This window comes from Ictalurus furcatus, chromosome 9 (genome assembly GCF_023375685.1).
Source record: "Ictalurus furcatus strain D&B chromosome 9, Billie_1.0, whole genome shotgun sequence".
Taxonomy (NCBI): Eukaryota; Metazoa; Chordata; class Actinopteri; order Siluriformes; family Ictaluridae; genus Ictalurus; species Ictalurus furcatus.
Genome location: NC_071263.1, coordinates 1,248,342 through 1,391,648, shown reverse-complemented (window position 1 = coordinate 1,391,648; position 143,307 = coordinate 1,248,342). Strand labels below are relative to the sequence as shown.

At 41.0% G+C, this 143,307-nt stretch overlaps 11 protein-coding genes and 1 long non-coding RNA gene across 18 annotated transcripts in view; 4 read left to right on the top strand and 8 right to left on the bottom strand.

The window, feature by feature from the left end:
- The window catches only part of si:ch211-266g18.10 (adhesive plaque matrix protein), a 37,331-nt gene extending 23,995 nt beyond the window's left edge, over positions 1-13,336 (bottom strand). The window contains exons 1-12 of the mRNA XM_053632757.1: positions 12,758-13,336; positions 8,609-8,806; positions 8,401-8,505; positions 8,219-8,305; positions 7,947-8,051; positions 7,467-7,586; positions 6,356-6,475; positions 6,147-6,266; positions 6,034-6,063; positions 5,472-5,498; positions 669-734; positions 410-553 (exon numbers count right to left, since the gene is read on the bottom strand). Coding sequence (XP_053488732.1) covers positions 410-553; positions 669-734; positions 5,472-5,498; positions 6,034-6,063; positions 6,147-6,266; positions 6,356-6,475; positions 7,467-7,586; positions 7,947-8,051; positions 8,219-8,305; positions 8,401-8,505; positions 8,609-8,806; positions 12,758-12,776 — 1,141 coding nt within the window. The 5' untranslated portion in view covers positions 12,777-13,336. The remainder of the gene's footprint in view (positions 1-409; positions 554-668; positions 735-5,471; positions 5,499-6,033; positions 6,064-6,146; positions 6,267-6,355; positions 6,476-7,466; positions 7,587-7,946; positions 8,052-8,218; positions 8,306-8,400; positions 8,506-8,608; positions 8,807-12,757) is intronic.
- The window catches only part of gnpnat1 (glucosamine-phosphate N-acetyltransferase 1), a 139,139-nt gene extending 115,414 nt beyond the window's left edge, over positions 1-23,725 (top strand). Inside the window, exon 7 of the transcript XR_008386769.1 lies at positions 23,715-23,725. The gene's annotated coding sequence lies outside the window, so the exon portion shown is untranslated. The remainder of the gene's footprint in view (positions 1-23,714) is intronic.
- On the bottom strand, positions 14,964-31,263 carry fyna (FYN proto-oncogene, Src family tyrosine kinase a). Of its 3 annotated transcripts, XM_053632937.1 has the most exons (13): positions 30,925-31,263; positions 24,017-24,113; positions 23,164-23,423; positions 22,432-22,528; positions 21,673-21,771; positions 21,288-21,391; positions 20,526-20,675; positions 20,204-20,368; positions 19,766-19,945; positions 19,208-19,284; positions 18,909-19,062; positions 17,597-17,728; positions 14,964-17,430 (listed from the first exon to the last, which is right to left on the bottom strand). In XM_053632937.1, the coding sequence occupies exons 3-13, from the start codon at positions 23,411-23,413 to the stop codon at positions 17,222-17,224; spliced, it is 1,617 nt and encodes a 538-aa protein (XP_053488912.1). In that variant the 5' UTR covers positions 23,414-23,423; positions 24,017-24,113; positions 30,925-31,263; the 3' UTR covers positions 14,964-17,221. The 3 variants fall into 3 exon arrangements, with proteins under 3 accessions (XP_053488912.1, XP_053488913.1, XP_053488914.1); XM_053632938.1 differs by having other exon boundaries at positions 23,164-24,113; XM_053632939.1 differs by lacking the exon at positions 30,925-31,263 and having other exon boundaries at positions 23,164-24,239.
- Positions 31,264-31,287: 24 nt separating this feature from the next.
- On the top strand, positions 31,288-34,303 carry LOC128612636 (uncharacterized). Its single transcript, XR_008386770.1, has 3 exons — positions 31,288-32,067; positions 32,179-32,416; positions 33,895-34,303. It is a non-coding gene; the product is annotated as an uncharacterized LOC128612636 (long non-coding RNA).
- Positions 34,304-34,539: 236 nt separating this feature from the next.
- Positions 34,540-39,505, top strand: marcksb (myristoylated alanine-rich protein kinase C substrate b). Its single transcript, XM_053632942.1, has 2 exons — positions 34,540-34,915; positions 36,655-39,505. Exons 1-2 carry the CDS (start codon positions 34,850-34,852, stop codon positions 37,237-37,239), a joined length of 651 nt encoding a protein of 216 aa, XP_053488917.1. The 5' UTR covers positions 34,540-34,849; the 3' UTR covers positions 37,240-39,505.
- A 3,190-nt stretch (positions 39,506-42,695) lies between these two features.
- Positions 42,696-47,940, bottom strand: col10a1a (collagen, type X, alpha 1a). Its single transcript, XM_053633676.1, has 3 exons — positions 47,851-47,940; positions 47,438-47,567; positions 42,696-45,086 (listed from the first exon to the last, which is right to left on the bottom strand). The coding sequence occupies exons 2-3, from the start codon at positions 47,550-47,552 to the stop codon at positions 43,246-43,248; spliced, it is 1,956 nt and encodes a 651-aa protein (XP_053489651.1). The 5' UTR covers positions 47,553-47,567; positions 47,851-47,940; the 3' UTR covers positions 42,696-43,245.
- A 23,097-nt stretch (positions 47,941-71,037) lies between these two features.
- On the bottom strand, positions 71,038-83,151 carry si:ch211-266g18.9 (transforming growth factor-beta receptor-associated protein 1). Its single transcript, XM_053633730.1, has 11 exons — positions 82,253-83,151; positions 81,274-81,468; positions 78,910-79,064; positions 76,906-76,988; positions 76,437-76,781; positions 76,294-76,351; positions 75,049-75,188; positions 74,577-74,721; positions 72,791-72,950; positions 71,966-72,387; positions 71,038-71,376 (listed from the first exon to the last, which is right to left on the bottom strand). Exons 1-11 carry the CDS (start codon positions 82,923-82,925, stop codon positions 71,230-71,232), a joined length of 2,523 nt encoding a protein of 840 aa, XP_053489705.1. The 5' UTR covers positions 82,926-83,151; the 3' UTR covers positions 71,038-71,229.
- Positions 83,152-84,702: 1,551 nt separating this feature from the next.
- On the bottom strand, positions 84,703-88,932 carry fhl5 (four and a half LIM domains 5). Its single transcript, XM_053633092.1, has 6 exons — positions 88,603-88,932; positions 88,350-88,510; positions 87,649-87,823; positions 86,749-86,918; positions 85,595-85,781; positions 84,703-84,940 (listed from the first exon to the last, which is right to left on the bottom strand). The coding sequence occupies exons 2-6, from the start codon at positions 88,506-88,508 to the stop codon at positions 84,789-84,791; spliced, it is 843 nt and encodes a 280-aa protein (XP_053489067.1). The 5' UTR covers positions 88,509-88,510; positions 88,603-88,932; the 3' UTR covers positions 84,703-84,788.
- A 3,653-nt stretch (positions 88,933-92,585) lies between these two features.
- Positions 92,586-103,473, bottom strand: fut9a (fucosyltransferase 9a). 3 transcript variants are annotated; one of them, XR_008386790.1, is made up of 4 exons: positions 103,385-103,473; positions 102,320-103,296; positions 92,783-93,035; positions 92,607-92,678 (listed from the first exon to the last, which is right to left on the bottom strand). XR_008386790.1 is itself a non-coding variant. In XM_053633090.1 (3 exons), the coding sequence occupies exons 1-3, from the start codon at positions 103,401-103,403 to the stop codon at positions 92,886-92,888; spliced, it is 1,146 nt and encodes a 381-aa protein (XP_053489065.1). In that variant the 5' UTR covers positions 103,404-103,473; the 3' UTR covers positions 92,586-92,885. The 3 variants fall into 3 exon arrangements, 2 of the variants coding, with proteins under 2 accessions (XP_053489065.1, XP_053489066.1); XM_053633090.1 differs by having other exon boundaries at positions 92,586-93,035; XM_053633091.1 differs by lacking the exons at positions 92,607-92,678; positions 92,783-93,035 and having other exon boundaries at positions 100,107-103,296.
- Positions 103,474-108,568: 5,095 nt separating this feature from the next.
- manea (mannosidase, endo-alpha) lies at positions 108,569-113,651 on the bottom strand. Of its 3 annotated transcripts, none has more exons than XM_053633584.1 (6): positions 113,137-113,651; positions 111,935-112,157; positions 111,205-111,809; positions 110,926-111,035; positions 110,751-110,827; positions 108,569-110,234 (listed from the first exon to the last, which is right to left on the bottom strand). In XM_053633584.1, the coding sequence occupies exons 3-6, from the start codon at positions 111,722-111,724 to the stop codon at positions 109,598-109,600; spliced, it is 1,344 nt and encodes a 447-aa protein (XP_053489559.1). In that variant the 5' UTR covers positions 111,725-111,809; positions 111,935-112,157; positions 113,137-113,651; the 3' UTR covers positions 108,569-109,597. The 3 variants fall into 3 exon arrangements, with proteins under 3 accessions (XP_053489559.1, XP_053489560.1, XP_053489558.1); XM_053633585.1 differs by lacking the exon at positions 113,137-113,651 and adding an exon at positions 112,297-112,390; XM_053633583.1 differs by lacking the exon at positions 111,935-112,157.
- Positions 113,652-119,400: 5,749 nt separating this feature from the next.
- On the bottom strand, positions 119,401-122,881 carry gja10a (gap junction protein alpha 10 a). Its single transcript, XM_053632744.1, has 2 exons — positions 120,954-122,881; positions 119,401-119,439 (listed from the first exon to the last, which is right to left on the bottom strand). Exons 1-2 carry the CDS (start codon positions 122,304-122,306, stop codon positions 119,401-119,403), a joined length of 1,392 nt encoding a protein of 463 aa, XP_053488719.1. The 5' UTR covers positions 122,307-122,881.
- A 2,986-nt stretch (positions 122,882-125,867) lies between these two features.
- On the top strand, positions 125,868-138,751 carry rragd (ras-related GTP binding D). The gene is made up of 7 exons (XM_053633299.1): positions 125,868-126,282; positions 128,067-128,362; positions 128,847-129,046; positions 130,068-130,182; positions 133,088-133,230; positions 135,751-135,899; positions 138,307-138,751. The coding sequence occupies exons 1-7, from the start codon at positions 126,066-126,068 to the stop codon at positions 138,456-138,458; spliced, it is 1,272 nt and encodes a 423-aa protein (XP_053489274.1). The 5' UTR covers positions 125,868-126,065; the 3' UTR covers positions 138,459-138,751.
- Positions 138,752-143,307: the final 4,556 nt, after the last annotated feature.

Here is a 143,307-nt window from a genome sequence, read left to right as displayed (position 1 = left end):
TTAGAAAAGGATCAACATCCAGCTGGTAACTTGACACCACACCATTATTAATTAATTTTCCTATAGCATCATGCGCTTAGGTGTTTTATTACTTGTTTAATACAAGCTAAAGTGTGGACTAATGGTTCCTGTAACTATCCCTGCTGTACACTATTGGGATCTGGTAGAGGCTGACTTACTGTAATGTATTTCATGTTACTGCAGATTTGTTCCTCAGACTGTTTAGTGTTAAAATAAATACTGACCAAAGGCCATATTAAATAGCTAACCACTAAAAGGCACAGTTGTTTAGTTCAGTTTTGTGACCTTTTTTGGATGTGTGTACTTACAGTACTCTATAAAGTATAAAACTGACCCAAACCTTAACCAATTTAAGATTTAATATTAGATTTAGGATTGTGATTCTCACCTTTAATTTCTGCAATCTTGCTTACGTTCTTTTTAGACTTTTCTTTTAGTTTGTCCTTCATCGACTCTTCTTTCTTCTTCTCTTTTTCGTTTTCCTTCTCGAGCTTTTTCTCTGCTTCTTCTGCAGCCTTTTCAGCTCGCAATTCTGGAACATTGCACAAGATGCAGTCGTCTTAAAACGCAGAATCGTTGCAGTTGATGGTGCAAGTTTTTTTCCCCCCACACTGCATTTATGCACCGAGGTAAAGTAAATGAATCACCTTGAATGGCTCTGTAGACTTCCTCCCGAGCTTTTTCCTCCTTAGCAATTCGTTCCTGCTCCAGAACTAAAATTCACACACGTAGGTTACATAAGAGAGACGTTTTGAAAGGATTGATATGAATCCAAAGAGACAAGTCACTTAGTAAACAGGCATCAGAACTGATGTGAAGGTGGAAAAAAATAGCTGAAAAATATGATGTAGGAGAATTATATATATATATATATATATATATATATATATATATATATATATATATATATATATATATATATATATATGTATATAGGTATTTATGCACCTTATTGCAAAGAGCGACATTTTTCTAGTGACTCCAAAAAAAAATTTGCATCAGTATTTAAAAGTTAAGACACAGCACAGCATGCAGAAGTGTGATTTGAATATTGCTATAGATTATTGCACAAGAGAAGCAAAGAAATGTGGGAGTATTTATGTGAAAGTCATGCATCTTAGGGAGCTGATGTAGATCTAAACACTGGTTTTTAAACTAAATCAACTGCATGTGACTTCTAACAGTGTCAAAGCTCGTCCTTTCATTTCTGACCATGAAAAACAGCAATTGAGGACAAAAATCGGTCCTCTTATATTCTAAGAGTATCTGTCTATCTAACTGTCTATCTATCCATCTATCTGTCTGTCTGTCCAAATTCTTTGGATTATCTCAATGCTTCTATTATTTGGCCAATTCTGTGTTTGAACAATAATGACACCCACATCATTTAATCAAGGAAATAATTAATTACAGCACATGCTGTAACGTTTCTGAGGCATTATTACAGTTACTAATCAGTGTTGCCAGATGACAGATTTATAAGCACAGTTATATTGAGCTCCACTATTCATAACTCCATATTATTACTTAAAGTCCATACTGTTGCAGTGCATATTTATAGATCTGCTAATGGTGCAAGAAAACATGAAAACTAATGAGCATTTGTTTGAAACAAACCAAAATGCAAGGTTTACTGTTCCTATTTGACAGTATAGGGGTGTGTTTCCAGAAAAACTTTATAAAAAAAAAAAAAAGAAAAAATGTTAGTGAGTGAATGAAACAATTTCATGGAGGACATATGTAGCATTCTGAAGATTTGAACCTTTTTGGGAAACACACCCCCAGATTAATACATGTTAAAGACAAGGAAGGGACATTCATCTAAACACGGTACGCTTATGACTTCTTGTTTCTTAACAATACATGAAAGTACTGATTCACACGATGAAATAAACTGTTTTATACCTTTTTCGTTCTCTTCATGACGCTCATCTTCTTGATGATTGGTCTCCTTGGACGTCGCTCCATGCCTAACGTGATCTCTTTTGACTGGTTGTCTCTTTCTATCGTTGTTGTTATTATTTTCATCGTCACTCTGAATAACGTCGTCTTCTATATGAAACGGAGCATGGACCACGTTAGCGTTTGATTCTAGATTTTGGGGGTCTTCGCCATTATCTTTCTTCATTGCGTTCTCAACCGGATCCTCCTGTACTTCCTGAATCGCTTCTTCCTTCACCTTTTCTTCCACTTTATCCTTGAGTTCATCATGAGCATCGCCAGACGATTCAGTAGTTGATAACTCCTGAACAACCGACTCAGTAAACGCATCCATTTTAGTTTCTTCTTCGTCAGTATCTTTTGTAGGAAATCGTGTCGAGTTTATCGGTTTTTCTTCATCAACAACAAAAGAAACCTCAAACGATTCCATTTTAAACGGAGTCTCGGACAAAGTTACACTGGTCCCGGACTGGTTTTCCTCAGTGTTTTCGCTTGCAATTGGTTTTAACTCCTCAACATTTGTACGAACAGATTCCTCCTTAATTGTGGCCTCAGAGAAAGTGTCACCAGTTGTAGTCTTAGTTTGGTCTTCATCGTTCTCGTTTGTCACAGTATCAGGTAATTTTACTGGTTCCTCACCAAAACTGACAGCAGAAACAGTTTCAACTGGTTCTTTTTTCAGGGAAGGTTTGAATGTTTTCTCAACATTTGAACCTGTGGGTTTAACAGATTCCTCGTTAATAGTGGCGTCTGAAAAAGTCTGGTCTTCATCAGTCTTTTTGGTTGCACTGTTAGGTAATTTTACTGGTTCCTCTTCACCAATGACATCAGAAACATCAACATTTTCAACGGTTTCCTCTTCACCAAGGGCCTCTGACTGAGCATCTACATTGACTCGGTCTTTGGGATCGACTATTGATGTTGATTTTACTGGTTGCTCCTCATCAACAACATGATCAATATTAACCGTCTCCTCAACTACAACCTCTGAGGAAGCGTCACCTGTTTGAGTCGGGTGGTCATCTATCTTCTCATTTTCATCTTCTTCATCAATGAGAGAAGGATTGACAGTTTCAACAGTGTCCTCATCTGCCATCTCTAGGATCGACTCCATTCCCACTTCACCAACAGCATCAGATGTATCCTCAATGACGTTACCCAGTTCAACTTCATGCAAGTCCGCTCCCTGATGTATGACTTCTTCCTCTAGTCCAGATGTGTCCTGGTCATCCATGACATCAGCAACATGTTCCATAGTTTCAGCTGGATCTTTATCGCTCACTACATCCAGTGATTCTACCAAGCGGACATCAGCACCATCCTCTTCAGATGCCGTCCTTTGGTCCTTCACATCTGTAGTCTCGATGGCTATCGTGTTCCATTTAGCGATATCCGCCTTCCAAAGCTTGCGTTTCAGACTAAGATAGGCAGCGTCCTTTTTTCTGCCCAGTAACTCTGCAACTGTGTCATGAAGCCATGTTGTGTGGTTACAAATTTATAATTTGATGAGGTGTAAAACTCCAACCCAGTCTCATGCAAAATTTATAGGCTGTTCAACAGGCAAGGATAAATCGGTTGAATTGAATTTAGATTTATAATTAACTCCACCCTTCGTGTTAAGTGAGTAAACATCAGTGAACTGAAGGGCAATGTTTGAATCTCAGCGGGGTTAATATTTCACATTTTCAACTTGAACTAAAATGCTCTCAGTGGCATGAATAAATATAATGTAGAATATAACGCAGACACGTGTTCTACACAGCTAAATTAAATACATTTAATTAATACATTTAAAAACTTTCAACAATTTAAAATAAACAATATCCACTTTCTAGATGTAACCGTTGGTGTAATTAATAAATAACCTAATTAAAAGTAACGATACCACAGCACTTTGAATTCTCGGTCGGTACGTCAGTTCTTGGACCAGTCGAATTATTGGTCAGTGTTGATTAGTGTTGATTAATTTTCTATAACGTGTTTATATTAATGCACTCCTTCAAATAGGTTATCGTTTCTGTAGTAACAAGAAAAAAAAACATGCGTGATTGTTCATACAGTGAGGCTTTCTATAAGGAGATGTTTAGTTCAGATTTTTTGGAAGGAGTCTCCAGTGTCAGAGCGTTGTAACTTTGTAACAGTCAGTCAGAGGTAATGCAGTAACATTAGGTTTTCAGATACAGAAGCCTTCGCATTTTCCCCCCTTGGTAGCTTCAAGAGAGAGAAATTCTTGTTTTAACTTGGCTTATGGACATTCCAGAACATTAAACTATAACTGTAACGGGATAAATACGTGCCGGTGTTGTTAGAATTGGCAAATTGCTGTGGTATAAGAGGAATAAAAGACTTTAGGATGTGCTGTGAGTGGCCAATCGTTCCACCTCATCATTCATGATTTTCCTTTGACAGCACGCTCCTTTGTGTTTTAATTCCTCACTTGAGTAAAAGTGACAAGATGAATGTTATAAGAATGGACTTAAGAGGGTTAAACACTTCCAGTACATACACTTCAACCCAATTCCAACTCAATCTCACGTACAGTTTATTCTATTTTATAGGAAGGTATTAAGACACAATTTGGCCAAAACTCATATTTAAAATGTAATTTAAAAATATATATATATTTCTATTGTGAAGACCAGTTAAGATATGTTTGGTGACATGAAACGTATAGCCTCCAATTAAGCACTGTGCAGACAGCATGCCTACATCATCATGCACTCGGGTCAAAGGACATCGTTCGGCTCAATAACGCCAGTGCTACAGTCACTGTTATAAAGAAAGTCTTTCTTTAAGAAAAACATTTTCCTTAAAGAAAAGTTCTGAGTGCTAATTCTGCCCCTCACCCTAACTTCACACCTTCTTACAAATTGTGAGACCGAGTTGGTAATTCTGTCAAACTTGCGTGTAAACAGTGGAGATCAGAACAGGAAATCAGACGGCAAGGCATTTGACATGGATATGTTTATTTTGTATCTGGGATTTATTTTTCATGCACAACCAATCGAATATTAGACAAGATCGAAAGGTTTCGCACATACATAAAAAAAAAAAATAAAAAATAAAAAAGTTTTTCAAAATACTGTATGTAAAGTACAGAAAGGGTTGAATGCCGAGGTGAAAGCACAACCAAAACGTAACACACACTCGGTTAATACAGGAACGTTTTCATTTTTCCCATGCACCATTAGGGTTCATGATTTGTTTAAATTAATTAATTAAATTTTTTTTTGAGCTTTTCCTTTCGTCTACTGTGTCCTGGCATGGTAATAGGACCAAAAATAAATAAATAAATAAATAAATAAATAAATAAATAAAAGTAGACTGTGAATTCAATTGTTGTCATGCACCTGTTATTCATGCTCCTTTTTTCTTTTTTCTTTTTTTTTTTTTTTGGTCAACGCAGTCCGAGCAATTTAGCCATTTTGATTGACAAGCATTCTGGTTCATTCTCCCAATTACGTGGGAGATGTATGTAACTGTAAATAGTACATTTAATTTTGACTAACCTTTTTCCTTCGGTGGCAGAAATTCTCCTGTGGACATTTCATGTAGAAATATTAGGAAATATAAATAACATAGAACTGCAATTTGCATAGAGTTTAAGATAGGAAATATAAACTGCCAGCTTTGTATTTGTAATAGGGGTTAGTAGTTAACTAGTCAACTATAGTCATGACATCACTATTTATAGGTTGTTTTATTAGTGCAGTTAAATGCTAAATAGAAAAAAGAAAAAAAACCATGCATGTTTAGGCTAAGAATGAAAATAAGTGCGCACAGTGCATCAGTTTACACTATTTAAGGATGAACAGATTGTTTATATTGTTAAAACGATGGACGAGATGGATGCACGGGTGAAATAATTGATTCTGGAGCTGAGTGCGCGCAGCATGGAAGCTCGTGTCCTTCGATAGAGCGCTACTTATAGCTCAGTGAGGAGCCTTTTCCTTGGATAGACGATGAAACGTCTAGTGCAGTGTCGAAGGATGCTTTACACCACTAATCTGACGCTAACCGGTCTACACAACTGAATGATCATTCATCCAACGTCTTCTGATTCATACCAACCTTTTCTCCTGATCATGTGCGGAGCGTCGTCTAAACGCAAAAGCAGCGAGTCAGATAAACCCAACGAACAGATATTAAATGGATCCCATGATTTCCTAAGCCTGCGCACATACCTTTATCCTCCATCAAGATATTAGAGAGATATGCTAAAAACATGTCCCTTCTGTCAGAGAGCTCCTCCACCGTGTCTGTGACAACTTTCACCGGATCAAATTTAAGATCAGAAACACCACCTGGGAGAATAAAGACACAGATCAAATCGGAATAGACGGGAAAGGAAAATTTCTTTTAAAGCCACAAACGCTTTGTCGTCGTCGTATACCTTCGTCCCCCGAGAACAGGTTGGACACGTGTGTGACGATGTTGTTCTTGAGGTTTTGCGCTCCTTCGAGAACATCACCGGCCAATTCCATGGGACTTGTGCTGGTTTTAGGAATCCAGACTAAGAAAGATAAGCTCAAAGGTCACCTCATTGTATATTTTCAGATCAAACTTCAAAGTTCTTCTAATGTACAGGGTTTTTTTTTTTTAAATCGCCTCTAGACCAGCGTTTCTCAACCTTTTTTCAGTCCTACACAAACACTAATGCTAGACAGCGTTAGCTACATGAGGATGAAGCTGATGGTCCAGAAGCATCGGGAGCTTTTCTTTTAAGAAATCTGTCCATATTCTTTTGCACTACACACGCATCGTCACACGCTAATGATGAGGATGAAACACACGCGTACGTTACGCAGACTGATGTTGACGTGCTGCTGACAACATTATTATTATTATTATTATTATTATTATTATTATTATTATTGTTGTTGTGTGTGTGTCTGCCTTATTATTTCTGTGTCATAATTTCAGACATCAGATATTTATCATGTATGTTAAATGTTTTATACACATTTAGATTTTTACACTGCACCCCTGCTCTGATCTGACGGCACCCCAGGGGGCCACGGTCACCCCGGTTAGGAAACACTGCTCTTTTTCTGTTGCCTTTGAACACATGCACGTGTCTTTAAGCCTTCTCAAAAAAAAAAAAATCAGGGGATAGAAAATGTGGACTAAAGAAGCATACAGTAGTGTTGTTGTTGTTGTTGTTGTTGTCGTCGTTGTTGTTTTATTGCTGACAAATGTAATATGATGTAACGTAAAAGCAGGAGACCGTTTACATGGAAACAACAACAAACAAACAAAAACTACTCCGATGACATGAATGAGAAGATGTTTCCACTGCAAATTCTCACTTAGATTACCACTCCGTCGCTAAAATTACTTGTTGGAGATTGATTGATCGATTGATTGTATTTTTGCTTCATGTCTGTTTGCTAATTTGTGTACTTTTTGTTTTTTATGGGGTTTCTCATCTAGCCTTTATCGCTCGACAGACACGCAGACGGTTTTACATTTCAAACAGAACACGACTGTCTGTTTTCACGTACCTTCAACGCCCTTGAACATCCTTGTGAACGACCTCAAGATGACCTTGACTATGTCTGAAATATTCGCAGCTGCCTCAGCGACCATTTCCAGAGGACCGAGGATTACCGCATCCAACAGACCTAAGCAGGACCGAGAGAGAAAATAGAATTTTGGAGAAAGGTCTACAGCTTGTATAGGGTTCAAACTGAACGTTAGCTTGCCAGTTTATTAGGTATACTGACTGAGTACCTAATAAGTTGGCAGCTCTGTCCCATTATACTGCATTAAACCAGTACTGATGTCTTTCTTTTTACTAAAGCTAAAAGGTCAGATGCATTCTTTGTATGGTTCAACACGATCTGATGAGAAATTAATGGCGAATATGGCCGTGAACAAGGATGATCTTATTAGAACATGAAGTCATGCATCGAATTTATTCTAACAAGACTTCTTGAGAGTTTCCTGCAATAATCAGTGAGCAAACTTGAGATGTCATGCACCTTCAAACATGTGGAATAAATATCCAACCAGGCTCCTAATCCAATCATTCATTTCATCTAGTACATCACCGCCGGGTTTAAGGAAAGAAGTGCCTCCTACACTTTCTGGGGAACAAAATTAAAGAGAAGAAATCATTACATTGTGCAAAATGGTGACAAGTATAAATATTGTTCGGGGAAAAATAAACCACGTCGGAATGAAATGATGTTAAAGGCGAGCAAGCGTAAAGTTAAATTCAAATAAAAATATCAATAAACTCCAAGCACGTCACCGTGTATTCCTAACAGAAACGACGTCGAGGCGTCGGCCCACTGGTTAACGGCAGCCACGGGATCCGTGATTACAGCGGGAACGTACTCTGTGAGTCAGAAATGTTTTTGTTTTTTTTAAACAGTTTGTATAATAATTGTCTATTCACACCTATAAACTCTCACCTGACGTGATTAAACTTACCATGTGCATTATTAAAAATGTCATTTAAGCTGCTCATTTTGTCCGTAAAGCCCTCAACAGCTTCGTTCACCGCCGTCATCGGATCTGAACTCATGTGTTGTAGCTCTATAAACATGAAACATGTGAATGCAGGACTTTTTCATCTCAGAGCCACGTGATCATCTGAAATAGACACTTGTTAATAAAGTTATTAAATGAAGTCACTTACTCGTCAGCTGGTCGTCACTCACAAAGTCAAACATGACAATTCCAGCTGCTGACCAGGAGATCAGAAGAGCAGCGATGATCAGCCACTGCACGGGACGCTTTAAGACCTTCATGAAGCCGTGGTTTATGACCTCAGGAGGTGTCAGGTGCACGACTTCCTGATTTCGGACGTCCATAGTGACGGGCTCTGCTCCAGAATCTACAGTACAATAGGGATAGGAAATAACAGGGGAGTAATTAATTACTCGATGCGCTTCAGTAATTACGATCATACATTTCTTTCAGTCACACCGTCCTGGGATATTCCACCTCCCCTCCAGCAGGGGTCTCCCTACTAGGTGTTACCACTTCCGGCTTACTTCCTGTTTTTAGAGTTGATGCCTTGAACCTACATCCTCATGCCTGCGATCTGGAAATTAATAGAATTCTTTAAATATCTTTAAAGAGATACCAAGTCTTAAAACCTGCTCAGATGAATCAAGGAACAAGATGAGAGGAGGCTTTGGGATTAAGGTTGCACCGGTGCGTCCTACACAGAAGTATTTATTTATTTATTTTAAATATTAACACATGTTGTAAGCATAAGGTATAAATGCTCCAACTCCCCTCCAGAACACAAATTATACTAAACCATACTACAAATCCGAAATGAATAATCGTATTAAATTAAATGAAATCCTTAGATGAGTAGAATCTTGTTTAGGCTTAAACACCTATATTTAAGCATCTGATGTGGACATGCGATGAAGTGCATCCACTAAAGTCCCGCCGCAGCTTTGCGAAGTCTTGCCGATCCCAGTAATGTTCACTCTGATTGCCATTACTGTGTTTTGACACGTGCCTTGCCCATTGTTTACTACAGACAGTATTGAGTCTCTCTGTGTTTAGTCTTTGCTACCAATGCAAGATATCCTCCTGCATATAAATCCTCAACCGTCTCCTAAGTCTTGCATGTTACAGAGATTCTATAATCATGTACGACTGTTATTACAAGTAGGACTTGTCTAAGCCGGTCAGTCAGACTCATATTTGAAAATCACACGTGTCTGATACGCCGTAGAGAAGAGGACGGTTGGTGCTTTCCTCCGAGAACCTCGAGCTGTCAGAGATGTTCCCGTTTCTCGTGTTAACCTTCTGGAAGCTGATGTGTGATAAGAGCCCTAGTGTGGCTAGTGGGTTGTAATTGCTGTTGGAGACCAGAACGTGCCAGTAATGTTAACTGAAGAAAGCGACATTTCAGATTAAATTCATCACCAGAGCTGTCTGCAGAGGAATTTAGAACCGCACTCTGAAAAACTCCATTTTCCGTACTGTTTATCCTACACGGGGTCACGCGGGAGCCTTGAGCCTATCGCAGGAAACTCAGGAGCCTTGAGCCTATCCCAGGGCACAGACCAGGGGACGCCCTGGACGAGGTGTCGACCCATCGCAGGACACAATCACACACGTTCACATGCTACAGAGGAATTTTCAACGCCAACCAGCCTACCCCACGTGTCTTTTAACACCTAGCGAACACTTAACACAAAGTACAGGCACACACGTTGCATGTCTTTTCAGATTTCAGCTCAGCTTATAAAAGAGTTGAAGGAGAGACTCAGAAGTCTCAGCAACCTTAAATGACTTCTGTAGTGGACAAACTAAACCTGGGACACTCGGTGCAGGGACACCAAAGTGTCGGAGGGGCTCTGCAAGGCAAGAGCAAACAATACAGCAAAGCCATTACAGGCTTTCGATAGCAGTGTAGGAGCACCAGCCGTGCTCTCTCGGCTAGTACGCGACGTTATAGGCCGAACAGGTCCTCAGTTCCTCAGTTCAGCACAATAGATTAGTGACAGCATGTCCTCCAGCCAGTACAGACGACTTATTACCCATATAGTGCTTATACAGTGCATTTAGAAGCATCCTAACATTATCGTCAGTAGTAAGCACTGTTGAATTCTCCGTGCTGATGAATTTTCTGTATCAGTAGCTCTGACAGTCTATTACACAGCTCTGATTAGTCTATATATGAATGCGCTCGCTCTAATGTCATCTCGTCTCTGTTAACAATTCCTTCACAGAGACTAGCAAGGTGAAAGATTCATCATCTAAACCTAATTATAATAAACGTGTTGTTGTTTAACAAAGAACAGTGTCTGATTATTGTTTATCAGGAAGGATTTATGGAAGGAGTCGCTAGTGTCAGGACTTTGTAACCGTGAGAAGAGGTTTCCATCCTGGGAAAGTCGTCATGACGGAGGAAAAAAAAAAAGAGAAGAATGGCTGGTGAGGGAACACGCGATAACGGGAACTAATGCGTTAATGTAATTATGAACAGATAATAAATAAATAAAAAAAGTATTATTCTTAAAGCAGTTGGAATAAAACACAGCACTTTCAAAGCTAATGACTCATCAGAAATTCTCTTTGCGACATGTACTAGTCTATTTATTTCCAATGACTTGACTCGGCAGGAGCTGACACTCGGTGCAGGCCAAATATTTCACACTTCTCATATGTGCAGTCTAGAATCTATCTTTGGTGTACCGCATATCAGGACATCTCAAGCTTACTAACTGTAAATGAACTCGTGTAAATAATTTTTTTTTTTTGCGTGTGTGTGTGTGTGTGTTGAGACTTAGTAGAGCAAATAAACTCTAACTGCACAGAGCTGCTTGTTAAACATCGGGTCCGAACAGTAACTTGATATTATAGCATGAGTGTTATATCACACGACTGACATTTTTTCGTGGACATGGCACGGCCTTCACATCATTCAGTGCTCCATCATTACGTACACACTAAAACTCTTATCGTTGTTATTTTTTTAAAAATTGTACACGGTTTAATTATAGCAACTGGCCAGAAGGTTGCGAGTTCAAATCCCAGCACCACCAATCTGCCATGGGTAGGTCCTCGGTCGAGATCCTTAACCCTTAGCTGTATCATCTGGTCTCAATCGTAAGTCAATTTGAATACAAACATCATCTAAACGCACAAACGTTGTAGATTTGCCGTACTTTAACACCATGTCCCATCCTGAAGGGTTTAATTCCTCTTATATCACAGCACACTGCAAATAATTACACACGATGAGAGTTTTTTTTTCCCATTTATATATGTACGTTCGTCATGAACTCACTCGAAGCGCTTCGTCTTGAAGACGTTCCTGTGGTGCGAAAACTAATCTAACAGCTTTAAGAAGAAGAAGAAGAAGAAGAAGCCTTTAACTGCCACATATACAATAAGTCATGATACGATACGGCGCCCCTGGAGCAGAGAGGGTTACTCAAGCTTGGAAGTGCTGGGGCTCGAACCCACAACCTTCTGATCAATAAATGTTGAGCCACCACTGTCCACATCGGCCATCCGCTTCTGTTCAAACGCTCTGATACTGGAGACTCCTTCCATAACAATTACATCGACGTTCCCTTACAGAAAGCTTTCAGAATTCAGCAGAGCTGTGGCACGATCGTGATATAAAGCCTTGTATGCAAATACTGATCAACTAGATCGGTGGTTTTCAAAGTAGGGGCCCCTTGGGAGCCACCAGGGGGCGCCTGGGGGGCCTCAACAATTTGGTGTGAAAAATAAATAAATACATGATTTTTTTTTTCAGACAACCACACACACACACACACACACACACACACACACACAATCAATTCCTAATGTAATGTAAAGATGTAAGATGTAATTATTAATAAAAATAAAAAAAAAGGGGGGGGATATATTCATAAGTCTGAATCTTTAATGTGTTTTAAAGACATCTTGCGAAAGGGGGGCCTCGGTCAAATGTTAATGCCATTTGGGGGGCCTTGCCCTGGAAAAGTTTGGGAACCCCTGAACTAGATATTGTGTACGTTTGATTTATTATTATTTTTTTTTTTACTGAACCTTTTAATTTTATTGACTAATCACAGAAATCTATTGATTTGTCTTTAAAACACGTCTGATAATCAGTGTTGCCTTCCTGCTGCCATGTGCTAGAATATCCAATTAAACAAAAGCACGCAGATTAAATATCTAAGTTTTTTTCAAATCTATTACATCATTTAAACACACACACACACACACACACACACACACACACATTGTGTATATATTATATGCATTCTTCCCATTCAACTAAATGATAAAGTCTATAAATAAATAAATAACGCAATACCTTTAGTTTCGTTAGTCATAGTGTGACTTGCTGTGGAGGCTTTAGCTGATCTCGTCCTGTCCCGTTACAGTGGTTCCACCTGGCTGATGTTAACGCTGCCCGGCTTGCTAGTCCCCCCCATGCAATCCACAGGTGGAACCTTATTAAGCGAGTCCAAAAATCTAATCTTTGAAAGTATCTTCAGTGAGCATGGTGAAGGGCAGTGTGGCAAGATGGTGCGGGGGAACTCTGAAGAGGCACTGAGGCTGTACAGAGGCAGCGAACACTACTTGCTAATCATTTCAGCAGTGTAATTGGCGCCTCACATGGCCATGGGGCAAGAAAACATGCACAAACGTTTCAAGGTAACCTTATCCACCACAGCCACTGGTTATTCTTAGCCTGTGTTCCTTCCACCAGCTGCTCACAGCCTCGCCTTTTTAGGCTTCAGGGGGAAGTCTGAAGTCTGACCTCGTCAGCCATGATGATGTGTTTGATATGAATCGGATCATTAGTTTTCCATTCTCCATTCACTGTCATCATTATGCATGCATGTATGTTTATTAAAAAATGCTCACACCTCGCTTTGACTTTCCTCCAGACCGACTCAGATTTAAAACCAACGCACCGCTTTAACCCTTATTATTATATCTCATATCCGATTTTTTTTTTTTTTTTAAATCATTCTTTAATCAAATCTCAGAGGATGTATTTTCATCTGGGATTTCATAGAACTGATCCACTTATTTATAACCAGTATACTAGAGAAAACAGAGATTGGAGCAATATGTAATAGCCATCATCTGGAGATGGACTGTATTTACTAAAATAAAATAATAAAAGTCATGTTACGGAAAGTAGAATAACATGGACTGAAATAATGCTGCACCAGAAGGCCATTCTGACATTTCAGTACTACTGCTCCAGGACCAGGGCTGAAAACCTGAGAAATAAAGGATTACACTAAACCACATCCTGTTCACGCTGATTTCTGATCTAGCGATAGCGATCACTATTAGGGTTGAGCTATGGGTTATAATTTACGTACACCGATCAGCCATAAGATTAAAGCCATGGCACCTGTCAAGGAGTGGGATATATTAGGCAGTAAGTGAACGGTCAGTTCTCGAAGTTGCGAAGGCTAGCCCGTCTGGTCCAATCCCACAGGAGATGGGCACACATTGTCCTACTGGAGCACAAATTGCTGAAAACATTAATGCTGGCTCTGATAGACGCTGCGTATGGAGCTGCAGACCGGTCAGAGCGCCCGTGCTGAGCCCTGTCCACTGCTTGAAAGCACCTATAATGGGCACCAGAACTGGACCATGGAGTAATGGAAGAAGGTGGGCTGGTCTGATGAATCACGTTTTCTTTTACATCATGTTTATGGCTGGGTGCGTGCGTGCATGTGCGTGTGTGTGTGTGCGTCGCTTACCTGGGGAAGAGCTGGCATCACGATGCACTCTGGGACGAAGGCGAGCTGGCGGAGGCAGTGTGACGCTCTGGGGAATGTTCTGCTGGGAAGCCTTGTGTCCTGGCGTTCACGTGGATGTAAATATAACACGTACCACCTACCTAAACATTGTTTCAGACCAAGTACACGCCTTCACGGCAACCCTAATATCAGTGACCTCTTTCAGCACGATAATGCGCGCTGACACAGTGTAAAAACCGTTAAGGAACGGTTTAAGGAACGTGACAAAGCGTTCAAGGTGTTGACTCGGCCTCCAAATTCCACACTGGTGCCAGATACCACGGCACACCTTCAGAGGTGATGAGTCGGAGCTGTTTTGGAGGCACAAGGGGGACAGACACAATATTAGGCAGGTGGTTTTAATGTTACGGCTGATCGGCGTATATTGACATCAGTCTTTCCCTTTTTCTTAAAATGAAGTAAACTAGGAAAGCTTTGAACAAATTGAACAAGAAGTTTCATGCAGGAAATGCAGCACTTCTCCACTGACCATACGGGTATAAATACTGACAAACGTCGACTGTGGTCCAGGATTATCTGTGATCGGCCCATCGTTGCACGCACTAAAACATACTCGTGAGAGACTGATACACCTCTGTTCATGCTAAAGTCAATTTCAAGCAAATATTATAAAGCGATAAACAAAAATTTATGTAAGGGGAATAAAAAAAAACACTCCGGGACACACTTTTATAAGAAAATAAACAACAAAGTTGATTATTTTCCAGTAACAGCATGTCTCGAACTCTTTTATTCCTCTTATACCACAGGGATTTGCTCACGAGTCACACGATGTACTATTTATCCATTTATGGTTACATTCAATGGCCTGGAAACAAGTTAGTTGTTTCGCTTTAACGTTATAGCCGCTATAAACAGTCGTTTCCTCACCAGCATCTCTTTTCCCACTCTCGATGTTGACACGGATGAGAAACCCCGCCTCCCCCGCCCCGCCCCCCCCCCGCAGATCGTCACAGAGAAACCAGAAAGCGCTAAAAGACCTAAACTTACTCACACTGGAGACTCCTTACCATAAAACGTTAAATAAACATCTCCTTACAGAAGACGTCAACCATGACGTCGTCCTTTGTTAAACAACGCCACGTTTTAAGATCAGACTCGTGTGTCCGTCGTACGAGCCGCCGTGTACGAGCCGTTACTTGAAATGATAACGTACGGTACTCGAACAAGCGCGTGAATATAAAATCGGTCGTTTTTCTTGCAGCTGATTAATCAACATCTTCTGACCAATCAGATTTGAGAATCCAAACAAACTGTGGTATAAGAAAGACAAAGATAAATGAAGATAATTTATTAATAATAATAATAATAATAATAATAATAATAAAGATAATTTCAGAAGAGAAACATAAAATCCAAAGAAATGGGCTTGGGCATGAGTCTTTATTCTACAAATGTTTGTGCATAAATGAAAAAAAAAAACAACAACAATTAAATAAAAACACTATATCTATGAATTAATTCATTCAAATGGATGATTAAAAAACAAAAGAAGAAGAAGAAGAAGAAGAAGAAGAAGAAGAAGAGAGAATCTGGTGAAAACCATGAGGTCGGAGTTGGAGCCCGTGTTCGTACGGCTTACTATAGTGTGCACTATTCTATAGAAAAACCTTCACTAGATATTCGAGTGAAAGCTGGAATGGAAACGAGGTGAAAATGGGCCTGCTAATGCTGCTTGATAGACGAGGGCTTTCGACATTTGAACATACTGATCGAGGTTAAATGCGGTCCAGACATGACGTTTTGATATCGTTTTATATCAGGGACAGAAATCAGGGCCAGAAGGAAGCTAGACAAGCTCAGTGGAGTTAATATTAAGGTTTTGTTTTTTTTTTCCCTACTTAGTTATGTTAAATCATAGCACATTGTAATGCAATTAAACGCTTTGCTTTTATGCCTCTTACAACAATGATGATGTTAGTCATTTATTTTATTTGATCATCTTCGCTAGAGAGAGAGAGAGAGAGAGAGATGCAGGTATAGTCAAGCATAATGCCCACACAGCCTGATTACTATATCGATGCATAATTCTTCTATCGTTAATCCAAAGTGACTAAATAGAAAAATGCACTAGCAAGGAGGGGGAGGGGGGGAATGGAGACACTGAGCTTTTGCTAAAAGCAGGTGCAAATAATAATAATAATAATAATAATAATAATAATAATAATAATAAAGCTGAGCAGAGTCACCAGTGCACGCACAAAATTTTCCATTCGGTGAAAAAGTCACAAGGTTTAGTGTCAGGAACGCTAAGCTATGTGCTGCAGGATTTCTCCAAGTTAAAGAAAGAGGGTGTGGTTACTGGAATAAATAATCAAGAGAGTCCCGGACGTTTTCAAAGAGGCCGTTTCCCGAACTAGTCGTCTTGTTTCAGCCTCGGTATTCATACTTTTTTTCTCTGAGCAGTGACTCCATACGAGAAAAAAAAAAAAAAAAATTCAACAAATCAAATCAAATAAAAAGCATTATAAAAAGTAATATAAAGCCTAAAACGGGGTTAAGTAAACACAATCATATTTACACTACATACAAACATCCGTTATCCTTAATCCTTTTTTTTTTTTTTTTTTTTTTTCCTTTCTCCCAAACACTCGTGTGTTGTCCCCAAAATGTGGTTTGGCTTTAGTGAACACGTTTAAGATGGCACGTCCTTTTCATGGAAGATGAGTAACGGGTCGAATACTGGATCGAAATGGCAACGAATCTGGAAGCTTTAATCATCGATCGTGCAGCGTGTCGTCGTTCGGGACAGTGCGTGTCGCGGCGATGCGTTTTCCTCTGGCTCTCGAGTTCTAAGGAGGTTTTCCGTCGTCCAGGTGATGTATTCATTAATTTATTTATTTATTTATTTATTTATTTATCCATCCCCCCCCCCACCACAACGTCTAATAGCATTAGTAAGTCAAAGTGACTGGACTGGTGTTGTAATCTTCGAGATTAAAGCACGAATCCACTCGCTTTAACTCTCCAGCTGTTGTTTTGTTTGCGGCTTAGAGGTTGTCTCCTGGTTGGTATTGGGGCTCGGTGGCAGTGAAGTAGTCCTCCAAAAACGCCTGCAGGTACTCGAACGTGGGTCTCTCCTCGGGATCTCGCTTCCAGCACTGCAGCATGAGCTCGTGCAGAGAGATCGGGCAGTCCTGAGGGCACGGCATCCTGTATCCACGCTCCACCTGCTCTAACACCTCACGGTTATTCATCCCTTTAAAAAAAAAACAAAAAAACAAACAAACAAAAAAACACAGTAATGAGTAAATAGTAGAACATATGTACAAAAGCACAGTCGAAAACACAAGGTAACTAAAATTACCCCTAAAATTACCCCCCCCCCCCAGTACTGGACAGAAATACTAATAGAAATGCTTTACCTGGATACGGCACACGGCCTTTGGTCACCAGCTCTGTCAGCAGTATTCCAAACGACCACACGTCTGATTTAATGGTGAACCGTCCGTAGAGCGCGGCTTCGGGGGCCGTCCATTTGATCGGGAACTTGGCACCTAAGACAGAACGCAGGTGTACGATTGGCCGAGACTAAACACCGAGTATAACTCATGCTGGAGAGTAATATTACAGTCCACGGCCAAGAATATATCACTGAGAACTGAGACGGATGAATTTTTCGTATTGCGCTGCTCATATGAAGGTGGAATCCAATTCAACAGTCTGTTTAGAGACCGTCCAATTTTAGTTTGACAGAATTTAGCCACAGCGACGTCCTGTGGGTTTTCCCAAGACCAGCACACAACTGCACACTTAACACACAAAGTGTTGTCTCTTAATGACCAACACCTGCTACTGACTCAGTACCGTTAGCAAGAGTACTACTCCTATTATTATTATTATTATTATTATTACTACTACTCTATTATTGCTATTACTAATACCATTACTATTACTACTCCTTTTACTACTAGTACAGCTAGTACTACTACCACTACTACTGCATCTATCACTACTGTTATTATTATTACTACTACTACTATTAATACTACCGCTATTACTATTACTTTTACTCCCACTACTAGTAGTACTACTACTCCTACTACCGCTGCTATTACCAATACCACTGATATTACTAATACTATTTATAATATTGCTAATGCTACTATTACTAACACTACTGCTATTACTACTATTACTAATAATGTCCCACTTTTCTTCCAAATCTAACTAAAGTAGATAGATATGTTATCTTTTATAATACAGCCATTATTATTATTATTTGTTGTTGTTGTTGTTGTTGTATTTGGCAAACTAACCCTGCTATTATCAGACAAAATGGCACAGCTGTTTCGACCTTTTTCATCCAATCAGATTGCTGCTGTGTATGAAATGGCTTCCGGTATTTATCACACAATGATAATCCGCAGCAGTAGATTATGTGAAGCGTATATGTTTATTCCATGAGTACTAATAAGAAACCAGACGCAGCTGCTCACTGTAGACATTTCTGTTGGGCTACAATATTGTGATTTCTGCTCACCATGACGACAGCTGTGCTTTGTTCACTAGTGTGATGCATCCAGTGGATGACAGATGACAACATTAGGCTAATGCAAAGGTTTAACACATCTGTTGTTTGGCTGTGGTTGGACCGGCACCTGCTAGAGGGCAAATTCTTCTAAAAAAAAAATACAGTAATAACACTATACGAGCCCTTTTCCTCCATTCGCTCACCTTGTCTAGCTGTGTATTCGTTGTCCTCTATCAGCCTGGCCAGGCCAAAGTCCGCAATCTTGCATACTAAACTGTCACCCACGAGGATGTTGGCCGACCGCAGGTCTCTGTGGATGTAGTTCATTCTCTCGATGTAAGCCATGCCTGCAGCCACCTGAAAGACACCGCACGTGCTCGGTTTGCAAGATCACCCACGTGTGTTGTATTATGACTTGTATTTCTATAGTTGTGCGCCCTCTGCAGGTGAGGCGATGCTACACTAGAGAAGGCAGAGTGAGCAACGTTTCGGGTTTTCCTACCTGAGCTGCCATGTCTACAAGGTTTGGCAATTTAAGGCTCCGTCCTTCACCGTCCTTCAAAAAGTCCAGCAAGCTCCCTGAAAATTGATTGTATGGGATGTCAATCATCTGGGATCAGAAATGTGAAAAAACAAAAACAGTGCAGAACCACAAATGTCCACATGGTCTTTTACGTGACCATTGCGATCAAATAACAGGCACAGTTTAACCGTGACTTCTAAAATGGTCAGCACTGACAGGGAAATAATCAACAGCAGGTTGAAATGACCGCCCTGAAAGTTGATTAATTTCCAATAATGGCTGATTCTGATGCGTTTTATTCCTCTTACGTCGCAGCAATTTGTCGAACGCTAACGATTTCGGATTCATGAAGGAAGGATTTCATACGTTTTAATTCGTTCATAGCTACATCGAAACCTCGACATCGTCTCACTTTTTTCCTCTTTTTTGAATTTAATAAGACAAAAATCTGACACTGGAGAAAATTCTCGACTTGCGATTATAAATAATATCGTATAGGTAATATGTTGAGTTTTTTTTTATTTAACACTTTCTGACCTTTGCCCATGTATTCCGTGACGATGTAAATAGGCTCTTCGGAGACGACGGCATACAGCTGCACTAGCTTGTCATGTCTCAGTTTCTTCATGATCTGAGCTTCCTCCAGGAACGACTCAGGGGACATGGTGCCTGGTTTCAAGGTCTTCACTGCTACTTTCGTGGTTCCGTTCCAAGTACCTGCGATTTATTGGGAAGATTGCAAAATCTGAGAAATAACCCACTGTCTAACACACACGGATGAATCATCCTCTTCTGGCCTAATGCATTAAAATGGCTGCGAATAAAAATCACCTGTAATTCGCATTAATGGTATTTAAATGGACACGGGCCTCAATGATTAAGCTGAATCCTGGATTAAACCAGTCAGCAGAGATTATCCACTGATGAATCTTTCTCAGTCTGGCTTGAACCTGTCGAAAAAGAATTAACACGCACCCATCCAGACCTCGCCGAACTGGCCGTTCCCCAAGCGCTTGATGAGCTGAAGCGACTCTCGCGGGATTTCCCACACGTCTTTGGTTTTGACTGACAGATCTGCAAGGCGAGGCATGCCTTTGTGGCAGGGGACTATCAATCGACAGCATAGTCCCGCAGCCCTCGCTGCGCACACAAACACAAACAAACACCACGGCGTGCTGTTAGAAACATTGCCAAGATATAGACGACAACGGCTGCTCTGTCTGTTCATTTTCACGCACGCCGTTCATTTAGTCACGCGTATCTGAAAATCGTATTTGGTCAGTTGACTCGGATTTACCAGAGTAATGGTGAACAAGCTGTTGCAGCGTCTCAAACTGAGCCCGGGTGGTGATGTAGTAGCCTCCGTTGTCAAGCTTACGGATCTTATAGTGTTTCACGTGATCACCCTTAACATCATCCCAATCCTGTATAGATAAGGAATACGCTCCTGAAAGACAGAGAGAGAGAGAGGGGGGGGGGGGGGAGTACGACGACAACAAAACAGGCCATCAGATTATTTAAGATGGAGAAATAAAGTCTAGATGGATGTTTTTTCCCTTCCATGGCCTGCTGGTGTTATCAAACATGCCAAGCTAGCATGAGCGTCTCCTTGCGCACGACCCTTAAGGCTTATCTGCTCAGTTGTACGTCTTGGTTAAAAGCGTGAGCCAAATGAGCAACCGTCAAAGAGAACTTCCACAACCAGTTCGACTTTGCAAGTCCTCGGTTGATCTGTTTACGTCAACATCTACGCCATCTACAAGGCTGCACCCAACCCCCCCCCCCCACCTTGGCTACCTAAACAATGTCTCTGTTATGCTAATTCTGTAATACAGACCACTGCTAAAAACACGCCAAACCGGTTCTGTAACTGGTGGGAACCTAGCCTGAAGGCACTGTTTTGAGCACACCAACCTGCAACATGTTCACGAAGGCTGCTATCAGGTGACTCCACCGGTTCCCAAGGTATCTTCCACCACCACCACCATTATTATTATTCACACCCATTTACTGTCTGTAGTCCTCCATACAATGCCAGGCCATATTCCAAACTAGTTACCTTTAGTGGTTTCACTTTCCCTGATGAGAAAAGTGCCCCGAGGATTTCCATTCGACAGCAGCTGCCTCTCTGCATCCTTACGCCCGAGTTTCCCAAAGTACCAGCTGCGGAAAAAACACACAGAGACGGATAACTTTAACGACGAGGCAGTAATGTCGACGGAACAGACCTTTGTAAATGTCAGGTCTAAATCTAGACCCGGTTTGCTATACAGCTTATACATCACAGTGCATTATGGGTATTATTCTGTACCCATTTTGGATGCTAGTGGAGTGCACAGTACATTCCTAGACTAGACTAGAAAAAGACAGATTCTCAAAATAGTGCACTATATTGTGTACAAGTGGGGTTTTTTTTTTTTTAAGCGCACACAAATTGAACTCACTCTTCGGCCTGGATCGAATCTACTGGAGCCACGTAATTGCTGGGTATGTATCCTGTTCCACCTGTAGTGAGGGAGCGAGCCTCCCACCAGTCTCCTTCCCTGGAGGACAGCAATAGAAATATAAATTACAGTATAAATAAAGTGGATATCATAAAAAAGACGGTCTCGAGACGCCGCGTGTCAGGAGAACGGATAAGAAACTGCTTCTGTTCAGGGCGTGGCGTACAGTAAGCGACGATGGCTATGCTAGCTGACAGGACGTCTCATCTAGTAGCACAACGTGACGCGTTAATACACGTGCGGGATGTCTACATTATATTCTTACACTCGCTGTAAGAACGTGAAGTTTCTTCCTTAATAAAATAACCACTAAAGTCATCGACTCTGGTTATGTGCATTTTTTTTTCTTAGGCGATTTCCATCACACGTTTCAAACAACAACAACAACAACAACAACAACGACGACGACGTCCCCTCTCGTAAACCAAAATACGCCAGCTTCACATTTCACACAGACACTGTAAACAAACCAGTTCAAGCTATTCTTGAATATGAATTCGAAAAGGCTCTATTTATCTCCTTTGCTCTTCCTACACATATACGTACATCACATCTGTTATAGATTTATTTATTTATTTTCAATTGTGGAACAATACCCCCCCCCAAAATAAATAAATAAATAAATAAATAAATAAATAAATAAATAAATACGTAGTCCTTGACGACGAAAACACACGGCTGGAGCGGTGTGATACTCACGTGCTGTTGAGGATTTGGAATTTTTCTCCTTTCCTAAAACTGAGATCGTCCTCAGTCCTCGCCTCGTAATCGTAAAGTGCTACGAAGAGTGTAACTCCTGCAGACGTCAACGACAGAACGCAGGATATTAGGAACTCGGACGCAGGAACAAGATTGTAAAGGTGCGTTATTGTATTATTACAGCACAGCGCTGTTGAATGAAGCTCTCTCTCTCATATATATATATATTTATATATAAAAATATAAATAAAATCATTGGCACGGCGATGTTTTCTGTAAGAGACGTTTATTTAACGTGTATGGAAGGAGTCTCCGGTGTCAGCGCTCCGGAACGGTCAATAATCCGTTGTGCGAGCTGCTTTTGAGAAAATGAATGCATAACTTCTGACCAATCGGATTTCAGCATTCTACAGCGCTGTGGTATAAAGGTCCTTTATTTCAAGGAGAATTGTGCGTCCTTCTCGGGAAGGCAATAAGACAATTCCTGCATTTATTAGCATACATTTTCTACTACAACAACAACAACAACAACAACAACAACAACAACAACGCATGATAATATGCATATGATGAAATTTCAGGCAACTATCGTGATGTGAAAATTTAACATGGGAACACACACACCTTTATCTCTTAGTGACCGGAATCAAAAATTTGACCGATCAGAAGAGTGGTACGATGATGAGACGGATTATATATAAATATTCTAATGAAGAAAATATAAAACTCCACCTGTTCCGCCACGTGAGCGCAGAGTTCCCGAGTGTGACGAGCTGTTCACTCCTCCGAACACCGCCACGGTCCCCTGACTGACGGGCGCGTGGAAGTTGTTGTAGTTAGGAATGGCGGTGACCCCAAAGCTGGGGTAGTGCTGGGGCGTCGGGTTGGCCCCATAGCGGTACCCAGCGTGCTGGGAAACACTCGTCTCTCTCTCATCTGTCAGTTTGGTTGCCTCTTTGTCCTTACATTGTACACAGCCCATTATCTAGATTCTGATTGGAGGAGAGGAAAACGAACCATCGTTTATGCTAAGAGCTATAAATAACTACGCACAAAAAAAAAGGAAAAAATAAGCGCTACACCCAAAATTGTCGTTTTCTTTCGGTCACCAACACGCCCGCACACAGGGTCATGTTTATTTATGCCAGGTCGACTTCTGGAATCGGTCCCGCAGGCGGAAAACGCAAATAATTGGAAATGAAATCGAATCAATTTAATACAGACTATACAGACTAGTGCTTTCACATGTAGCAGCGGTCTTTCTCCAGGCTCCATCTTAGCAAACAAAACAAACGGCTGTACTCTTCTACTTTTGGTTCTTGTACGAATAAACCACATGGGCGAGGTCGGCAACGCCATCGCACCGTCACGTTCTTTCACAGCAGGTCCAAGTTATGAATTTAGCACACAATAGCAGGCTTCGCTACGACTCTAGTCCTACTATTGTAGCGCTGCACGTAAAGGCGTCGTCGCTTAGACTCCGGAGCGGCGAAGGCGATGGCAGCGAAGGCTGGAAAAGTGACACACACACACACACACACACACACACAGCAAGAAAACGCAAACAGATGTCTATTAGACATACCGCGGCGAGCACTGGGGCACCACAGCCGAGTATTTGCATTCCATTCAATTAAAGATGGAGTAAGAACATCTACGATTGGCTCCTCGGAAAACCAAGCCTGAGAGAGGGAAGAGAAAAAAAAAAGAGAGAGAGAGAGAGGGCATATTTATTCTTCATGCACGTGTGGGCAATATCGCAAAACACCACGTCTTTTCCACGTATTTTAGGTTTGTTAACATGTCAGTAAAACATATCAGCCACGTGTCAATGTAAACAAGGACCAGTGTAAAAAAAAAAATGAATGAATGAATGAATCAAAAGCTACACACGTCGTATTAATCGTACTGTCCGGTTACCAAGTGCGACACAGGACCGTGTTTTAAACATACACAGACACCATATTTGTATTTTGAGTTAGGTGCTGTCCAGACACAACATTGTTTTTCTCTTGGTCTCAGCCTCTTGTTCAGAAGAAAACACCACCGTGTCAGTCAAAACAAAGCTTTCTTCGAAAACGGCAGAGAAAACGGAAAACCATTTTCACACGCGGACATGAGAAACGGACGTTTTCGGAAAACGTCGGGCGTCAACCTGCGCGTGCCAACGGTGGTTGTGTGTAGAAGACCTCGGTAAATGGTTTGTATTCATGTGTCACCTTAAGTAGTAGTTCCACGTCACCTTTAGTCGACACACGTCAGGATATTCGTGTTTATTTTCCGTATTTTTGGTTAAAAAAAAAAAAGTTGAAAAAAGTTCAAGCTAAAAATCAACTACAAATTCTAGTGAAATATTTCTATATGAGAACTGTGTACGTGGCAATGGGACCTATATGTGACGGATCTGACGTGCCACTGCACAGCTGTTCTACATGAAACGTTGATGGAAATTTGCTGATAATAACTGTTATTCACCTAGTCCACTGCAACTACACCATACCTTGAAATGTACTCATTAAAATACTTATTATTATTATTATTAACAAAAAAACGTCCTCAGATGTCAGATCCAATCCAATGTCCTGAATTACATTTAGAACTATGTATGTAAAGTAAAGGTTTAAGACATTTTAAAACGCACAGGTTATTGTCAAGTGTCCTTCACGATAACAGTGCGCACTATGTGCGTATTCCCCAATATTAAAACGATCTAAAATCTTAAAATATAAATCACTGAATTACTTGAGAATTAAAATCTTATTCCCGGACCACTTCCATTTTCTATAAAAAATGAAAAAAGACAACACAACAACTAAGAAATGATCATTTTTCCCCCTTTAGTCAGACGTCAGATATAATTGAGCGTCTGTATTAGTAGATTTTGTGCTTCCTTCAAATGAGAATCTAAAAATAGTTTATGGTTCGTGAGGTTAGGTAGGAATAACGAGGGGCTAAATTTAAAGCGCTAGCTGTACAGTAGGACGTCATGGGCCGTGATGCGAGTGCAACATGTTCCCTGTGATTGTATGTGAAAGTACAAAATTACAGCATGTAGATCAAAACTTTAACCTGCACACCACAGGACTAAAGAACCAGCTCTCTGACATCTCATAAAAACACACACTTTTTAATTTGGCTGTAAAACTGGTAATAAGCTTTTTCTTTTCTTGTGTTTTACACTCTCAGAAAGAAGGGTACTAAACTGTACCAGGCCTTGTCGCTGGGTTGGTACCTTTAGGAGCCGGTGGATGTTACGCACCTTTAAAGCTTTAACTCGGTTTTATACTGCGATTCACTTCGGCGGACTTTCGAGATTATTACTCGTTACGCTACACGAAAGCCAAACAAACTCTCGCCTGACTGTGCGGTAATGACCATGTTGTCCGTGTCAGAATACACAAGAAAGAGCCTCTAACGATAGGTCTGTGATTAAAATGCTTACGTCGACGATCGGCGTGATCTGGGCTCGTGTGGGAAAACAGGCTCGCATAAAGACAAACATTCTACAAAGTTAATAGCGTCGCACTGGCTCTTAATAGCGTCGCACTGGCACTACATAACGTCGCACTGGCTCTTAATAGCGTCGCACTGGCACTACATAACGTCGCACTGGCTCTTAATAGCGTCACACTGGCACTACATAACGTCGCACTGGCTCTTAATAGCGTCGCACTGGCACTACATAACGTCGCACTGGCATTACATAGCATCACACTGGCACTTAATAGCGTCGCACTGGCACTACATAGCGTCGCACTGGCTCTTATTAACGTCACACTGGTTCTTAATAACGTCACACTGGCACTGCATAGTGTCACACTGCCACTACATAGCGTCACACTGGCACTACATAGCGTCACACTGGCACTTATTAACGTCACACTGGCACTTATTAACGTCACACTGGCACTACAGAGCGTCACACTGGCACTTAATAACGTCACAGTGGCACTGCATAGTGTCACACTGTCACTGCATAGCGTCACACTGGCTCTTAATAACGTCACACTGGCTCTTAATAGCATCACACTGGCTCTTAATAACGTCACACTGGCTGTTAATAATGTCACACTGGCACTACATAGTGTCACACTGGCTCTTAATAGCGTCACACTGGCACTACATAGCGTCACACTGGCTCTTATTAACGTCACACTGGCTCTTAATAGCGTCACACTGGCACTTAATAACATCACACTGGCTCTTATTAACGTCACACTGGCACTTAATAACGTCGCACTGGCTCTTAATAGCGTCGCACTGGCACTACAGAGCGTCACAGTGGCACTACATAGTGTCACACTGTCACTGCATAGCGTCACACTGGCACTACAGAGCGTCACACTGGCACTGCATAGCGTCACACTGGCTCTTAATAACGTCACACTGGCACTACATAGCGTCACACTGGCACTGCATAGCGTCACACTGGCTCTTAATAACGTCACACTGGCACTACATAGCGTCACACTGGCACTACATAGCGTCACACTGGCACTTAATAGCGTCACACTGGCTCTTAATAACGTCACAGTAGCACTGCATAGCGTCACACCGTCACTGCATAGCGCCACACCGTCACTGCATAGCGTCACACTGGCTCTTAATAACGTCACACTGGCTGTTAATAACGTCACACTGGCACTACATAGCGTCACACTGGCACTGCATAGCGTCACACTGGCTCTTAATAGCGTCACACTGGCACTTATTAACGTCACACTGGCTCTTAATAACGTCACACTGGCACTACATAGCGTCACACTGGCACTTAATAGCGTCACACTGGCACTTATTAACGTCACACTGGCTCTTAATAACGTCACAGTGGCACTGCATAGCGTCACACTGGCACTTAATAGCGTCACACTGGCACTTATTAACGTCACACTGGCTCTTAATAACGTCACAGTGGCACTGCATAGCGTCACACCGTCACTGCATAGCGTCACACTGGCTCTTAATAACGTCACACTGGCTCTTAATAACGTCACACTGGCTCTTAATAACGTCACACTGGCTCTTATTAACGTGACACTGGCTGTTAATAACGTCACACTGGCACTACATAGCGTCACACTGGCTCTTAATAACGTCACACTGGCACTACATAGCGTCACACTGGCACTTAATAGCGTCACACTGGCACTATATAGCGTCACACTGGCACTACATAGCGTCACACTGGCTCTTAATAACGTCACACTGGCACTACATAGCGTCACACTGGCACTTAATAGCGTCACACTGGCACTATATAGCGTCACACTGGCACTACATAGCGTCACACTGGCTCTTAACGTCACACTGGCACTACATAGCGTCACACTGGCACTACATAGCGTCACACTGGCACTACATAGCGTCACACTGGCACTACATAGCGTCACACTGGCTCTTAATAGCGTCACACTGGCTCTTAATAGCGTCACACTGGCACTTAATATCGTCACACTGGCACTGCATAGCGTCACACTGGCTCTTAATAGCGTCACACTGTCACTACATAGCGTCACACTGGCTCTTAATAGCGTCACACTGGCTCTTAATAGCGTCACACTGGCACTGCATAGCGTCACACTGGCTCTTAATAGCGTCACACTGGCACTACATAGCGTCACACTGGCTCTTAATAGCGTCACACTGGCACTGCATAGCGTCACACTGGCACTGCATAGCGTCACACTGGCACTACAGAGCGTCACACTGGCACTGCATAGCGTCACACTGGCTCTTAATAGCGTCACACTGGCACTACATAGCGTCACACTGGCACTTAATAGCGTCACACTGGCACTGCATAGCGTCACACTGGCACTACATAGCGTCACACTGGCACTACATAGCGTCACACTGGCACTACATAGCGTCACACTGGCTCTTAATAGCGTCACACTGGCACTGCATAGCGTCACACTGGCACTGCATAGCGTCACACTGGCTCTTAATAGCGTCACACTGGCACTACATAGCGTCACACTGGCACTTAATAGCGTCACACTGGCACTGCATAGCGTCACACTGGCTCTTAATAGCGTCACACTGGCACTACATAGCGTCACACTGGCACTACATAGCGTCACACTGGCACTACATAGCGTCACACTGGCTCTTAATAGCGTCACACTGGCACTGCATAGCGTCACACTGGCACTGCATAGCGTCACACTGGCTCTTAATAGCGTCACACTGGCACTACATAGCGTCACACTGGCTCTTAATAGCGTCACACTGGCACTACGTAGCGTCACACTGGCTCTTAATAGCGTCGCACTGGCACTACATAGCGTCGCACTGGCACTACATAGCGTCACACTGGCTCTTATTAACGTCACACTGGCTCTTAATAACGTCACACTGGCTCTTAATAGGGTCACACTGGCTCTTAATAGCGTCACACTGGCTCTTAATAGCGTCACACTGGCACTACATAGCGTCACACTGGCTCTTAATAGCGTCACACTGGCACTACATAGCGTCACACTGGCACTACATAGCGTCACACTGGCACTACATAGCGTCGCACTGGCACTACATAGCGTCACACTGGCTCTTATTAACGTCACACTGGCTCTTAATAACGTCACACTGGCTCTTAATAGGGTCACACTGCCACTACATAGCGTCACACTGGCTCTTAATAGCGTCACACTGCCACTTAATAACGTCACACTGGCTCTTAATAGGGTCACACTGCCACTACATAGCGTCACACTGGCTCTTAATAGCGTTACACTGGCACTTAATAACGTCACACTGGCTCTTAATAGCGTCACACTGGCACTACATAGCGTCACACTGGCTCTTAATAGCGTCACACTGGCTCTTAATAGCGTCACACTGGCTCTTAATAGCGTCACACTGGCACTTAATAACGTCACACTGGCTCTTAATAGCGTCACACTGGCTCTTAATAGCGTCACACTGGCACTTAATAACGTCACACTGGCACTTAATAGCGTCACACTGGCACTACATAGCGTCACACTGGCTCTTAATAGGGTCACACTGGCACTACATAGCGTCACACTGGCTCTTAATAGGGTCACACTGGCTCTTAATAGCGTCACACTGGCTCTTAATAGCGTCACACTGGCTCTTAATAGCGTCACACTGGCTCTTAATAGCGTCACAGTGGCACTACATAGCATCACATTCCCTCTTAATAATGTCACACCGGCACTACATAGCGTCCCATTAGCTCTTAATAACGTCACACTGGCTCTTAATAACATCACACTGGCTCTTAATAACGTCACGCTGGCTCTTAATAACGTCACACTGGCACGACATAGCGTCACACTGGCACGACATAGCGTCACACTGGCACGACATAGCGTCACACTGGGACTAAATAGTGTCACATTGGCTCTTAATAGCATCACGCTGGCTGTTAATAACGTCATGCTGGCTCTTAATAACGTCACGCTGGCTCTTAATAGCGTCACACTGGCTCTTAATAACGTCACACTGGCACTACATAGTGTCACCCTCGCACTTAATAGCGTCACCCTCGCACTTAATAGCGTCACGCTGGGTCTTAATAACGTCACGCTGGCAATTAATAACGTCACGCTGGCTCTTAATAACGTCACGCTGGCTCTTAATAACGTCACGCTGGCTCTTAATAACGTCACATTGGGACTAATAGCATCATATTGGTACTAAATAGCATCACATTGGCATACATCTACTCTAAGAAAAGGCTTCAACGTGCATTTTGTATATCAACACCTATAATCTGCTTGCTGCTGCACGGCACTAGGCCTTTTCATTAATGCTCAATACAGACTCAACATCAGAACAGATCCTCAAGAGTAGAAGACTGCAAAACAAAACAAAACCTTCAATCATATGAAATCATATGGATGTGTGGTGTAGTGCTGGATCTGGCCTGAGATGTTTCCTCAACAGACCAGTTTATCAGCACATCCTGTTCCCATGTAGACATAAAGTAACCTATCATCATCATCATCATAATAATAATAATACACACACACACAAAGCAGTGTAACACAGAGACACACACACACACACACACACACACACATATATATATATATATATATATATATATATATAGGGCTTGCACTGGTGAAAAAAGAGACATTCTCTGGATTTCTAAGGCTTTTGTATGTCCAGAACAGACGATCAGTGCCATGCAGTCAGGGACAGAGGCCTTTTTCTTCGCGATTGTCTGACACATGAGGCCATTTCTGCTGCGCATCACATCAATCCGTGCTGCAAAAGGATCAGGCATCTCTCTCAGCGTCCTCCTCCTCCATTTTCCCTTCTGATAAACACTCAACATTCCCACTTGATCAGCTGGAGTGCACTGAAATAAACCCTCATCCCTCATCTAAACACAAATCTCCATCTCCACCTCCATCACGATGCGGGTTTTAATTCAATCGTTTCAATGGGAGACCAGGTTTTGTTTTTTTCTCCCGACATGCACCGAGTGCATTCAAAACGCAAGAAATACACTCTTACCAGGACCGCGATCTCTTCTTGCGTAGAATCAACAACGAGTTGTTGTTGTTTTTTTTATATCGTGATGATTTCCATCGGTGAAAAACAACCAACCAACCAAACAAACAAACAAACAGCGAAGCCTAAACCGCTCTGGGCTGCTCCCGTCTCTGAAATGGAACAGACGTCGGCGAGGCAACCAGGCTGTGATTGACATGCGGTTCGGCCAATCAGATCTCGAACTCTTCCTGCGCCCAGATTAGACTCCACCCCTACGGTTGGTCCCGCCTTCCCTGCCATTACGCATGCTAATGCCGGAGTCACGATGAAGTGTGTGTGTGTTAGGAAGAACGCACAACGCACGTCTTGTTTGGTTTGGTTTGGTTTGGTTTTGTTTTGTTTAGTTTTGTTTAGTTTTGTTTTGTTTAGTTTAGTGTTTTCGTCTCGCCTAATGTCGCCATTTTGAGCTGTTTTCACGCGATTCTTCTCGCTCTCTTTGGCTGCGTGTAAAATCGTATCAAAATAGAAAGCCGCCATTTGGTCGCCATGGCTACGTTCCATACCCGCATACTACCGCACTAAATAATACGTCGGAGTACGAGTAGTGCTTTATAATGAAGGAGAAGGGTTTGGAAATCATTATACATTGCTAAAGATATTCACGCGTAAACAGAGCAATGGCTGGAGGCCATGTCACCGAAAAGATTTTTCAGATTGTTTTTGTTTTTGTTTTATGCATTAGATGTTTCGCGACGTTTCGCCTATACAGTACCCCCTTTTTTTTGTCCCATCATAAAAGTATTTCTTGAAATATTTAATAACCAGGGGGGCGTAATGGTTTAATGGTTAGCACTGTTGTCTCCTTCCCCGTGCTTCGGGGGTTTCCTCCGGGTACTCCGGTTTCCTCCCGCAGTCCAAAGACTGTACTTTATGCGGATTGCGGTTTCCAAATTGTCTGTAGGATGTGAACGTGTGTGCGATTGTGCACTGCGATTGGTTGGCACCACGAGTTCCCTGATATAGGCTCCAGGCTTCCTCTATGACCCTGTGTAGGATAAGCAGTATGGAAAATAAATGGGTGGATGAACGGTGTTAGTGTACTCCTCAATCCGGCTGCACCTCTTGTCTTCATCCATGCCAAATGGAACGGAAATAAAATATCACGTAAAAAAAACTTTCTTTATTATGGTCAGATTTTTATATGTCGTTCAATGCATTTCTTTTACTTAAAATTCCATCCATCCATCCATTTTATGTACTGCTTATCGTAAACAGGGCGTGTGGGGAGCCTGGAGCACGAGATGTGAGGCCAACCCGTCACAGGGCACAATCGCACACACGTTCACACACGGAGAATTTGGAAATGCCGATTAATGCGTACGATGCATGTCTTTGGACTGGAGAAGGAAACCAGGGTACCCAGAGGAAACCCCAGAAGCGTGGGGAGAATATGCAAAAACCACACTCACAGGGCGGAGGCAGGAATTTGAACGCCAAACCCCGGAGGTGCGAGGTAAACGTGCTAGCCACTAAGCCCTCGTGCCCCACTTACTTATTTTAAGTAATAATAATTATACAGTGGGGTCCAAAATCTGAGAGCACTAGTGAGAAATGCTTCTGTTTGGCATTCTTTATTTCTCATTTTAACACAAAGGTTTCCATTACAAACTGTACTATCGGCAACAACTTGTGAAAAGGCAGAATATCAGAAACGTGAATTCGACAGCGTGGTCTCGAGCTGACGCAGCTTCCGCAAGCTTGTTTAAAATCCGATGATCCGTGTTAGATCAAATCCATCGGCGTTCCGGATGAACGCGTGCTTCGACGGGAGGGATGAGACTCGGGGAAAAATCTGAGCTTTTGCATAAAGGATTCAACATCACATCAGTCGACATCACGAATTTGCTTAGATTTAAATCGGGACGTAGAAAATGTGCGACGTCTTGAATACTGACGAGTCGATATGTTGCATTTCCATTATTTTATTTGACATTTTCTGTTCATTCTACGTTTTAAATAATAAATAATAAAAAGTCAGTTCAATTTCAGTGTGGTCTTTTTAAGCCACGTTGTACGCCACGTCCTAACCCGGTTACTGAAACCCATTTACCCAGTTAAAGGAAGAGTAAAACTTATGTCACATGACAAACTGGTACTCTAATGTCCCACGCAATGTCCCTTCTATACACACAGTGCTGTTTTATTCCCAATACGGAATAGTCAGAAAGTATGGATTATTTCTCTAATATACCGCAGCGTGGTAGAATGCGTGAATCTGATTGGTCAGAAGGTGTGCATTATTTTCATATAACGGCATAGGCAGTTCTAAGTGTAGCATGAATGATGGGTTATTATTAATGCGATCGTTCTAATAGCTACGTTATCGTTTCTATAGCGACAGCTCATGTTTATTGCTGCTCTAATGTACGTGATCACAGGAACTAACTCCACACGCTAATTCTACACCACACTGTACTACAATACAAGCGTAACTACCAATGGATGAAAAGCGTGATGTGTCATTCATTAGCTAATTCACAATGTTACTGTTGTGTAAGAGGAATAAAGCACGTGCTGTTGTAGGAAAATAGTCCGTTTTTGGGGTGACTCCGCTTCACGTCTGGCCATCACACCACCCCTTTGTTGATTATTTTCCTGTAACAGCATAGTGCCCAGTCGTTTAGTCTTTACTTCATGAAAAGTCGCAGTTGTAATTAGTTTACAGTAGATATCCGTGTCCACGCTAATCCTAGATCCCGGTCCTGACTTCCATATTGATGTGAATTAGTCACGTCCCAATACCATTCTTCCAAAAACATTTTGATATCAAACATCTCGGTATCCAGTGATAACTCACGCTAATCTCATAGACATCTCATAATAACGGAGGCGACTCGTTAAAGGAAAACTCCACCTTGAAACACATTAAATGTTCAATTTAATGAAACGTTTTGAACAATCTAATGGTGTATATACTCACTCACTGGTCAGGTTCATGGTGGATCGAGAGTCTATCCAAGAGAGTCTATCCCAGGAACTCTATCCCAGAGAGTCTATCCCAGGAACACCGGGCATGAGGCGGGAATAACCGATGGATGAGATACATCACAGTCCAGTCACATCCAGGTCACCATGCACACACGTTCACACCTAGAGGCAATCCGAGTTTGCAAATCCAAATCCAGAGGAGCAAGAAGTTGACATGAGGAGAACAAGCACAGGAAGTCACATGTACTCCTGAGCACAGGATCTAGAACCAAGGACCCTGGAGATGTGAGACGGCAGCACCAATGTTCTATAACTAATGTTAAATGAATATTACAATGTAAAATAAACAACTGTAAGGATCATTATTATTATTATTATCATTATTATTATTATTATATTATTTCTGCCTCTGTGTGTGTGTATATATATATATAAAATAATAATTATAGTAAAAACAATCTAATTATCTGATGTTATATTGTTAATTATTTGTATATCATTAAAACAGAAAAATAGAAATATATTACATAAACCTATCACTAGTTGCTGTCCTGCGTCTCCTCCGCCCATTTGACTCTGAAACTCCGCCCTCTTTCAAAACACGACTTGTGATTGGCTGAGACCGCTTTTCTATACGGTGACGAAATTTCGGGCGTTGTACACCGCATCTCATTAACAAAAGAAGCAATTTCATTAGCTTTTTTAAAAATATATATATATTTATATCCCTGTATCTCTCGTCTGTAATTATTTTCGGAAATATTTAATGATTGTTTTTCCTCCGCGTGTGAACTTTAAGCCCGGGTGTATTATTTTTTCGGTCTCGGCGGTTATTTAAAAAGGCGGTGAAGGAGAAGAAGAAGGCGCTCGCGCGGTCCGTCGCTCTTTGTTCGCTCGCTCGCGCGTTCATTCATTCGGGGTTTCTTTGTTGCGCGTGATTTTTTTTTGGGGTCCAAGCATGGGAGCTCAAGTGGCTAAAAACGGTGCAAAAGAGGAAACCGCTGCAGAAAAAGCAAACGGACAGGTAACAAACACCTCGAAAACAAACAAACAAACACTAATCTGTGCGAATGTGTAGCTGTTTAAACTGTGTGGGCGATGGAAGGGAAGCAGCATCCCTCCAAGACTGGAACGAACATGAACAATGAAGACTCCCTGATTTCAGAAAAAGCGGCGTTTAAACGCTATTATTTGGCAGAGAAAGTCATCTGAAGCGTGGCTTAGGAGATTTTGCCAAGAAATTGTGCACGCGCGTGCATGCGTTTAATTAATTTATTTATATAGCCTATAAATTCCAACTTGCATTGTTGTAGCGCTTCTCTCTTTTTTTTTTTGGTTGTAATCCATCTCACGTGCACAAATGTATTTATACGATCATATATATCATGCATGCTTTCTATTTTGCATCAAAGAAACCCTAGTTAGGTCTGAGCATGATTGTAAGAACGAGGGGGAATAATAATAATAATAAAAAAAACAAACAAACAAAAAACAAAAAGCTCGGTTGCTTTTGTTAAGGCTGTTTGGCGTCGCGCGTGCAGAGCCATGAATGCACCACGCCTTGATTTTTTTTTTCTTTCTTTCTTTTTTTTTTTTTTAAGAAACGAACCCCATTTGCAGAACGAAATGGTGTCTTAATCTTCGAGCAAAGTGGCATTTATATCATGTTTACTACATGTTTGTGCTGGATTGCGACTTGGATCGTTCCAGCACAATGAATTTGGTGAAGTGTCGTTGCTGTGGTTTTAACCCTCCATCTTGCATTCCCAATCCAGACAGCAGGAGCTTCCACCCAGACACTGGGCTTCACCCACGTGGCGAGCAAATCCACTGCAAGTCCATTGGACTCAATTTGGAAAAATGTAGCCTACTAAAATTCTGAAGTCTACTGAATGCATGAATCATTCAGTTGATTCAGGACAGAGGAGTGAGCCGGGCTCACAGTCTCCTGTGTCTCACTGATTAAACATGGAGGGTCTTTGGGGTGGGTTGTTGTTGTGGTTAAAATCAGGGTTCTTTTAGCAACCATTTGGCTTGCAACATGACTCCTGGAGGAGAGATCTTCCAGGAATCTCGTTCGTTAGGCTGCGAATCACTCGAAACCTGATTCATTTCGGGTTTCCGAGACGGTTCGCCGGAAGTCCATGCTACACGGCAAGTATGCGAGCGTATATCGTTGCTTCTAAGCAAGCCAGATTGTCCTCTTGTCTCACTTTAAAAACAAATAAATAAATACAATTCGGGTTCTTGGAGCAAGCTTTTGTGGCTCCAGTGGAGGAGCATTTCGAAGAACTTGTAATATCTTCCAGGAAACTTTATTTTTATTTATTTGTTAGACTGCAATACATTGCAAGCCACTGGCAGTCCAAAATTCTAAGCGACGTAGGAAGTACACTGGATGCATTCATCGTCGCTTTAGTACAGCGAAGCGAGCCAGTTTGTCCTCCTCCGTGTCACACACTTTTTTTTTTTTTTCTTCGAGAGATTATTAACTTTGGGTTCTCTTTAGCAACCATTTTATGTTTCTGGAGGAGTTTTAGCAGCTTCAGTGAACGTTCAGACTATTTGTCAGAAATCTAAGCACAGCACAGTTTGATTTCTCAGCTCTAACATGCAGACTGAACTTGGTCATGAGCTGATGAATTGAACTGTGTGTGTGGGCAGCACAAAAGTGCACTGAATCTGGAACGTTCAGGAACACAAATGAGCTTCCAGTCAGAAAGATTGTGAAAACATCTCATGGACTTCTCCTTTTCTCTCTAGGAAAACGGACACGCTAAGACAAACGGCAATGCCTCCCCTACTGCAGATGGAGCCGCCGAGGAGGTCCAGGCCAACGGCAAACACTCCCCCGACGGCGAGGTGAAGGCTGAAGACGGAGCAGCCGAGAAGGCGACGGAGGAAGGCGGTGCCGAAAACGCTCCGGTAGCCAACGGCGAGGACGCGAGCAAACCCGAAGAGAACGGCTCTGCGTCAGGGAGCGGCGAGGCTACCAAGCAGAAGAAGCGATTTTCCTTTAAAAAGCCGTTCAAACTCAGCGGCTTCTCCTTTAAGAAGAGCGCCAAGAAGGAAGCCGAGACGGAGGAGGCGGCCGCTCCAGCCGAGGAAGGCAAAGATAAAGCCGAATCCGAGGAGGCCGAGCCGGAGGCATCCGGAGGAGAAGAGAAAGAAGAAGCAGCCGAGGGCGCCAAAGCTGATCAGCCGAGCGCAGACGAGGAGAAAAAGACGAGCGAAGAGCAAAAGCCCGAGACGCCAGCAGAAGAGAAACCGGCTGAAGCTTCAGCCGAAGAGCCCGCCCCGGCACCAGCCGAGAGCTCAGATGCTCAACCCGCTGCTGCTGAAGAGTAACCAGGCTCACCGGGTGATCACGGCATTTTAATGAAGTAATAAGGAGCTGAACCACGGAGGCTTTTTGTATTAAAAAAAAACAAAAAAAAAAAAACAACCAACCAATGACCTTTCTAAGTTGTCTTAAATACCCCCTTCATGATTCCGTCCATTACTCCTCCATCCGATGTCTCTGTGGTGCTCCAGCGAAGGATCTCTGATTGTAGCATGAACGGCACCGTGCTTCACTTCCTACAACTGTGTTTGTTACAGTATTGCGTGCGTGTGTGTGTGTGTGTGTGTGTGTGTGTGACGTGTGCTTATGTGTGTGATGCAGTATTTTTTTTTTTTTTTTTTTTTTTCTCCATACCTGTAAACCTCTTTAGGAAATTGCGATGTTAGTTGAAGTATCTGGTGCCATATGATTTAGTTTTTGTTTTTTTTTTCTTTTCCCAGTGCGTGCTAGGAAAGTGGTGCTACCAAAAGGCAGACGAGGCGTGTAGATGAGTCAGGTGACGGTCCGTTTTTACGCGCCCCATGAGCCGTTCAGAACGGGTGCTCAGTTATTACACCAGCAGCACCGCTCAAATCCGGCAGCACCGCGTGCTTGTATAGGCTTCGTCGTGTCTTTAATCTTTTTTTTTTAAACCTTTTTTTCAGTCCTCTAGGTAAAGTCTGACCCTCTTCTAACCCTGCTGTAGATCCAACATGTTGACCTGTGATGACTAATACAGTTAGAGTTTTCTTTTTTTTTTTCTTTTTTTTTCTTGCAATGCTGTGCAAGTATATATACAAGTTGCCAGTGCAATCAAATAGATTACAGTTTGCTGTAAATACTCAAGGTCTGACACTACCTGGTTTTTAAACGGAATGTAACTTTGCGTACAGAAGTATGAATTTGACTTCAACGGCTCAAAAAAAAAACAACACAAATAAAGGATTAAAATTGAACCGAGTGTCTGTGTGTGGATTTAACCAATTCATCTGTTCTCTTTAGGTCAACCTCCATTATCTTTATTTATTTTTTTTACTAAATGTGTAGTACAATATAATTTATTTTATATAATTTTAAAGAATCATGTATAATTGATTTTAGTATTGCAGCTCATTTTGTCTTTAATATGACAAAAAGATAACATAAGTGGTAACCCTTAATAGTCAATAATGGCACCCAGGGCCTGAAAAATCATTTTTTTTTTTTAAGAATTTTTTTATAACTTAGGAATTATTTGGCACAGAGACTTTTTTTTATATCTTGTCACAGAAATCTGTGGCTTTTACACTGTTTAGTGTTAATTTTTTTTTCTTCTTATATAATAATGATGATATTAGTCCAGCATTCGGCAAAGATGTTTTTATTTATTTATTTTTACATTTTTCGTTGTCGTATTTAACACTTTCAAGCAGACCTCTTGACCAATCATGGCATTATGTTTTTCGATCTCTCCACTAATCATAAAGCTGGTCAGTCTTATCTGTGCTCTTAAAATGCAGACGTAGTGGTATTTTATTGACCGTTAAACCTAGGCGTGAAAGTAAAGGGTGAATACGGATCATTTCTCGTTTCCTCCATTTTTCAACCTCGGAAATGAGTGTTCCTGCTGTATTTCTAAATGATAAACAGCTGGCGTGGGGTTTCTGGGTGTAATACTGGTAAGTTGGGGGCAGAACAGGATAACGGATGCAGCTGTGTTCGAGTAAAGGACGTGACGAGTCAAAATGGCTTAAGACTAGTCCTGGATTAACTAGTGAAAAAAAAAAACAAATTCCTTTTTAATCCCAGTTTAAAGTTCAGGCTATGGGCTTTCACGATCTTTAAAAACGGTCCATCGGAGAAGAAAGAAATCCCAATTGTTACATTTTTAATGTGAAGATCTTAACACGATATCTTGTAGATGATTTTTTTTTTGGAACGCTTTGAAAGCAGATGTAGGTTGCGTTGTAGTATATTTTAGAAAGTATATAAAAAGTGCATTGACTTCATTGCAGTTGTTGATAATATTGATTGAACCCATTTCTCACTGGACCACGAAGTACCTTTTCTGTTGAGGACCGAGTGACGATTAAACAGAAATTAGGACTAATGGAGGTGTTGGTGAATTTTCTAGAACAGCAGCTCTGACAATAAAATGCAATTGTTCACGAAGTTATTGCGATTAATGAGCTTAATCTAACACGATGTCGTTTCTATAGTAACAGCTCTTTCACAGAGAATGCTCCATGTAATCTAATAAATGATTAAAAAAAAAAACATGTTTAGCCAAGAAAAACAATAGTTGATATGCTGAAGTTTTTTTTTATATATATATAACGAGGTTGTTTATTAAATATTTATGGAAGGAGTCTCCAGTGTCAGCACTTTGGAACGCTCCGAGGCAAAGCTGTAACATTAAGTTTTCCTATATGGGAAAATCTACAGGTTGTGGTTTCTCATTAAGAAGGTAAAAAAAAAAAAAAGTAGAGTCTGATAACGACTTGGAACGACCCCTGCTCTAATATAAGTTGGCTCTAACAAGAACCAACTTGTTTCATGGTTGTTCCGCAGTATTAAATGTAACTCTAAATGGATAAAAATACAATATGTTGTTCTTTAATAAGTAAAAACGTGATCATTGGCGAATTCCTGTGGAATATGAGTACTACAATACTTCGAGGCGTGCCGTTACTGGAAAAGAATGGACTTTCAGGGTGGTAACATTAACTACACATCACACCAGCCTTTCATCGATTATTTTCCGAAAACAGCACATCCCGAAGTGGTTTGTTCACATGAACCTCGGACAGTTTATAAATATGATCTAGATATCTAATGATGTATGCACTGCAGCACCACCATGTGGTGGTGATTACTGAGTCACCTTACTGAATCTGAGCATTAAGACATATTCTTCTCAGGATCCTGGATGCAAATTATTTCTAGAAGTCATTGAATGTCTAAGGACCGGGTAAACGGTCTTTAAGATGTTATAATAACGCTTGAAAAGCCACTGCAGAAACACCACCAAAGCCAGGGTGAATCATGGCCATCAACACACACATTTCCTTTTTCATATATTCATTTCCTGGATGCTTGTGTCTAAAAAAAAAAATCAATTGCAATCATAAGAGCTGTTAAAGAAGCTGACAGAAACGAATAGATAGAAAGATTAACTATGAGAAGCTACGAGCAACACGGGACATATTGAATAAATTCATATCGCATACGAATGAAGCCGTCTTTCTTTTAGGCCGTAATCTTGAAGGTAACCTCCACTGTGAAACCCTTCCTGGTTCCTGGTGCTAATGTTGTTGGCTGAGGCGGTATTTTCATTTCTCCTGTTAGAAGTTAGCGCTCGTTTGCTGCGCCGACGTCGCAGGACGACGTTGCTAGCGCGGTTGCAGTGGAGTTCAACAGGAGTTTAAAAAATGCAAGCGATACACGTCGATTTTCAAATCACGTCAGCTTCTTTTCTCACCTCACGATGACGTCACAAGACGGTGACGTCTTCCAGTGACGTTCCAAATCATATGCACGGATGCAAACTCCGGAACGAGTTCCAGAACACAACGAAGCTACGCACAGTTGCACCGAGTTCTAATTCAGAGCTAGTCGGCGATCGACAAGATGCCTAGCATGACGGCAGTGTCAGCGGTGTTAGCATGAGATTTGACGCTTTGTCGTTTCGAGAAGAGCAACGTGTCGAATTAAAGTGAGGGCTAAATCCCACAGGCGCCACTCAGCAGGTTGCCGAATGGCACCCTGGGTAACGTAGGAAACCTTCAACCAAACTGAACTAAAAATGAATGATTATTATTATTAATATTATTTATGGAGACTCCTTGCGTAAATGTTAAATAATCGTCTCCTCACAGAAAGAAATAAAAAAGATTATTATTATTATTCGGCATAGATTATGTGGAGCTTCCGCTATAAGAGTCCCTGTGAATAAGCTGTTACTATAGAAACAGTAACATATTAGAATGAGTGCATTAGGATAAACCTGTGATTTGCAACAACTGGTAAACATATTTTATATATATTTGATCATATTTCCATGTGAAAGTGTTTTTTAAAAATATATATATTCAAATGTTCTGATTATTTGAGCGGTTAGGGTTACCTAACCCTAACCCTAATCCTAATCCTGTGATTTCCTGTGAGAAAGGAAATCAGAATACTGCACAGTCCACAGGTCTTCTACGACTGACGTTTGTGACCCCGTTTATTTCCCCCTACTTCCTTATTAAACTCTTCCTTTAGGGCATTTAAGGGTTTAACATCTGAAGTCCATAATTAAGACTGATGTGCTGATATATCACCGGAATAGTTTTTTGTCCTATACAAAACCCATGTCTTAACCCAACTTCTTTCTAAGTATAAATGCGATGACATCAAACACCGCTGGGATGTTTTTAGTCTTCCCGCAGCAGTTAAAGACATTTTTATACCATGCCATTTCTACACTCCCAGATTAACCAAACATCTCAGATGGTGACCACAAGAAGGGTGTGTTTTCACCCAATATTCCTGTTCTTAGTTTGTTCAGTAAACGTGCCTTGTGGACGCTAACCTAAGGTCATCTCATGCTTGTGGCTTTCACTTTGGTTGGCTGGTACTCTCACAAGGATAAAATTCCTTGGTTGTTCTAGATTGGAACACCTCTACCTTTAAATTCCTACTACCCCCAGGGTCCTTCAACTCAGCCACATGATGGCAGTGCTTTAAGGTTCCTGTGGCTTGTGGCTTCCACTTGCTTGGTTAAACTCCACCCAGCAGCTTCGATTTGACTGTCTGACTGACCTTTTATTTTTTTAAAAACATGCTTACCAAGTGACACTCCCGACATCTCCCAAATATTTAGACTGTTTACTTACTTACACTCAACCCAGAGCAAGAAATATACGGCGTAAATTATCTATGGTCTACACCAACACACAGTTCACTCTAACCATGCATTTGAGTTCAAAACATCGGTTTATACATACAGTAAGAGTAAACAACTGACTTGGCAACTGTAGGTGTAAACGTTAGGTCGGATTTTTTAATTAATTCATTTATTTATTCATTCATTTTCAGGGAAACTGCGTACACGGGGCACAGTGGACCTGGAGCCTACCACAGGAACCCTGGGCATGAGGTAGGAATACTGTACATCCTAGATCGGACAGCAGTCCATCGTAGGGCACTAAGCACACACATGTTCACGTTTAGTGTCAATTTAGAGTAGCCAATCCACCATCTGACATTTTTGGGATGTTGGCAGAAACCGGAGAACCTAGAGGAAACCCACATGGACCCTGAAGTGCTACCTTGCTCCAGTATTTTTAAAGGTTTAGGTGCTGTACCACCAGGAAATATGACAAACTATAAATATTTGCTGTTTGATTACAGTATTTATATATATATATATATATATATATATATATATATATATATAGCTTGATGTGCTGGAACATCTTATTTTTGGTTATGATAGCAAGCAACACAACAAACCAAATATCTTTAAGACAGTTTATTTTCAACATTATGGTTTACAAGTACAGTTAAATTTTAATGCATAACATTTGCATTTGTTTCGGATGTCTTGTACATTTGGTAATAATCAGTGTGATCATTTCACAATATCAGAATTAGTCAGAAGCAAGTATGTCAAGAATAGCATTCTTTTTGTGTGATTGATAAGGAAACGTGACCAAAAACAAGGTTAAAAAAAAAAAAGCTCGATAACGATGGAAATCACCCTTTTGAATAACAAAACAATAATAATAATAATAAAAAAAAGGTCAGGACATGTAATAATTATTAAACTTCACACGCTTTCTCCATCCTAAAAGCAAATAAAGATGACTGTTTATGCATTTAACTGCCTTTATGTCCCTGATAGCCTGTTACATAAATTATGTCCTTCTTTTTGGCACCCACTGCTTGGGATTTTCAAGTCAAGATAATTCTATTTCTCAAAACCAAAGAACAACCTGTTTGGACATTTTTATTGTTTGAGAAATAGTATGAAGGTTTAGAAATTATGGTATGTTTGGATGACTGCATCACGTAGAAGCAATCAGGAAACCACTGAAGGAGCAGTGGACATTATCAGCAGCAAAGACACCGTTTGCCTCATCATCGGGGATCTGGACATAAACGGTGTCCTGCTCATTAAGCTGAAGGACAGCACTGCCAGACATCTGGTCCAGGAAGCCCTTGTTGTACTCATCATAAGTGAACATAATTGGGTCTTCGTTTTTGTACAGTGCCACCAAAGCATTAGCTCCATTCACATGCATGCTGTATGAGAAGAAATACACTCCAGGAACCTGGCAGGTAAAGATACCTGTCTCAGGGTCATAGTGATTCTCAGCATTGTAGACAATTTGTTCAAACTTAATGGGGCTACCAGCGGGAGGATAAGGTGTTGTAGTTAAGGCTGTAAAGGCAGACACTGGGGCCTTGACAAAAGGTTCCTGGACAAAAGTTCCTTTAGTTTCTGCAATAATAACCTCACCAGGAGGACCAGGTGGGCCAGGAGGGCCAGCTGGTCCAGTTTCACCAGGGGCACCATCTGATCCAGGAAGTCCTGGTGGACCTTGAGGTCCAGGAATTCCTTTAGCAGCAAGACCTGCAGGACCAGGTGCACCAGGTGTACCAGGGTGACCTTTAGCTCCTGGTGCACCTGATGGACCAGAAGGACCAGTAGCTCCTCTAGGCCCTGGGGCACCTGCAGGCCCTGTTTCACCAGGTGGTCCAGAATTTCCTGTATTACCCTTAGGTCCAACAGGTCCAGTTGCTCCAGGAGCACCAGTTACACCTGTCTCACCAGTATCTCCTTTGCTACCTGGAGCACCTGTAGCTCCCCTTGGGCCTTGTGGGCCTGTTGCACCTGGATAGCCTGATTTGCCCTCAGGTCCCTGTGACCCCTGATCTCCCTTATGTCCCTTAAAGCCTTGAGGCCCCATTGGACCTGTTTCACCCTTTTCACCTGTAGACCCCTTCTCACCAGGGAAACCTCTTGGACCCTGAGGACCACCTGGACCCACTGGGCCAGTTGCTCCTGTATATCCTGTTGGCCCCCTCGCACCTTGCTCACCTTTCTGACCTGTTGCGCCAGGGCTACCTACTGGACCTGTATCACCTTTTGAACCGGGAGCACCTGGCTTACCATAACCTGGACTACCAGGAGCACCAGGTGCCCCTGATGCTCCCTGAGGACCTTTAGGGCCTGTAGGACCTGGCAATCCTGGAGCACCATTTTCACCTGGTTTACCTGGCATTCCAATTCCAGGAGCCCCAGTGTGGCCTTTTGGTCCAGTTGGTCCCATAGCACCAGGTTCCCCATCACGACCAGGTGAACCTCCCTTACCTGGCTCACCTGGGTAGCCAGGTTTACCAGGTTTACCAACACCAGGCTGACCAGTTGCACCTACAGGTCCCATGGGTCCAGTTGCACCAGTCTCACCTGGTGGCCCTTGAATGCCAATACCTCTGTCTCCTTTTTGTCCTGGTGCACCAGGAATACCTGGATGTCCCTTAGCACCTGGCTCTCCCCTTGGTCCCATTGATCCAGGCAAACCACTTGGTCCAGGTTTGCCAGGGGCAGATATACCGGAAGGCCCAGGGCTACCAGGAGGTCCAGGAGCACCCCTTGGTCCTTGAGGACCATGTGCACCAGTATCTCCTTTAAGTCCAGGTGCACCATTTGCACCTGGTTTCCCTGGTCCACCTGGAGTGCCTGGCTTTCCAGGTGCTGAGTAGCCAGCAGGTCCAGGTGGGCCAGGTGGTCCCCGAGGTCCTGGCAGTCCTTCACCATTCTCGCCAGGGGGTCCAGGAGGTCCAGGAGGTCCAGGTTCACCTGGCTCACCTGGGGCACCAGGCTCTCCAGCTACAGAAACCACTGTAAGAAAAAAAAGTAATCTCAGTGTGTATCAAATGGACATTCAAAGCATTACAGTACAATTTTTGTTTCTTAGTGCAACAGTCCCAGTCATTTAGACAATCCTGAAGAAGAGCTATCTAAGTGTATTCTATTTTAAATCGGTATACTGTAGTACATGAACCTCTGAGAACTGTTGCCACAGGTTAAACACAATAGTCCACAGGTTTCCAACCCCGGTACTGGAGTACCCCCTGTCCTGCACACATTAGTGTTTTCCCTTTCCCTGCTCCCAACAGACCTGATTCAATTAATCAGCTAATTTGAACCGGGGATCAGGGAAAACACTAAATTGTGCAGGGACATGGGTTACTACAGGACCAGGGTTGGGAATCTCTGGACTGTTGTCTTTAAAAATGAGAGGATATTTATAATCCCCTTAGGCAGTGGTATAAAGAAAACCTTTAACAAACAAGCAGTGGAAGAACTTGGTTAAATAATGTTTGAATGCTTATTTGTGTCGATCTTTCAACTTGATTTTATAACCTTGGATACGATAACGAAGGCTATGAGTAATGTTTTAAGCCAAGGGCTAGCGTTTTGGTTTAGAGATACAGTATGACTGGGATTCAGGTTCAGATCATTGCTTTGACCAGAGATCTTTGAGGGGACATTTGGCTTATCTCTCTTTAGGACTGGTTAGACAGGAGGGTCCCTGGTCCATGCTAAGCTTGTATGATATATGGGTGGGGGGACAAAGCAAACCTTGAAAATGATGTATTATCAGGCTTAACATGCACTGGAAAGTGCTTTTAATTGTATTTGCACTGCTAAATTGATGGAAAGGTTGTATGCTCACATTGAAGCCTAATGAGTTTGAACATTTATTTCAGTTATCAACTAGCATTTGTCCAAAAGTCCTACTTCTCTGGAAACATCCAGCAGTATTAGATTTAATTATGTTTTCCTAACACTGCAAATAGTAAAGAATAGTAAACAACAATGCTTGTTTTGCTGCTGTTCTATAATTTCAAAGCTTCAAGTACCACTTTTTTTTTTTTTTGTATATAACGCTGTAACTTGCACCATCTCACATTGGATATTCAAACATATCGCAATGACTTTTCCTTACACCCTGCAATAACTCCAGGATACACTTGGTTCACTGAAATGTGTTAGACTGTATTTATATTACAGGATGATGAAATTGTGGGCTCGTGTTTTATGGGCGCCTTAATGTGGTCACATCCACTGGTGTGTAAACTGCATCAGTCTCTGTGTCATTCCGACCAAAACAGCTGTGTGAGGTCTCGACTGTGACACACCCTGACAAATCACTTTTCAACATGTGCAAAGTGGGTTATTGTAGAGTGCAGGCTATTCATGCAGTCTTAAAGTAAACACTGTGCTGCTAATCCACTCGGCTGACTCTGACTCTCTGACACACCGTTTGCATTTCGTACACCACAAATCCAAGAGTCCGGCATCTAATTTCAAGATTGTGCCTTCATCGTGTAATGAAGGCAACCTGTTCCTAGAGATCAGATCCAAGCTGAGTGAATGCACACCTGCTTCAGGTAATTAGTGTAGTTAATGGTTCAGATTCATTAATTTACAGCAGGAACACATTTCCTTAGATAAGTAGATCTCCATTAACAGTATGGTAAAGATTATGCAGTGATAATTTGGTGCATATATATATATATATATATATATATATATATATATATATATATATATATATATATAATAGTGTGTTAGAAAGATGTTGCATAAATGGACCACATTATTATTATTATTATTATTATTATTATTATTATTATTATTATGTCAGATATTTTATGAATCCTGTTTCAAAGCCAGTTCAGGGGCTAACAAAGAATATGCAACAACAAAAAAAATCTCTGCAAAAAAATGCCAAAAGAAAAAGAGAACATATTTCCATTCACTATTGTTCTGATGTAAGATTTAACTTCTGTTTATCTAAATTCAACTGTTTCCGTGCAAAAACCTACAAAACTGTGCAGAGATCCTTTATGAATAGCACCAATAATGCAAAAGTTCGTTGATCTGAATGCCATTTTGTTTACATATGCAATATTAAATTGTCTGCAAAAAAAATTGCCCTTTGTGATACTTTCGTCTATTTAGTTTCAAGTTAATTCTAACGCGTGCGATAATGCAGCTGGTTCTGAAGCGAAGCTTACAATATTAAACCCGTGCCAATATTATAAACAGGAGCCAAGACACAGCTCGCGATTGGACGAATTAGTGCATGGCTGTAACCAATCGCTGCGATGCACTCACAACTTGAACTCAAACATGTGCCATGCTTGAACAGAATAGGATAGAAGCCAAGAATAGGAACTTACCATGACTTTTCACGGCATAAGAAGGCTTCACCACTTTCTTCAACATATATCTCTCGCCATGGCCGGCAACCAGGGCCACCAGGAGAAGGAGAATGCTTGCTACTCGTAGGTCCATATTCTGAGGTTAAATCTGCGTGTTGACGGAATAGAGTCGAGTTAGACGGAGATGATAAATAACAGTGAAACTATTCTAAACAAATATAACACAATGAACTGCCTGATCACTGTTTCAGGAATGAAAGCAACTCTTTAAAATGTTTCTTCACAACTATTTTCAAAGTACAGACCAATATAATGGCACGATCCAAAACCTGCTATCAGTTTCTTAAAGTCAGGCCTAATTAAACAGAGAGAGAGAGAGAGAGAGAGAGAGAGAGAGAGAGAGAGAGAGAGAGAGAACACACGATACATACTGGCATGCTTGGGATCCAAATAAATAAAATCAGCACCACTGCAGCTCCCACTGCTGTATATCCTCTTGGTTCTAGCACCTTAGAGCATCTGCTGCTCTCCGGCACAATGATCGGGGTTTTTATACTGTATGTGGCCCATGTCTCATTAAAAAGCACCCACCACATGAGTCCCTCCTCCTCTCAGCTCCACTGTAATTAAGAGACAGATCTGCCCAATCTCGGCATGGCACTTCATGATGCCTGTTTGCTTCTCAGACCCGTGATTAGTTTCCACTCATTACTAAAAAGGATTCTAGTGACAAATATTTATTGAGAATGTTACATAGTGTGTATAAAGTTTAATTTAATCTCTATTTTTTTATTTATTTATTTTTTAAAATTTCACTTTGAAAATAAAATATTCAAACTTTTATTCATAAATAAGAAGAGTCACAAATACAAGAGACAGACGTAGGGAAAATGATTATAAATGCCGAGCACATATAAAGAGGTTTAGATATAGATATAGATAGTAGATATTGACCACCAAACAGTATTTCAGTGCACGTGATGTGCCTGTGTGCATTTACTCGGAAATTTCCACGTACCTAAAACTATACTTATAATGTGCATGTTTTGTTAGTGGATATAAATGTTTCTGTAAACATATTTACACATATTAAACATTTTTGAATGTTATGCTTGCAAATTATCACTGAAGTTAAAAAAAGGTGTACATCCAGCCATACATAATCCCAACATTTCCAACTCCATCGCCATCTGGTTGTGTTCTAAATAAATTTTTCACCTTTATTGACTGTCTGGTCCACTTCTGGTCCACCCTGTCCCCCCCACCCCTTCCCCAACACAACCCCAACCCCCTTCCCCCCAAAAGAAGGCAAATAAAAGCACTAAGGTTTTGAGCTGGCAGAAGTGGTGTCTGACTTTTCCTTTCGTTTCCCTTCGCAACAATCACAATTACAACCTAATAAACTGACTGACCATCAGTCAACACATGTAGCTTTCTTTCTTTTCCTTCTTGCTCGGTTTGTGTGTACGGGGTATAGTGAGGCCTTCATTAAACCCACTATTTTAGGCCTAGTAGTTTATAGTGCCGTACTTGTGTATTTATAAAAGTGCTTCTCCCTCGAAGAAGCTAGTAAAAGATATAAACAGATTGTCTGGAACATACATCTGCCTTTGACTGCTGTGTGAGGAGGTTGTATCACTATCACGGATATCCACCAGGGGGCACACGTTAAGAGCGTGACAGAGCTTCGATTCGATCTGTCAGCATATTCGTCAAGAGGGGTCTTTTGCAGGCATTTTTAATGCTGCTTTATTCTATAAATCAAATCAGACTTTTATCACATTTCAAGCCCACACTCGAATCGACTTGGTGCGTGTTCTCTGGAGTGTTCTCTTTTGAAACTATTTGGAACACACACACACATCAATAACACGCAAAATGTTCATGACAAGAAGAGCGTAAACGTAAATCTTGTCACATATAATGACACCTGTGAAGGATTGTGAGGCCGGAACTTCACCTGTACTGTCTGTGTGTCTTTTTGCGCTCCCGGGTGATGAAGTGGAAATGTCTTCCACGGCGTGTGTGGAAGTTCCCCGTCATTCAGATGATGGAGAATTTCTGTCGCACAGGGTATTATTAACCACCCCCGTAGACGTGAGACTCGTTTCAGCAATCACAATTTTGAGAATTAGACTCAATTAAGTGTAATTTTCCAAAGCGCCGTCTCAACATACCGTGTAGTTATGTAATATAAATAGACTCATAAGTATTGTTCGAGCATGCTCTGCCTGTGCAACGATCTCGCAGACTTTATTCTGCACACCGTAGCACTGCTTGATAATGAGGCACAGTTTTTATGGAGACAGGCCTGGAATCAAATTGTGTAAAAGACTGGAATAGCAGCTGCATCGGGTGTATGATTACAACTCTGACTGATTTCAGACAATATGAGACAATATTTTTATTTTTTTATTTATTTTTTTTTCACTTTCCTCTTGCGTGTGAATCATCTATTGTGCATTGCTTGTGCCATCTCTGCCTACAAACCTGCTTCTTTTCAACTATCTTTTTGGGTTTACAACCCACAACGGAGGTTTGAGTCTCAGAATGCTACTAACATTTACTTTAATGATAGAGCAGGACCGGGTGGAGTCTGGCCTTTTTTTTTTTATTTCTTTTTTCTTCTTCTTCTTTTTTTTTTTTTTTAAATGTTTGTTGCTTCATTTCTGTCTTCATTTTGTATAAAAGCTGTGAAATGAACGAAGTAAACAGCTCGTTTTTCTGTGAGCAAAATTAATGAACACACTTTCTCTAGCACACTGCAGATGGAAACTGTAAAGCAGCACGTTTTTATCAAGCATGGTATTTTTTATTTATTTATTTATTTTTATCAAATGTAATGCATTTACTTATTGGTGAAATAAAGAGAGATATTCTAAGTGCTTTGCAGTTTGACCCTAGATGCATAAATAAGAGAAATGTGTAGTTAGGAGTGCCACATGTGGACGTGCTGAAGTCATTACTGCGCTCGAGCGCTTTGTTGTGGTTGCTGTCCTCTTTTTATAATAACCATTAGAGGTCACAGTAATTGTCAGCATGGATGTGTGATTTTACTGCGTACGATCTAAAGTTATCACATCAGGGCCATAAATGTGAGCCAGACAACAGTAGTTGCATATGTTGACTTATTTTAAAGAAACGTCTGGGTGTAAAAAGTGCCATACTGCTGCAGTTTGGAACAGGATGGTATATTGGTTGTATATTAGAGTTCTATATCGTGATAAAGAACCCAGATAACAAATGAGTGCCCGTTTATTACCATCCCACATTCCGCCGTGGAATGACAACAATGAACTTATCCGAACTGAACCTCGATGAGACCATATTTCCGGCGTGTCACGGGCCAAAATTTGCAGTTTGGACACTTTAGGCCCAGAATGAAAAATACTGCTGAATCGTTCGACATGGTTGGATGCATTCGGGAGGTTTTATTTTTGGCTTAAGCTACAAATTCCACAGAAACCTTAAATCTGCTGGCTCACAATAAACTCGCTATTGCGACAACTAACTTTTATGTGCTCATAAATCTAGAACTTTTAAGGATTTTCTGGTTGTCTGACTGAGGGAACACTTGAGTGTTGAGTGTTTCCGTATCAGTAAGGGTTCCCCCAGGCAAACAGTCGTGAAACAGTTAAAAGTTCTAGATTCATGGGCACATTTTGGCACCGGTTGTAGCAATAACGAGTGTATCGTGGGCCGAAATCTTAAGGTTTTTACTGGAATTTGTAACCTGAGCCCAAATAATGCCCAAAGACAACCAAGCGTATCACAAGCTTCTGCAGCATTCTAAAATAAACTGCTCAAAATACTTTCTCATCAAGGTCCAGAATACATTACATCAGCTGAACCGTTGGTGTTACCACACCTGACCATTATGTGCCCATGAATCTTCAATATTCAAGGGCTTTCTTGTTGTCTATCTAAGGTAACCCTTAAAGGTTGTAGATTCACGTGCACATAATGGTCAGTTGTGACAGCGCCAAATGTATACCACAACACCGAATGTTTTCTGGTCATCTACATAAGAGAACCCATAAAGGTTCTATGTAGAACCCAATAACAGTTTTTCCCTATCAGGATGGGTTGCCCAAATGCACCGTGCAACCATATCTAATGCTCCTATGGTATTTCAGTTGGGCACAACTCTAAATTTTGGTAGAGGGAATTGCCCGAAATACGTTCTTATCAAGGTCCACAATACGCCTGCCGTTAACTCAACTGACGTAAATCTTTTCGCTTTCGGCCCACCATGCATTTGGTGTTACCACAACTGGCCCTTAGAGTATATGCCCGTGAATCTAGAACGTTTAAGGGTTTTCTGGTTGTCTATTTAAGGGAGCCCTTAAAGTTTCTAACCTTACAATGGTTAAAGGTTCTAGATTTCTGCTCCTATAACTCTCAATTGTGGTAGCACCAAGTGTGTTGTGGGCCAATTTCTGAATATGTTTCCCTCTCAGGAAGGGTTCCAAGTAAAGGCCTTTGGGAAGCTACCTGTAAGAACCTTTAACCATCCAAAAGCCTTTAAAGAACCTGTACACCCAAGCATATATGGTCTGATATCATGCATCATCCAGAAATCTTACACCATTAATCTTGTGCTGTGTGTGTTGCGTTTTCGATAACGTTCAAAGTAGGAAATATTAGAATTATTATTATTTTTTTTTTACGCCTCATGATTCTACATAACCAAATCATTTTGTCATGTGCCACGGAAAAACAGACAGACACTTTACCGAAATACAGGACATGACACAAGTGGATAGCATGCCCGAGACCTTGGTCGATGATTCATTCGTAGAATTTTTATTGCTAATTTGTTCACAAACACCGTTTATTCTAATATGGCAAGAATTTAATTAAATCCCTATGATATACCCCTCAAAATAACCTTAAATTAAAGACTTGTCTAAGGATGCTGTGCTGTGCAAGCTACTTTAAAAAATGTCATTATCTAACTTACAATTAAAGCTTCATTAAAGTTATTCTTCAGAGAAGCCATACGATGAAAAGTAGCTTAACTACAGTGAAGCTATATCTAAGCTCGAAGATCAAAGCAAGCTAATTATTCAAAAAATATATAATTTTTTTTTTTTAATCAACGTTAGCCAAAATATTAACCAAAATGTGTCAAGGATGAGCTTAAAGTCTAAGAACTACGAAGCTGCGTCCTGCCTACAGAAGGCACTCGTTCGTCTGCATTCATTCCACAGAATCCTGAAAATACCAAATGACCACTAATTTACCAAATTACCACTATAGTCAAGGTTTCTTTCTTTTCTCATAGAGAGTGGACTAGCATTTAACCTTGAGTCAATTGTGCTCCAAGCAACAGAAATAAAAACACTTTTGGGTCACAGTGTACATGGTTAAACTAAACCTCTCCTGATTGCAGCAAGAATTAATTTATTGATAGGATTACCGGGTCACGACCACTGATTCATGCTCTTCACGTTAGTGCTATATATTTCATCTTTGGAAATGCATTATACCAATGGTGTATTTCTTTCCAGACCAGTGTATGATTTGAGCAATGCCTGGAAAACCAGATCAGCCACGCTAATTTCGTATTTTTGTCCTGACCCAAGCATAGATATTTCTGGTTTGTGCCTGCCGGTAAGCGGTGATCTCCCACACCCAAGAAGAGAACAAGTTGTAATTGCTGGTTAATGCAAGACGCAGCAGGCGCAGAGAGTTTGCGCTAAAGATATCTCATCTAGATTGGGAAACAAATTTAAGCTTTCAATAAACTCACTCCACCACTAAGAGCCGGTTTGAGTTTTATGAATGGAAGAGTGCATGGGCCCCTCTCAACCTGATTGTTGGGGAAATTACAGGGTCGTATCTAGAAATGTATCCGGAAGTAAAATCTCAGGGGTGGTATTCAGGAGCAGAGGATGTAACCCCTAATGTACCCCTCATTACATTTAGTCATGCATCATGGGTAAAATGATAGCCATGGAACTCCCGGTGACGCTCGGGCTGTGTACTAACTCACACGCTAACCGTGCATGTAGTCGTTAACTCGGTAACGACCGTTTGGCCGAACGCTGAAGAACCAAAACACAGAGACGATCACAAACAAAAAGAGAATTGCTGAGCAAACAGACCGATTGATGTTAATGAGGCAAGTGTGAAAAGTAAGAACGTTTAGGAAACCTTCTGTAAACAAAGACGTGCCCAGATATGATACCTTGCAACACCTGGAGGTGTCTGGACCATTGTAAGGTACTTTCTTTATATGTGTCTGTTCTTTAGTAAACAGCTTTTTTGGCATGCCTCCCCCTCCATTTTAGGATAAAATCTAAACTAAATAAACCTACAGAACAGTGACATTATTTTCTTTGCAGATCCTATCTTGTTAGGAGGTTGGGGTCAGAGTACAGGATCAGCCATGATACTGTACCACTGTAGCAGAGAGTGTTAAAGGCCTTGCTTAAAGGCCAATCGGTGGCAGCAGCTTGAACCCCCGACCTTCTGATCAGTAACCGAGAGCCTTAACCACTTAACCACCACTACCCCTGGCTTAGGATAATAACCCCCTCCTCGACTACAATTTACCTCCACTTTAAAGGGCAGAATGGGTTCTGGAAGCAAAGCATGATCCATTCAAGTTTCTTAGATGATGTGAGCATCAAACTAAATCAATCATTGCTAGAAGTTAAACCCTAAGAGTCACTGTAGATCTTTGAACCTATGGGGAGTGGACCACAACACCTTGGATACATTATATTACTGATAATATAACCTGAATGGAGTGCACGGTGGCTTAGAGATTAGCACGTTCGCCTCACACCTGCAGGGTCGGGGGTTCGATTCCTACCACGGCCCGGTTTGTGCAGAGTTTACATGTTCTCCCTGTGCTGCAAAGGGTTTCCTCCCCCAGTCCAAAGACACGCATGGTAGGCTGATTGGCACGTCCAAAGTGTCTGTAGTGTATGATTGTGCCCTGTGATGGATTGGCACCCTGTCTTGTGCCCCATGCTCCCTGGGATAGGCTCCAGTTTCCCCCTGACCCAGTAGGATAAGCGGTATAGAAAATGGACGGATGGAATGATTGGTTGAAAGAGTGCAGAGTTTTGAGTTATCTCTGTAATTTCACTTTGTGCTAGTGTTGCGTTTCAGTAACCACAGCTGAATATGTGTTCGCCAATTCGGATCCACAATTAAGACTTTCCCTTTCTCTGAACATGATAATTAGAACGTCATTTCTGAGCTTGCGCTCTCTTCTATAGCAGTGATAGCAGTTATAGTTATGGTAAATCTCAGTAAGCCATTTTTGGATTTGTCCTTGGATTTGATATGCTACTGCATGCTATTTTATCTATTTTAGCCCTGGATGGATTTAATTACTACGACAGCAGTCTCTGGAGTTTTAGATCTAAATGTCAGCAAAACATTGATTTTGCTAACGGGGTTGTTTCGACAACAAACGATAGTTGCGCTTTTATTTGAGTCCGTATACCAAGGCAGTAGTCCAAATACCAAGCTTTTTTTTTTTTTTAGTTTTGCTCTGAAGCTATCAAGGCTAATCTTTATTATTATTATTAATTTTTTTTTTCAATTATGGGACTTTGTACAGGCACAGCAGAAAAGCATTGACCCTATTAACGGGAGATTGTGAGTTTGAATCCCACATTGTCACAGCCACAGGGAGTCCAAGTGATGTCTAATGTCTCAGCTGTCAATCACAGCAACACTAACCAATCAGGGGCATCTGTAAGCTCTTGTATGCAGAAGAGGGCAGTTAGCACATTCCTTTTGGCTGACCTGTGACATAGCATGAGCAGAAATTTGAATAGATAGATAGATAGATAGATAGACACGCTAGGTTGACAATAAACTCACATGCTTAGTTTTTTGTGATTGTTGCAACCAAAAAAGCTCGATTTTTTGCTGCGGCTTTTTTCAAAATTTGCGATGCAATCTGCAGAGTTTTTTTAAAGCTTTTTTTTTGGCCAAAAACTACTGGAATTTGGTGAAATCGCAATTGCACAAAATTGTTTTGTGCGGTCTTTCACGGTGATGTTTGTTGGTAAACGAGACCTTTTAGCTGTACTCATGTGCGACGATGACGTCGCGATGACATCACATGACGTGTCTTGGCCCGAATCTGAGGAAAATCTGCGGTAATTTTAAAAAATTGCACACACCTCCGAATATCGTGGCGTTTCCTTGAGTTTGTGTTCATTTCTGCGATCGCAAAATCTGGAAATCCTGACGGGACTGACCTTTATACCCAAGCAGCGTTGGTCACATGCTCGACTGCATAGCTTTTGTGCATCTGGGGGATTAAAAGGTGCAAAATATTTTTGTTATAACACGAAGGTTGATTCATCAAAAGAGCAGACTTTTGTTCGTTGCATATGTATTCACCTGTAATTACAGCTGTGAGCCTCTATCAGTTTTATGCACATCTGGATGCTGATTAATTGGTGTCGTTGTTATTTTGGTCTAAATTAGAGGTTTAACATCAATGCAGGGGTGGAATACATAAGCAAGCTGTATCGATCCCTGTTTGATCCTCCAGTATTATGGTGTGGATTCTCTCTTCGGCATACAATCCCAATTTCAACTCTCAACACCTGATTGGTAGCTTAACTAGCAGCACGAGGATAAACTGGTGGCTATAATCTTCCCGAATTCTTTAGCAGCATGTCAATGCCTTGAGCGTCTTTTGTAAAGAGACAAACCTCAGACACCAAACGGATCCTGGATGTTTGACTACGTTTTGTATATGTATTGTATTGTATCGAATTTTTTTTTTATATAAATGAATGTAAATTCATTAAATAAATACATATATACAACACATTTAGAATCTTGTAGATGTACGTAGAGAAGCGTCTCTGGTTTTTGAAGGCACCTCAGCTATTTGTGCTGATGATGTGGTTATGAATTCAAAGGAGGACATTTTATGGCTAAGTGTAGGGGTTTTGTGGGTAAATGGGGGAGGGGGGCGGGGGGCTGGGGTAAATAAGGAAACTCAAACAATTTCCTAGGCTATTCCTCCTAGCAGTTTTGGTAGGTATTCAACAATTGGTGGTTGAAATAAAACTCCAGACCTCCTCTGCTATGGGCATTCCGACTTAAAACAGACAAGTCGCCTTTAAAACATTTTCTCGCTCTGTTTCTTTTTCGGCACCTCAAAGCGTTCGGGCCCAAAATACAGCCTTGCACTAACAGAGAATTCTTTGTGTTTACCCGTTCACAGACCAAAACCATTGGGCTTCGTTCCAAACACCTTCAAGAAGTTTAGATTTCTGTCTCCCGCGTGACCACTTAAGAGAATTAAACCGCTCTCGTGTTTAAGTCACTTTCAAAACATGTCAGCCACACTGAAACCACAAATCAATCATGATATGGATTTTGTGTATCAGCGTTGGGAGCTTCAGTTAGTGCGCGCTGTCATAAAGTCTCGTGCTATGAATAGATCTTGTGGCCCTCAGGGAAAAGCCTGGGGAGACACATCGTCTTTGATTCTTTTTTTTAATTCACGGTGGGGGCCAAATGATGTGATTAAGGGTGTGACGGAATACTGAGATAAGAAAATCTGCAGTGGAGTCCAAAAACAAACTAATTGAAGCCTATGGAGAGGGTTTGGAGGATTTACTCGTGGCCCTTTTGAACAGTCATGACTGAAGAGATTCTGATATACAATGACGACTGGTCTTGATATTGAATGTTAAAGCTAAAAACAAATTCGATCCGTAGCGTGCGCCGTAAAACCCGAAAACTCAAAAAAATTGAAGTTGATAAATCAATTTCTTTAAAGCCAAATACACTTAAATAGAGTTAATTGAGTTACATTTTTGGTGTATTTAAGTGCATTTGGCTGAAAGAAATTGGTTAACATTTTGAGGTCATTAGTTTACTCAGATTTTTTTTGAGTTAAATGAACTTGTCCGGTTTTACAGTGTGGCGTTACTTTTATTAAACGTTATGGTTGAGCCGTATAGCATGGGGTCTGAAAATCATTACGTGTACACATCGGAACACACTCAGTCATTTAAAGACACGTAGGCAATGACGTTGTGCCTTTTTTTTAAAAAAAAAGAAAATAAAACTAAGTCCAGTGTTTCAAGAAATAAGAAATCATTTCGATGAATAACCAGACCTTTTTTTTAACCTAATTTTTTTTTTTTCCTTGAAAGAGACGGAGGACTTCGCCCTGATTGCCCGTTTATAAATACGCCTTATTTGATAAAGGCCAAATCTGGTATATCAGACATATATTTATTGTGCATCCACACTGCAAAACTGCATAATGTTTGTTATCCTGCTTCCCATCCGTTTTCTGTGGAGACGAGCTAATAACATTATTATGCTATAACTATTATTAGGCCAAGATTAAAGAAAGTAGAAGGTCTAAGACCGATCCTCTATTTTATATCAATAATATTCTAGCAGTTTCTTTAACAGAATAATTCACCGAAGATCTGTCACTGTAGTGGTTTATTTTATTTATTTTTTATGGCACTTCATTATTATTTTATTACATTAAAAATATGTAACCGTGAGCAGGAAAACGTTGTTCGTCGTCGAATCGGGTTTATTTTATCGTGCCTCAGTTGACTCTATAAAAGAAAGACTTACGATGAAGCCATAAAAGAAAGGACAAATTGTACCTAGTTTCAGCGAGAGAAGTCAAACATCCAAGCACCCTTTCTGAAGATTATCATCCCAGAATACTTTTCAACCCAACCCGGGGTTTGCAATTAAGCAAATTATCATGAAATTAACCAAATTATATTCTTTTAATTTGGAAACCTACTGTAATCTATACATTCACCCTCCATTATCTTTGAGGCTCCATGACATTTATGTAAAACACCCTTTTTCCAAATTAAAGGCCAGAAGTGTGTCAGGAGCCTGAGATTATGAGCTGTGTGTGCGTTTTTGTGTTTGTTTTTTTTCTGTTTTTTTGGTTTTTTTTGACCGACGTCCACCCAGTCTTCTCCAACGATCTACACATGAGATCACTGAGCTGGAGATGAACATCATACTCGGCACTCGTTCTTGCCAAGAGATTGAAAATATATAGCTACATGTTCTGAAATCTGTGGAAAGGAGGTGTCTACTGTATTCATAAACCTTATATATATATATATACTGTAGTATTAATATGGGTATGACAGTTTTATACTAACTTGTTTACCCTTTTAAGGTGATGCTATACTGGAAAAAGGTAATGTCGTGAAAATATACATAAAATATGTAGCATGTCATGTGAAAAATTGTGTGCTGCAAGCTCTTTAACACAGACTGAGCACGATCCTCTTCCCGAGTCAGTTTTCAAATTATTCACCTCATTTCCTTTTCATGAACGAGACTCTGTTGGGAATTTTAAAACACACCCACCGTCCACTTTAATAGGAACACCTGTACATTCATGCAGTTATCTAATCGGCCAGTAGTGTGCGTGAGATGCTTTTCTGCTCACCACGGTTTGTACACAGTGATTATTTGAGTTACTCTATCCTTCCTAGCAGCTTGAACCAATCCGGCCGTTTTCCTCGGACTTCTCTTATCAGTAAGGCGTTTTTTGTTGTTGTTGTTGTTGTTGTTGTTGTTTTTTGCACCATTCTGGGTAGATCATTCAGGAGATCAGACGTTTCTGAAATACTCAAACCAGCATTTCTGTTACCAACATCTATGCTATGATCAAAATCACAGAGATCAGACTTTTACCCCATTCTGATGTTTCATGTCAACCTGTATCTGCATGATTTTTTTTTTTAAAAATTGATTAATTTTTTGCATTGCGCTGCTGCCACATGATTGGCTGATTAGATAACCGCATGAATGTTCAGGTGTACAGGTGTTCCTAATAAACTGGTATACTGGTGTGTATATTAAGTACATAAAGAATAAAACACTCTTGAGCGTGCTGTTATAGGAAAATAATCACCGGTAGCGTGTGGTGATGTAGAGTTAATGTGATTCATTAGTTTTTTCTATAACAGCACACCCTACAGTGTTTTTTTTTTTTTTCTTATCTTATCGTAGCTAATTCACAATACTTACAATAAAGAATACATTTATTATAGAATATGTCTTAGAATTTATGTTTATAATTACATTTAATGAGAAATGAGTACGTTCCTAAACAGGCATTGCTTCAACAACCTCTCTTTTTCCTTCTCTGGAGTCTGATAAGACAAAAAAATAAGAAAAGAAAAGAAATGCAGCTTGTCATTGTCAGTCCTGAAAATGTAAAGCTTTACTGTTATAAAAACGCTGACACTGGAGACTCCACTGAGATCAAAAAACGCTTAATGAGCATCTCCTCGCAGAAAACGGCACCATATCAACAACACTTAATAAATCCGTTTAAATCGCTCTTCCACCATATAAGTTCCTGCTTAAGTTGTTACTCTGGAAATGATGAAGTATTAAATATTAATCTGTGATTTGCCTTGTGACCGGAACTAGTGTCAGAGCTGCTGTTATAGAGAATTAATTAACACCTTCTGACCAATCAGAATCAAGAAATCAACAGCGCAGCGGTATAAAGTGATATAACGAAACCCACGATCCTGTCCTGTGCGCTAATCGAACTGCTAACCGTCTCTTCTGTAACACCTCTTATAATGAATGTGCCTTTGTTTTCACTTAAGCTGGGACGGTTTTGAGCTTCAGAAGGAGTTTTACGCAATTGTTTCTCCACTTTATGAGATTTTCACTCAATTTCACGCTCAACACACTTTCAAAGCCGAGACACTAAATCCTCTCGAATTATGGATTATGGCAGAGTCTGAAAGTACAGGCTCCGTGCGTGGAACACACAATGTCTGTACTAATAGTCTATGAGGAACACTATAGAGTCGGTTATTATTATTATATGCGCATACCCTCGGGAGAAAATGAGGAAGACTCGAGAAGTTTATAACAGTGAAATTGATCAAATATAAACTTTGATAAATTGTATGATATATTTATAACAACTCATAAAGGGTCCGCGTGCTGCAACCGCAACCGCCTGGCTTAGTCTGCGTTTTCGGTGGAATTTCACTTCAAGCGTTCGTCGTGTCGAACTATTTCAATCGCTTTTGTTTGACTTGTTCAGCGCAAACAGCTGAAAGTCTCAACGTTTTGACAGTGAACCTGATTTGCAACTGTGTTTTTATTCTCAGACTTCGATTATGTTCCTAAGGAACAGTCACATATTTGAACGAACGCATTGATATAAACCAGTGATGTGAATTTCATCCAGAACTAATTCATCTAATACCTTCTGGCCAATGAGAATCGAGAATGCAACGATGCTGTAGTACAATGCAATTACAACAACAACAACAACGCAATATTCGATGATTTTTTTTTTAAAAGCAAGGCTAAATGCAAGGCTCATACAAATAGTATGAATAACAATGTATAGATAAATATACCGGATGAGCTACTGTAAAAACATGAAAATACAGAGTGTTCCAAAAGCACCCATATATAAGGGAACACTTTTTTAGTCTTCCAAAATGTTTCATACTTAGTTTATATTATATATATATATTAAATAATTTTTTTTTTTTTTTCAGATAGCCTTTGGTAAAAGAAGAATGTATTGAAATCGTTGTCATGGCTGGATCGGGAAGATGTCAGAAGGTTAACAGGAACCATGGCCAAACAGGAACTTATTAACAAATTCAAAACCGTCTGGAAGTGTGTCAGACGAACCGAGAAATGGACGTCCACGAACATCCACTGACGAAGGCACAACCGACGCTGGCAAACATCGTCCCCTGTGTACGGAGACGTTTGGGACACCCTGTGGTTTCAGTTCTTATCGGTTCATCAGGAGGAAACTACGCGTTCAACGTCCTTTACAAACACGTCCAAAGTACGATTTACATGAGCGCGTCGTGTCAAATGGACCGCGTGAGAATAATACAAATGTAAACGTCTAAAACTTTCACCGATCGTCTTCCGGTGTTAAATGAAGCCGGTCGTCTGCGGCGATGCTGACCGACGAGTTCGCTAGTTTAACACGTGCACGTGTGGAGTTTGGCAGCGCCGAGCATCTAATTACCGCATGTGTGACGTTAGCTTTTGTAAGAACTTGATTATTACTCAGACGGCGTTAAGTCTGTAATCAAGGACGCTACATTCCAGATGGCTTTAATCCTCATATTTACTGCCATCCGGCGAGCGTTGAATGACTAGCATTAAGTGGGTAAAGACACATCAAACACCGCAGCTTAAACTTGTAACGGAGTTGTCTTTTTTAACATAAAGACGCTGTTATTCCGACTATGTGAGAGCTTTAAGGGTTTAAGAAAAGATTCCGACCTAAGTTTAAGTGCCGAAACAAATCTAGAATAAGCGATGGTTTAACGTGAAATCGTGTGCATTTGAAGTATTTAAAAAAAAAACCAAACAAACAAACAAAAAAAAAAGACCTGCACTTGCTGCTTATGCGCTACCCCGTCTCAAACAGACACACCTCCGAATGAACCGCAAAGTGCCTGTAATAGAGCAGAACTAAAGCCACAATGTGGATTGTGCAGGCCTCATGAGTCAGCAGCAAAGCTTGGACCCGCTCCCGGAACGAGGAATGAACCGTAGTGAAGGAGAGCTTGTATAATGCGCTCGGGTCCTCAAGTTCGACGTGCAGCTGATTTAATTCTCAGCGTATATATATCTGGTTTGAAATCATTTGGCAGCGAAACCTCGATTATTTGGCTTGAATGTCAAGCAGTAGCTGATTAAACCTATTTCGGACATCAATTAAAGCTCATTCGTATGGCGATACTAAGTGCCTAAGGAGCAGTTCATTAAGTTAATAAGGCTTAAGTATCAGGAGAACATCTAGTTCTAGACGACTTAACGTCAAGCGCAGCCTGTTCCTACATCTAAATTTACCTGTTTCCTCGGTATGTATATTTGGGTCCAGACACGGTTAGCTCGAATGAAAGCCACATACATTTTCTGCGGTGTTTTTATTTTCCGTCTTGCCTTTAGAGACGACTGGAAATAGTACAATCAGATACTTGACACACGCCGTTCAGTGTAGTTACTGTGCGCTCGTTTGGAATTTATTCATATCATCATATCGGTTTAGTTCACTGTCTTGTGTGCTGCACTGTAAAAATACATACATGTGGCTGTTGGGAAAATCCCTCACATGGGGAGATTTGGACCATTCCGATTTAGTTCTGAAAACTGCAGAATTTCCTACTTTCCTAAAGGATGTTTCTCTTGTGCGTGGATCTCGACCACAAGCGAAGGTATAGTATTTAAAAATCTGTTTACCCCGACATTTTCAAGACTCACACCAATCGTCTAAAGGTTGCCGTGTTTGATCGCTTTAACGTGCGTTTCATTTAATATGTAATACATAAAATATACAAATTAGAACTACGGTTATCAACATTATGTCTAGCTCCGTGATTGGCTGACTGGATAAGAGCGTGAATGAGCAGGGATACAGGTGTTCCTATTAAAGTGTCTGATGAGTGTCTTCCAAATGGGGTTCGCCCAGATTCTCTGGGTATGTGTATAAGGTGTATTGTATGTATATATATATATATATAACTATAATGTTGAAATAATTAAAAATAATGTTGAGGTGTTGAATAGTTTGTATTCCTGCTAAAAAAAAAAAAAAAAGTACAGTGTGTAGCCCTGTATAGAACTTAAAGCAGTGAACCAATCAAATTTCAGCACTTAAGATTCTGAAGCTTGTGGCCAGAAACGTGTGTAATAGCACATACACGCTGGCCTGTGGGCGGAGCTTCTGAGGCTGAGAGTATGTAGAAATGTATAACTCTTAAGCAATTTCGATACATTTATATACATGGCCGCCGTTAAAATAGGAATCAAAACGTACTCAGCGAACGTCACGGCCGTGAGGCGGGGATGACTGAGGAAGGGAAAAAAACCACACATTTTACTGGCAGCTGCATAGAAATGAAACGGGAACTACATGCTTGCTTCGAGCAGCTACACAGTCAGCAATAAAACCACAGAACTGTTGTCTTGCATGGAACCGTTGTCTCCGATGACGTATTCGCCTCTGTGCTGTGACAGATGGTAAAGTACAACTTGTAAAAACTTTTAACACCAGGCATTAGTAAACACCCACATCTGATTACATTCGGCTCTTAAAACTGGGAAACCGGTTGTTTGGTGATTCCCTGTATTCCCTGGAGTGTTAGGATTCAAACATGGAATATTCCGATCGCTAGCTTATCGGCTAATGCCGAGCGGACACTACACACAGACCTGATCACACTACACCTGCCATACACACCACACAATCTTTCACCTGGAGAGGTCCTAGTCGAAGCTCACCTGATCCCCAAATCCTGAACATCTGACTTTTATTACTGGTCTTGTTTTGGCACGATAGCAACCTTAACATTAACTTAGAAACAATTAGCCTATTCTCACCAGCCCACTCTGGTTTACCTCACAACACAACCGGAAAAACTGACCGTTCAATTACAAACAAGCCCATGAAGGTGGAAGTTATTCGCGTGGACTGTAAATAGTTCAGCCTTACGTCCGTGTACATAATGTTTAAAGCAGTTTACCTCGTGACGATGTGCTACACCGTGTAAATTTCCTGTCGACTATAGCAAATAATATTCTTGCTATGACTTGCTATGAACCCAGGACATGACCCCTTCCCACTAGCAAAAGCTGTGATTTCCAGACTTATACCGAGACTTCTGCTGTTCCATTTTGGTTCACTTCCTGAATCTGTGGTATATACGGTACAATACGCATCCGAAGGACATTCATGTGTTGTGTGGTCTTGCCAATCATTGTGATGGTGCCAAACATTGTGTTCATTCAAAGCCTTGTTATTCTCCTTATGTATTGTTTGAGCATTTGTCCATTCTCCTGGTTTGTCCTTTGGATGATCCTGATGCCCTAGCTCTGGTTGGAGCTCTCATCAACTGGAGGCTACATTCTGCTACGGAGGACGACCCCATGCAGTGAAACCTGGAGATCGCTGAAGATGGTGCCGCTTGAAGTACCATGGGAATGGTTTTGGACCTCAGTTTCACATGAGTTGCGCTGTGGTGCAGGAACTACGGTTGCTGCGATGGCCTTTTACTTTCACACTATCCGTTGTTACCCGGGTTCCCTTCTGAGTTCCTCCGGTTCTTCTCGAGGTTTTATCCTTATATCATTTCAGGGAGTTTTTCCTCACCACCATCACCAATGGCTCACTCAATAGGGATAAATTCACACACTTAAAATCTGTATCCTGTGTTTATATCCTGTGTTTGTATATATCCAGGTGTAAAGCTGCTTTGAGACACAATGTCTATTGTTAAATGCGCTACACAAATACAATTAACTTGAATTGAAATGAATCGAACGAACCTCCGGTCTTTTTGCACCGTGACTTCCCGGACTGGTTCACAACTTTGATCTGGATTGTGATTTTGTTTCCTGTGTTCATATTTTGTATTAAAGCACCTCTCAGACTCTGAATTGTTATACTAGCCTTGCTGCCTCAAACAAAGCTCCAGGGTCGCCGGTTCGATTTCGATCCCATGCCCATGTGGGGTTTCTCTGGGTTTACCAGGTTTTCTCCAGGTTCCTCCCAACTCGCAAAAAACACATGCCAGAAAGTGCATTTTCGACTCTAAACTGCCCCAGATGTGGCATTCGGGATGAATTCTCCTACCTTGTGCAGAATGTTCCAGGGATATGCTCTGGAACCACGTTGACCCTTCCCAGGATAGAACGAATAATGACAGCGAATGAAAAAATCAACTTTGTTTGCCTCGAATATTTATGGATACGCAGTGTCAGTGAATGACTTTCCGTAACGAATGACACCTTGTGCTTTCTTTCTTAATGTCGCGAAACAAGTTCGTTCCCGCTGACACTGGAGACTCCTTCCATAAACGTCACCATACGAGTGCTAATGCATTGTTCTTGGTTAAATAAGTATATTTAGGCTTATTAATTTGTATATTAAGACTGAGATCGTGTGGAGCGTCTGCGTAGGTTGTTACTATACAAACAGCAATGAGTTAGAATTCATAGAAACTTATGATTTGGTTTGCACCCTGCACGACTATTATAAGCGCTGCTGTTGTAGAAAATGAATCATGGCATACAGAAGAGATATCGAGAGGAAACCTCTCATTCCCATTGTTGTGAATGGAAGGGTGACACTGCTCACACTGTTCGGGAAGCAGGCAGGCCAGCTGTGTGTGTGTGTGTGTGTGTGTGTGTGTGTGTGTATATTTGGTGAGTAAGTGTGTCCGCACTGTGGCTTTACTCCACACGCTATTCTGCAGGAGCCTGTGGTCTCGTCCCACCCCCCTCATGTCTGCCGTGGTTTGCGCTCTTACACTCCCCTGGTGGTGCGTTTTCCCCAAACCGAAGGTAAAGAAAGCTGTGGAAATGACAGTGTTGCTTCTAGCAGGCAAAAATAGACGTTTTGATCATTCTCACAGCTATTTGCGCACGTGTTTATTCCTTTCCGTCTATAGAATTAGTTGCTTTAGGGAAACCAGAAATTAAAGTAGGTTCTGACTTAAAAGCCCATCTGCTAGCTTGCCATTATCGCAAGCCAATGGTCGTAAATTAAGACTGTCCTCGTCACTGTGCGACCAAAAAACGTGTCACAGGAGTCACGCTGCAATCATACCGCATGTGGCCGGCTTGTTAAAAAAGGATGAGATGTGCTTCATCGTATAGTTCCCATGCCCATCTTTATATAGTGATATGATTGATATGGTGCCAGTGTTTGTCTTACACCCACGCTTGTCTTTGATTTAAACATACACTAGCACAGAGTGTTCTTTTTTTGTTTTGTTTTTTTTTTGGCGCAAATAGATAAACTGTATAACAAGAGTGCACAAATTTACTAAAATAAATGTATTAGCTGACCATTTAGACAAGTGCATGCTGAAAAGTGTTGGTCATCCCATGTTTTTTGGTGAAAAGGTAATAGCTAATGTAATGCAATAACGCATGGCGGGCTAGTTAGCCAGATGAGCGGATTAATAACAGACTAAGAGAAGTGATATACGATTATTATCGTCTTTTAACAAAGTTGCTAATGTAGCGCATAACGTTTGCACCCTCGACAAAAAAGTCAACCCCTGAGAACTAATTCTCAAGAAGGCAACACACTTATTAGAGCCGGGGAGGGGATGGGGGGTGTAAACTTTTGAACAGGATGATGTAGCTTCTTTTTTATGTAACGTCTGAAGGGTAGTACTACAGTAAATGAAAAATAAAAAAAAAGATCTTTAAACAAAATAATAGCAATTTATACCGATCATCTTGTTCAAAAGTTTACGCCCCCCCCCCCCCCCCCCCCCCCCGGCTCTTAATGTATCGTGTCGCCTTCTTGAGCATCAGTGAACGTTTGCACCTTTTGTAATAGTCATGTACGAGTCCCTCAGTGTCCTCACACACACACACACACACACACACACACACACACACACACACACACACACTCGTCTCAGTAATACAAACCGTCTCTAATACTAATCTCCCCCTGTTTGTACTGCACCTCACTGCGGTCTGCAAACGCGACCATTTCCATTTCAGCACTCTGTTCGTCTCGTGTTAAAATAAATCCGAAACAAGCTTCGGAGTAAACACTTCATAACGTGTCTGCTTTTTATATTTAGCGAAGAGAATGTTCTTGTTTTTCCATCGCTTCTGTCTGTGGCTTCGATATTTATAAAATAAAATAAAAAAAGACGCACGTCTGCTCCGCTACCGTAATTTGCCTTGTTTTGCATCTTTCCTGTTTCCTTGAGTGTAAAAATGACCATCTGTGTAGAAGCCTTTAAAGATTCAGAATAAAACGGTTCAATCTACGTCGAGCCCTTACTGAAGTAATGATGAGAGTAGATGTAAAGGTCACACAAGGCCAGGAGGTTTAATCGTGAGTGTACGATCAGCCGTGAACGAGAACATTTCAGTCTGTAGGCATTTCGCTGTGGCTCTTTTACCCTCCCAGTACTGTCTCAATAATCCGGCTGTCTTTTTAGATTTAATAGCAATCATTTTAAAGGAAACATCCAGCCTGAAACACGTGAAATATGCTTATATTGAAATATTCGCGATGTGCTTAGTGATTCCGGTGCTAATTTGTTAGTTGACGCCGTACTTTTGTTATCACTAGTGCAGTTATTATTACACATGTTCACTTCGCACTTCCCACTGTGACAAGAGCTGTGTGCTTCTGTTTTGGTTTCTGTTTTGGTCCTGTCTCCGCCCCTCATTCTTTCATTGGTCAGTTACCTATTGTGTTCACCTGTACTGTATTAGCCTAAAGTAGTTTCAGTGTTCATTATTATTATTACTATTATTATTATTACTATTATTATATGACAGCAAGTAGACAAACTGCATTATGGGTAAAGTAAAAAACCGTTAAACGGAGTGAAAGGGAAAATATACCAAATCATTTTGAGTGAAATCAAAATTTAAACGGAAGATAAATCTCGCTCACTACTGAAGATTAGAAATATCAAGTTATTCGCAGTGGGATTTTCCATTATTACACCAAATCTTCCTCCAAGTGATGACAAATATAGAAAACGTTGCAAGAAACCGCAATATAAACAATACTGAAGACATTTTACCATCACGTGAGCACGGTGGTGGATCTCCCAAACAAAAACACAGTGGCTTTTAATTTTCTAAGAGTGCTGGAAATGCTTCCTGGCTCCCGGTCCCTGCAGCCAATGATGCGTTTCCTGCGTGACTCAGTGAGAGCGCAAGATACACGAGAGGACGGTGAGAGGCCTGGAGAAGAGCCTGCTGGCCATGATGGACAACCTCAGACAGAGGCACGCCTGGTGAAGAGAACATTAAAGGGATGGTTTGGAAAAATATACAAATTTTGTTCCTGTGTGGTCGATCAGCCAAGACATGTTTGGTGTCCAATGCAGCTCAGCCATTGTGTCTACCATAGACCTAGACACACAGTAACGCTTTCCTCTGTCATATGGGTGCCATTACTTTTGGTGCTACATTTATTTGTCTTAAATGTATAGGATTTATTTTTAATTGATTTCTCTAACACGTGCCTTGATGAGGCGGGACACAAGTGTGTAAAATCATAATCATAAAAGGTTTTTATCACAGGCAGCGGTAACGATAAGCAAAGGTTAAAACCGGGAGGTACATCGAGATACACAGGACAAGGAACATGGAAAACTAACGCTCTGAGGAAACAAGGCTTGGACTTAAACATACAGGTGCATGATAAGACTTCGCAACGAGGGACAGAAACAACAGCGCAGAAAGAGATAAACTAGTCCAAGGCTTAACACAGAACAGGTGAACACGTTAGGGTAGTCAAACAATGGAACAGTAGGACAGGGGTGGAGACAGGACAAAAACAAGAGAACATGACATGAAGCTAAAACTATATGACATGTAAGCAGTGCCGCGGGAGTTCGTGACACATTTCTTCAGTAAATCCCGCGCTGAATGTGTTAAGAATAAATGTGTTCGTATCCACCATGATAAATGAGGCCCAATGACCGTACACTCAGAAATCAACATGACCCCAGATCGATAGATCAACATGAAGCCTTAGACCACATACAAAACACACACACACACACACACATCAGATACAGGGAAGAAAAAAAAAAACGCAGAAGGAACTCGGAATGGCACGGATCTGAAAGATAAGCAGCAAACATTCCTCTATGCTTATAATCGGCCTTAGTCGCCGACCAGCGAGAGAAATGGATACCGTAAACAAACGAACGGCCGTCGCTCCAGTTGGCAAAATAAACTGTGTTTTAGTTTATTTAGGCCTTCAGTATACTGCTGCAGATGATACACAATAAAATCAAAACACTAGGGTTGGAATAAAACCGCCAGTTTACGTTGATATTTGTGTACACTAGGGCTGTTGCGTATTTATTGAATCCGCATGGTCAGTGGAAAATTCCTGGACGGCGGAGTTTGACGGATTTTTATGGAGTACAGAGAACGGCACGGGCCGGGAATATAGAGCCTGTAGCTGATGTGGTGTTTTTATTTGCTCTGTAGAAAAAAATAACATTAACATTTCCACAGTCTACTGTACGGAAGACATCGCTACACACCTCGAGGGACGTTTTTGTGGGATTTGGGCATTTATTTTTCCATTTCTGTGAACTGAGATGTAAGGTGTGTTAGCGTGTGATAGTCTGCCTCAGACAGTTTGCGTGGCTTTGGGATTTGAGATTTATCCCCACGTGTTGACCCATGCTACGTCGCATTTCGTGCTGGCCGTGAGCCCTCAAGCCAGACGTCTAAATATAAGCAACTGAAACCCAGCAAAGAAAATAAAAACTTCACGATAATGATACAGAAATATCGTCCATTCATTTCGTGTAACAATCTCGCCCTGAGAATACAACACAGCCAGGGTACGAACATGCTAACGAGTACACAACACATTAAAGGCGACCTCAGTCGCGTAGATAATGAAATGAGGGGCCGCCAAATGTGCGTCTCGGATTGGATACTCGCAGTGTTTAGTATAGGTTTAGTGTCTTTAGTGTGTCTTGTGTAGTTACCCATATTTGTTTCTGATTGGCTTGTACATTCATTCATTATAGTTTGGTGCCTCTAAGTCTAAAGTAAATATAAAATCAATGAACCTCATATTATTGATGTAAGCGTATTGGAATGTAACCAAATATTTATCTATGATTATAAATAATTAACCATGCTGCTCATGTGACTTTATTATTAGGATTGGAGGTCTGAGGAAGAATTCGAACACGGGTCAAATGTTTTAATGAGTCTTTATTGGTCACGTATACGTTACAGCACAGTGAAATTCTTTTCCTCACATACCTGGTTAAACGCAGAGCCTTAACCGCCAAGCCAACGCCCCTTTTACCACTGTGCCACCCTTAAACATACCCCAGAATGTTAGGAAGTTGGGGTCAGAGCGCAGGGTCGGCCGTGATATAGCGCCCCCTGGAGTAGAGAGGGTTAACGGCCTTGCTCAAGGGCCCAACGGTGGTAGTTTGGCAGTGCTGGGGCTTGAACCCCCGACCTTTCAATCAGTAACCCAGAGCCTTAACCACCAAGCCACCACTGCCCCTTTTACCACTGTGCCACCCTTAAACTGCTTTTAATAATAATGCTTCGAATGAGTTCTGATATCTGTATCTAACCCTAACCATAACCCTAACCCTAACCCTAGTCATTCGTTTTGACTAACAGCACATTCATGACTTTGAGAAAGTTCTAGAAGGTACACATAAGCGCTTCATAATAGTGTTAGACTATGTCAATGCATCGTAATGATTCGTTTGGTCTGTATATAGGGTTTATAAATCATTAAAGTAATGCTGGAATGATTCTTTGTTGTAGACGCTGTTGAAAATCAGTTTGAAGAGAATTCTCTAATAAGAAGTAAATTCAGTAACTACAGCTCACAAAAGGTCTGATGAGCGATAGACGACTTCTTGAATACTCCAGGAATGAGATGTTAGGACAGACAAAATAATAATCACTTCTGATACAACAGTCATTCGTTCGTTCATTCACTCATTCGGCTCCGATAACGGCTTTATCCCGGTCAGGTTCCCGGTGGATCCGGAGCCTGAATCTGAATAACCCCCCCCCCAGTTCCCCCCCACCCCCACCCCCCCGGATGAGACGCCGGTCCGTGGACAAACAGATTCACCTAGAGGTGCGTAAATTTAGCATAGCATAATAATTAGCATACTATTTACCTATTAGCATGTTTTTGGAGATTGGGAGGAGAACCTGAAAGAGTTTCAGGTTTCAGAAAACCTGGAGCAAACCCACACGGACATGTGAAGAACGTCGAAAACACCAAACTGACGGTGAAAGTTTTATCGGCTGTCGTTTGTGCTGTAGCAGTGTGTGTGAACAAGCTCCCCCGTAGACCTGCGCAGAAATTCCGGCCCGGTGAACTGCCTCCGACAAGAACGACACGTCCGGCTTCTGTCCATTTTGACCATTCCCTGTGTTGCTTCTATCTGTAGGGGTGAGAAGCATTAACCCTGGTGACTGCAGAGCAGATGGAAATCATTTATAAAATCATTCAGATTTTATATTCTCAATTCGGATTGGTCGGAAGTAGTCGAGACTGCTTTTCTATAACAGCACCTCTGAAAGTAGTTTTGGCTGCGATGAGCATCACAGGTTTATATTACTGCGCGTGTCCTAATATTTTAACCTTTCTATATACTATAAGTGCGTAATCGCTGATATCGTTGATATTGCTATATGGAGACATTTATTTCACATTTTTTTGGAAGGAGTCTTCAGTGTCAGCGCTCTTTGGTCAGTTTTGGCTAAAAAAAATTTTGTCTTATTAACTTCAAGACAGATTAAAATATATATATATTGAGGCTGGTGAGGGAAAGGCGACCCTGAGCGATAACAGAAACGTGTTTTCTGGACCATCCCACGACTTTAAACCTAACTATAAACTGATATAAAATACAGTGTTGTTATTTTTTTGTTGAAGTACTGAATAAGAGGAATAGAAGGCACAATAAAACTACTAAACAGACTAGTCTTACTAAATAAAGAGCAGAAAATGAGGACTAATGTTCTCCTCACCCAGGCGTGTCTCTGTCTGAGGTTATCCATCATGGCCAGGCTCTTCTCCAGGCCTCTCATCCTCCTGTCGTGCGTCGTCGCTCTCAGTGACTCGCACAGGAAACGCATCACCAGCTGAAGGGACCAGGAGTCAGGAAGCATTTCCAACACCTTGAGCAGATTAAAAGCTACAGGGTTCTGGTTCAGGAGATCCACCGCCGCAGACACGTGAGGCCTGGTCTCGAGGTAAGCTTGGAGCAGCCAGCTGAAGAGCTCCTGCGTGAATTCCCTGTCTCGTCCAGCAGAGGTCCTCCGGCAGTAGTTTTCCGCAGCGTTTTCATCTCGTTCTTCATGGACGAGAAGCCGCAGGGCCTTTCTGTGTTCCCCGACTCTCCCCAGCAGGATCGCTTTCTCCACATGGAGAGCGGATGACTGTATTTTCGCTGCAGTATGAATAAATCAAGGCGTTATTTATCGTAAGGAAAGGGACGCGCGTTAAGCTTTTACGTTCTGTTCAGTTCTAGATGACTCATTTGAGCTTTTTACAAGCAGAGCTCTAATAAATATCGTATTGTTGTATTCGTTAAAGTTAATAGGACAGAAAACACTGCTCGTGATGTTACCAAGAAACCACGACGTCTTCTGTCCTGAAGACCTTCCATTGGTGGAAAACTTACTGACTGACTTGTTCTTTAAAGCTGTGGTATAAGAGGAATACCACACTTCTGGACATGCTATTACTGACAAATAATCCACTCTGGCTCAATGAGACATCCCTCACTAGATAATAAAGAAAGCAGCAGACTTTCCTCAGCATTTGTGAGTTAAATCATGGTGTGTGTTTACCATATACATCATCAGCATCATAGACGGAGGACTGCCACAGAAACTGCTGCAGTTTTTGCCTCATTTCCTTCGTGCTTGTATCGTTATTCCGCATCTCTCGTTCAGCATGGAGGATCTGAGTGGTGTATGTGTTGGCCAGCAGGGTGTGCTGTTTCTCCGTCTAGGGAAAGAGAAGTTCTTCAATAATGGCTGCTTATTTTATATTTTGAAAAAGAAAGACAAATATACAGAAATTTGAACATGATACCATTTTGTATCAGACAGTCACGGTCTATACAAAGGTCTTTGGCATTTAATGGAAAGCACTTCTTCTGTTTTGGCAGTTATAGTGGTAGTTATTCCTTTTACAGATGGAACGATATCACTTTTTCTTTTCGGATGCCGATAACGATACCGAACCTTTAAGCATCAGCCGATACTGATATCTATTTATATCGTTATTGTTTTCTTTGAAAACTACTAAGCATTAAAATGTGGTTTTTAAACAAACAAAAAAAAAAACTGAAGGCATTCACAATTAATCTCGCGCAAAAAATTCATTTACATTTTAAATATATTGATAATAATAATAATAATAATAATAATAATAATAATAATAATAATTACCATATGACTGCAGTTCAAATATGACATTATTTAACTGAATGAACTGTTGAAATGTTAAATTAACTCGATATTGTAATAATTTAATAATTATTTAAAGGGAGTTTGTGGAATACTGAAAGTTTTCTTCCTCCAGTTCATTATATTGTATGAAATTAGACTTCAGGACCACAATGAACAAAAATCAGGATGAAAACGAATATTTCAAATCTAGATTAAAAATGTGTATGAAGTGCCTGGTTATATTTCCTATTTCTTCTCATCACATTTTTAACCTTTAGACTTATTTTCGAAAAAAGGAATGTTCCACACCAGCTGGGCGTATGATTAAAGATATCGCCGTAACACAGAGTCTGCGACGATCCATAACGTGAGCGGCTTTACCCTTACTCGGGAATTTTGTTGAATGTGTAATTAAATGAAATCATGCAAAGCACAGATATAATTGTGTAAATCTCCTTCTGTAGCTCAGAACTATCGCAGCTTAAGTGAGAACTAAGGCACATTCTTTCCATGACTACGTGAGGGTGTGATAACCACACCTCAGCTTCAACATTTTCGGCTACAGCGCGGTATTAAATGATTCGGTTAAAAACTGCTATAATATTTGTTCAGACAGACTTGTTACATTTGTGCAAAGCCTTCAGGTGTTTATATAAACAATGTCGTAAAAGTTGCACTTCCATTAACAAAAAAGAAAAGAAAAAAGTTAGCGCTATGTTTTCAAAAATTTTACATCACAGAACTGTTAAATTCTTGATTCTGATTGGTCATAAGATGTTGATATATTTCTCAGCTCCGACACCAGGTGTGTCCGCAAAACAAATCACAGGTTTATAATAATGCAAAGTGATTGTAATGTGTCATTTAAGAATAATAATAAATAATGATGAATAATGAGTCGTTATTTAACGAAGAAAAACGTTCATATTTATGGAAGGAGTCTCCAGTGTCAGCGCTTTGTAACAATCAGAGGTAACGCAGTAACTTTAAGTTTTCTGTCAGAGTCTTCAGGACGCCGGGCTTTGCACTTTGTGGTTTCTTAGTACTAAGATAATCTGCATTTTTTGATTGTTTGTTTTATTTTTGTCTTATTACATTCACACACATAAATATATACGTTTTATTTCTATTCACAGTATTGCTAAATGTGTCTCGTTTGTGTATAAAATCATGCACTAACCTGACTTTGCTGTTCATTGACCAAAAATTCCAAATAGAAAACTAAGGCATCTGGGTAGTTTGTTAAAATGGAAAGCACTTCTTGAGGTTCAAATGTGCTTTGATCTCCTGGATCTCTCTCAGTAAAGATTAACACCCCAACCTGTGGATTAAAAACACAAATTAAAATACTATTCTCTGGACACTGGGTTTTTCATTTCCGTGAGCCGTAATCATCGGGATTAAAACAAACAAACAAACAAACAAAAAAAGGCTTGAAATATTTCACTTTATGTGTAATGGATGTAGAATATATGAAAGTTCCACTTTTCGAATTCAGTTACGAGGGGAAAAACGAACTGTTCCACGGTGTTCTAATTTTATGAGATGCACCTGTATATTGAATCCTGCAGATGAAAGTCTGCCTCGGAGCATTACTGCCCTCAGCATTCCAGCTTGTATATATGTGTTTGAGTTAGAATATACTTTCCTTTTGGTCTTTTTGAAGAGCCCAGTCTATAAACTTCGTGATGATAGATTTCTCTTTCAACTGAGAGAGAGTTTTTACAACATGCAGCAAAACATTTGGCTCGGAGGAATCCACACTCTCATCATCCACCATCCACACCCAGGTCTGCCAAAATTACAGGCTTGGTTTTTTATTCATTTCAGTATATGCACTATACGTAGTATTGTTCCACTGCATTTTTAAAATTATTTTATTCATTTCATACATCAGTGCCAGTCATTCTTATAGGCAAATTATGCAAATGCAAACCCTCTACTGCCCTGGTCCACCCCCCTCTACTCTTCCACACTACACTACCCACTGTGCTGATGCATACATCCACTGCCCGAGCCCACCCCTCTGCTCTGCCTTAGTACACCCCTTTCCACAGCCCTGGGTGACCATTCCTTACTGCCCTGGCCCAACCATGCTCACTGCCATGGTCAGCCCTTGCCACTGCCCTGGCCCACCCCTCCCCGTTGCCCTGGCCCACCTCTTCCCACCACCCTGGTCCACTATTCCACACTGTCCTGTTCCCCACCCAAACTGCCCTGGTCCACCCCTACAGTCTTAGCTCATCCCCCTCACTACCCTAGACCCTATCCCAACTGCCCTGGTCAGCCCTTGCCCACTGCTCTGGTCCACATTTTCCTACTGCTTTAGTTACACCTTCCCCACTGACTTGCGTCACCATTCTCCACTTCCCCGGTTCCCCCTTTCCTGTTATCCTGGTCCACATTTCCCCACTGCCCTGCCCCACCGTTCCCCATTACCGTGGTCCACCCTTCTCCACTACGCTGGTCCACTATTTCCACTGCCCAGTTTCACCATTCCCCCTGCCCTGATCCACACCTACAGTCCCGGCCCACTCATCCACTGCCCTATACCCCATCCCAACTGTCCTGGTGCACCCTTCCCCATTGAACTCGTGTCCTGGCCTTTCCCTTAACTGCCTAGCCCACTCCCTGGTGCCCTTTGCCCTCTGATGCAGATAATTATCTCAAAAATCACACTGTTGTTTATTATTAGGCAAGATTATAACAGACATAATAAACATAGAAAATACATTTTCTAATTTCTAACCAGCATGACCAACAGTCTCCTCAAACAGCGAGATTAGGATTGGTCACATCATAGACACCATCAGCACCCATGACACCCATACAAAATATTCTTTAGGACCCCAACAAGTCTAGGACCAGCACTGATGTATTATTACTGAACAACAGACCTGAACTGCATTGAATTGTTGACCGTGGCTTTGATAGAGCAGTCCGATCGCGAAAAATCTGAAACGCAAGAACACAGTGCTGCTTAAAAAGACTCGTTTAGTCCTGAGATGTTATACCAAGTGAAACCTTTTCAGATTCCGACCTCTTATGACGCTCCAGATCCCTCATGCACACATCCAGTACACAATCATTACGGCGAGACACAAGCTGGTTCAGGTTCTCATCATCTCCGAGCCTTAAGTACACTTTAAGCAGGTTAGTATCAATGTCCTGAAGGAAGATTTGACCCCGAACAGTCCTGCGGAGCTCGCTTAAATAAAGGCAGAGGAAGCTCAGATACTTCTGAAACTCTGCCTGGGCTTCGTTATTTAGCTTCCTCAGGTCTTTAGCATTGCTCACGCTAGGAAGCTGAGATTTAAAGTCTTCACTGATGACAGTCATGCCTGGGTAAAGGCTAATGAGATCTCTTGGGTCCAAGTCACCTTTTCTGAAAAGAAAAAAAAAAGAAGCCAAAAACCGTTTTACAGAATAATTTAGAAACCATGAATTATAAACTCATGATTATTTACTGAAAACAATCATTAAGTGGGGAAAAAAAAATGTAATATTACATGAAAAATTCTTTGGCATCGAGAAAAGCTTCTCTGTAGAAATGAATCCATCCGGAGGTACAAACAATACTCCTATGCAGATTCTACAAGTAAAATATTAGGAAGGGGGGAGGGGGGGAGGGTGGGGGGGAAATTAAACAGTATATTCTGCGGTAAGACATTTCATTAATTAATTATCTGAGTTAATTGTCTAAATGCTACAACTCTGCATTAGACTCTGCATCATGGGCATCTAGATGTTTCTTACTGGGGACACGATAGAGAAATTTACACACCACAGGACACCTGTAACGACTAAAATGAAGAAAAAAAAAACGAATAAATAACATGGCCGCGTATGATTGCCACCATTACAGTGCTTTTTAATTTAACCGAACGAATGTGTCAATGTAAGCGCATCCTACGGTACACATGTACAGAGCTGAGTAAATAACGTTGTTACAAATTTCGCCCGGTGGAAAAATTTCTCTTTTACAAACCGTGTAAACTTAGTAAAGAATATACTATAGAAGCAACGTCATTAACTCTGTAAGAGCGGAAAAAGGTCATGAGCGGCCCATTTTTTAGAATTCAGTTCTATGTCAGAGTGACATCCAGTGTTCAAACCGGGGACTTTTTATTATTATTATTATTTTTTTTTTTTAAATTCTTTTTTTTTTTTTTTTTTACATTTTCTTATAAGACTGAACGTTCATAAATTTTTTAAATGGATATTTTAAAATGTTTGCCAATTACAAATGGAAATTTGGACACTCCATATGCAAATGAAATGTATGCGCATGATAGATTTTTACATATTTTTTTCTATATATACACATTATAATAACATTATTATTATTATTATTATTATTATTATTATTATTATTATTATTATTATGCTCATTTCTCTGTCGTTCATTACTCTAGTAATATAATCATGTCGCTTCCCCCTCGGTGTCAATATGACCCTCGAGTTTGGGGACAGCACTTACTCAAAAGGTCACACATCATCTTAATTATACAACAGCTACCGATTATTATTATTTCCAAGAATACTCAGCCAAATAACCAACCACAAATCCATGACAAGTCACATGACCCATGACAAGGTCTAGGCACTCAAAACATATCCCCAGTGACATTACTGCACATTCTGTTTGTGGACAGGTATTTCCAGTATTTACCTGCTATGCTTCGTTTATTAAGTTAGCCTAGTCAAGCCTACATTGATTTTAGTCTGCCATTTTGGATTTGTCCTGCCGTTGATTATTGTCCTATAACAGCACGCACCCGAGTGATTATTCACGATCTGTGTTGCAGTTCCGTGCTTTAGAGACCGCCATAAAACATAACCAAGGTTGTCACGTGCTCTACAACAGGTCCCTTCATTAATTTTGAGGGTTTAATGGCTAATTTTTGACTGACAGCCATGTTCCTATAAGAATATTAAAATCCATTCATCCTTTCTGTCTTTTTACTCGTTGAGACAATGAGGTAGGATCCTGCCCACTCAGGCTGGTCTTAACCATTGTGCTTCCTCGTCAAAGAAGGTTTATTTATTTATTTTTAAAAGTGAAGGCTGATTAATTTAGGCCCGTAATCCTGGAATCCAGATTTGTTCCGTTACTTTAAGTCATATCCATGGTGGGAATGAAATCTCTGCATTTTCTATTTCCTTGAATGTATTAATAAGCAGGTGAAAAAGTGAATGTTGCACGCTATTGTGCATAAATATGGTATATATTCTACATGATGGTCTGTGGTAATCCTTCCTTCAGCTGCTTTCTGATGATGATGATGATGATGATGATGTCGTGTAAGGTCTTGCAGCTAGGGTCATATGAGGTGACTATTTGATACGATGGAAATGTAATTCCGCATGATTTTTTCACGTTTTTGCGGTCGTATAAGGTGAAAATGTGGGAAGATGAGCATTGCAGTGGATTATAGCTGACTTACATATCCTAAAAGGATGAGGATTAAAGCCATCCTGTTCATGGATCTGCCATCCCTTTTTTTTTTTACCTTATAAGAGTCTTCAGGCAGAAGAGACTGAACTCCATCCAGCAGCGCGAGCGCTTCGTTCACTCGCTCACATCCCAGCAGCTTTTGGATTTGAACCTCCGGGGGACTCTGTGACAGCCGGTGAATCTCCCGCTCGGCGACGACGAACACGCTGTCTACACACACGAAAAGATGAACAGATGAGAAGAGGTCATGCTGTACAAATCACAAAGGGATTTCGAGACAGTTCACCACTGCATATTGAACTGAAAATCCCATTTTCCATAGCTTAACAAAAGAGTAGGACAAAAAAAAACAACTGCTAGAGGAAAGAACGGGTGAAAAATAATAGCATGTAAAAACGAATACAATCGATAGTCAAGGTAAAGTCTCCAGTCAAATTTAGATAGATAGATAGATAGATATACAGACAGATAGATAGATAGATAGATAGATAGACAGACAGATAGACAGATAGATAGATAGATAGATAGATAGATAGATAGATAGATAGATAGATGGATGGATAGATAGATATACAGACAGACAGACAGACAGATAGATAGATAGATAGATAGATAGATAGATAGATAGATAGATGGATGGATAGATAGATATACAGACAGACAGACAGACAGATAGATAGATAGATAGATATATAGATAGATAGATAGATAGACAGATTGATAGATGGATAGATAGATAGATAGACTGATAAATAGATAGATAGACAGATAGATAGATATACAGATAGATAAATAGATAGATAGACAGATAGATAGATAGATAGATAGATAGATAGATAGATAGATAGATAGATAGATGGACAGATAGATAAATAGATAGATAGATAGATAGATAGATAAATAGATAGATAGATAGATAGATAGATAGATAGACAGATAGATAGATAGATAGACTGATAAATAGATAGATAGACAGATAGATAGATAGACAGATAGACAGATAGATAGAGAGATAGATAGACAGATAGATAGATATACAGATAGATAAATAGATAGATAGACAGATAGATAGATAGACAGATAGACAGATAGATAGAGAGATAGATAGACAGATAGATAGATAGACAGATAGATAGAGAGATAGATAGAGAGATAGATAGACAGATAGATAGATAGACAGATAGATAGACAGATAGATAGAGAGATAGATAGACAGATAGATATAGACAGATAGATATATAGATAGATAGATAGACAGATAGATAGATAGACAGATAGATAGATAGACAGATAGATAGAGAGATAGATAGACAGATAGATATATAGATAGATAGATAGACAGATAGATAGATAGACAGATAGATAGATAGATAGATAGACAGATAGATATAGATAGATAGATATATAGATAGATAGATAGATAGATAGACAGATAGATAGAGAGATAGATAGACAGATAGATTTATAGATAGATAGATAGATAGACATATAGATATAGACAGATAGAGATATAGACAGATAGATATATAGATAGATAGATAGATAGATAAACAGATAGACAGATAGACAGATAGATAGACAGATAGATAGATAGATAGATAGATAGATAGATAGATTCCCAATAATAGCCGTGAAAATGTCCTAAAGTGTTTTATTCCTCTTTTACCATTTTTTACAATTATTTATTTATTTATTACAAAACGTCATACTTTAAAAAAAAAAAAAATCTATTTCCAGTTACATTTAATGTTGTGGAACGTCCGTGAAGCAAGTTCCTGTTATCACTTATGTTATCGCAGCTATAAGCAGTTGCTCCGTCACCATGTTCCAAAGCGCTGACACTGGATACTCCTTCCTTAAAGGTTAAATAAAGGCTTCCTTGCCGAAAACTGGATTATACATTCATCTTTGTTAAAGAAAAACACATTTTTTAAAAAAACGATTTATGCATAGACTTATATTATGTGGAGCGTCTGCCATACAAATCCGTGTGAATGAGCTGTTGCTATAGAAACGCTAATATATTTGCGCACAAGAACATTAAAATAAACTTTGCGGTGTATGTGTCAGACCGCATCACGCCACTTTATTTTATTATTTTCCTACAACGGGACTCTTTCAACTGTTTTATCCCTGATGTACTGTAATATAATATAAAACACAAGGTTAAATCTAGCACCCTAAAGTGTTCTTCTTAAAAAGTTTGTCCTTATGTTGGAAGCTTTAAAGGTTCTATGTTGAGCCTGACAGTAGAGGGTTTGCATTTCACACAAGGTTCATAGTACTGTGGAACCCTTTAGTAATCTAGAACCATTAACCCTGCAAGAAAGAAACTCTTATATTAAATTGCATTATATTATATTTATATTATATTTTATTACTGCTAATCAGCTGATCAGGTCAGAGGTCAGAGTTGAACCTGTGGTTGAGAGGAGCGATTTGCCGCTGTTTAAGAGAACGGTCTGTTTTAGCTGCTGGTCCAGCATGCTGAAGACGTGGACTGCGTTACTCTGCAACGCCAACACATAGGGGAAGTGCACCACTGCATCCAGCACTCCTTCAGGCCATGGCACAGGAGGACGCTGGGATATACCACTGCTCGTCACAAACATGCCTGCATATACACACATACACACACACATACATATGATCATGAAAAGAGAACTCGTTTTTATTCATTTTACTTATTATCAATTTAATAGATGTATACATATTAAAGTGCACCTATTATGTTTTTTTCAAATATTCCCTTTCATGTCGTGTGTTATATATATACGTAGCTGTTTGTGAATGTAAAAAGTCTGCAAAGTTTCAAAAATTCAAAGCGCACGACAAATGGAGTTATCGACTCCCAAAAGAAGGAACCGATTCTGAACAGCTGAATCGAGTCGTTAGTGATTCCAGACTCACTTCCTGTACGAACCTACGTAGATTTGTAACAAAAAGCCCCGCCTCTCGTCTTCATCGGCTGCTCGCTGACAGCGGTAGACCAATCACGACAGACTGGGTCGTCTGACCAATCAGAGCAGAGTGTGCTCTCTGTAAAGAGGAGTTTAGAACGAATCATTTAGAACGGATCATTTAACGAATCGTTTGTGACACCGGGGGGAAAAAAAGGTAACGCTGCAGTTTAAATTACGAGCACGTTAAAGTGTTTTTTGAGCTCGGATGCGTGTAAATCTATCGTAGGCACTTTTCAAAGCCATAATAGGTGCTCTTTAAATAAAGTGAATAAATTCATGTGTTTAATGCCTCTATAATGAATGAGATATTATTACTTAATAACGGTTCGGTTTGATTTGATTCAGTTTGCATTCATATTCATCTCATATTCATCACCCTCTCTTTGTATTATTGTTATTATTATTATTTTGAATACTGTGAAATCAGAGCCTCACCCAAGTTCCCTGGGCCGCTTAGAAGAAACTCTCCTTTCACACTTTCCTTGGCGAGAACATTTTGCTTTCCCAGGTTATGTGTGAAGAGCTCGAGAGCGCTCCGAGTCTGGTAATCACGGAGAATGTATCTGTCACTCGTAGCCACGCACAGACACGACTTATGCACAGCCAAAGCCACAGGATCCTGGGCCAGTGCCACGTTCCCTACACACTCCCATCTGTCCACACACACCTTGTGTATGCTCACTGCTCTCCGTTTGGTGGAGGCGACGAAGAGCTCTACGAAAACCTGCTGGGTGTGAACCGTGGGTTCGCCGAGGCGAAACAGAGAAACATTCTGGATCTTCTTCAGGGCTGCTATGGGATCCAGGGAGAACATGTTTAATGCCGTGATGGAGCCGTCCCAAAGCACAAGAAGGTGGTTCAGGACTGGGACCGCCTTCAGCTGGCTGATTTCTCCACCTCGGCCCATCTGTCTCTTCGTTAGCTCTCGTAGCGTCTGACGTTGTCCGATCCCGATCTTCGCGCTCGTAGTGAAATGCTGGAGGACTCCATCTTTACTTCCGATGTAGAAGTTGTCACATGAACACTCCATACACTGAATAACGGATTTATCTTTACCTTTGGCAACCGGCACCTTTTCGAACACCAGTGAGGAACTAAAGATGTCCATAATTGTGCGTTTTTGTTGGGTTTGTTTTTTTTTTTTAGAAGAAAATCAGATGATAAATGCAGAAACGTCTTCCGAAGACATTTCTTGAACACGTCAAATCTAAAGTTTCCGCCTTAACGATCCGATAAGCAGTGTCCGACTCTTCTGTGAGCGTATTTTGACCCTGCCGCGTGACTCATCCTGAGAGGAAGCTAGTGTCAGCACTTTACTCGCTCTCAGAGCTCAGAGTAGAACGCTGTGTGTACATTAACTCCAGGAAATGGTTTAAAAATCAGGCTGCACTTCTGTATAATGTAATGTTTAACCAAAAAGTACTTATACTTTGCTTGACGCTTGTGCCGAATAAATAAAACACGCTGACAGGACATGCTGTATAGAAAAAATAATCTTCATTCCACCATCCTGTTATTGATTATTTTCCAATAACACCACACTCCATCATGAGTTACTCTTTACTCCACTACATTAATTCACCTGCTTTTGAGTTCCTCGAAACGTCACGTACAGCAAACACATGCTCTCTCGTATCGCTCGTGATCTTTTTTCTCCAGATTGATGGTTTTGACAGCGATCGAAGAAACCACACAAATCAAGTAAGCATTTTATTATTATTATTATTATTATTATTATAGATCTTTCAGAACATGCTCATAGTGGTTGTAGTTGTGATGCCATAGTGGAAATACATCCAAACGCTACAGCGCAGTACTAAGTGCCTGCTAAAAGCGAACAAGAAAAACTGATTCTACGTAAATATTTCTACGAGCACGGCATACACGTGAACAATTTTTCACATTGAGTTTCCATTTACTATTACATAAGATCAAGTATCACTACCCATTCACGTTTTTAATTTGTTTTCTGTTCAAACTTAACCGTAAAAACCGTCAAACTATAACTAATGTGAGGACATTGTTTAGGCCTAGGGTCAAAGTTCAGTTTTGAGGCAGTCGCTCCTCGTAACCGCTGTGACTCAAAGGGTTTATCCTGACATTCATGTTATCTCCTGTGTTCATTCCTAGCCCAGTTAAAACCTTGTAATATTAAAGTTTCATCATTTTATGCTCATACAGCCCCAGCACATTCGAGTGTATTTGTGATGTCACACTCCACGGTAGTGGTTAATGGCTCGAATGAAAGTAAACACTCAAGGCGTTAAGAATTTACAGTTTTTCATCAGTATTTTTTAAGGGCTCACACGCCTGCCCTTTCCCGTCACCCTGCTCACCAGCAGCTGAACACAGAGTCATGATACTCTACACACAGAAACCCAACCGTGTCCTGACTCATCTTATAACAGAATTCATTTGTTTATACTGAACATGTCCGATAATGCCTACTTCCATCCCACCAGTGTACTGTGAGGAAAGGTCAAAGATATCACCGTGCAATTATTTTACTCTCTACTTATATTTAAGAATAGCACTACATCCCTTTTCAGGACATTTATAAGAGCACAGAGATGTTTATAAGACTCGAAGGACTTTTCGCTCACTGATTTGATGGCGACAGTGATGCCGATTTCATGCAGCGGAGTTCATGGGAACTGTTTCGGACAATGTCGACCCTGAACATCAATGAGGACCGGATATTTCTGTAGGTCATTTCAGACAGTCCATGTGAGTAATGGACCACAAATCCAGCGATACACACTATTATTAATTACATTACCCCATCTGTAAAACTAATCCCATCCAAACGGGGCTTAAGATGGCAGTGGAATTCAACCTTATGCAAATAATAAAGACATGCAGACAAAGGTGCGTTAAGAATAATATAAGAACACGTCACTGATCTTTTGATCAGTGCCGGGTTGTTGTTATTGTTGTTGTTGTTGTTGTTGTTGGTTTGTCATTCGCAATATCACTTCTCACGTCCGCAGTCGGTGCACAGAACGTTGTCACGCTGTGTGAGGAAACCGCGGCCCACGAGTGACACGGAGCACTGCATGCATGTGAAACACTCGCTGTGCCACTGACGCTCCTCAAACGAGACGTACTTCGCTCCTGCCAAACCTAAAACGCAAAAACACACCAGTTATCTAACCGTAACGCTTTCCCCAACATAAAACCTTATGTGCTTGGGTTACTTTCTAATGAATGTGAAAAGAAAAAAAAATAATTTCCATATGATATTTACTCTATATTGAGCAGATCATAAATTTGGCATCTAGGAATGACGAAACGTGGGTCCTAGGAAACTAGGTTGCTAGGAGACCAGGATCTAGGTAACATGAAACGACTTGGGAACTATGGAACTATGGAGAAGATAAGAATGAGGAACCATGGGGCCTGGGAAACACATGCAATGTAGGAACTCGGAGTCTAGGAGCTAGGGATCATGGGAAGGAAAAACCGAGGTATTTAAGAATTAGGGAACGTCAAATAAGGAAGCAGGAACGAGGGACTAGTGAAGGTAGGACATAAGGAACATGGGAACTAGAAGTCATGGGAAGTAGAAAAGACAAAAATGATGGAACATAGGAAATAGGGAGGGATTTGGGGATCCATTTCCATTAATATAGTATTTTTATTTCTCATAACCAAGATGAGGATAAATATATATTAGGTATTTATTTTTTTAACTTTAAATAATTTAGTTGTATAGCTATAAACTGTACAGAGACGTCTATGCATACTGTATGTGCATACTATATTTTTCAGACTTACTAGTTATAGGTTTGCTGCAGCCGACGCACTTCTTAGCGTACAGATTGCTGAAGCACTCCAGACAGTAGGGGAAGTTCTCTCGGGAGGTGAAGCGCTGCCCTGCTAGCTGTCTCTTACAGCCGATGCAAGTGAAACATTCGCGGTGCCACGGCTTATCGTTGTAGGTCACCCCACCAGTAGTGATAGCCTTCAGAAAACAGGAGAAGAAGAAAAAAAAGCATTTACCTTGAAACACTTCCACGTCCCCACCAGCAGAGGTCACCGTTACTGAATCACCATCTTGCCCTTTTTTATTATTGTAATACTGAGCCATTTGTTTTGGATTCTGGATTTGATAATAAAGCACATGACTTATGCTATAGAACAGGGGTCTCCAGGCTTATTAGAAAATTTTTCTCCTTTATGTCAGCCTTTGCATGGGAAACATGTGGCGCACATGTGGTGCACATGCATTTCTGATGTACGGACGTCATCCACGCCCAAACCCCCCTTTTCCTCTCCCAATAACTTACTTATCTTGCAATAGACATGGCCACTGTCTATACTGACACTTTGCCTTTGTTTGTGGAAATTTACAAGATTTAATTTGGATTATTTGCTAGAAAAACAAGATCTTGGTGGACCCATAGAACTTTTAAACTAGACCAATTTAGTGTAAAAAAAAAAAAAAAGGCAACCCTGTTATCAACTGTCCTGTCTGCTGCCCATCCTCTACTGAAAATGTTCAGACCCCGAGCACTGGGGCAGCATGACTCCTGCCCAAATGGGTCTCTATTAGAGCATGCTGCAGTTCCCATTTTTGACCACTAGGTGCAATAATAACTCTATGAAGCGAAGTGGAGTAGCGACCGTGCTTCCCCAGGATTGCGCATCATCTAAAAGGACAAGAAAATCGATGGAACATTGGCTTACAATCTGCCAAATAGTAGCTTTTTTGTGTGTGTGTGTGTGTGGGGGGGGGGGGGTAGGTGTGTGAATGAGGACTTCATAGTAATTATTTGTCAAAAAGAAGAATGTGTGAAAGCGGTATCCAGGAATACCTAATATCTAAAGTGCACTCCTCACAATGTCCTTGTAATTTGATTTTAAACACTGAAATCCAATTCCAATGAAAGCCTCCATCCTCTTGGCGTCTGTAGAGTTGCATCACTCACTTTCTTGCAGGAGCAGCACTGATAGGCGAACTGCTTCTCAAAACAGGGCACGCAGAAGAAGCTGTTATCTTTGGGGATGAAGGACTTGGTTCCTATCGGCTGCTGGCAGCGCTGACACAGAAAGCAGGTCTCGTGCCAGCTGTTCCCCTTGTACTCCATTTTCCGCGAGCCTAATGCAAAGACAAACAGGAGAGATATTTTTACCAGCAGATAGAACACACGTGCTTCTTATAATCCGCAGTATCCGTGCTCTCGTTGTGCTCTCTGGTTTATTTCGATAGTGTTCTTGCTGTTCTGTAAATTTAGCGTCATTACCCACAATGCCTCTAGTGATTACTGTATTGTGATTGAACTTGTCCTTTCAGACAAACACCATATGTTTAATCGTGTGCGTTGGATTCTTTGCATCGTCATGAGCTATTAGCGTAATTTGCTGGTTAAAGTCAGCATCGTGCTATTTTGGTGCGATTTGCTGTACAAATGTAGGAAGGACATTCAAAATCCACTGACTCGGTAGGATTTTCGAACGTATTTTGGATCCAAAATACGCGTCCATTTCGACCTCAGCAGACCCGATATGTGGCGATATATAGTCAGTATTTTCCTGACTATATAAAATATGTAATTGTCCTTAATTTGTCCTTTAATATGGAACTATATAAGCGAGGCACTTTGATAAGTAAAGGAATACGACACTTGAGGCATGCGGTTGTAGGATAATAATCAACGTTACTCGTACCACCCTGAAACGGATTCTTTTCCAAAAAATCTCTGGAAAGTCCCCTCTTATAACACAGCAGTTTTTCATCTTTCATTTATATATGTAATTTAAGAACCATGTGTACTTTTTATCCTTTTACAGTTACATTTAACGTTGAGGAGAGGTGTTTCGTGTCTTACCTGGCAGGATCGTTTTTGCGCAGTTAGCGCACTTGGCCGAGTACTCGTTGGAGTAGCACTCGGTACAGAGGAGAAGCTCGTCTTTAGCGGCGAACGCTTTCTCCGCTAAGGAGCGGCCGCATCTGCCGCACTTGAAGCAGTTCTCATGCCAGTGGCGATCCTTGTAGGAGAGATCCTGCCATGTAGAGACATACGATTAGCGATTAGCGATTAGCGATTAGCGATGAGCACAACGCACCTCAACATGACCGATATATTTCAGCTTATAGATAAACGGTACAGCTTTTAAACCTTCACCCTTTCTTCGACTGTACCCTTGTTACACTATTACAAAAGTATTGTTACTATGGCAGTTATTTATAGCATATTGCTAAGCGCTGCCATGCAAATAATGTGCTGTATGTTAGGTAATTAACCGCTAGAGCGCCAGTTCACAAATGTCAGTTTGTCAGCCAGATAGTTTCTAGGTAACTTCGCAAAGTAGGTCTCTTGTGCTAATTTGCTTACCAGACTATGATAGTAGCTTTTTTTATGACGTCCTACGTAGCGCTCCCTAAATCGTTTATTAATATTAATACCAGTTTGTAAATGGAGCAATTCGAATTTAGCAAACTTCCTGGTAAAAATGTGACCTTTGTGACCTTTGTGGAAAAGAAAACATATCACGAGCTGAAATAAGAATCATCGAATCCCTGTCTTACCTTGTTGTTGCACCCGATTGGTAAGGAGCAACCCTCACAACAGTTAGCAAAGAGGTTCTCATAACACTTGGCGCAGTATTGCGTGTCCTCTTTTAGGATGTATTTTTTTCCGAGCAGCGAGTCTTTGCAGTAATGGCAGTCAAATCGTTCCGTAGACATTGCTGTTTAAGAAACAAAAAGGACAATCAAATCGTTCCTACCAAGTATTATAGCAAATAAATGTAGCAGAGAACGGACACCGACAGCACCGTACCTTGGGTAGTGTTCAGAGTTGCTCTTGCGCTCTGTGGAGTGTGGGGTGTCCAGGCGTACAGTTGGATAGTCACAGATTAACAGGATGCATTGAAAAGACCTTCTATAAATACCATCCTTTTATTAGCTAAAATCCCTGGGGAGAATGATCTACTCCCATCTACACCTTTTATGGGTGGTTCTCCCATAACCCTATAACCCCACGCCTCTTTCTGCGCGTTACGAATCATCGAAATCATCCGAAACAAATCTATACGTGTGTAAATCAGACGTAAAGCACGAACGTTTAAGGTTGGGGTTTGTTTATTTATTTATTTATTTATTTGATTTGATTTGATTTTTATCTTCATATACGGTTTTTTTCTTCGTTTTGTTTTCCGTCATCGTCCATCGGAAATCCACAGCGCTGGGCTGCAGACGTTCCAACCAAAACAGAAACGTCTCAGGGAAGCTTGTTGGTTTCACCGAGAACACAGAGAAACCAAAGAGCAGAGGAAACAGAATAAATAGAGCAGATGGAACAAGACTGTCATGCCATATGAGGCTGGATTGTGTTCCTGTGCGTTTCAGACAAAAACGTGTTTCGCCCAGAAGCCCAGACGCCGAATAACAAGCGGAGGAGCATAATGAGGTTCGGTCGTGCATTTAAACAAGAAACGTGGTATTCGTTAAAAAAAAAGAAATAAATAAAAATCCAATTAGGAGAATTCTGGAATTCTCAATAAGGCATACACAAAATAAAATTCGTCACTATGACAAACCAGAATGAAACTACCAGGATCCAATAGAAATGACCAGCTGTTGCCATGACTTTTTTTTTTTAACATTTTTTTTCTCTTTTCAGGAAGGATAATCACATGACTCGACACAGGAAGCCAGAATCCAAACTCAACATTCCACCAAGTCAGGGTCAAAAGACACTGCTTTGAGGAAAACAAAGCCCAAATGCTTTACAGAGAACGTGAAGGAGAACAAAACCGTCCCTTATCTGTTACAGCTTCACTAATTAGCATACAAATTGCTGGAGTCACACTTCCAGGCTCCAGAGAATATTATCCGACCTCAGTGCGTTTTATGATGTCGTTTTTTTATTTTTTTTTTAAAAACACCGCTGTGACCAAAAATAGCTCGACATAAAATATACGCCGTGTTTACTGTTTAGATTCGAGATTCAACAAAGCTTCAAGGTTAACGCGGGTACAGTAATATAGTAAGGGGGAAGACTATAGCCTCCGGTTTGGCCGAGTAAATTAGCTAAATCGTAAACATTCTCGCCTCAAAGTACGTAGTCTGTGCATAGTCAGTGTTTGTATTGGGAAATATTCCGCAGAATACACATCAATTATGAAGTATTTTATCATCCAAGCACCTTCTAACGCGCAATTTGTCCTGCATGGAGGAACCTCCAGGGGGCCATGGATATTCCTAAAGGAGATAGAGAGAGAAACAGTTTAGATGGAACAACCATAGACGGGACACAGCAGAAAGCTTCTCTGGTCTGATAAAAGATCAATGAGAAACCCTACACTACTCACAATCCCGAGCACACTCCTCCCACAGCGAAGCATGGTGGTGGTAGCATCAAGCTGAGCGTTCCCCTCGGCTTCGTGGCTCACTTTTTTTCCTTTCCGTTTTTTTAAATAACGCCTCAGTCTTCATGATGTTGTGTGTTTAAGTATGTTCTCTAATACACTCTGGGGCCTTCCAGGAACAGATGTATTGCCACTTTAACGTGTGACACTTTAACAGCACACAGCTCGACTCCGTTCAACAAACGACGTGACGTCTAATAGTAACTGGTGGATGGTTTTACGGCAACGGGTGTGAATACTTACGAGAACACAACTTCATTAAAATGTTTTAATTGTAGACAATTTTGCAACCTTATTCAGTAATTTGTACACATATAATACATATAATAATCCCAGTGGAGTCCGTTTCAGCTCCAGGTTGTAATTCCAACATTACGATACGGACGATATGGAAACGTCTAAATACCTACACCGCACGAGGCAGTGCAGAAGCTTAGAAGCTTCACGGCAGTCGCCGTGACGACGCTTTAATCTTTACAAAACCCTTTTTTTTTTTTTTAATAAAAAATTTCCTATAAACAGTAGTGTGTCTGAAAGAACAGCCACGTTTGTTTGATTTTTACGATGAGACAGACAGGGTGCCGAACACGTTGCATGTGTATTGCTACGAGTGTCAATATTTTATTCTTGCAAACATATAAACCCAATCAGTTCCCGCTCTATTTGCTGCAAATATCTGACATTTTGATTGCACCGTCTCCTCAGACACCCGATGCCCGTCTGTGCCTGTAGGCGGTCGCTAAAGGCTTAGCGTGAACCGGTGCCAAACGCTGAATGCGTGCCAGGCGTCTTACTATCTACTGACATTGCTTCGGCTTGGCTGAGCGTCAGCCGAAAACAGAGCCGAGAACTAATTCTCCATCGGCAGATTTGCGAGAGTCGGGGATTCTGCAGCGAGGGCTGAATAAACAAGAATTCATTATGAGAAAGAGCACAAAGTTTATGCAGCGATTAAGACATTCGGTGAGCTAATGATGGCGTTTCCAAGCTGTTTTGTGGACCGCGTCGTTGTTTCGGTGAGCTGGTTCATGAATACGAATACTCCAAGCTTGACGTTGCGTTGTTTTTCATCGTGGAAAGGGGCCAAAATAGCTCAGGGCGAGCGGCGATTCAACAAATCGATCATGTCTGCACAAGCAGAGGTCATTTTTTTTAGATAGAGGAGCCTCTATTAGATATGAAACATTTGACTCATCTCTGTCTGGCTCGTTTCTTTTCATCTCCACATGCATGCCAAATGTTAACACGGCCCGCGCTCGTATCCATCGTCACTCAGCTTTTAGCTCCATCCAGTCATGCAGTTGCCCTCCGATTAATCTGTGGCACTGGATTATAGCTACTGTCACAATAAACAAAAATACACAGTCAGAGTTGCTAGGCATCGCTGCTACTGATCCATAGTACTCGTCGTTGGCATCGTGTGTATATCTTGTGTGTGTGTGTGTGTGTGTGTGAATATATCTCTCCACCCGGCCTACAAATATCAGCGATTCCAAGCAGGTCAACAAGTACTTGCGCCTTGCTTGTATCCACTCTAATGATTTGCAACATTCTTTACAATGTTATAAATACAATCTCTATCCACCATGATCTATAAATACCTTCACGATATATTTATAATCGTTTGATAAGAATGTAATACTATACGCATTCTTAAAATGATTTCTCTTATGCGTTACGAACGGTTAATATGCGATGTATTATTATAAGCACTCATCTTGCATACTGTATTATTTCGAGTTGCCAATAAAGTTCTTTTATTTATGAGCTAGGGGCCCGGCTGGAAAAAAAAAAAAAAACATGGACGAGGGGGGTGTTTGGGGGGGGGAATGAGGTCAGTTTTAAAAGAGACGCTCAAAAAGCAAGAATGGTTTGTGTCTCGGGCTATTATCGTTTGAATTATCAAGAGACGTGAGACGAGAACTACCTCCGTCTCCATTTCAGTGAGATTTAGGTGTCTGTGTGTCGGACTGAATAAAGAAATCTGATGAATTAAACTCTTTTTTTTTTTTTTTTGACGACGATCAAATGAGTGACGCGAATGCGTCAGCTACTTCGTTCTGATTATGTGCAACATAACAATAGCGGCGTTTCACATGCAGTTTAACATGCACAACAGTCGCTTACGCAGGCGCTGACAGCATAAGTGGAGCCATTGGCTCGAGATCGGGTGACCGTACCAACACAATCCGCTCGCTCAGAGTCGGGTAATGGCTTTAGCCGGCCGTCTGGAACGGGATACACTCAGGAGAGACGAAGACAAGGAGGTACAGTCGCGAAAACCTTATGATCTTGCAGAACTATAAACCCCTTCAGAGACTCTGGAGAAACATCCAGACCCCCTCAGAGCTGCTCATACAGAGATTGCAGGACAGTGACAGGCTTTCTAGAGCTTTGATAAACCTTGATGAGTGTGTGACCGCCAACAAATGGAACGAGATTTAGGTTGGTAATGCGCTGGGTAGCTTTATACGTACTGCATATGCTGGAAAACAAACACAAACAAGGGTTTGTTTATTTATTTATTTATTTATTTATTTACAGGATGTACGTCTATAACCCGTCAACCTCTTTAAAAACAGATTATACCCAGTACTGCAGTGAAAAGGACTCAAAGTTCTCCCAAGGTCTGCATGGGGTTCCTTCTGGTTTTCTCCTAAAAAAAAAAAAAAAAAACAACATCGCAGATTGTCTATTCTAAATTGCCCCTAGATACGAATGATCGTATAAATGTGTGTGTCCTCAATGCTCTGCAGTTCACTGCTTTTCCATCCAGGCTGTATTCCCGCCTCACACCTATTGTTCCAGGAATAGGAACACTGACCAGGACGGTACGTCCCTGCTGGAAAGAAACAACAACAACGAAAACAATCACAGACATTTGAATGGTTTCCAGTACAAATAACATTACAAACCATCAGCTAACCATTAAAACCACTACCATTACCAGTCCTTAATGGTATCCATTAGACATAACCTGCCACCAATAGAAGGCAATACATTATCAGTAGAGACCCACTTACAGTTTCCATTAAAACCAGTACAATTCCCATGAAAACCATTACAAATTCTACGAGGGTTTCGATTGTTTTGGAGCAGGGATGGCATTCGTTCTGTATAGCGTATTCGTTTGTGCTCGTTTTCATTAAGGGTGCCAATCATTCTAGACCTCGAAGTGAGGCCAAAACTAAAGCAAAGTGAGTAGTTAAAGTGTTAAGGGTTTTGTTTAAGAGCCCAAGGCAAATTGATCGAGGAAATTACGCATGTAAGAGTAAATAAGGTGAAAACCTACTTTACAAATGACCTTTTTTGGGGGTTTTTTTCTTCCACATGTATACAGTCTACACAAGTAATATCTGAAAAATGCTTATTTTCTATTCTGTTCTGATCAGATCGGGTGATGTGATGTGATGGAGGACATAAAGTTCACTCTGTAAGCTCAGTAAAAGGTTCAGAGGCTCAAACACCAAACAGGAGGTCGGTTAGCTTCAAATGCCAGAGTATCACCAGCTACTCGGGTCTCCAACGACAGCCGGAGAATTTGGCTGTTAGCATGGCGATACCGTCTCCTCGGTGCAGTTTGTCAGCTTACAGTGTATGTGTCGAGCTATTTATACCAGCTGAGATGTGGCTGGAAAAGCACACAGCTCATCAAGCGTGCTGTTTAACGTTCAGCGCCTGTAATCTCTTGCACATAAACACCTTGGAATTATTTTTAGGGTTCGCTAAACCTCTCCAGACATCTGTAGGTCACTGAAAACGATACATCAGAGGCTGCATGGCTCAGATCAATTGGGATTCTTATGCTCTACTTCAGCGAGGTAAAGTGGGCAATTACTGAAAGTTTATACCACAGTGATGCTGAATTCTAATATATGATCATTTCTACAGTAACACCTTACACGGGGACTTGTGTAGCGGAATTTTCTTCTGCTTGCAATTTAAAAACATCAGTCCGGGCCTTTTTATCTGTCTTATATTGTTTTTGTTTGTTTGTTTTTTTCATTAAAAATGACTCAGTAAAAATGCTACTTGATATTAAACCCACTCAGTCATGTGTTGTCTGTAAAATAGCGCACTGAATGGCTAGAATGGCAGCAGACAGTTGTTTAGACAGGTCTCATGATGATGTGAGCCAAGTTTGGTTGGACAAATTTTGGAGGAGTTGCAAAAATGGAACATAGATGGAAGCATATTCATTTCATCGTAACTTTTGACCAGTAAGCGGCTCTGTCAGGAAATTCGTTGCCTAGGCTCAGGTCATGGTCCTGAAGAACTTGAAGTTCTTCCTGGGATACAGCCTCACTTTCTGTTTGGAAGCGTCGCCGTGAGATTCGTTGACCCTTTACGGACAAACCATTTGGAGGATTCAAAATTCTTTTGTAAAGGTTTCCGAGGCTTACTCTGAAATAAGGTTTGCCAAATTTGGTAATGATCGGACAAAATTTGTAGGAGGAGTAACGAAGGAACAGACTCCAAGACGGCGGAAAATCTAATTAAGCATCTCAGCTGAATCCGCGGATGCCTGGCTTTTAAATTCTGGACAGACGGTTCGTAAGTTACGACCATAAACGTACTTCCAAGTTAGGCCCAAATTTGACCCAATGGTGGTGCTAAAGCGTTCGCAGTCCTTGGCGCAAATTTGGTCAGAATATTCCTTAGACCCCCCCCAATCAGTGTGCCAAATTACACAACTTTTTACCAAATGGTTCTATGGGCTGCCATAGACAACCTAGCCATAAGAAGAAGAAAAAGATAGAGTAACAATATGGCGCCCCCTAATTATCACATTATTCTATACAAATGTGGTTTAATTGAACAAAAATGGCTTCCACACACAAAAATTATATTTACTGTTTTATTTTTTTTTTACTTTATATATCGTGCACTGACAGTTAATTGTGCGCAAAATTTAACGTAGTGACCGAATGCTAAATCGACGTCAAGAAATCATCATTTTTACACTGGAAGTCGGCTATTTTATCCCAGTTTTAATACTATTAATTGATGAAGTGTCAAATTTATGTAATCACTATTGCCCTCATATTTACAGCCCGAAACCTAAACTTCAGCATGATTTATTGTGGTTACATAAAACTGTCAGACAACGGTCCTGGACTTACCAGAGCCGATATTGAGCCAGAAAAATGCTCTTACGTGAGCGAGAATCACAAGACACGCCTCCGTTTTACACAAACTCCACCCCATGTGTGTACCTCTCGCATCATTTCTGAATAGCGCTTAAATCTGCCACGTCTTAAGGTTTGAGCGCATGCAATTTTGTTTTTAAATCCTCTCCGTGCATGCTGAACTCGTTATATATATTATTGTGAGTAAATTATTTAAAATCTGAGTTGTGTGAACTTTTGCACTTTTACTCATATCTAGTCCTTAATCCCATCAGCATTCAGGATGTATTTTACACTAAATACCATGTAACACAAATGTCATTTAAATCAGACAATTTATTTTCAGGACACTAACAGACATCAGACATCTAAATCATTTGGCAAACAATGTTTTGGTAAAATTTCTTGCCATGATCAGTTCAGAAAGAAATCCGTCCAGTTGTACACGTCAGACGCATAATGCATAGAGAAACACTCTGTATGGGGTATATGATGCAGCATGGGCACTCGGTCGGACACACACACACACACACACACACACACACACACACACACACACACAAATAACACACTCTGAATGCAAAGACAGTTTGTTAAAGGGAACCAAGACCTCACAGAGAGAACTAGATAGAGTTCAGAGAGAAAGAAAAGCAGGACGATCCAGTGAAGAAGCAATAACATCCTTTTTCACAAAGAGTTGGTATTTAAACACAAGACCAGATATATAAAAGTTGTTGTGGGTTTTTCTTTTATTCCGGTTCCCGTCACCTCCGGGGCTTCTTTCGAGTCAGTGTTCAAGCGCCGCAGGGGCAACGAAAAGCTGAGCAGTAATAAATAAAGACTGTCCTGAATCCGTTCACATTTTACTCGCGATTATTGTTTCGCTCGAGGAGGATGTCCTATCAGCTTTCACAGTCAAGCTTCTTCTCCACTTTTGTCTACTTCAGTGCATTTGTTTGTGTTCAGAGCGTCCAGCGGCTGCAGTTTCAAGCTCTTCACACGTCATGGTGTGCATGGTGTGATCACAGCTGATTCTCCGTGAGCAAATTTGACAGATTTATCAGAAAACGTTGTCCATTTGTATTGTGTACACTGTCTACAGTGTCTACTGTGTGTGTGTGTGTGTGTGTGTGTGTGTGTGTGTGTGTGTGTGTGTCTGAAGTAACACCTTTTATCCAAAAAAAAAGGTCTTGCATTGAATCAACATTAGATCACAAAATACAGACACAACACAGACACCGTAAGCAACTGCACTGTTAAACTAGCATCAGTTTGAGGAGAGTAAAGAAACGGCAATAACAGAACACCGTAATGCATTTATGGAACAAAATGAGCATCCAAAACAATGTGGGTCCTAACTCTGTACATCAATGTTGGCCTGTGCTGGAAATCTGGCTCTTGTGATTAATGTGTGTGGGGGTGATTCCATGATTGGGCTGCTGTTTATGTCCCACTGGTATTACATTTAGACTCGGGTAAAATGTCCTTTACAGCTTCCAGTGTGCATGTTTCAGATAAATAACTTACAAAAACGTATTTTTGCCCCTCCCCGCCCAACAAAACTGTATTTATACACATCTCAACCAAACAAAATTGTATTTTTGAATCCCCCAGCCCAACAAAACTGTATTTTAACCCAACCCAGCCCAACAAAACTGTATTTTAACCCATCCCAGCCCAACAAAACTGTATTTTTGCCTACACCAGCCCAAAAAATAGCATTTTTACCCATTCCAGCCCAACAAAACTGTATTTTTGCCTATCCTACTCCCCCAATTTTCCCATCACAGCTCAACAAAACTGTATTAATGACTACCCCAGCCCAATAAATAGCATTTTTGCCCAATCCCAGCCCAACAAAACTTTAATTTGCTTATCCCAGCCCAACAAAACTATATTTTTGCCTACACCAGCCCAAAAAATAGCATTTTTACCCATTCCAGCCCAACAAAACTGTATTTTAACCCATCCCAGCCCACCAAACTGTATTTTTGCCTATCCTAACCCCCCAAAAAGAGTTTTTTTTCCCCATCACAGTTCAACAAAACTGTATTAATGCCTACCTGAGTCCAATAAATAGCATTTTTGCCCAATCCCAGCCCAACAAAACTTTAATTTGCGTATCCCAGCACAACAAAACTATATTTTTGCCTACACCAGCCCACAATAACTATAATTAAAATACTTCAAAAAGCATCCTTTTCCATTAATAACCCATTATCGGTTATGAAAAATATTACATTTTCGTTTAATCCAACGGTGTTACCTGTAACACATTCGCCTCTATGAAATCGTTTGGAACATTCCAATAAGTCACGTGTTCAACAGGAAGTCTTCGTCTGAGTTTCCTGAAGATCACGAGAAGAAGAAAAGTAAGTTTTTTAAAAAATGATATTGTGATGTTGACTGCTGCAGTTGCTTTGAAAAGTACAAATCCTCTAACCCAAATTAGAGACTGAAATTAAATCATTCATTGAAAGAAAATTAAGCAAATCATTCATGGATGCTAGTTAACCACATTTAGTCATTCTGCCCATTCTAAAAAAAAACAGGATTTATCCGTTAACACATTTTTTTTTTGAATCATTAAATGCATGTTTTGTTAGTTCCAATGTTGAAAAGGGCTAAATGCTGCCACAATCATGGAATCCCCCATTATCAGTGGGCTGAAATGAGTAGAGGAACACAAAGCAGAGCGCTTTCGTAATGTGCGTGCATTCATATGATATTCCTTTGTAAATGTATCATACAGTACTTGTTAGATTACACTTATGCAAAAATAGCCTTTCACAGTAAAAGCAGATCAGAGAAAAACAATCAAGAGAACAGCTTTGGCACTGAACACATTCGCTAAGCTAGTGTTTATGAATAGAGCAGTAGAGAACGACATTTCTCTCTTCATAAGAACAATATCTACAATAGAAGTCCATGAACTGTCTTATTAATGTCCCCCAAATAACAGGGCCTCATATCATAAACTCTTACGAATGTGTATGAGTAGTGCGCGATACGACACACATGCATACATTTGCATAATGGACTTGTGCTCTTGATTTCATATTTTAAAAAAAAAAAATAGCACAGCATTGAAATCAGGACTGCGATAATGGAGGGCTGCGATCGTATAAAGTGAAGAAAAAAAATGCTAAATGCTAAAATGCTACAAAAAAATGTTATGCTATTCCAGTGCATACAGTTTGGCAACTCTTGCTGCATTTAGCCTCTGCTAAAGTTTGATGCTAAGTAATAATATAGTGCTTCATTTTTATTAGAGAAAACATAGAACGATATAACTGAAATCTGTCACTATTAGTCAACAGGTCAATAAACCGTTTTCTTTTTCAGCGTGCATTGATCTTGACGCTCACGAAATAAATGCATTTTGTTCTGACGGAGGAGGCGATCGATGTTTTTCGCCATAATATCTGTAATATGCTGTATTGTGATTTGCTGCTCAGTGTTCACGGAGTGGACTGAACGCTCACGTGACGAAACGGAAAGAAAGGAATAAAGACGCTAGGTTGGTACGTGCGTAGGCGTTAAAGCCAAATTAGTTCATAGTTTGCGTCACGGCGGTTGCTCAACTCCCAGCGTTGATATTTAGACATAGTGTTAATTTATGTGGACAGCAACCGATCCGTGAGAAATATGAACAGCCATCTGCAAAACATGTACACATATAACAATTAACGCCAAAAGCAAAGATGTCACCTTTAGACGCTATTTAATGTTGTCCTGACTTAGCATTACTCAATCAGGGACATCACAGGACATGTAATTTAGCTCTGTTTTTGTTTCCCCTGCTTTACATATTCACCATGAAAGGCGTACATGTGCATATTCATGCACTCAAGCTGCTACACTTGCACTTTATGACGTTAGCTAGCTGCTTACTGATGAAGTAAAATCGTAGCTAGCTAACATTACGCGAATTAGCTAGCTACGTTGGAAACTTAAGCTCGAGTGGGATTGCGGTGAAGAACAGACGGTGTCGTTTCACTTCTGAAAAAGCTCTGCCGCTGTAAATGATTTGTTGTTTTGCTTTAAGTGGGATTTTTTTACATTTTATTTTTATGTAGACATTTTTTATTGCCCTAGCTACCATTTGCTGCAGTGTAAGGTGTCGCTGTGTGCCACTCGCGACAAAATCGTTGTGCTTATTTTCATGTTTAAGATGTTTTATCAGGTTAGTTGTATAGTAGGAAGATGCTGTAGTTTCACCTCTCGATATTTTCACAGAGCACCGTTCGCAGTCTGCTTTGTTTAGATCATTAATCGTGAACTACAGTATTGCTTGTCGTTTAGCGCAACTACACGCGCTAGGCTCAAGTCACGTAGCATCACCGGCTATCGGATGTCGGTAGCCTATCAGAGCACTTTTTATACTCTAAGTACGGAATCAGAAGTGCCGGAATCAGTATCGATGCAGCCCTAGTATGTAGTATGTCAGTAAAACTGTGATCTTACGGTGTGTTCTCTGCTTATCACGCTGTTAAGTTTCCAAACACTCCTAATTAACCAAAGAATCGTTTTCAACAGATGATATTTCTGACGTTTGACGGTGTGTTTCGACGTATATCGATATGAGAGTATAGCACTGGTGCTGGTGATGAAAGCACACGTCGTGGCTGATTACGAATGAATAACAGTGCGCTGATGCTTTAGCAAGGTCATGAGCCGTTCATGACCGTGCAAGTACCATCCAAAGAAAATTATGACCAAAATAAACTTTTTTTTTTAAAAAGAAAAGTCTAATTCAGACATTGCACTAGTTACAGCAATGGACAACACATACACAATTCCCAGATCTGTAAACACTGCATACTTGACAAACACCACACATACACTATATCATAGTGGAATAAATAATACACAGATATTTTCTATTCAACACTTATTTTCTCTGTTGGAGTCGTTTACGATCGAGTCAGTTGGATGTAAACGTGGAATGACCGTTGTTTGTTTGGTTTTTTTTCGTTTTTTTTTTTTTTTAAATCACCATCGACAAATGTGAAACCTGATAAATAAGGCATTGAGAAAACAAAACAGTCACAAAGGTTATCACATAATAAAATATGCTCTCTGCAGTCAAATGAATAAATATGGAAAGTGCTCAGCATGACTATCAAAATAAATTAATATCCCGCTTCATTTTACAAAAATAAACCGGAGCAGTCCAAGCACATGACGCACACGTTCCTCGTTCGTATTGATTTACCATATTTTCCAGATGATAAGTTCCGCTTATGTATGAGAGTCTTCTCTAAAATTCTGTAGGCTTCACCGTGTACGCAAAACTAAAGTACTAAAGCAATTTAATTGTATGCGGAACTCGTATCGGACAAGTTTAGTGGTTTCGTGTCGCTCTAGTTCATATATATATATATATATATATATATATATATATTCTATCTGAGCTGTTTTGCTTTAGCTCTGATCTTAATCCCACTGTAATGCCTAAAAATGTCTCTAAAGTCTGCTTTAGACTGTGCACTAAGGTTTTATAGGTTTATTGTGTGTCACATGGTACAACATGGTACGTGAGGCCAATAAAATGTGGCAGACTGTGTGATATCCGTGCTTAGAGTCATATTTTATGATTATTATTCCCTCACAATATGACGCCTGCGATGCAACACCGTGACGACATTCTGAGACTTTGGTCCAAAATTCATGGCATTGCTGGAACTTGTCTGTCTTTGGTCACGATGTCACTAAATCGGCTGCTGGGGAGCGTGTCATAAGCAATTCGTTCACAGTTGGTAAGAGCAAAAGCACAAAAGCTCCGTCCATCCTATCCATTTAATCTTCCGTACCGCTTATCCTACACAGGGTTGCGGGGGGAGTCTGGAGCCTATCCCAGGGAACTCAGGGCACAAGGTAGGAGACATCCTGGATGGGGTGCCAAACCAGCGCAGGGCACAATCGCACACTACAGAAAATTTGGAAATGCCGGTCAGTCTACAACGCATGTCTTTGGACTAGGGGAGTAAACCTGAACCCCCGAAGAACATGCAGAAAAAAGGCGGGATTTGAACTCCTGACCCCCGAGGTGCGAAGCAAAATGTGTAACCACTAAGTCCTCAGTGGACAAAGGATATGTTTGTTAATGGACGCTCCAGTTTGCTGCCTAGTCCTGTGGTTTGGTTTCCCAGAAAATGTAGCAGATTGTGTTTGCGCTCTTGACAAAATGTCAGCAAGTCACCGGCCAACGTTTCGGCTATGAGCTGTGATTTTTTTTCACCTCCCATTGCATGTAAAAGTCATTCGAGTCTCTAGTCTAGTCTCAGCTAGTCTCGTGATATGTTTAACCGCAAGGTAGCTGTTTATTATCACGCCACAGCTGATGAGTGTAGTGTAGCAGGCAGTGGGATTAAGTAACATGCCCTAAAGTCCATTTCGCTTAAACAATCACACCAAATGATTCATTTGTTTTGCTAAAATATGTAAAGTTCTGGTTGTTGAACCAGTTCTTCCACCAGACAACTTTGATATGTATGATTAAAAAAAAACAAAAAAAAAAACAAAAAAAAAAAAATAACACGAACAACCTGGTAATAGCCTGGTATAGACACCCCTGATTACCAGTGATGAAAATCACACAGAGTAAAACATCCTTATGTCCATCCTTACGACGATTTTCACTGTTATGCTAACTCTAAAGCGAACACTGGGAATGCAATTTTTTCCTAAAGAAAAGCTGGAATAGCAGGTCTACCTTCGAAACGTTCAGAATTGGGTACATACAAAAATGATAGCATGCACGGCAGTTTGTTGTATTAGTCTTACCTCATAAAGGGCTAAAAATGTATCTTATAGCCTGGAAAATATGGTAGCAACCTCTTATATCACTGCCATCCAGTCAACCAATCAGCACAATTCCAGATTAACCCCAGTACCATTTGTCGAGATTATTAAACGCCTTGTACTCATTGTGTCTTCTGACATAATCACACGCAAGACAAGTATGTTCAGCCCAAAAATAGGCTTTCTTTACCTTAAAGTGTTTACGCCAGTCAAAATACCTCAGGTAAAGTTCCTCGTTCTTGTCCAGAAGTAAAAGATAATCAGCCAGCTCTTTTGGAGAGGAGAAGTCGTCCACGTGGATGAAAGCATCGCCCTCTACGAAATTCTGATAATTCTCCCTCGGTGGGCCTAAAACTACTGGCACCGTGCCAACTGAGAGCGGGTTGTACAGTTTCTCCGTGATGTAGTCCTTGTGAATCGAGTTCTCAAACGCCAAGTAGAATTTGCAGCTGGCGATGGTAGGGAAGTAGTCCTGGTCCGATATGTACTCGCCAAACGCTTGGCCGTAGGCGTGGATCTCCACGTGCTTGTACAGTTCATTGTAGTACTTCACTCGCACATGATCCGGGTTCCAGTTGCTCACGATCCAGCAGATCAGCTTGTTCTTGCTCGGTGGCACAAAACCTTCCTCGCCTTGGGAAGCGACAATGGCACCATAAGGCACCTCAATATCGGCGTCCTGACGGTAATTCAGGGTCAGGTTGAACAGGTTCTCGATGCCGGGCAACTGGGAGGAATGCGATGGCGACTCAAGGTTCATCCAGATCCATTTCTGCAGAGGAGGCCGATACGCTGGCGGCATGTTGGACAGATCGGTGCTAATGTCCCTGTGGTGGATGACGACTGCATCGGATTTGTTATAAAGGTTGTGGTCGGCAGTTATAAAACAGTTGTCGATGCTGAACAGGGAGCCACACACGTTCAGGTCGTAGGTTTCCCCAAATGGCCAAAGCCAGACAAGCACTGTGGTCTGGTTCTGCTCACTTCTGTTCGACAGGAGGCTCTTTACTCGAGCCGTGGATGTTTCTGATTCAACAGGGCCTGATAACCAGCTAGTAGACGGCTTGATGTACATCAAAAACAGAGTCACAAAACAGCCCAATAAGAAGGTGCCAAGCAGGAGGGGTCGCAGAATCCTGTGTGTAGGTGCAGATGGCATACTCTGGCCTTTAAAAAAAAAAAAGACAGAAATATAACATTACTATAGCAGAAGATAAATGAGAAATAATAAGCAAATGAGTTCCTAAATGTTTACCTGGAAGTTTTGCAGTCATTCAGAAAGGGTTTTGCAAAGCAGGTGCTTCGGACCAACTCTTTGCCTCTTTTTATTTTTAACAGTAACAAAGCAAAATGTAGCTATGAAGAATTAAACACATCTGAATCTTCATTCGGTCCAGTCCTGGAAATGTCTTGGAAAGTTTTCTCAGTGTAGGTCCCTAGTGGAAAGATGAAACAACAATTATAACATTTATTTGAGGCTGAAAGAATCAAATAGTTTGCTTACCCTTTAAAACACAACTCCATGATCAGCCCCTTTCCATTGCAAAGGTCTAGTCTGTCTAAGACCATCGCACGACTGTCATTGCACCTTTCATTTTGCAGGTGTGAGCCCACAAGATGGTGCCATTTTGGGCTAAGTCTAACTGGGTTATATGGATGGCCTTCTCACCAGGCACTCGCTTGCAGACACCACCCCCAGCACTGGCTCCAAGGGAAGGTTCTTGTAACCCTACTCTGGGCAGAGAACAAGGATGCCCCACGGTCAGCTCCCGACAGAGCTCCATCAGGCACGTCCCAATGGAGGCCAGACCCAGGACCAGCTGGAGTGATCACATCTCACAGTTGGCTTGGGAACGGCTGCGGATTTGCCATGAATCTGTAGCTGGGGTTAAAGAAGTCTCGACTGACACTCAGTGAACACTTCATCCATGAGCCACTGACTAATATTTTTTTGTACACCTTTTTGGCCACAAGCGTCAGAGTTTTGAAGTCTGCAATCTGATTGTCTCTCTGCAGTTCCATGCATGCGCACTTGCATGCACTGGTTTGTCAGAGGAAATCAAACCGCATGATAAGCACAATAAGCGTTTCAAGACAAGATATAATCAATGGACTGGAGGAAGAAATCATGGATTCACTTATTTAACATTTAATATTAAAGAGCTTTGTTTCAGAAAAGGTTTTTGGTTAATAGATTTTTTTTTTTTAAAAAAAGGACAGGTGTGCTGTTATGTTATTTTCCTCCACAACAATTTTTCCAGTGATTACAATTTTTTATTATTAATTGAAAGGATTAACAAGTCTGTGAGATTCTCAATATTTCACTCCCCTGTATACACCAAGATGGGTGGGAAGACAATCAAATTGATTTCACTTGAGTAAATGGGAATAGTGCCCTCTTCAGGAAGCAGAGATCGGTTGCACTGTATAGTAGCAGGAATGCATCACCAAACATAAATGATGAATGACATTCGCTTCATATTGTCCATGACCTGCTTTGGATTTAAGTTCGGTTTCAGCTCAGTTTACTCAGGAGCACTGACAATGCAGCAGACGAGGGAAACGCTGATGAGCGAGATCATAAACCTTAGAAAACACATCTGTCTCTGCACGTCACACTAAGAGGAAATGTGTCTTCCTAGTCATCGTTTCATCATACACCTTGTTTCAAAGCAAGTCACACAAAATGCTCTTAACCCTGCATTCAGCTCAGATAGTGCTCTATCTATCTATCTATCTATCTATCTATCTATCCATCCATGCATACATACTCTCAGGGGGAAAAAAGGCTAGTAAACAGTACCCTGTCCAGTTTGTGTGACCATCATTGCTTTGATGTGAGTAAATGGATCCCTCACATCCCTTTGTACCATAATCATGATTTTATTATTCTTACTTTATTTTGGATTAAAAGAATTTAAAAAAAAAAAAAAAAAAAAAGACTGTGCTAGGCTCTGAAGCGTTTTCCATTCACTTGTTCTTTAACAATGTACGTTCGGAAAACTTCCATATCCTACTCGTGCTCCTGAGTGTGTGTCACTGTATTGCACTCTTGTATACAGATTAGTTAAAGCAATATTAAATATGAACATGTTATTCCATTGAAAAGGTGTAGAAATCTGCATAAAGTAGGATATTCTCAGGCGATGTTTACCACGGCGTGTATTTTCAATGCTTGTGACTGCTGTCTCGAGTTGCAGTCTGCTGACAATGGAAATGAATGCTTGTGCAAGATTATAAACCTCAGAAACCACAGTCTGTCGTTGCATGTGAACACTAAAGCGATGTTGTTGTCCTCATAGTTTCATCCTACAACTTGTTTCAAAGCAAGTCACACGAAATGCTCCTAACCCGGCATTCAGCTCATCTAGTGCTCTATCTACACATGCATACATACTCTCAGGGGGGAAAAGGGTACTAATCAGTACCCTGTCCAGTTTGGGTGACCATCATTGGTTTGATCTGCTGTGTAATATTAGATGCTTTTCAGCTCACCATGGTTGTAAAGAGTGCTTATTAGGATTAGCGTATTCTGGTTGAACCAGCCTGGCCATTCTCCTCTGCCCTCCCGCATCGACGAGGTGTTAATGAACCCGGCTGCAGAACTTCCACTCCCTGAGTATTTATTATGTTTTTGTCCCGTTTTGTTTCGTCCATCCCCTCCCCCCCCCCCCCCCCCCACCCACCTGTATCTGCATGATCTTATGCGTAATAAGATCTGATAGATAAAAGATACAAAAGGTGTACACGTGAAGGTAAACCGCCAGCGACAACAATAGTACAGTTTACTACCCTTTTATTTTTCATATATAATAAAGCAATGAACAATCACACACCTATAGCCTGGAGATATATATTTATATTTTTAACAGTGATTACATGTGGATATACCGTACTGTATATACTGTACGCTGCCCTTTCCACTTTATACAGATAAACATGATTTATACCTGATTGCACACAATGCACCTGGACACTGCAATGAAAGAAAGAAAAAAACACACAGAGAAAGAAAGCAAGAGTAAATCCTGCGGATTGGGCTGTAAATGCAATTGCAAATTTGTATGCAGTATTTGGGGCATGCAGTGGACTCGCGTGTTTTTGTAGGAGGGGAAGAAGGGAAAAGAAAAAAACAAACAAACAAACAAAAAAAAACAACAATGACAGGAGAGCATGGCATGGCACGGACGGCATTTCATTCTCATGAGTGCACGAGCCTTTTCATTAGCAGCACATCATTATTAAAGGCTACAGGAAAGCAATATGCTGTATTCGGTGCACGAGGGTTATTATTTCCACTATATAGCTACTCTATAACGCAAATATCAAGGGAAGGTTATTGCATTTTCGGGTTATAAGAATGCAAATGATCCTACCATGCGTTTCTATATTTGATATAAGGTTTAGCTATATTTTGTGTAGATAAAGCATCATTGGAATAGCTAAACACCGCGGAAAAACAAAAAGGTCGCATCCTCACGCGCGTTTTTTGCTCTTCTTCATTCCCCCCTACCGTGCGTAATAAATAATAATAATAATAATAATAATAATAATAATAATGATAATAATAATAATAGAGGGGAATGTGTACTCACCATCGCCTTGGTTTGTCTGAAATAAAACCTAGAGGAGGGAAAGGAGCAGCAGCATCATCATCATCCGTCCATTTCCATCTCTGCGGCTCTCCCACACAGCGCGCGCATGCGACTGGGAACCCAGAGCCGAGGTGTTCTAACACTGCTCGCACCGAGCCAGCATCTCCCAGCCATGCCGTCTCCCTGCGTCTCCGAGCATCACACGTGAATCCTGATGAACAGTCATGTCGCGGTGGATATCTGTCAGAAATGCGTTTGTCGGTCCTCGTGCGTGCGCGCGCGCGCGCGCGTGTGTGTGTGTGTGTTGTCTCTTCAATGCGGTTCAGTGAATCTTAGCGCTCTAATGCATCAATAATGTCCTTCCTGTTGTTTAAATTTCACAGATTTCATATGATCATCTGACCTGACAAACTGATCTACTGACACTACTGTATGTTACACTCACCGGTCACTTTAATAGGAACACTATTAAAGGTTATAATGATCAGGTCGTGTGAGGTTGTTGTTGTTGTTGTTGTTGTTTGTTTTTTCTCTCTCTCTCTCCACCTAATATTCAACTGTCCAATTTTGGGTGAGTCTGTGCAGCCTGAGATTCTTGTTCTTGCCTGACGGGATCCCAGTGGAACCCAGTGTGGTCTTCTAACGTTCGAGCTCATCCACCTCAAGGTTGGATGTTTGGTGCATGCTGAGATGCTTTTCTGCTCACCACGGTTGTAAAGAGTGATTATTTGAGCTACTATATCCGTCCTGGCTGCATGAACCTGACCACCTGGCCATTTTCCTCTGACCTCCTTATATACAAGTGGTGTGAGAAATTCTCAGGTGCTCACTTTTCTTCATTCAGGAGAAGAGGACACTTTTTCTTCATTCTGATGTTTGATGTGGATGTTAACTGAAGCTCTTGACCTGTATCGGCACGATTTATTATTATTATTGTTATTATTATTATTATTATATTTTTGCATTGTACATTACAGCACAGTGAAGTTCTTTTCTTCGCAAACCCCAGCATGCCAGGAATTTGGGGTCAGAGCGCAGGGTCAGCCATGATACAGCGCCCCCTGGAGCAGAGAGGATTAAGGGCCTTGCTCAAGGGCCTAACAGTGGCAGCTTGGCAGCGCCGACCTTCTGATCAGTAACCCAGAGCCTTAATCGCTAAACCACCACTGCCTCCTGATTGGCTGGTTAGATAACTGCATGAATGTTCATGTGTACAGGTGTTCCTAATAAACTGATCAGTGAGTGTAAATGAGTTGGACTAAATGCAGGTTTAAACCCTCACCTCTTTCTTGAAGGTTCTATCCGTTGACCGTTACCCCCTGCCGAGTTGTTGGATTTTAACAGACCGAACGTAACAACGGTTTAATATTCAAACCCAAGTGGACAGTAAATAAGAAGCAGGTTTGTACTGAGGTTGCTCTGAATACAAGTACCGACAGTCTTCAGTCTTCAGTCATATCACCCTGTTCCTTTGTTACAAATCAATTGAAACGTACGGTAGTAAAGTACAGATTTCGTCTTGTTGAAGACTCTGTGTTGATGTACTGCTAAATACATTTTTTTCCCCATCGTTATTGTTAGCATTCATAAATCATCCTCAGGTCAGCAGCATAAAGAAGAAGGATGTGTGACTGAAAATGGACTGTTAATGTACTCTTACATCATTATTGTTTCCCAGCAAACAGTTAACAATACGTACTGAATGGCCAGTGGATGGTCTCGGACTTTTTTTTATTCAAAATGCTCTAAATAATACATCGTAGTTGTTCAAAATGCAGTTTTGAGATTATTATATTGCAAATATATATATTTTTTAAACAAACAAACAAATAAACATAGCAGTTTCTCAGTTCTCAGTGTGATTGGTGTCCATGATCACCTGGATGCAGTATATATATATATATTTATATACATATATATATATATGTTTTTTGTTTTATATATTGTTTTAGTGCCTTTTAGTACGAATATGTCAGCCTTAATGTTATCTATAAACCGGTGTGCCACAAAACGACAAAATTATTGAAGATTTAGAAGATGTACGCACTCAAAAACGTACAGTCCCGTCTACCACCAAGACGCATCAACAATTCTGATCGCATCATTCCGCGCTTTCAGATTTTCCGTCCAATCGAACGCGCTCTCGATTCTGAAGTGTCCCGCCCCCGACAGTATAACAACTCGTTTTGCCGGAGTTGCCGTCGTCGAGCGAGAGAAATCACATCGGTAAGACGGGTCGGGTCGTAAACGTGTCTTTGGCTGTATGCGCTGGAAGTTTATTAAATAAGACTAAAAACGCAAGGATCCGAATGCTTATTTCTCCTCGCTGTCGCTATCCGAGAACGTGATCGACGTCTGGCGTTCGCTGTGTGAGGGGAGATCACTTAGTTTAGTTAGCACTTAGGTTTTAGACTGCGTTTGTTAAACCGCCTCTTTACCCAGCATGCTCTTTGCAAGAAGATACCCAAGCCGAGGTGAGCTAGTAGCCAAATAAAAACATTTGCATGTCATTTTAGTGAAAATATATTTCGGTTTTCGTGGAAATGTCAACATGTTTTATTGGGAGAAAAACTCTCAGATTTACAGAATTCATACATCAAAGCAAAATTAAGTGAAGCCTATTCGGAAATGAATTCCTGCAACAACATGACGATCAAAAGTGATGAATAATCTGTCGAACTATCCACTTTCTATACTTTCACAACTGGAATCAACAAAGGTCATGTTATGATTTTTTCTCTTATTTTTCCCAGATTAATCAATAATCATAAGGTTGTATTTATGTGTATTTAATTCTTCTCGCTGTCGTTTCAATCAGGACATTTGACGGACGTTCCGCTGACTGTGACATCATCTGGGACATACAATACTCGTCACTGTAGCCATTTCTCTTGTTCTTCTCGGTATTTCTCCGCCCACTTGCGCGTGAGGTCTAAATACAAAGTCGGTTTGTAGGGAAGATAATCGAAGTAAGCAGTCTGGCCACGTGTCTTAGGTACAGCTGTTTCGATCTGAGTTCCTTCGTGCCACTCGTTAAACGAAGTCACGGAGACGATTTCGGGCCTGGCCTCCAGCGCCGCTTTCAGAGACGTCTCGTAATACTTGCCGTTGATGCGGTTCCGTGTGTTGTGACCGTTCCAGGGCCTGATGGTGGTGTCGATATAGCCTGGACCGACGCTGGGGATGAAAATCAAATTGTTGCTGTCGCAGAAAGCCTTAATGGATCTCCAGTTCTGTTGGGACGAGCCGTAGGAAAAGCTATTAGTTGCAAAGTACGTGTAAACGCCGTCAAAGCCGGCATCCAGGACTTCGGCTTTATGTTTCTCGTCCACGAGCAGGCCGATAAAGATGCCATCGTACGCGGTGTTTCGGATGCTTCTCTTCCCGGTGCTCTTAAGCAGCCGAGCCCAGATTCCTGGACTTTGCAAATAGGAGTCGTAAATATAGAACAACGGAAGAAGCTTTCCAGTGCTTGACTTGTATCTGAAAAACGCAGGATGGTCTCCATACCTATGTGCAGAATTCATACGTCAGTAAAAGAAAGGCAAATGAAGCAAATTTAATATGCGGTATACAACAGGTTTTCATTAAGGATATCTATGTATTTAGTAGAGTTCAGCGTTTCTTCTACCCTGACCAATGCCCCAGTCCCTAACACTTAAAAACACAGCGTGGTGCTCCCACCACCATGCTTCACCGTTGGAATGGTACTGTGCAGGTGATGAGCGTTGCATGGTCTCTTCCAGACATGACGCTTGGAACTGAGGCCAAACAGAATTTGGGGAGAAGATTTCAACAAGACAACGAAACCAAACGTACAGCCGAAATAACCCAAGAAGGACGGCTTAGCCATGAAATGCCTTTCAATGGACTTTGAAAATTTACAGAGGCTTTCGAAACTGCAGGTCCATCTGAGGGACCCTCATAACCTTGGGGAATTGAACTAAGAGGAATGAACCGTACTGAATACTCCAAAGACTTTCAAATGTACACGTATCAGTAAAAACACGCATCATTTATACTCACTTCTCGATAATGTATTTGATGTTTTCAAGCATACTCTTGTCATTGCGTCCCGTGTATGGCTCGATATGAAAAACCACCTGGATTTAAAAAAAAAAAAAAAAACATCACATGAAATCACAGACAGTAAAGTGAACTTCTTATTTATTTATTTATTTATTTATTTAAATGTTTCTACCTTCACTTTGTACTTTGCGGCTACTTCCAGAATCAAAGGCACGATGTCTTCGGTCGGTTCGCCGTTATCGTCCTTCATGCCAGGCGGGTACCAGGACACCGCGAGAACACCTGAAGGAGTATCCCGATCAAAGCAAGCATGGAAATTGTGCATTATATCAGTTACGAAGCACTGGCGTTGGAGACTCCTTCCTGTATTATATAAATATATCTACAGTACATATATAACTGTGATTTGGAATTACAGACCATTTTTCATGAGTAAGTTGTTATATCTTACCTATGGCTGCTGTCCGTAGCTGCTGCATATGAACCTCTATAACAGAAGGATCCCGAGAGCTGTATGCCCCTAAGGCGGGGTAGAAATTGGCCCCGATGTCGTCTGGAGGCTGGTGTGTTCCTGTTGCGTAGCCCAGTGCTATTTTGGGGTTCCAGTGTGGCAGGTACGGATGATTCCAATGAATGTACTTCCCGTCAAACCGAGGGTTTCCGTACCACGTGTAGTAGAAAACGTGTACGTTGTAATTTGGAGGAGGAAAATCTTTCTCTTGAGGGCCTCTATCGAAGATGCTCGCAATCTTTTCCGTCCAGATGTTTTTGATCACACTGGTCTCTGGCATGCTGTGAATCCCAGCATCATCATCTCTCTTCATGTCTTGAGGGAGTCCAAAGTCGCCCACCGCGACCCTGTCATCCGGAGACAGCCTTTTCAGAACGACCAAGACGAACAAGGCCAGTGCGGTCAAAGTGACGCATATTTTGCGCTGAAATCGCGTCATTCTCCGGGGAAACAGGCCCATTCCACAGAAAGCAGCTCGGTCAGTAGGTCTGCACTAATTCTGACCTCGGTGTCTTCACGTCTTTTCTCAGTCATGTTGTTTCTTCCTAGTGAAATACAAGAACAACGGCTGATGTCGAGTCATTTACATGTGCTGTCGAGCGCAAAAGTTTGCATATCCTTAGGTGCAAAAGAAGGCATTTGTAACGAACGTGATGAGACAGGACATTACCTCATCATCATTATTCACAACACCTTTTAGTGCTGTCATCTAAATCTCGCTTCATAACGTCCCTTACAACTGCTTGTAAACGTCTGTCAGGTCTTCAGGATTCTCTCCGTTGTAATACTGACCCCACAGTCCCTCTGGTTTCATGGCCAGGTTTTATTCATTGTCTCTGACATATGTTTTAGAACTCTTCCAAATTTCATACACTGCTTTCTTCAGATAAGTTCTGGAAACCGAGAAGGGCATGGTATTTATTTATTTATCTATCTATTTATTTATTTGGTATGTTTTTGTATGTGTGTTTCAATTTTACACCAAATCAGCCATAAGATTAAAACCACTGACGGGTGAAGTGATCTTGTTACCATGGCAGCTGTCAAGGCGAGGTATATATTAAGCAGCAAGCGAACAGTCGGTTCTCGAAGTTGACGTGTTGGAAACAGGAAAAATGGGCAAGCGTAAGGATCTGAGCCATTCTGACAAGGGCCAAATTGTGACGGCTAGACGACTGGGTCAGAACATCTCCAAAACGGCACGTCTTGTGGGGTGTTCGCGGTGTGCAGGTAGGAAGGACAACCGGTGAACCAACGAGAGTGTCATGGGTGTCCAAGGCGAATTACATACATGGCAGTGCAAGCCAATGCAATATAGAGCTTGAACTTTGCATAAAATTAACTTTGTGAGGTTTTTTTTGGTTCATTAAACTGTGGCAGACTTTACTGATTGATTATTAACCGGATTGCCCACTTTTCTCTTTGACAGCCATCTAAATTTAAAGTGCGTGCCATACTGCATTATTATAACATAATAATAAAAATGTACAGATAATCACTGGGATTGATGAATGGTTCATATTTATGACTGATTATTTATTTATTTATTTATTTATGTGTTTGTTTATTTATTTATTTTAAACAGTGTGTAGGAATCCATGCTACCTGCATGCACATATAGTAATCCATTTTGGTTGCAAGATAAATCAAAAATATAGTACACATGACATTTAATGTTAACTATAATAATATTTTGTGGAGGAAAACAGGCTTTTTAATGTTGTTGTTTTGTTTTTTCTTTCAAATAACAATGACAAGTTGTGTCTAACACTGCCGAATAAAGGGGAAAGACACACCCAAAAAAAAACCCCAAGCAATAAATAAATAAATAAATAAACGACATTATTAAGCAATAAACAACAACAAGACTACCTTTAGTTACATTGCAGGAAGTGATTTTCTTGTGCTGTATTTAACAGTGACAGTAACGGCAGCAATGTTTACCCGGAAGTGTCAGGCTGAATCCCAAACCACTTCAAATTCAATATATAGTGCACTAGATAGTCTACAAACGCTATTGTTTTAGAAACCAGCGAGTGCACTTGCGCGTAGGGAGGACGGGGTTATTGGAACTTTAACCACAACACATGACAAAACGCTGAATAAGACTATCAGCAGATTCAAGGACCCTTTGGTAGCTATCGTAACCGCCTGTTTAAAATCAACACCGAAGTCACTATAGCGACACGCTACCATCGAATTTTTCAACTAGTACTTTTTTCTTTTTTCTTTTTTTTACGTGAATTTAGTTTGTATCCTACGTATTAAAGTTAATTATGTTAAACTGTGTGCAAATGCTGCTATGTATATTTACGAATACATTAAAGATACCCGAAATCAGGCACATAAATATCTACGTAAATTGATGCTCTTGTCGTTGAACACTTATGAACAATATACTAGCTAAATCACCTTAGCTAGAGGTGCTTTAGCAATATATATATATATATATATATATATATATATATATATATATATATATATATACTAGTATCCAGTTTTATTCTTTTTAACACATTAAGTAAATTGGATTCAGTGGGTGGAACGTTCAGGAATAAAAAACTACAATAGACCCATTTAATATGGTACTGAACAATATGTGGTGTTTCATAAATATATTTTAGGTTTCCCTAACATTATCATTTGGTTCCCCTTTGGTTGTTTTTCAGAGACTGAGATTTTAGAGAACGTCATGCTTCCATCTGCTGACGAGCTTTATGGAGATGCTGATTTCCTTCTCCAGCAGGACTTGGAACCTGTCCACAGTGCCAAAACTTCTAGTAACTGCTTTACTGACCGTGGTGTTACTGTGCTTGATTGTCCAGCCGACCCGCCTGACCCAAACCCCATAGAGAATCTACGAGAGACACCAGACCCGACAATACAGACGAGCTGAAGACCGCTATCAAAGCGACCTGGACTTCCAGAACACCTCAGCAGTGCCACAGGCTGATCGCCTCCATGCCACGCCGCACTGATGCAGTCATTCATGTAAAAGGATTAAAACCCCGACCGAGTATCAGCGCATAAATTAACACACTGTTCACAAGGTCCACATTTCTGTATTATAAATTCTTTATTCGAATATTTTGAGATACTAAATTTTTGATTTCCGTGAGCTGTAAGCCGTAATCATCATGACTAACACAAAAAAAAGGCTTGAAATATTTCACTTAATGTGTAATGAATCTAGAATATATGAAAGTTCCACTTTTTGAAGTAAATTACAGGGAAAAAAATGAACTTTTCCACGATATTCAAATTTCGTCAGATGCACCTGTACGTTCTGAGAACTTTACAACACAGTGTTCTCTTATGGATGTATCACAATGGACAAGGTATTTTCACCAAAAGGTTGCTTTTAGCCTCTTTTTTAAATTAATTAATCAATTAATTAATTTTTTAATTACAAACTAACCTTTCGGGGAAAGTTCCTGTAAAGTTCTTTCATGGTCTCATAACAATACGTTTTGTAGCTATATACAAAAGTTGCAGGAACAATAATAAAAAAAATGTTCCCAGAACACTCCGGGAACCAATAATTGTTAGCGGTTTGTCATATAATTTTTTTAATTATTTTTTTTTACAGTAGTTTGTGCTTTCGGACAGCGGTAGTATGAACGAGATGTGTGTTGGCTGCCAGTTACTCTATTTTAATTGTAGAACTCACCCTGAGCTGCTGTAATAGTGAAATATATGGTGTTATGATGCTAGGTTAAGACGTTGGTGCTATGGATGAGTGGCACTTTTACTGATTTGACTGTGCTAGAAATTTGCATGAGCTGTTAGGCCATGTACAGAGGTGTTAGGTGACCATTTCTTTCTAAAATAACAATGCAACAGACACGAGTTTTCAGTGCAGCAGTTGTGGAGAATGTTGAGACTTGTTGCATTATTAAACGTAATAGCTTTTCAAGTCAACATTTAAGCGACATATCATGATTTGAGTTTATCTTGACGTTGCCATGCCTCAAACATACAAAAAACAAGCCTTTGTGATGTAAATGTTTTTATTAGCTGAGCAAAGTACAATACACAGTTCAGCCATAACATTCAAACCACCGAATAGTTTATTCTTATGTGCACACCACACACAAGCACAGACCCTGCAAGAACAATCCTGAACTGGGTCCCACACACAAATAACGATGCTGCTGGATTTAGTCTCTCCGCGACCGTATGTTTGGCTGGTGTGTATTTTTCTTTTCCGATTACGCCTTACACACCAGACCCTAGAAGACCCTAGAAGCCTGTACAGTGTTTTATTTATTTTGAATCACTGACTCACTGCAGATATGAGTTTATTTCTGTCGATTCTTGGAGGATGTAGGAGCAGACGTGAGTGTTGCCATGGCAATAGGCATGGAGACTCTATCTTCTCAAATCTTTCTTACTGAAAGTCTTCATTTGGCAGAACACACACACACACACACACACACACACACTTCAAAAGTTTGATTGGGTTGATTGGGCTCTACTTCTATCACTTGAAATAATTTCTGTTCAGTCCAGCTGCATCCTGATGCCACATGATTCCACTTGTGTGTGTGTGAGTGTGTGTGTGTGTGTGTGTGTGTGTGTGTGTGTGTGTGTGTGGGTTGTTTTTTGTTTTTTTTCCCTGATCAGAGTGATGTAGTTTGACCAATTTCAAAAACTGGTCAGTCTTTCCTAGTAGAATGTAATCTAAGAAAAATGTGTTGGTCCATTTTCTACAACAATGTCTCTTTTTTTAGTTTATTTAGTTTACAAGGTTTCTTTGCTAACACTGGATGTATATTACTGTTAAATCCAGTGATAGTTTTTAAATAAGAGTTGTTGTTTTTTCCCCACAATACAATTAGCAAATACTCAAGATGTGGCTAATTTCTACCCATGCTTCTGGCATTTACTTAATGAGTCACTTAAAATTATTATTTTATTATTATTATTGTTGTTGTTGTTGTTGTTGTTGTTGTAATAACATACTTTCACATACAACAGGGTTGTACTTTCAAAGTGACCTCATGAGCCAGTATCACACTTTCGCCTAAAGAAGAAAAAGAATGCAGGAATGTATTTTTCTTCTTCCCCTGATCTTCAGAACATTTGGATGATTCTTTCAACTTCTGGTTGAACTTGTGACTTGTGGAATATTCCAAATATTTCATAGGGGTTAATGTTGGGGGACATTTTTTCATAACCTCTCAGAAAAGGATGTTTCGAGCATGAGATGTTAAACAGATTAACATGTTCATCCAAAAATAAGATTTTAATGATCATATTTCATAGTACAAGGTAGTTAGAGAGATGTTTTCTGTAGTGCTGTAGAGATTTTATTCATCTGAAACATGCAAGGGAACGTTACATCATCGAATGTCCATTATCTTTGCTTTACGTCCATTTTTTTAAATGTTGTATTTTCTCTTATGTGAATCCTGTGCTGCCTCAGAAAGCCCTTCTGCCTGATGGATTTATTCAGGTCTCCAGATGCAGATGCTCATGATGATGATGATGATGATGATGATGATGTGACTTCACCGACTTCACCTTACCCTTCCTGTCTAACAGATGAGCCCTACTTTAGCTTTTAGATAAATGAAATAACTGTTAGGGGCATAAAATGGTGTCACTGAAAGCCCCAATCTGTCGTTGTAGCCTTATTATAGTGGTGGAGTGGCTAAATATAGAGCTCAAGTACAACAACTGAGCGCTAAGAGAAGGAGAGGTGGAGGAAGAGGAACAGAGAAGGAAACTAGAAGAGACAAAGAAAGATTTTTTTTTATTATTTAAAAAAAAAAAAAAAAAAACCAGCAACATTTGGCTCAGTAATACCATTTAAACAAAAAAGGTTGCTAAACTAGCTAGCAACACGCTTCCCTCACAACATTAGCCTCAAAGAAAACTGCACACACCAAACGAGTCTTGGATTTTACTTTTATAGTGAGAAAAACATTCCCAACCAAATGTGATTTTTTCAGACTGTAGACTGTTCTTTTAAACAAAGAAGAACCATGCTAGGACAGATTTCCAAGCTTTTACCCACAAATACAGTACAAGTGAGAATGCAGCGCCATCTTGTGGTCAACAGTGATAACATTATAGCCATTATACCGTGTATATTATATGGAGAGTCATATTATTATTATTATTATTATTATTATTATTATTATTATTATTATTATTATTATTATTATTATTTTAAATATTGTATATCGTACAGCCTTTTAATAATATCATATGAGCAATTTCTGTATATTTTAAGACCACAGCCACACACAATGCAACTAGACCTGTTACTCTGTGCTATACTGTCGAATAAATATCCATTGTTTATATTATCTTTCATGTGTTTCTTTGTTTAAATGAATCATGTGTTCTTTTACATCATGTGGACAGCCGTGTGTGTGTGTGTGTGTGTGTGTGTGTGTGTGTGTGGCTTACCTGGGGAAGAGATGGCACCAGGATGCACTATGGGAGGAAGGCAAGCTGGTGGAGGAAGTGTGATGCTCTGGGCAATGTTCTGCTGAAACCCTGGGTTCTGGCGTTCATGTGGATGTTACTGAGACACGTACAACCTACCGAAACATTATTGCAGACCAAGTACACGCCTTCATGGCGACAGTATTCCCTAATATAAGTGGCCTCTTTCAGCAGGTTAATGCGCCCTGACACAATGCAAGAAATTGTTCAGGAACAGTTTGAGGAACGTGACAAAGAGTTCAATGTGTTGACTCGACCTCCAAATTCTCCAGACCACGATCCAATCGAGAGTCTGTGGGACATTCCGGACAAACAAGTCCGATCTACGGAGGCCCCACCTCCATCGCAACGTACAGAATTAAAGGATCTGCTGCTGACATCTTGGTGCCAGATACCACGCCACACCTTCAGAGGTCTTGTGGAGTCCACGCCTCGGTGCCTCAGAGCTGTTTTTGCGGCACAAATGGGACAATATTAGGCAGGTGGTTTTAATATTATGGCTGAACGGTTCAGGTTGGTCCATGCCAGCATGAGACTCTTGTAGGCTTCAGCTTTTGATGGTTTGAAGAATGAAATACTGTATATACTAGAAGTGATTTAGATGATAAATATGGTTCAATTTTATACGCATTTTATTTTAAGCAGAAGCCAGCGGCTCTTATTTTCTCTCTCATCAAGTTAATAAAAAAATAATTCAAATAATTAAAAAAAAAAAAAATGCAGCTTGTCATGTTACCAAGAAACCGCAAACCTGCAAAGCTCCTCTGTCCAGAAGACTTTCATGTGGTGGAAGACGTACTGTTATAAAGCACTGACACTGGAGACTCCTTCCATAAATATTAAATAAACGTCTCATTGCAGAAACGTCACTGTATCAACAATTATACATTTGACATACACCTTTGATCTGTCTTACAGCTGCGCTATTGTCAGACCTGCTGTAATAGAGAATTCTATTGGAGGGAAATTTAGATTTTTGCCTCCGGTAGCTCAATTCCTTATCTCGTTCGGTATGAAAACAACATTTTTCACGTTCATTTTTATTACAGGGCGCAAGACATACGTCAGAATCGGATTGTTGTTGTCGTATACGTCATCAGTGGAGTCATAGCGGTGGGTGGTTTTTTTACAGAGTGCTAAAACATTTCATATTCAGAACCCTAAATGTTTTGTTGTTTTTCTAATGACAGATCAGACACCAATCAATCAAACTAATCTCCACTAAATTGTACTGATATTGTATAATTTAGCAGCCCTCGCCTTCAATGACCGAAAACGGTATGCGTGAAAATTCTACCTGCAAACAGAATATTATTTCCAGATTCTTCTCTTTCAAGGTCAAGAAACAGTTGGTGTGGGAATTGGTGTGGTCGTTTGAAGTGTTATGTATATATATATATATATATATATATATATATATATACTAAAATGACTTATTTTGCTCAGAATTGCAAGAGCCGGCGGACAATGGTTAAAGCTGTTTGTTTTGCATTCATTTTAAACGTTTAAAAGTGAATCAAATGTATAGTATTTCACATTCTGTATTTCAGCACATCCCTTCAGGAGTGTCCCCTGTTAGAACCGGTTCCTTTCTATCAAAGGAAGAGTCATGTTAAACGTGGTTGAAACCCCCAGCAGCCTGTCTTCAAGTCCTCTGGTTCTTTTTGGTCATCCTTGTCACTTTTTCATGATGGAAGAGATGTCCAGGAACACACTCTGAAAGACAAAAGGTGGTGTACAGGGTGGTGTTTCATATTAGTCAAACCAACCTATATTGACCAAACTATATACACCTTTGTAATCGATATATATTTTTGCCGCTTCAGTTTAAATGAATCATGATCGACTCAGATGCTCGTGGGTTGAGCTAAAGTTAGCTACTTGTATAATATCAACTCTTACGCATTATGTCGCTCTGTTTTGCATATTATTCAGAACTGAGATGAGGTGTGTAGGGAGGATTGAACAGAGTTCGCACACATCAGCATTCAGAGCTCAGGAGCTATGGACTTAAGAGCTGCTCAGAGAGTGTCTCAGTTATGTATGAGTCTGACCTTGAGTTGAAGTCACTTGTTTTCATCTAGATCTGTAGGATCAGTATTAGGTGTAGCATTACCGTCTCTTCGGAGGTGTGAATACACTCAAAAACCCGTGGAATACCGTTTGAGGCCAATATTAAATACATAAATATGACACTAGTGATTGATTAATTAATTCATTAATCAACCAACCAATTAAATTGCTCGTTTAAAATCCATAGTAATCAGATAACGGAATTGACATTGTGCACACGCGATATGATTTCACGACCGCGATTCAGTATCTCATGGCTACGTAATGTTTTGAGCACAAATAACTGTCGGCACACGATATAAACAAATAAAATGTTTTTTAAAAAATGTAAAAATGTGCCATTTTATGAGTTACTGCATAAACCGAGTGGAAACCATATTGGCAATATACTAGACTCATAGACTTTCATATATCTGAATCCATTTTTTTTCTCTTAAAGGCTTAAAGTGCCTACGTTTTAAGACGGTCGTCTAGACACCTGTCTCGTGGGTTTCTTCTCAAGAAAAATCTGGCAACCTCGGAAGTGTGAACTACATGCGGGTCATTCTAATCATTTGACAGGGGAACAAAGAAAACTGAATCAGGCTAGTGCGTAACCCAACTCTGAATACGAGTAACTTTCCCAGCATTAATACTGACCTGACTTTCGGAGTTAAGTTGCCAAATGACGTCTGAAAATGGCCCATTGTTGCTTACTTGTTTAGCTGGTTCATATCTAGCATTGAAAAGATCCATCATTTGGCAACGCTGACATAACTAAGAATCTTATTTGATTCAAAACGTTATACATTTGACGGAATTCAGATGTATAATGATGATCCAAAATACGATAGGTAGGATGTCAGGATTCAAAACTGTTTGAATTGGCTAAATAGTTGTTAGGAATTTTGATATTGAGTCAAATTATTGACTTTATGTCTCTTCGTACAGGCCCAATTTGGCTAAAGATTTCGACTGAACAATGAGGTACACTTGTCCTAATACTTTGCACCAACTGAAATCTGCTCATAGGAAAGCGTATAGTTTCATGACTAGCCATTAAAAATAAATGTCCTCTGTCTTACAGTGGTCACAAGCTACTCACAGAAGACTGAATTACAAGAGCTGAGCCTCTAAACCAGCAGGTCAGTGGACGTGTGTCTTTTGGCTCTACTTGCCATTGACATCCTCCGTCCTCCCGGTGGTGGGTTCATGGGTAGGTCATTAAGTGAGCCGAGCTCAGACTCAGAGCTCCTGGTGCTGGGGCAGGATGGGCTGTCCGAGGCGCTGTCTGAAGGCATCCGTGCCATGAAGCTGGCCTTTCTGGGGGGAGGGTAGAAGTCACTGTCTGAGTCTGTGCCATCGTCGCTCGGCTCAGGGACATGGCTCGGTTGGTGCATAGCGTTACGAACGCAGCCTGGAATCTCACTATGGCTTGGCCTTTGACTGAGCTGACCTTCATGACTTTGTTGGCCCGAGTTTGAAAGTCTGCTGTCTCTACATGAACCAGTGCTACTGTCTGGAGGCAGGTCAGCATTGTGTTGCCCAGTAAGACTTTGAAGACGTCCGTTGTGGATAAATCCTTGGCTGTCCTGACATGTCTGGATTATGCACGACACGGGAAGAGTCGTACCTGCAAAGATGCTATGCCTCTGCTCAGCTATTCTGGTATTTGAATCCATATTGGGTAAATACAGAGGGCCAGACTGAATGCTAATTTTTGCTGTTTTCCTCAGTGAAAAATCCGCCATTTCCGCTTGCTTTGCTTTGCAAAGGCTGTCGTCCTCTGTGAATTGCAAACCAGTTAACGCCTGTTTGATTTTCTTTGTACCCAAATGAGATATCTCCAGAAGGTTCAGGAACAGAGAAACCCCAGCAATGACTATCATAAAGACCATGAAGATGGTCTTCTCTGTTGGTCTGGACACATAACAGTCCACAGTGTTGGGGCAAGGCACCCTGTCACACTTGAACAAAGGATCCAGCCTTATTCCATATAAGATATACTGGCCCACGATGAAGCCCACCTCCACCACAGATCTGGTAAGGATATGGATGATGTATGTGCGTAGTAAGGAGCCTCTCAGAGGAGCCTTTTTGAGTTTTTTATGCTCCTCTAGCTTGCGAAGTTCTCGCTCCAGACGCTTGTGCTCCTCCAGCAAGAACTCGGTCTCTTCCAGCTCAGCTCGAATTTGAATTTTCTTCTTGTGCCTCTTCTTATCCAGAGCTCGGAGACGGTACAAAGCGTGACCCATGTACACCAGCGAAGGAGCTGAGACGAAGATGATCTGCAGCACCCAGAAGCGGATGAGCGAGATTGGAAATGCCTGGTCATAGCAGACGTTCTTGCAGCCTGGCTGCTCCGTGTTGCATATGAACTCACTTTGCTCGTCCACCCAAACGTCCTCCGCCGCCACACCGAGAACGAGCATCCGGAAGATGAACAGGATGGTGAGCCAGATTTTGCCCACGATGGTGGAGTGAATGTGCACCTCCTCCAAGATGCTTCCCAACAAGTTCCAGTCTCCCATTTTTACAGCCACATGTTCGGGTTATATTAAAATATGGTCAAATAAAGCCAGATGTGAAAATATACTTGCTTCAATGTCTTGTTGATTCATCATGAAAAACCAAAGTGGATTTTGTCATAATCTTTAACAAAGAACAGCAACATTCGCAAATCCATCTCTTCCCCAAACGATTTCTAAGGTCTTCTTTTCATGGTGAAACAGGACGGAAGTTCTTCAGGGCAAAATTATAGAACAGATAGAATCCATTTTTACACCAAAATAAGCAACTTACATATCGACAGGGAGTGTCCTTTTACCTTTCTTGGTATAAAGATGCTCATGTTCTCTGCAAAAAGGTCACATTTTCACTCTACGACTCTAAAACTACAGACGAACGCAGCTTCTCTCTGTGTGTAACGTTGGCTACAGTGAATGCTCCACACGCTCGCTGGATGCAGAGTTTACAGGATGAAGAAATTGATCTAAAAGGACCCGGACAATGCCCAATGGCTTACACAATAGTGCTACCGCCCACATAACTATTTGTAATTGTCCTATCGTTGTGATCTGTATTATTATTTGTATGGTGGCTCAGATATACAAAGGACTTTCCCAATTATATTTGACTAATGTAATGTATAATCTACAAAACAAGACAAGCTAACCAACGTGCCGTGTTCAGTTTCATAGTCAAATGAATCGGCCATCTTGGTTTCTAGCTGTCCGAAACCATGGCCTTTCACGCTAGTAGTGTGGGTCATAGAACGCAGAGAAGACTTGATTTCCTTTCATCAGATTTGGATGAAGACTTTGGATCGGACTGAATCGGCCAACATGTAATTGATGCCAGAACGATTTGTTTAATGTAAACCTGGTGCAACGTATAGTGTTGGTCATACTGCACACTATTTAGAGGCTTTGAACTGTAGATTTGTTCAAAGCTGTGGAAATCATTTCGAATTGCACTCATTTCTTTATTCCAGGATTGCTTTGTTGTGTTAAAAAGCATCAAAAAAAAAAAATGAGGAAAAACCTCCATCAAATCAATGTGTGCAAGGGAGTCTGTTATCCTGATGTGCCCTACGTTGGATACACACTCATACAACGACCAGCCATGCCTCGGGCTTTTAATTAGCTTTCCATCGCCCTCTGACAGAGTCAATGAAGGATTGATTTGATTTTCCCTCGTGAGTGCCAGAGGTCAGAGTGGGTGACCTCTTACACAACAGCTTCATAGAGATTTGTAGAAAACTATCCGTTTGTCTTTGCTGTGTGGACGCCCATCAGATCTAATGGTTCTGACTGAAAGGCAAATCAGCTACGATGGGGGAAGGGTTGTATACAGACACCAGTTCTGCCCTGCCAGAAATATCACGTCATGTTCGTGGACAGCCTGTCCATTATCTCTGGGAGACCATTAAAACTGTGGAACAATATTGACCCTTTTTTTTTTTTTAACATGGTGGGCTCATCACCTGAAAGATGAAGGGTGAAGGTCTGGTACAATTCCAGGTGGGTGGCAGGAATGTGATGGACAGACTAGACCTTTACTGTAGAAACTAGATTTGGGAACGCAGAATGTCACTTACTGTTCCGAGTAAAACCTGAATTACTTGGAACGGGATGTGGATTAGATATACTAAACCTCTTGATCAGGGGTGTTCTCTCTCCTACTCCTAGTTCCTAAAGGAGGTAGGCCTCAGGCAGGTGTAGGGGTGCTCACCAGTCTGAGGGTCTCACAGTTGGAGTGTCTCCTGGTGGACAAGACGATTGCCTCGATTAGGTTTCAAGGCTCAGGAAGGAAGCCTTTAATTTTGTGCATATGCAACAAATAACAATGCAAGGTGGTGCAGGTCCTTAACAGGGTATCTCTTACTGATTCCAGAGTGCTACTGTTGGAACACAATGTTCCTCCTTGGAATGAGAAGACAATGGGCAATGATTTTGTGATTGTATCATAGGATTTGAAACTATATGCTTAAGACTCTTGGGTAAAGAGAGTGGCAGAGCTGTCAACTGCCGGAAAATCGGTAGTGGGCTGGAATTGTTGAATTGTTGCACACTAGCATCATCTACCTGGTCAACCCAGGAGAGTTACCTGAGAGCATCTGGCAAGCGGTGTGGATGAGATTGCTATTGTGGTTGTCAAACTCCGTAGTGTCATGGCTGGAGGAGAGAAAGTCAGAGATATTGAAGACACCAGACAAGGTTGGGGCTGTGTGGTTAACATGCCCTCATTTCAATGTTCCATGGAGATCTGAGGCAGTGCCTTGGGTCTGGCAAACCAGCAACCTGGCAACCAGAGGTTGTTGTCCATATTTTGGGACCAGCGTGTGTTCCATTATCGGGAACTCACACTCCTCAGCCTCCTGGGAAAAGTCTAGGCCAGGATTGGAAGAGGAACAACGCAGGAACTACCCAAGCCATGGAACAGTGGACCAGCTCTTTACTCTTGCAGGGCTTGTGGAAGATTTTTTGGACACTTGAATAAAGAGAGGTCCACGGCTGTCAGGTGATAACAACTACGTGGTAAGTTGGATTTGTCACACAAATGTGTTGGTCAGATTTCCCTGGTAAACCCAGGAGAGCCTTCTGGGTTGCTTGGGAGCATCTGACAGAAACCTCAGTGAGAGACGAATTTAACTAAAAGGATTTTCCCTCTGTACTGAGTGAGGTCAGGAATATTTAGTTTGAACAGAACCATTTCAAGTTCTCATCTGTAGAGACAGCTGTAAGAATGTGTAGCCAGAAGGCTGTTGGTGTCGGTAAGCCTACAGTAGGGTGCTGACTGAGGATGTGGAAGTCATGTTTTGAATGCAGTACACCTGAATGGACTGGAGGTTTAATGGCATTCTTCAGTTACACAAATGTCAATGCACCAAAGATAACGCCATGAAAGGGCATGTTGTGGGGAAAGGTGAAGCTTATGAATGAAGTGAGATGGACGCTGTATGTTCTGAAGACCTCTGAATCTGAGATTTAATAAGTTTCTTAATAAGTTTAATAAGTTTCTTTGATAAGTTTCTTCTTAAAAATAAATAAATAAATAAATAAATAAATAATCCACACCTCATTTTGATTCATAAATGAATGGATGATTTTTCTTGAGCTGTCACCTAAATCTTTTGTTGTTACTTTTTGCAGTTAAATGATTGGTTGTTATTAAAGTACTAAAGATCAGGTCTACAGCGCCATCCAGTGCCATCACACACACACACACACACACACACACACACCTAATACAGTATGCCCTGAATTTAATGTATTAAATTTCATTTGAATGCCCAGAATTGTGTGTGTGTGTGTGTGTGTGTGTGTGTGTGTGTGTATATATATATATATATATATATATATATATATATATATATATATAAAATGTGTGTGTGTGTATGTATATATATATATATATATATATATATATATATATATATATATATATATATATAATGTGTGTGTGTTTGTTTGTTTGTTTAATTATTTTAATCTCTTGTTTATATTGGGCCAAGCGCGCGTGCAAGAACTAAGATAAACAACTACATTTCCCATGATCCCTAGCGCACGCGCTCCAGAACGGAGGCGTCGTGTTTCGGACTGTTTTCTGCCCTGGCTCTCTGTTTGCTGTGAAAACTGCCCCTGCCGGGTGTGGGGGTGATTACTGGCGGTGCATGGGGGGCTCTTTTAGCGGGTTGCTGTGTGAAACGGATCCGCTATGAAAGAAGAAAGGCAAGAGGGAGGGAGGGAGGTAAAAGGTCACCATGGCTCGCGCTGATCAGGTGACAGATGTGGCAAAGTCGGGCTGCGTCCGGACTTTTTACACGAAATTGCACTAAACTTAGAAGAAGAAGAGGAAGGGAGAAAATGACAGACCAGGGGAAGCAATACAGCACAGGAGTCGAGCATGATGAAGCCCTGTCGTTTGGGTATTATGATGAAGATGACGATGATGATGGTTTGGAGACGTTTACAGAGGATGGAGTGTGCGGCTGCGATGAAGGAGGTCAGTCCTCACTTTCACACTTCCCAGGATCTATTTAAGGTTTTGCAAGGTCGCTTTGTTTAATCAAGGACACTTTAATAACCTTGATGCATGCATATAATATCCATTATTCCTATATTCCATAAACTGTACAACTAAAATGCATGAACTTCAACCCACACTGTTATACCCATGTGCTGACTTTTACCCCCACCTAAACTTTCTTTTGACACAGATGCATGTCCATGTTTCTCCATGAATGGGTGAGGGGTGACATTAAAGGAGAAGAACCGTTACAGAAGGCTGAGCGGCAGATAGAAAAGCATGAAATGGAATCCACGGACCGGATTTCATTAGTTACATGAGGAAAACGTGCCACACTGAAAAGCACAGACTCTTGCGTGTCTTTATCTCTTTTAGCGATAAGCATTCAACAGGGTGTCAGCGCCGGCCCTAAGCAGCGTTGCAGGGGAAGGTACCGTACCGTACTGTACGCTCGGGAAGTTGCCAGACGTCTCCAGATGACATCATCGACTAACCTGCACAGTTGCCGAATCGTTGTTATATCGATTTGCATATCGTAACTGACTAAAATGAATACATGCGACGGGTCGAAATATCGACTATGTTTAAAGGATATTTACATCAGAAGCCAAAAACAAGTTTTTGACTTTCCAAGTGTCTACAATGTCTGAATCCATCCATCCATCCATCTTCTATACCGCTTAATCCTTTTCAGGGTCACGGGGAACCTGGAGTCTATCCCAGGGAGCATGGGGCACGAGGTGGGGTACACCCTGGACAGGGTGTTAATCCATCGCAGGGCACAATCACATACACACTCACACACCCATTCATACACTACGGACACTTTAGACACGCCAATCAGACTACCATGCATGTGTTTGGACTGGGGGAGGAAACCGGAGTACCCGGAGGAAACCCCCGCAGCACAGGGAGAACATGCAAACTCCACACACACAGGGCCACGGTGGGATCCGAACCCCCGACCCTGGAGGTGTGAGCTGAACGTGCTAACCACTAAGCCACCGTGCGCTCCAATGTCTGAATATTTTTAAGATTTTAATCGCGCTTTGAATAGGGTGTACTTCCGTTATCATGCTATTATATTATCAGCATAAAAGTGGCACCCGACGGTCTTAAAAACGACAGTAGTATCGTTTATCACAATTATTTCCGGGACGATATATCATCCAGCAAAACTATTTATCGTGACTACGATGTCTACTACAGCCCGCTCGAGTCGTTTTTGTGTATATATACACTTGCTATACTGAGCTTCTAGACGGAACGGCTTCTTGTGCCGTGTGTATGTTTACTCGTTTTCCAAGAAGTGTTCCACTGGCAAACATGCCATGAATTGCAAAGGCAGTATTTTGGGCCTGGAAGTGTCTGTGAAGGCCTTCCACATTCCTCAGTCGAGAGTCCCAGAGCTCGGATGAGCATGTGATCAGGTGGGAGTGTTCATGCTGGCTGTGCAGAATCTTTTAAACACAGCATTGCGTAATCGATATTCGGATTAGGATTTGTTTTGGTTTTTTTTTGTCCCGGTGATATTACATTGAGGAACATGTGAGTAATAAGTGCAGGATTTTCCCTGTCCCAGCCCTGTCATTGATTATTTTCTTGTAACAGCACACCCCAAAGTGTGACGTGGTACTCTGACAGTCCTACACCGTGGACAGAACCGCAATCACTGAAAAACCCACCACCAATCAAAAAAGAGCAATACTGTGTGTGTGTGTGCGTGTGTGTGTGTGTGTGTGTGTGTGTGTTTTGTGTAGGGTTGGGTTTCCGAGATCCCTTCTGCAGTGAGGTGAAGCCTCGCATCCTGCTGATGGGTTTACGGCGCAGCGGCAAGTCTTCCATCCAGAAAGTGGTCTTCCACAAGATGTCCCCCAACGAGACCCTGTTCCTGGAGAGCACCAATAAGATCTGCAGAGAGGACGTGTCCAACAGCTCGTTCGTCAGCTTCCAGATCTGGGACTTTCCTGGTCAGATCGATTTCTTCGACCCCACCTTCGACTACGAGATGATCTTCCGGGGAACGGGAGCGCTCATTTTCGTTATCGACTCGCAGGTGTTTTTCGCCAGTCCTGAACGTTTTCCCTTTCCGTTAATGTAAACATCAGGAGATACATCGGTGGCGTAATAATGTATTGCTCTTATACAACAACAAATAGCCAATGCATTTAACCATTAAAAAAATTTTCAATGAAAAACACAATATATCACACACATCTTTTTTTTTTAATCAGTTTATTGTTATATTCATCGACGCAGAACATCTACAAAACAAGCTAGTTCGTGCGATCTCTTATATTATACGTTATTTCCCCTGTCTTTTGGATATATTTCCCTCGCAGCGTTAGTAAGGAACTGGAAAATCCTCGTAAACTTAGTGCTTTACCTCTGACCGTTACGAAGCGCTGACACGGGGGATACGCAGACATCGCCTCTGAGAAATTCTTCACCGTACACTATCCAGTTCCATTTATTGAGGCTCTAGAGCGTGTATTTGTTATGATATGTTCTGTTCTTCACCCAGATAACTTTCTGTTTAGGATGACTACGTGGAAGCATTGAGCAGACTCCATCTCACCGTGACTCGAGCCTACAAGGTCAACCCGGACATCAACTTCGAGGTGTTCATCCATAAAGTGGACGGGTTGTCCGACGATCACAAGATCGAGAAGCAAAGAGATATACACAAACGCGCCAACGACGACCTGGCGGACGCCGGCTTAGAGAGGATACATTTAAGGTTGGTTTGATATGCTGGGGTGTGTGTGTGTGTGTGTGTGTGTGTGTGTGTGTGTGTGTGTTTTATTAGAAATGCACTATAAGGTATATATCGGAATAACAGTATAAGGATTTAAAGCACAGCGATGTTGTATCCTCGATTCTGATTGGTCAGAAGGTGTTGATTCATTTTCGATAACAGCGGGCACTTAATTTCCACACAATCTAAGCTCGAAATAAATAAATATATAAATAGTGTGTTTTATTTACTAAAGCCAAAAGCGTCTGTTCCCTGATATGAAGTTTTTCTGTAAGGAGACGTTTATTTATTTATGTATGTATGTATTTATTTATTTATTTATTTATTTTTGGAAGGAGTCTCCGGCGTCAGAATTTCTGTATGTTTTCCGGCATGGAAATACTCAACTTTTTGTATCGTTAACTTCAAGGTAGTGGAAGAACTGGCGATAGCTGCTGCGTTCGCTATCTTGCGTACGTTCCATGACGTTAAATGGAGCTATAAACGGCTCGGATGTATAATTTAGCGGTTTCTGAAATGTGTTGCGGATTGCTGTGGTGTGAGATTCGCAGCATGTATAGCTTCAACTTATCCAGGGAAGGTACTTTTAAAAAAAAAAAAAAAAAAAAAAAAAAAGTCGTCCGGCGTTTTAGGCAGAACCGTTCGCTTTATTTACTGTCAATAGGCTTTGTGAGCTGAGGATAAACACTAGCGTGTTGGGTAAATATTAGTCTGCGTAGTAGACTAGTAATCCTTATAAGCCGAGTTTATACATACATAATCAGTATTATAATGTTTGTATATTTTGAATTATAATCAAATGCTGTACCAGTATTTCGGGCCAATATTCCTTTTACACGGATGTATGTATTTCAATCATTTCATGCATCTCCTTTGCATAAGAAATGAACATCGCTCTTTGCGTTGCAGTTCTTCATAAACTCACCCCAGAAGCTATCGTTGTGAATAAAACTCATTCGTCTCGCTCTTTTAAAGATAGACCGTCGGTTTTCTTCCGTTTCAGCTTCTACCTGACGAGCATCTATGATCACTCCATCTTCGAGGCGTTCAGTAAAGTGGTGCAGAAGCTCATTCCGCAGCTCCCGACGCTGGAGAATCTACTCAACATTTTTATATCTGTGAGTAATGACACGCACACATGCGCTTTATCTTACCTGAAACAACTGGCATGTTTTAACATTGATTTATATATATATATATATATGTATATATGAGTATGCATGTGCTAAATGTCTGAAAATAAAATTTTTATACCAGCCAGTTGATGGCAGCAGAGAGTCAGCAAAATCATTTACAAAATCCATCGGTATCGTGATCAGTTATGTTCCAATACGCTTTGTTTGAGAGATCATGGATGTTGTGGTGTCTTTTATCAAATGTTTTATGTTTTTTAAATGATTACAAGCTGATCTGATTTTGTATTTAATCTTTAAACTTGTAAAACGTTAGAATTTTGTATGCTTTGCGTTAAATACTGGTATTGAGATATATAAAACAATAAATAATGTATCAAATTGAAATCTCATGATACATATTTGTTATTGTTGAGAATCGTGATATGATATTTTTGTCATATCGTCCCGCTATAGATGGAAGTTGGAATTAAATACTACAGGGTTTAGTGATGACTGGTGTAGGCATTAAACCTAGCATGGGTGCTGCGTGACCTAAAGTAACCCCACATTCTGCAATTTAGCCACAAAGTGAAAGCATACTTCACATTAGACGACTAAATGTAACGCGTTGAACTGTAATTTATAAATATTCCGAAACTCTGTATAATGTTCAAATGGTGAAATCTGTTGTAAAATCTCCCGGCGCTTTATGGAACCCGGTAGAGCCGAGCGTCTTTCATCGTGGATGAAAATGATGGTTGTGTTTTCTAAACGGCAGATTGTATGCTCTGAGCACTTTCTTTGAAAGACTTTTACTGTCAACACAAAGTAATAAAAAGTACACAAATTGTGTGTACAAGAGACACTGTTCTATCACCGTTGTGAGAGTGTGGGAAGACTTCAGCACAACCGGGCCTGGGGATTGAAAGCATGATCGTTACGAAAGGAACAAACCCCAAGCAGAGCTAGTCACGTCACGTTGGAAAGTCAGACTACGCTACGTTGACACGGCTTCTGAAAAACAACGGCAAGGACGTGCGGGAGATGAAATCCGACGTGCTAATTTAGATTATCAGCAGCTTACTTGAAAAAAGAAAACGCATCCCATGGACGTTCCTTAATTTATTCATGTTTTCCTGAGATTTATAGATGACAGATGGTGATGTTTGAGATAATCATGAGTCTCGCACACGGATTGTACGCATATGGTTGGCTCCAAGTAAATGGCACCAACTAAATGGCACCGTCTAGTCAGAGACCCGCCATCCCACCAAGCACAGCCAAGCTGGAAATGGCAAAGCAAAAGGACTGACATTTAAGAGAGAGGCTTCTCCTAATGCAGAGTGCACTGAAGTGTTCCTTGTTGCTTGGAGAGTACAATCATGGAGACATTGTTTCCATGACGCCTGGGATGGTACAAATGGAGTACCTGTAATTAGCTTCTAGAGTAAAGTTTGATAGATGCATTAGTTTCCCTTAATTATGTACTTTAAAGTTGAAAGATCCAGGTTCAAAAGTGTACCTTTTATTGTACCACCCCAGCAACGAGTGCTTTCCTGAGGCTGAATGTATTGCTCAGCAGTGGTACCCAGTATTATGCATCCAGGAAGCTGATTGGCTGCGAGTGTAATGAATGGCATGGAACTCAATCAAAGTCCACCATCTTGAATAATATACACTACATGGCGAAACGTCTTTCAATCCCTTGACCGTCAAACTTGTACATCCCGTTCCAAAACCGTAACAGCTTCCACGCCTTTAGGAAGAGTTTCCGCTAGATTTTGTAATGTGCCTATGGGGATTTGTGTTCATTCAGCCACAAGACTATTAAAGACGGAAGACTCTGATGATGGGTGAGTAGGCACGGCTTACGGTCCATGAGTTCCAGTGCATTCCAAGGTGTTGAAGTCAGGGCTCTGTGCAGGCTACTCATGTTCTTACGCACCAAACTTGGCAAGCTATGTCTTCATGGCGCTTGCTTTGTGCGCCGGCACGTCCTCCTGCCGGAAAATGTAGCGCTTTGTGACTAGGTCAAAAAGTTTAGTTTGCGACATGGAAATGTACGATGTTCTATTAATTATGCACGTAATGCAGTTGAACCGTCTTGAAAGCCAGAAGTCCCCGTCTGTGCAACCCAGAGAGTTTAAGCACACGGGTCCAGTGAGATCTGCTAAATCATCTGCACTTGTGAAGTAACCGATAGCCTAATAGTTCTGGATTGCAATGACCATCACGCGTTATACGTTAAATGGTTCCACGACCATGTTAAAAAGAGCTCAACGGTAGCTTTCAAACAGCACCACCGCCACCCCTCTGTGATACACAGCGTCCGAGAAAGAGGCGGTGGAAAACGGGCATTTTAGCCGACGTTGGAGCTCTATTTTTGCTACAGAGCTCATTCCGTCCCCAGGTGAGACGCTTTTGTTTATTCGATCAGAATGTTCTGGAGAATTTATACATTTATTCACTTATTTTTAAGATATGGTGAACCTGTAGGACATTTTTACGACATCTACAACAGCATGCGTTCGTAGCGATGTTTGAACGTGTTTCGTTTTGAACAAGACAAAACCGCACGTCGATTTGTCTTGATGTTTAACATACAGAAATAAAAAAAAAAAAAAAAAAAGAAGTCTTCATTTTCAGTCATCATTTTCCAGTTGGGTTCAAACGCTCTGCGAATCGGATTGCATTGCATCGTGACCGCCGTATCGTGAATCGAATCTCCTCTTTCTCTGAGATCTTACTCAAGCTCCATAGCTCCTAATAAGCCACTCGTGTTTAAACTTCAGTGGAGTGACTTGGAGCCATGTTAGTCATTCTGGAATCAACATTTCTACCAAAGGTGCACTTGCTAATGGAAAGGTATTAAGGCAGCAGTTGAATTCCTTTTTGGCTCTGGTTGCAGAATTCGGGGATTGAAAAGGCGTTTCTGTTCGACGTGGTCAGTAAGATCTACATCGCCACAGACAGCAGTCCGGTGGACATGCAGACGTACGAGCTGTGCTGTGACATGATTGACGTCGTCATCGATATTTCCTGCATCTATGGGTGAGTGAATGCTTTCCTGCATCTAGGGCTGACCATGCTTAAAGGTAGCTTTAATCTCTCACTTATCTGACTACACAAAATGCCCTCTTCCCTACCAGAGTGTGTCTTTATCCATTACCCTTACTTTTACATCATGGAAGTAAGTAATGAAACATCAGGGCAATCGTATTCTCCAGTGGGGAATAATAAATGTAGAAGTACATGTGAATAGCGTATTTGGTATGCAGCAACCATTTCACTTCTCTGGCCTCGTTTCAATTTAAGCACCACTGGCAGTGTGTTTGAAGAGTATCTGTAAACAGAAGGGCGAATCGAAACACCTCAGGCACCGCTGACCCTGTGCGATCTGGACACTGATGCGCAGGAAGGTGTGGGCATCCGGGCGCGACTCGGGGCATGCCGGCCGTCTGCCCACGCTGGCCTGCAGAACACATGAGTCTCAGAAGCTTAAGAGACCACACAGAGCATCATCTTGGTCCTCTTGTTCTGCTCACTGCTCAACAGGCTGTACAACCCTACAGTAGCAATGTTAAAATACCCAGCATGCCTTGCTTAGTAGTACTATTATAGTTACAGACACGAGAGCGTGAGAGCGTTCGGCGCACTACATACACCTCGTTTTAACACGAACTGATCGGTTTGTCGGGGACGTAGGAAGCGTACTGACGTAGAGCCGCCTGACCGCCGTACGGACGCTCCGTCTCTGTGCTATACAATGCTGGGTTGTCAGTAGATGAAATGTAAACGCAGAACATAAAAAAATGATGGAAAAACAACCACAGGCATCGTTTCCTTCATGGAAACGTCTCGAAATCTACTTTCAACGTCCGCTGAAGGTGGCTTGGTTTCATCTCGTTTCCAGCATTACCGATCCGAACGACAGAACCGTAACAGATATCGAATGAAACTAGCCTCTGAAGCCGACGTCACTGCCCTGCTAAACGTCGACATAAACGGTGGAAGATGGACCTAGCTAGTGCTAGTTTCATTTCCATTTCCGAAACCATTTGAAACATTTTACGTAAGTGTCCATGTAAAATGTATGAGTGACAGACATTGGCTCGTTCTTGTATTATTGTGTGTTTCTAAGAACATCGTCAGCTAACTACACACCAGCTAGCTCTGCTTTTCAATAATCCAGTCTTGGAAAAATGTGATCCGTTAAAATCAAGTAGCTCGTTTTATGTCAAGGGTTTGAATGCTAAGGGCATTTTCGGTTGGGTTTTAATCGCAGATCCACCGTTCTAGGCATTTACAGTACATCTTACAGTGATTCTAAATCAACCCACCATATTTGGTGTCAGTGCAGCCGAGCAGTGCTGAGAAGTTTGTGCCTTATTCCTTCTTTGCCATCAGTTTTGCTGGGGAATGGTTCACTATGAACGTTCATACATCTAGAAATCACTTTAGCGAGGCTCAGTCTAGACGTCATCCGACTCGAATTTTACGACAATAGGACAAAACCTTTTTATCCCGATCTCTTGGGATCTAAAGAATCATCGGGACTTGGATTGAACTCTTTGGTGACAGTAAAGGGTTTAAAAAAGTCACACTCCAACGTCGGCAAGAAGACTTTCAAATGCGTGTGCTAACTTTCATAAAGCGCAGAGGGATGGTTCTGTCCGTCAGTTATTGTCGAGTTCCAGCCATGCCGTCGTTTTGTTGTTTTATTTCACGTTTTAAACTGAGCCGAGCGAATAAACGAGTCGGTAAAAACCCCTTTCGGGCTTTGTATTGCGAAGTGTAGAGGTGGAGTTAAGAAATGAAGGACCGATGATGATGATGATGATGATGATGATGATGAAGGCCTCCTCCGTCACTCCCCGACAAGCACAGCTCATTGTGATGCGCTAACTGGCGCGTGGTCCTTAATGGCGTTTTCATCATTTATTCATTTTTCACTTCTTCAGCTTGAATCATTCGGATTATGAGTATAAACGTATAGCACGGTAACATCTTCCAGCGTTTGAATTATTCATTTTTATTTCTTTTATATCAGTTTAGCGTGGGTGCTGGCTTTGCCTTAATTATTTCTCGCTCTTTAAATCCTAAAAGGGCATGTTTTATACAGAACAAAGCCCAGGCTTTTCTCAGTGGTGCCGTTGTAGCCCCTTTTTAAACATTCATTTAAATACAAGAAGATCGCAGCGTTGAGGTTAAACACGAGCTCAGCGCCCGAGTGTGCACAAACGCTAGACGATATTAAAGCATATAAATTCGAGTGCTTCACTTTTCTTCTTGAGAGTTTTTTATTTCCTTTCTCTTTTTCTTTTCTTGTCACCATCACGCACGTTTTGCTCGTCACACCGAGCAGGAGACGTACTTAATTGTCCGGGTTGGTTTTTTTTTTGTTTTGTTTTTTTTAAAAATGGCAAAAATCAATCTTCTTGTAAATTGACCCGCCCACTTTTCTCAGCGTTTTGAGTTAATGTCAGAAAGTGAGAGTGTCTGTTATACAGTTTGTTTTCATTCATGGCTGATTCCACAGTCCATATTCATGCTCGTGTTTCTCCTCGTCAGTTTGAGTGAGGACGTAGCCGGTTCGCCGTACGATAAAGAATCCATGGCCATCATCCACCTCAACAACACCACAGTGATGTACCTTAAAGAGGTCACCAAATTCCTGGCGCTCGTCTGTTTCCTCAGGGAAGAGAGTTTTGAGAGGAAAGGTGAGCACCCAGACTTTTACTTGTACTCTGAGTAAAATTATAATTACTAGATATTTAATCGGGCAGCTGTGTTTTCCCAGTTCTTACACTCTGAACACGTTCGGCTCAAGAATTCAGCTCGAGAATAATAATAAATAAATAATGGATTGTTTCTGGTGTGTTGAAGGTCAGCGGGTAACTTGAGAAGTATCAGGTAAGGGATGGTGTGACCCCTACTCGGGATACTATACTAGGAAGCAGTACTTCTCAGCAGTGCATCAGTGTGTAATGGCTAGGGTATTTGACAAGCCGTGCATCCTGGGTAATGAACATATCTCCAGTATAATGCGCTTCCCTCGAGTGTGAAGCAGGATTTTATGTTGTATACAGTAAATATCGTTTGAAATAGTTTGGGAACTGTTGTACTGTTGATCCTGTGGGACTGAAGTTAGAGTTACAGCGATGACAACACTTTATGCTGTGCTGTTTTGTTGAATTTCAGCCCAAATGAATTTGGGCCAAACGTGGCTGATACGCCGAAGCTTACGAGCATAATGTGGTTCCGCCGAGACTCGGGGAATAAAAGTAATATAACGCTGAAGGATTGGGGAATTTAATGAACGCTGAAATATTCATGCAGAGATCTAGCAGCACTGCAGGAGGGACGGCGAATCGAGGAAGTTTCAGGGTCACGCTGACTCGCTTGCGCCTCGTCTGTACACTTATTTGTTATTCCGATAACGTCGATTTAACGCCGCGTCGCCGGCGACTTAATGAGCGATTTTCAAGTCGCATCAGCTCTTCCGAAAAAGTCGTGCTAACTTTAACCGGATCCTTGACAGCAGACATGGTGCTTTATGAGGGTTTGGACATGAGGTGTCTGCCATAGACGCTTCCTCGCTTCCTCGTAATCTCCTGCCTTGTGCCGCTAATTAGAGAAATACATCTGATGGACTGCCAATCACTGCACGCGGTTCAGACCGTTTCTAGAACTTTCATTCGGTACTCGGTACTCAGTACTGCATGTCTTCGTATTCGTCCTTCATTTCGTTTGTCAAATATACTTTCGGAAAGTTTTATTCGGAGTGTCGCATGTTCTCCCGGTTGGTCGGTTGCTCCGATTTCTTCCCGCATTGCAAAACATGAGGGTAGGAAGATTGGCTACTCGGAAATGAGCGTACGAATGTGTGTGTGTGTGTGTGTGTGTGTGTGAGCGTGAGCGCGTTAATATTTTACAGCATTCACACCTTTTAGAAACTGCCTGGTCAGGGTCACGTGGTTTAAATTAGCGCACTAGTTTGTTTACATTTCAGGAGGAAGAAGTCAAAAGAAAGAACTAGAACTGCGTGAGCGTCGTTAAATAAACCGTCCAGGGCGGAGACTAATTATAAACTTGAGTGATGTAGCTCATGTTGAGGAACTGTTGAGGAACCAGCTGTTCCTGGGTCATAGGGGGCGGTGGTGGCTTGGAGGTTTAAGCTCTGGGTGACTGATCAGAAGGTCGGGGGTTCGAACCCCAGCACTACCAAGCTGCTACCGTTGGGCCTTTGAGCAAAGCCCTTAACCCTCTCTACTCCAGGGGGCGCTGTATCATGGCCGACCTTGCGCTCTGACCCCAGCTTCATGAGATGAAGAAAAGAAGATGCGAAGAAAAGAATTTCACTGTGCATATGTATACGTGACCAATAAAGACTCATTATAGTGGTCGGGTGGTAAAAAAATCTCACACACACTTTGAATACTGAATACAGATACCGTGAGAGAGCACTAATTTGGAGCACTAAACTAATACAGATACAGATATTTTACACCCCTACAAGAGGTGTACACCTGCCTCCGGTGTTCCTGGGACAGACTTCGGATTCGTCACGACCCTGACCCGAGTAACGTGTTTACCGAAGATGAATAAAAGAATGAAGGAAGATTTTTCTGATCATCAGTGACAGCTAGTCATTACACTGAATAGGAAGGCTAAAAATATTCTACTGCCTATCGGTAACTCGTTGAAAGACGTTGAATGTGCTGCTTAGTTTGTTTGTTTTTTTTTGGTAATCACGCTGTGCTCGAGAAATGGAATAATGAGTCCCTGAACAAAAGGATCAAAAGGAACATCAGTATCCGGTGTGGCGTCCAGCTGCTGTAAGTACCACAGTGCATCACGTCCTCATCCGTGGGCCGCACCGTGAGGACCAGACGAACGAGGTGAATGGTGACGAGAGCTTCGCAAGTCTGATGAAATTTCGCCCTGTGTGTTGGACCTGAACAAGAACTCCGCTCTGTAAATGATGAAAGCGTTTCCATGTACGTCAGATGAGGCGTCTGGCTTAGATCGGTGATATGTCGAAGGTTTACGTGGTTTTTTTTTTTGGTTTGTTTTGGGTTTTTTTGACCGTAAAGTAAGACTTCCTTACTTCTTCTCTTTCCTCAGGACTCATCGACTACAACTTCCACTGCTTCAAGAAGGCCATAGAGGAGGTGTTCGACTTGCGGCTGAAAGTGCAGAGAAACCGTAAACTTCTGAGCCGGAGGAGGTGGAGCGAGCAGAGCGTGCCGAACGGGACACACGTTCAGCACCACTGACGGACGTGACGTGACCGGGTCGAGGATAAACCGAGCCAAATTACTCACACCGACTAGATTCACGACTCTCTTAACGTTTAATATTTAAGATCAGCAGCAATCGAAAACCACGAGTCTGACATCCGGTCATCCGAGTTTTATTACCATAATCGTACTACTACGTTTATCAGTTCATTACGTTCATAGCTGAGAGTTAGATGTGTGATATTAGTTTGCTGACTGTAATGTGAACGACCCCGTGAGTGGGAAGAGAAGAATGATTATTATTATTAATATATATATATACATATATTTAAATTTTTTTTTTTTTTTGCTTTTTGGAGACTACAACAGGATTGCATAATACAAACTGATTTCAGTAGAATTGCCATCAAACGTCACTTTTTTGTTTTTCTAAACGGTAAGAATAGAGGAGGACGAGTTCAGATGAAACACTGAAGGGACACGGATGTAAATGCAAAAAAAATAAAAATAAAAGAGATATGTACGCAGTGTTCCCTTTGGTTCACCCGTCTTCTGATGGATAAGACGCGTTCGTTGTCTGAAGTTAACGACGGCGTATAGCGAGCGGTTTACCGTCTGGTTACCGACGTAGTTTGGATTATTCACGTAATTCGCACGTAAACGATTACACAGAACCTCAGAGAGATATTCGAGATATAGAGAGATATTTATCACCCAGATGAATATTACCAACGATCGTTCTGCCCATGTGTTAGTGCAGGTGAAAGTCCAAACGCGTTTGAATTAACAACCGTACGCAGGCTACGAATTACAGTTCCGTCTTCAGTTCTTTTCTAGGCGGCAGTGAACTAGAAATAAACGAGTGCAATAACCATGCATAATAATAATAATAATAATAATAATGTCGTAAAATGCACTGGTGTGAGTGACCGGATTGAAGATTGTTTATTCTGGAACCGAGAGCGCGCAGCATGGAAGCTCGTGTCCAATAACAGAGTCTTCCTTAAGCCTCAGTGTTTTTGGATCTACCTTGGATGAAAGATGTTCGATTTAAAGCAGCGTCCAGGAGGTTTTTCCGCCATGTTTAACTCCCAAAACAAGACTGGATCAGCCTCGGATCTGTGCACCGTTCTACCCGAGTCTCTTACGCAACGTGATCGCAAACACCGAGGAATATAAAGTACTTTTTAGTGTCTATAGTTTGTTTTTTTAAGCTCGGCGACGTCCTTTATAGAGGCTGTAAACGTTCTTTATGTGTTAGCTGCTTTAGCCTCGTAGCTCCGGTACAAAACTAAACGAGCGAATTTGAACACAGATCATGTATCGGTTGATAAATTTGGGCAAAAGGGAAATTACGTGTCATTTTCCTGTTGCTTGAAGGTTGAAAAGATCTTTCTTTCTTTTCAATTTCTTTGCTTCCTTTTAGTTTTATTTTTGTTTTGGTTTTTTTGTTTTTAAAAAAAAAAGTTGAAGGTACAAAGTGCGTACATTTTTGTACCGTTTGCACAAATCTCTCCTTTTTTTATATATATATATATATATACATACATACATACATATATATATATATACATAGATATATAAAACAGATCTATATTTCATTTTAAAAAATTCACTCATGTACACTGACATTTGTTAAAGCAAAGTATTTTTTTTTTTAAATGTTATCTGTTCTAAAGAGAAAGCTGTAAATCGTTGATGAGGAAAAGTTACGGTGGGAGGTCTGTTCGTAGGAATTTAGGAAGTTTAAAATGCATCGTTTAGTTTTGCGTGAAAGTATTCCGTTTAGGATGATTAGATTAGTCCGGTGCTAATTATGCCTTTTTGTAGCATAATGACGTCATTGTTCCGATGCGTGCTTTACGTAATCAACAACTAAGCCTTAACTTTCTTCATTTCAGAAATAGTTCTAGTTTGAAAAAAATTTTAATGATACGAATCGGCGCTGAGCTGTTTATACTCACTGTTTATTATGCGGCCTAGTTGCCGAACATTTATTTATTTATTTATACTATTAATAAAGAACATTACATAAAATGGTCTCTTCCTATCTGTCACACTTCGGGAAAATATTCAGTCCTTTCCGTCTCCTCTGGAGGTACTTCTGAAATACAGACTTATGGAAAAAGTTTTTTTTGTGTGTGTGTGTGTGTGTGTATGGATATTTACAGACTTCTCCCTGACAGAAACTCTCTGCTTTATAGAACTTTTCAAGTTTTCCTCAGTGGGGAACAAAACAGAAGAATTCTTTTATCATCTTTCTCTACAGAAGCTTTGAGCCGAAAGACAAAAAAAAAAAATGTTGAGACGCTACGTCATTAATTTAACATCTCCGTAATCTCAGAATTTCATCTTATTTTCAAGATAAGTCGTTTTAATTTAATATCTCGTTATTTGCACTTGATATTATGTTCAAGATCATTCATATATATATATATATATATATATATATATATATATATATATATATATATATCTCTCAAATATATCTTAACTAATTACGTGAAGATTTTATGTCATTAGTATCTTGTTTTCGGATTTACTATCTTATCTCGTGATGGCGTGTCGTTATTTTTAACTCGTTGTCTCGTTATTTTTTGATAACTGGTGTAGCTCATTCGAAATAATGAGAAGCTGAAACAATATCCTGAAATATTTAGTAATTAAATCAAAGTAATGACATCATGTGAAATGTCTGTATAGCTTTAAACGGAGTTATGTTAACAACAGCATATTATTTGAAATGTTGAGATGTTCAATTGAAAAAAAAAAACAACACAAAAAAAAAAACATCTTGAAATAATGAGACACTTAAATCGAAATGAGATAAAGTCACACGTAATGAGCTGTGAAGTCGAAATGACATGCTATCTTGAAATAATGAGACAGTAAGTCAAAATAAGACAACTTGTGTGGTGTGTGTACGCGTTATAGTTCTATAATTGCTTGGTTATTGTGCGAGCAGCACTACTGCGCTGCTTTTATTCAAATAAATCCTCACAAACTCTTACTGCTGTGCAGCACCGGCAACAGAATGACCTTTGACCTCTGGTGGGTCTGCTGACAAACCACACATGCTAAAATAACCCTTAACCTGAATGATTGGCAACACTCCAAAGTTTCATTAGACTGAGTGATGGGTGTGTGTGTGTGTGTGTGTGTGTGTGTGTAAAGCACTAAGTGTAATCCCCAATGAATCTTTTCCTTCAACACGAGAGCCGGTGACCCTGATGAAGTCAGAGCTGCTGATGTAACAGCTGCTCCTCTCGGGACGGATGCTAAATGTTGTGTAGCGAAGCCGCAGTAGGTTACGTAAGACAGTTTCGTGTTTGGGTTTTATAATCTCCTAAACTCCATTTACTCAGTAGCGGCAGCTGAATAAGCTACAGGCGAGTCTGATGGTAAAGCCAGAGCAGGAATATTCCACAGAAGAGGGCATCATTATTTACCTTCCTGATGTACCGTATTTGTACAATCCAACTCATATTTACTTGTGTATATTGTGTGTGAGTGTGTGTGTGTGTTTGGGGATTGGTGGAAGGGAGATGTTTCATTTTGCAGTTAAGGCACTATTCTGAAATGAATAGGGTTTTTTTGTTGTTTTTTTTAAACAACGGATATCGCAGTGAAGCTTTGCCACTTGATTGGTGATATTCTCACAATTGTTATTTTCTACTGTAAAAATACACTCATTTATGCGAATGAAGTCCGTCTGATCAACTATGCACACTTTAGCAATCCAGAAATCTCCTTTTTGTTTGTGTATTATTATTTCACGATTAAGGCGCTCTCAAAGGGAAAGACTTTTTAAAGACGAAATTCACTGTCGTGAAGAAAAGAACAGCGCAGGTTTTCGGTATAAAATCTCATATTGATCCGTGTATCATCAACAGTTTGGGGGCGTTCCTCTGGAATGAGATTCTGGACAGGCGTAGGAATGAAGTAGTGAAATTTCACAAACGAAAGAGATATTTTGGTTTTGAATACTGAAAAAATGTTTCCGTTCGATTACGCTTGGTTTGTAAATGAAACGCGTCTCATAACTTGGCATATATCCGCAAACGAGATTCCTAGTGATACGTGACGGGTACATAACAGGACATGATCGTGTCGAGTGGGCGGAGCTTAAATCCTTCAAGATACAGATAACGCAAGGGTTGTGCATGGACAGAAACACTGTAAACAGTAAACGTTTTTTTGGGGGGGTCAGGTTTGGATATTTTTCTTACTACAGTTTAAGAGGAAATACGCTATAGATGCAATTTATTGAAAAATTAAAAGACAGAATCCGCATGTGCACGGTTAACTAGCATCCGAGGGCATTCTAATGAGTTTTCTTAAGGAATAATTGAATTCAGTCTATAATTTGCATGACGTGGATGTACTTTAAACGTCACCTTGTCAGCCAATATCATAGCAGAATTGAAAGTAAATAAAAGATCATTTCATTTTCTTCTTCTTATGATCGTTGGGAAATTCGGATGACGCCACTTCCTGCTGAACATGTGACTTGTGTAACGAGGTTGCGTGAATGTTGTAGGAATAGTATAAAATGTGCGTTTTCGGGCGTATAACGTATAAATCCTATACAGACGTAACCTATAAAAGTGATTCAAGCGTGAGACGTCAATTCATTTCAAATGAATGCAAAAAAAATAATAATAATAATAATAATAATAAATTACGATTAATACAAAGCTCTGGATCTTTCCAGAAAGCTGTTAGCGCTCAAGATACCTAGCCAGGTCATCTAGTTGCACGTTTAGGGACGCAAAACTGCAAGGACGCTAATTTGGACAGCTTGCAAAAGCTGTTAAAAATGTTTTACGGATGTCTGGACTGTCGACAGATGACAAACATGATAAACGACACTCTTACTCACTGG

Excerpts from the sequence above, each read along its gene's own strand:
- fyna (XM_053632938.1), bottom strand. The coding sequence starts at position 23,413 with ATGGGCTGTGTACAATGTAAGGACAAAGAGGCAACCAAACTGACAGAT. Across the intron at positions 22,529-23,163 it reads GCGCTCACGTGGCGGAACAG|GAGTTACACTCTTCGTAGCA; the intron begins GTGGAGTTTTAT and ends TGACGTCTGCAG. Across the intron at positions 19,946-20,203 it reads GTTCGGCGAGGTCTGGATGG|GTACTTGGAACGGAACCACG; the intron begins GTGCGTGTTAAT and ends AATAAATCGCAG.
- marcksb (XM_053632942.1), top strand. The coding sequence starts at position 34,850 with ATGGGAGCTCAAGTGGCTAAAAACGGTGCAAAAGAGGAAACCGCTGCA. Across the intron at positions 34,916-36,654 it reads CAGAAAAAGCAAACGGACAG|GAAAACGGACACGCTAAGAC; the intron begins GTAACAAACACC and ends TTTTCTCTCTAG.
- col10a1a (XM_053633676.1), bottom strand. The coding sequence starts at position 47,552 with ATGGACCTACGAGTAGCAAGCATTCTCCTTCTCCTGGTGGCCCTGGTT. Across the intron at positions 45,087-47,437 it reads TTATGCCGTGAAAAGTCATG|TGGTTTCTGTAGCTGGAGAG; the intron begins GTAAGTTCCTAT and ends TTTTTCTTACAG.
- si:ch211-266g18.9 (XM_053633730.1), bottom strand. The coding sequence starts at position 82,925 with ATGGACATCTTTAGTTCCTCACTGGTGTTCGAAAAGGTGCCGGTTGCC. Across the intron at positions 76,989-78,909 it reads TGCCTGAAGACTCTTATAAG|AATCTGCATAGGAGTATTGT; the intron begins GTAAAAAAAAAA and ends TTTTACTTGTAG. Across the intron at positions 76,352-76,436 it reads GATCTGGAGCGTCATAAGAG|ATTTTTCGCGATCGGACTGC; the intron begins GTCGGAATCTGA and ends CTTGCGTTTCAG.
- fhl5 (XM_053633092.1), bottom strand. The coding sequence starts at position 88,508 with ATGTCTACGGAACGATTTGACTGCCATTACTGCAAAGACTCGCTGCTC. Across the intron at positions 86,919-87,648 it reads CGCAAAAACGATCCTGCCAG|GCTCGCGGAAAATGGAGTAC; the intron begins GTAAGACACGAA and ends TCTTTGCATTAG. Across the intron at positions 85,782-86,748 it reads AGTGCTGCTCCTGCAAGAAA|GCTATCACTACTGGTGGGGT; the intron begins GTGAGTGATGCA and ends TGTTTTCTGAAG.
- fut9a (XM_053633090.1), bottom strand. Across the intron at positions 93,036-102,319 it reads ACTGGCGTAAACACTTTAAG|CAGGGACGTACCGTCCTGGT; the intron begins GTAAAGAAAGCC and ends GTTTCTTTCCAG.
- manea (XM_053633584.1), bottom strand. The coding sequence starts at position 111,724 with ATGGGCCTGTTTCCCCGGAGAATGACGCGATTTCAGCGCAAAATATGC. Across the intron at positions 110,828-110,925 it reads CCGCAAAGTACAAAGTGAAG|GTGGTTTTTCATATCGAGCC; the intron begins GTAGAAACATTT and ends TTTTAAATCCAG. Across the intron at positions 110,235-110,750 it reads ATCAAATACATTATCGAGAA|GTATGGAGACCATCCTGCGT; the intron begins GTGAGTATAAAT and ends TTCTGCACATAG.
- gja10a (XM_053632744.1), bottom strand. The coding sequence starts at position 122,306 with ATGGGAGACTGGAACTTGTTGGGAAGCATCTTGGAGGAGGTGCACATT. Across the intron at positions 119,440-120,953 it reads GAGGACGGAGGATGTCAATG|AGTGTGTTCCTGGACATCTC; the intron begins GCAAGTAGAGCC and ends TTTGTCTTTCAG.
- rragd (XM_053633299.1), top strand. The coding sequence starts at position 126,066 with ATGTGGCAAAGTCGGGCTGCGTCCGGACTTTTTACACGAAATTGCACT. Across the intron at positions 130,183-133,087 it reads TACTCAACATTTTTATATCT|AATTCGGGGATTGAAAAGGC; the intron begins GTGAGTAATGAC and ends CTCTGGTTGCAG. Across the intron at positions 135,900-138,306 it reads AGAGAGTTTTGAGAGGAAAG|GACTCATCGACTACAACTTC; the intron begins GTGAGCACCCAG and ends CTCTTTCCTCAG.